This window comes from Podarcis tiliguerta (assembly GCF_965153285.1).
Source record: "Podarcis tiliguerta genome assembly, chromosome: 6".
NCBI lineage: Eukaryota > Metazoa > Chordata > Lepidosauria > Squamata > Lacertidae > Podarcis > Podarcis tiliguerta.
In genome coordinates this window covers 87,493,910-87,609,935 of record NC_139539.1, presented here as the reverse complement: position 1 = coordinate 87,609,935, position 116,026 = coordinate 87,493,910, and the positions used below count along the sequence as shown (strand labels likewise).

At 46.1% G+C, this 116,026-nt stretch overlaps 4 protein-coding genes and 1 long non-coding RNA gene across 10 annotated transcripts; 1 reads left to right on the top strand and 4 right to left on the bottom strand.

Moving 5' to 3' along the window:
• Positions 1-3,237: 3,237 nt before the first annotated feature.
• Positions 3,238-33,812, bottom strand: MGST3 (microsomal glutathione S-transferase 3). Of its 4 annotated transcripts, none has more exons than XM_083445422.1 (6): positions 33,808-33,812; positions 12,881-13,004; positions 10,588-10,661; positions 8,127-8,184; positions 5,930-6,002; positions 3,238-3,451 (listed from the first exon to the last, which is right to left on the bottom strand). In XM_083445422.1, the coding sequence occupies exons 2-6, from the start codon at positions 12,995-12,997 to the stop codon at positions 3,342-3,344; spliced, it is 432 nt and encodes a 143-aa protein (XP_083301548.1). In that variant the 5' UTR covers positions 12,998-13,004; positions 33,808-33,812; the 3' UTR covers positions 3,238-3,341. The 4 variants fall into 4 exon arrangements, with proteins under 4 accessions (XP_083301548.1, XP_083301547.1, XP_083301545.1 ...); XM_083445421.1 differs by lacking the exon at positions 33,808-33,812 and adding an exon at positions 16,545-16,675; XM_083445419.1 differs by lacking the exon at positions 33,808-33,812 and adding an exon at positions 16,539-16,662.
• LOC310680277 (leucine-rich repeat-containing protein 52-like) lies at positions 21,574-26,740 on the bottom strand (the record flags this gene model as incomplete). Its single annotated transcript, XM_083446652.1, has 2 exons — positions 21,574-22,006; positions 26,080-26,740. The coding sequence occupies 2 exons, from the start codon at positions 26,738-26,740 to the stop codon at positions 21,753-21,755; spliced, it is 915 nt and encodes a 304-aa protein (XP_083302778.1). The 3' UTR covers positions 21,574-21,752.
• Positions 31,171-34,965, bottom strand: LOC310679742 (leucine-rich repeat-containing protein 52-like). Its single transcript, XM_083445394.1, has 2 exons — positions 34,233-34,965; positions 31,171-31,433 (listed from the first exon to the last, which is right to left on the bottom strand). Exons 1-2 carry the CDS (start codon positions 34,870-34,872, stop codon positions 31,177-31,179), a joined length of 897 nt encoding a protein of 298 aa, XP_083301520.1. The 5' UTR covers positions 34,873-34,965; the 3' UTR covers positions 31,171-31,176.
• Positions 34,966-39,126: 4,161 nt separating this feature from the next.
• ADCY10 (adenylate cyclase 10) lies at positions 39,127-114,729 on the top strand. 3 transcript variants are annotated; one of them, XM_083445260.1, is made up of 35 exons: positions 39,127-39,177; positions 39,968-40,072; positions 45,530-45,568; positions 46,512-46,655; positions 48,395-48,600; positions 49,971-50,067; positions 52,421-52,509; positions 56,758-56,949; positions 58,975-59,096; positions 61,511-61,587; positions 64,602-64,791; positions 64,974-65,029; positions 66,215-66,368; positions 67,330-67,522; positions 69,389-69,475; positions 77,961-78,244; positions 79,342-79,478; positions 81,032-81,148; positions 81,507-81,788; positions 85,635-85,991; positions 88,747-88,827; positions 90,851-90,907; positions 91,012-91,071; positions 91,271-91,310; positions 93,765-93,996; positions 95,801-95,908; positions 98,856-99,031; positions 101,542-101,701; positions 104,054-104,258; positions 104,337-104,433; positions 107,977-108,092; positions 109,357-109,474; positions 112,078-112,273; positions 113,279-113,467; positions 114,358-114,729. In XM_083445260.1, exons 2-35 carry the CDS (start codon positions 39,997-39,999, stop codon positions 114,550-114,552), a joined length of 4,929 nt encoding a protein of 1,642 aa, XP_083301386.1. In that variant the 5' UTR covers positions 39,127-39,177; positions 39,968-39,996; the 3' UTR covers positions 114,553-114,729. The 3 variants fall into 3 exon arrangements, with proteins under 3 accessions (XP_083301386.1, XP_083301385.1, XP_083301387.1); XM_083445259.1 differs by having other exon boundaries at positions 39,143-39,393; XM_083445261.1 differs by lacking the exon at positions 85,635-85,991 and having other exon boundaries at positions 39,143-39,393.
• LOC310679766 lies at positions 90,818-95,349 on the bottom strand. Its single transcript, XR_014512511.1, has 2 exons — positions 94,981-95,349; positions 90,818-91,030 (listed from the first exon to the last, which is right to left on the bottom strand). It is a non-coding gene; the product is annotated as an uncharacterized lncRNA (long non-coding RNA).
• Positions 114,730-116,026: the final 1,297 nt, after the last annotated feature.

The following is a 116,026-nucleotide window of genomic DNA, read 5'->3' as shown; positions in this document are numbered from 1 at the left end:
CACACACACACACACACACACAGTGGTTTTAGTATTGATCTTTTCTGTGAACCGCCCTGAGACCTCCAGGTATAGGGCAATATAGAAAAATAGTTGTCAACGTTTCCCTTTTTAAAAGGGAAATTCCCTTATTCCGAATAGGATTCCTCACAAGAAAAGGGAAAAGTTGACAGCAATATATAGAAATTCAACAACAACAACAATAATAAATATAACAACAACAACAATACTTGAATCAAAATTCAGTGTAGTTGGATAGCCCTCTTACATGGTTTGCTGCTCATTTCCCCTTTGCTCAAAGGAAAACTGCAAGTCTGCCTCAAAGCTGGGCTGCATGTGGAGTGAGTGAATCATAGCTAAACCCTAATTCAGATGGCACTCCCCTAAGTGCCAACTCACGCCACAATGGAAAATATGTAAAATAAAATATGGTGCGGATGCCACTGTCAACAGTCCAGTCTTGCCTGCTGTGTAATAAAAGGCACAGCCTCAATTCTATGCCTTCTTGTTGAGTAGGGCCTTTTTGTGTTTCACTGGGCTTACTTTGAAGTATGTGTAGACTATTCACACACACACACACACACACACACCCCTCCAAGCCTGAGCACAAGGAGGTTTTGGCCGGAGCAACCCAGATTTTGCAAAGCAAACCTGAGGTTCCAAAGTTACTGTGCCCCCCCCCCCCAGTCCCCAACACACAATTCTGCACCCTTCGGCTGTGCGTGGTGAATGTCAGATCACTAGGTATCAGGGTCTTGTCTGAAAAACACTGAAGTTCCATGTTCAGGGCCCTCAGCACAACGGAGGGGAGGAACGCAAGCTCAAAAAGGAGGCAGGGGCAGGTGGTTTCTGCTTAGCTTGTGTTAAGTTGTGGGTGAACATATCAGATGACACAGCGATTCTTCAAACAGCTCTTGTTTATTCACAGGCCAGAAGAGAACTGGGCTGAAGGGCTCAGCCAGCCTGCTTATATAGAGCTCCACTAGAACGCAACAGTATCCATTTTCTGTAACTATCCAATCACTGAATGTCAGTCCCTTATTTGCATATGTGGACCTGAGTGAAAACTATCTACAGTATCCCCCTGCTGGCCCAGGGTGAGAACTTCAGTACATAACAACTTGAAAGGTTTTTCCACCTCTATTTTTCGCTCTATAAGACGCACCCGACCATAAGACGCACCTAGTTTTAGAGGAGAACAAGAAAGAAAAAATTATCTTCCTCTCTGCTCTGCGCCTCTCCAGCAAAGCGGCAGGAGAAATGGAGCCCCTTCCATTTCGCCTCCCACTTCGCTGAAGGGGCGCTGCTCAGAGAGGGAAAGCTGCACAGCGCCTCTCCAGCGAAGCGAAGCCAAGTGAGCAAGAGGGATCAGTGCGCACCTATCCCTCTTGCTCTCCTGGCTTCAGCGAAAGCTGCGCAGCCTGCATTTGCTCCATAGGATGCACACACATTTCCCCTTACTTTTCAGGACGGGAAAAGTGCGTCTTATAGAGCGAAAAATACGCTAGATGTTTCCCTACTGCAGAACTAACAGGCTGCAAACTCCAATGTGCTCTCTGTAACCAGGCTCCATATCCTCGCCCAAACCACCTGTCACTACCTGGCTCCATCCCTGTTACAGCAGCTGCACTTTTTATCTCCCAGGCATCCCCTTCTAGCTCCTGTGCTGTGGCTCCTATGCAGGAGAGCCAGCAACCCTAAAACAAATGGCAAGGAGGACAGGTCTAGAGGAAACACCAACTTGGGCCAGTTTAGGAGACACAAATGCAGCAGGTCAGCTTTGGGGAGGAAAGAGCTCCTCACAGGGACACTGGAAGCAGTCTCCTGCCCTCTGTCCTCCGTCTCAAGCCAGCAGCAGGCAAAAATGAACTGGCAGTGGGTGAGCCATCTTTTCAAGTGGCATCCTGCATTTTGGCTTGGCAGGGCAGACATGGACAGAGTCTGCTGTCCACTGATACATGTCTGAAGAACAGAAATGAGGTCTATCGCTCTCCAAGAATCAGCGTAAAATTTCAAGTTGGATTATGCCATGTGAGAACAGCTATGGGGAAACTCAGGGACCCGGGTGACGCTGTGGGTTAAACCACAGAGCCTAGGACTTGCCGATCAGAAGATCGGCGGTTCAAATCCCCGCGAAGGGGGTGAGCTCCCGCTGCTCAGTCCCTGCTCCTGCCAACCTAGCAGTTTGAAAGCACGTCAAAGTGCAAGTAGATAAATAGGTACTGCTCTGGCGAGAAGGTAAACAACGTCTTCATGCGCTGCTGTGGCTCACCAGAAGCGGCTTAGTCATGCTGGTCACATGACCCAGAAGCTGTATGCTGGCTCCCTTGGCCAGTAAAGCGAGATGAGCACCGCAACCCCAGAGTCGGTCACGACTGGACCTATTGGTCAGGGGTCCCCTTTACCTTTGTGGAAACTCAGGTAGGCAGATGCCACGGAGATTCAAGAAGGCAGTACTTAAAACTATGTCAGAGGCAACGTGTGTCCGAGAACCAGTTGATGGGAGAGCACTGATCCAGTCACGGGCTCTGTGTGGGCTTCTCAGAGACATCGGGTCGGCCACTCTGAGAAGAGAATTGCTGAACTACATCTGCTCGTCTTATGCTCTTAAGCATACAATTCCACAGGGCATGGTCACCCTGGCAGGTCTTCCACACCCCTCTGCCAAGCATCACCAACTCGTGTGCCTCCTCCTCGAGAGGTCCGGAGGGTGGCAGCACAAATACAGGGCCTTCTCTGCAGTGGCCCCCCGTCTGTGGAATGCTCTCCCCAGGGAAGTTCGCCTGGCGCCTTCATTATACACTGTTAGGTGCTAGGCAAAAGCGTTCCTTTTTAACCAGGCCTTTGGTTGACCTGATCCCATGCCCTTTTAAAATGTGGATTGGTTTTTTCGGGGGGTCTTATTGGGTTATTGTTTTTATTTTGAATTTATATATTGTGATCTTTTCTGTGAACCACCCTGAGTACTCTGGATATAGGACGGTATATTAATTCAATAATTGAACTGAAATACTTTTATTGTCACTTGTACAACTTGTATACAGTGAGATTACACGAGCACCCCCCACTCATTTTTAAAAATTATTATTTAATTTAATAATAATTAGAAAATAACCACAGTTTTTACCGTGCGCTGCCTGTGCAGGGCTAGAACTCTTGGCCACAGGAAAGTGTCTGGTGTGGAGAGGAATAAGGCTTACAAACAGATCATAGCAAGAATGAAGGGAAAGAGAGCAGTTATGGTTAATGTTGGCTTTTATTTGATTTTTTTAATAATTAAAATATAATTGCATTATTGAAAGATTTAAAGGCTTCCCAGGAAGCCATAGAGGAGGTGTCATCTAGTTATCGCACACCCAGCCAAGATGCACCAAAGCAGAGTAAAAGGTGGTCCCTGCCAATCCCAGAAGTGCCAAAGAGCCGAGGACTCCTCGGTTTCGTTTCTTGGGATCTGTAAGGAAAAGGTGAGGTTCACATGACTCACTCTCGGTATGAGAAGCAAGGGGAGCAGCTGATCATAGAATCACAGAGTCATAGAGTTGGAAGAGACCACAAGGGCCATCGAGTCCAACCCCCTGCCAAGCAGGAAACACCATCAGAGCACTCCTGACATATGGTTGTCAAGCCTCTGCTTAAAGACCTCCAAAGAAGGAGACTCCACCACACTCCTTGGCAGCAAATTCCACTGTCGAACAGCTCTTACTGTCAGGAAGTTCTTCCTAATGTTTAGGTGGAATCTTCTTTCTTGTAGTTTGGATCCATTGCTCCGTGTCCGCTTCTCTGGAGCAGCAGAAAACAACCTTTCTCCCTCCTGTATGTGACATCCTTTTATATATTTGAACATGGCTATCATATCACCCCTTCACTTGTTACAAGAAGCCTGTCTTTTCAGCTACCCAGCCAGAGCGTCAGAACTTTCAAAGCGTGCAGGATGGCGAAAGGGCAGTTGGCGTGCACAGGATACAGTCATACCTCAGGTTACAGCCGCTTCAGATTGGGTTTCTTCGGGTTGCGGACCACCGAAACCCGGAAGTACCAGAACGGGTTACTTCCGGGTTTTGGCGGTTGCACATGTGCAGAAGTGCTAAATCACGCTTTGCGCATGCGCAGAAGCGCCAAATCGCAACCCGTATGTGCGCAGACGCGGGTTGCGAATGTGCATCCCGCACGAATCACATTCGCAACCTGAGCGCCCACTGTACTGCAATCTACCTAGGATAAACTTCTCGGTGGTTGTTTTGTACCTCTAAAACAGGCACAGGCTAACTTGGCCCTCCAGATGTTTTTGGGACTACAACTCCCATCATCCCTAGCCATTAGGACCAGTGGTCAGGGATGATGGGAATTGTAGTCTCAAAAAAACATCTAGCGGGCCAAGTTTGCCTATGCCTGCTCTAAAACACGAGGTTTTAATTTTTTACCGTCCCCTTCAAGATACCCTATCAAAGGCAAGTCAAAGGCTTCAATACAAAAAGTTAAAGAGGCTTTGGCGGACAAATGTCAGCAGGGCACACGTTCATGAACTACTATTTCTGCTTTCCTAGACTGCTCCTTCTCACACCTTCCAGAGAGGACCTGCCCAGGCTTGCAGCCCGGAGAGGTCACTTTGGTGCTGCTAATGCAGGAAAAACAATGCAGGAGGCAGCAGTTATGAGTTACCCGTCTCTACAGCCCCAGCAAGCGCTGTGATTCTCCAGCCGTTTGACTTCACCCTGGAAGGTGCACTCCACTGTCTCTCAAGACAGACGGATGACAACAACCACAACAATGTATTTGTAAAATAATGTTGCACACTGCCTTGATGTTATGCATGAGATGGTGGTCTATAAGCATTTTGCAAATAAATTTGGTAACAACAACCAGCAACCTTGCTGATTCTAAGCAGGGAGAAGTCTGGTAGTTTTGAGATTTTGGGGTGTGTTTGGGGGGGGGGGGGACGTGTGTGCAACCTTGAGACCCCCTGTGTACATCATCTAGTGTTCCATATGTGAAATATTTATTTTATTGATTTCCCAAAATCTATATTCTGCTTGATTGTAAAACAACCACCACCACCCCAAAGCGGTTTGCAAAAAAAAAAGCAATGAAATTATCAGTGTGCTTCTCTACTCGAGTCAACACTTCAGTACAGTGGTACCTCGGGTTAAGTACTTAAATCGTTCTGGAGGTCCGTACTTAACCTGAAACTGTTCTTAACTTGAAGCATGACTTTAGCTAATGGGGCCTCCAGCTGCTGCCGCGCCACCAGAGCACGATTTCTGTTCTCATCCTGAAGCAAAGTTCTTAATCTGAAGCACTATTTCTGGGTTAGCAGAGTCTGTAACCTGAAGCGTATGTAACCCAAGGTACCACTGTATGTGCTCCAGAGAATGTATAGGGCTTTCTCTTTTTCTGGCAAAGGAGGATGGAGTTAAGGCATTGCACTGCATAAGCAGGGGTCAGCAAACTTTTTCAGCAGGGGGCCAGTCCACTGTCCCTCAGACCTTGTGGGGGGCCGGACTATATTTTGGGAAGAAAAAAAAATGAACGAATTCCTATGCCCCACAAATAACCCAGAGATTCATTTTAAATAAAAGGGCACATTCTACTCATGTAAAAACACGCTGATTCCTGGACAGTCTGCGGGCTGGATTTGGAAGGCGATTGGGCCGGATCTGGCCCCCGGACCTTAGTTTGCCTACCCATGGCATAATGGGATAAAATCCCACTATTTTCATTCTAAACATAGCTTCCTACCCTTATGGGGGCGGGAAGCATAAAATAGACCCTTCCTCTTGATTCCCAACTATTTGCTCTGGTTTCCAAGCTCTTGCACACTGCATGGAAGAGTTTGGCAACAGATCCAATTGGGAATCCAAGGAAAACTGCCCAATCGGAGCAGCTCTGCAGGTGACGAATGGATTGCGTTTAACCAGCCCCATAAACCCACCTCCTGTGTAGTAGCCATAAGCATAAAGCAGTCTTCCGATGATCCAAGATGCACCGAGTCCTGTAGCGACCCGCTGGGGGAAAAAGCAGAAATAGTCACTGCTCACTGAGAGGACTGGTGCTGATATGAATGTGCAACAGGGAAGAGGAGATCAGCTTCCATTTTGTCCCCAGTTTGGTTTTAACATCTATATGACTTTTAGAAGACATCTGAAGGCAGCCCTGTTTAGGGAAGCTTTTAATATTTGATACATTACTGTATTTTAATATTTTGTTGGAAGCCACCCAGAGTGGCTGGGGAATTATTATTATTATTATTATTAATAATAATAATAATAATAATAATAATAATAATACAGTGGTGCCTCGCAAGACGAAATTAATTCGTTCCGCGAGTTTTTTTTGTAGAGCGAGTTTTTTTGTCTTGCGAAGCACCATGGCGGGGAGGGGTGGGGAGAAGCAGGGCAGCTGCCGCAGCCGGTCCTTGGACTCACCCGCGCCTTGTGGACACCGCGCGATGCGGCTGCTGGAGGGCGGCGGGGCTCAGGAGCGCGACTCCGGCTGCAACGCTGGCTGCTGGCAGCAACGGCTCCTGAGGGGAGCGCGCAAGGGCGGTGGGCAGCGGCGCGAGGCAGCCGGAAGGTCGGCCATCAGCCGGAAGGTCGGAGGGAGCCGGAGGAGTCGGCAGCCGGAAGGTGGGAGGGAGCCGGAGGAGCGGGGAAGCGAGCGTGCGTGCGTGCAGTGACCATCGCCATGACAGGAGAGGCAGGGCTGTTTCGTCTAGCGAAGCAAGCCCTTAGGAAAATCCCTCTTGCGAAGCACCTCAGAAAACGAAAAACCCTTTCGTCTATCGAGTTTTTCGTCTTCCGAGGCATTCGTCTTGCGGGGTACCACTGTAGTAATAATAATAATAATAATAATAATAATAATAATAATAATAATAATAGAACAAGAGGGGGCAGTCACTAGAGGTTTTGGAGGGAGTGGTCATCAGTATGATGACACTGAGAGCTGTTCCGACAGTGGAACGGACTCCCCTCAGATGGCTGTGGATTCTCCTTCCTTAGAGGTTTTTAAGCAGAGGTTGGATGGCCATCTGTCATGGATGCTTTAGCTGAGATCCCTGCATTGCAGGGGGTTGGACTGGATGACCCTTGGGGTCCCTTGCAACAATTCTATGGCAATGTTTAAAACAGGAGCAGCTGCCTGGACACAGTGGAGTGCAGAACGGGAACCAATAAGCGGCGTTTCAGTCCTGAGAAGGCAGAGACCCAGTTAAGCGGTGGTTCCCGTGTCCAGGAAATTGGTCAACTGCCTGTTCTGGACTTGATTACACTCTCCTGTAAAGGAGTTTTGGGGTCCTCCTTGGATTTGATATCCCACTTTATCACTACCCTAAGGAGTCTCAAAGCGGCTAACATTCTCCTTTCCCTTCCTCCCCCACAACAAACACTCTGTGAGGTGAGTGAGGCAGAGAGATAATAATATAATATTTTTTAATTATTTATACCACACCCATCTGGCTGGGTTTCCCCAGCCACTCTGGGTGGCTTCCAACTGAAGACTAAAATACAGTGGTGCCTCGCAAGATGAAATTAATTCATTCCGCGAGTCTCTTCGTCTAGCGGTTTTTTCGTCTCGCGAAGCAACCCTATTAGCGGCTTAGCGGCTATTAGCGGCTATTAAAGGCTTAAGGGATTAGCGGATTAGCTGCTAAAAGGCTATTAGCGGTTTAGCGGCTTAGAAAAAGGGGGTGGGGAGTGAAAAAAAATCTCAAGACTCGCAAGACATTTTCGTCTTGCGAAGCAAGCCCATAGGGAAATTCGTCCTGCGAAGCGCATAGAAAAACGGAAAACCCTTTCGTCTAGCGGGTTTTCCACCTTGCGAGGCATTCGTCTTGCGGGGTACCACTGTACAATAACCTATTAAACATTAAAATCTTCAGAGAGAAGTGTGACTAGCCCAAGGTCACCCAGCAGCTGCATGTGGAGGAGCGGGGAATCGAACCCGGTTCACCAGATTACGAGTCCACCGCTCTTAACCACTACACCACACTGTATGGATGTTCCTGAGCTCTGTTCCAGAGAAACTTCAGCAGGGAATCAAGTACCTTGGGCTTCGCATTCACACCCGGGCTTTGCTCCCACTGAGCAGGCTGGAGAAAAACAAACCCCAAAGTCTCTCATCTTGGTACTTACCGGGAAGTAGACTCCGCTCACTCCAAGAAAGAATAAGAAGGAGGAATACACTTCTAACCTGCAAGAACAGAGACAGGTGTGTGAGTTGTGGCTTTGTTTATGTTTTTAAACGGCCTGGAATGAGCTCCCTCATTCTTGCCAGCTGGTGTCAGAGACCATAGAATCATAGAGTTGGAAGAGACCACAAGGGCCATCGAGTCCAACCCCCTGCCAAGCAGGAAACACCATCAGAGCACTCCTGACATATGGTTGTCAAGCCTCTGCTTAAAGACCTCCAAAGAAGGAGACTCCACCACACTCCTTGGCAGCAAATTCCACTGTCGAACAGCTCTTACTGTCAGGAAGTTCTTCCTAATGTTTAGGTGGAATCTTCGTTCTTGTCGTTTGGATCCATTGCTCCGTGTCCGCTTCTCTGGAGCAGCAGAAAACAACCTTTCTCCCTCCTCTATGTGACATCCTTTTATATATTTGAACATGGCTATCATATCACCCCTTAACATCCTCTTCTCCAGGCTAAACATGCCCAGCTCCCTTAGCCATTCCTCATAAGGCATCGTTTCCAGGCCTTTGACCATTTTGGTTGCCCTCCTCTGGACACGTTCCAGTTTGTCAGTGTCCTTCTTGAAGTGTGGTGCCCAGAACTGGACACAGTACTCCAGGTGAGGTCTGACCAGAGCAGAATACAGTGGCACTATTACTTCCCTTGATCTAGCTGCTATACTCCTATTGATGCAGCCCGGAATTGCATTGGCTTTTTCAGCTGCCGCGTCACACTGTTGGCTCATGTCAAGTTTGGGGTCAACCAAGATTCCTAGATCCTTTTCACATGTACTGCTCTCAAGCCAGGTGTCACCCATCTTGTATTTGTGCCAGGACCATCATTCTCAACAAGAGACTGCAAGGAAGAAGGCAGCAGATTTCACAGCAGTCCCTGAATAATTTGCACGCTTGCAATGATTCCTTCCTGTTATGGGAAAAGTCAGGCCTCTGCAGCTCTATCAGGGCACCATGGAGTGTATCCTTTATTGCACAGTGTATCCCTTATTTCATCTTCCCCATTCCAAACTCTGGGATGTGCACACATGAATTAAGAGGAGGTTCAGAGCAGAATACAGTGGTACCTCGGGTTACATACGCTTCAGGTTACATACGTTTCAGGTTACAGACTCTGCTAACCCAGAAATAGTACCTCAGGTTAAGAACTTTGCTTCAGGATGAGAACAGAAATCATGTGGCAGCAACACAGCGGCAGCGGGAGGCCCCATTAGCTAAAGTGGTGCTTCAGGTTAAGAACAGTTTCAGGTTAAGTACAGACCTCCGGAACGAATTAAGTACTTTACCCGAGGTACCACTGTATCGAGGATTGGTATATAAAGGGGAGAAAACGAAGGCCGAGGCAGGTATACAGTTGATGTGCAAAGGTCCAAAAACAGGGTCTTCCAACATGTAGGAATCGCATGTTGTCCCTCGGCAGGAAAGGTCAGCAAAATTTCACTTCCACAAGCTGGAAATTTCCCCGGGATTCTGTAACCCACCTTCCTGGCTGTTGCATGAGCTCTGTGCTCCAGCAATGCAGACTCCTGAACAAGCCTTTTGCTGACAAGCCACTGGCCGCAGCAAGACACTCGACAGTCAAAAGGCAATCTCAAGGGCTGACACACGGAAGAGGGAACAGGCTTGTTTCTCCTGCTCTGGAGGGTAGGACTCGAACCCATGGCTTCAGGTTACAAGAAAGGAGATTCCAGCTAAACACCAGGAAGAACTTTCTGATGGTAAGGGCCATTCGACTCCCTTGGAAGGTGTTGGATTCTCCTTGCTTGGAGGTTTTTAAGCAGAGGCTGGATGGCCATCTCTCAGGGATGCTTTTGCCGAGATTCCTGCATTGCAGGGGGCCAGACAGGTGTTTAGAAGATGGATTTCCTCAAGTGTTTTTATCGCGGCTGCTACAGGCAGCATGGCAGGGATTGCTGCACTGAGAATGGTTTCCCAAACAGCAGCAGCTGCACCAGTCGAGGCATTAAACACTTTTTTTTTTTATCTTGATATTTTATTAAGGATTTTCTTGTTTTACAGAAGTAAGTGTAATGCCTCGTTGTTGCTTTTCCATGTAACATTTTTACAAATCCATTTCATTTGTTGAGGCATTAGGGGGAGAAGAAAAGAAAAAAGAAAAGGGGGGGGGGTGGAGAGAGGGAAAATGGAAGGGAACTCACACTGAAACTCACCTACAGGTGGTACCTAACACCAAGGAAACTAGCGTTAATACACCCAGGAATCTCACCAAAATGCTGGAGAGGGTGCACCTCCACAGGCACATACCTCCACATGTGGTGGGAGTGTCCCAAAATCCAACTATTCTGGACAACAGCCATACAAGAAATATGTAAAATAACTAAGCAAGTAATAGGCATTAAACACTTAAGAAACCAAAATTAAACTCCTTGTGCCAAGGGCTACTCACGTGTTCTGGTGTGCCCTCTGGATACAGTTGAAGAGATGTCCATTTTCAGGGTCTGTGCTGTACATGTTTGGGTACTTTTGAAGGAGGTTAGTGGGGGAAGGGGGAGAGAGAGAGAAAGAAAGAAAGAAAGAAAGAGAGAGAAAGAGAGAGAGAGAAAGTAAATGTCCACACCTCATCAACTGTGGAGTTGGAGGAGAAAAGTGTTGTTGTTGTTGTAATTTATATACCGCCCTATACCCGGGGGTCTCAGGGCGGTTCACAGAATAAAATCAAAATATAAAACCACAAAATACATAATAAAAATAAAAACAACAACCCAATGGCCCCCCACAAAAAGCCACATTTTAAAAGGGCATAGGATGACAATCAGATCAACCAAAGGCCTGGTTAGAAAGGAACATTTCTGCCTGGCGCCTAAAGGTGTATAATGAAGGCGTCAGGCAAACCTCCCTGGGGAGAGCATTCCACAGATGGGGAGCCACCACAGAGAAGGCCCCGGTCTTGTGTTGCCACCCTTCGGGCCTTTCAAGGAGGAGGCACACAAAGGAGGGCCTCCGAAGATGATGTCGGGGTCTGGGTAGGTTCATATGGAAAGAGGCAATCCTTGAGGTATTGTAGTCCTGAGCCGTTTAAGTGTTCCACGTGCTACCTAGTGTTCAATGTGTAACTCTATTCCCACACCCAATGGGCACACACAGAATGGAGCCATGGTAGCAACTGACTGATTGGGCTTCTGTTTGCACTTTGCCGGAAACACATTCATAGACATACCATGTCAGGTAGGTGAATTAAAACTTTGTGTCTGAGTGGGCTCCTTCTTTCCTGCTGTTTCCCGCCATCTTTCCCTTGCCTTCTGCTACAAGCCTTCGCACCATGGCAGCAGAGGAAGAAACTCTCTTTTTCCCCAGACCCAGAAGCAGCCAAGCAGTGGCGTAGCGTGGGGGGTGCAGGGGGGCCCGGCCGCACCGGGCGCAACATCAGGGAGGGGGGGGGCGCTCGCACTCACAGCTCTCTGCCCCCTGCTAAAATCCACGGGTTAGGGGGCGCAAATTACTTGCCTTCCCCCGGGTGCTGACAACCCACGCTACGCCACTGCAGCCAAGCAAAAGTCAACAAAGGGTTCAGCAAACAGTAGCAGGTGAGACAAGCCAGGTCACTCGCCACAAGGGGGAATAAGAGCCCAAACACAACAGCAGCAACCCACCCCTCCCAAGTTGCTTCTTCTCCCTTTATGTTTGCCTGCAAAGTGCATTTCAAAGGCTCTCTGCAGGAGTTAACTAACACAGAAGTGAGAGTGCCAAGGCAGAGGAGTGGTAGGGAGACGGCTTGCCAGTCTTGTGGCTGAAGTCCCCCACCCATCCCTGAGCCATCCCTGAGCCACGAGAAACCATTCACAAAGCCCGGCTCCAGTTGTTTTTAGAGGGGCTTATGACTCACAACGCAGAGCAGAGCAGACACACCCTCTGGCCTCCTTCCTAACTGCGGCACCAAAGCCTTCCAGGAAGAGGAGAGCAAGTTTTTCCTGTGCACAGATTGGAGCGGAGGGTCTCTAACAAGACTCCTCTGTTTTGGAGACCTCTGCAAAACGGCTCCCGAAGCGTTGCTAGCAGCTGAGAACCACAAAAGCCAGCAAGAGCGGTGATACAGCTCGTTCCCCCTGCGGCAGCTTTCAGATCAGAAACATCTGTGCAGCGCTGCCAGCTGTGGGCGTTTGCAAAAGCCAACTCCCAAATTCCTTGCCCAAGTCCTCACAGATTAAAAAACCAGATAGAGTTGGAAGCTATGATGTGAAGCTATGATGTGCCAAGGACACCCCGAGCCACCTTCAAGGCCTGCCTACATAATGCGTGCAAACACCAGAACTGGAACAGATTCATGGTCTATCTAGGCAGTTTCCACCAACGGCCATCCAAGTGCTACTTGGGCGTTTGCAAGCTGGACATAAAGGGAAGAGCCATCTCAGCGGTACACTGCCTTTGACTATGGAGGTTCCACGGAGGCCGCATGTCACCTGGCAGAAAGTAGCAATAGCTGCCTGCATTGTTCCATTTGCACATGGCTTACTCAAGAGCGCACCAAAGGAAGGGGGGAGGAATCCACCCACTTTCCAGCCAGCAAAGGGGAAAAATCCCACGCCACTGGCCATGAGGCCTGAAAAAAACATGGTTCTTTGGAAAAAGGAAGTACAGACCCCACAGGAAATAAGCAGAATGATCAGATTATATTGGATATTCTGGGCCCATACTCTTGTCTTCCCAGAGTCTTGATGCAGCATCCCCCCCCCCCAACTCACCTGAACATTGTATTTCTTGCGGGCTTTACCCACATTGATGGCAAGGTGTGTTACCAAGATGAAACTGGCAGCACCGGTGAGAATCACATAGCCGTATTCCTTCGAGAGAACCACCATCTTGGCACTGAGGAGAGGGGGAAAGGGGAAGGTTAGTTCAAGCCCAAGAATCAGAATCGCGCCCGCCCCGCCAAGAGACACAGAGTGGGCAAGCACCCATCACTCTGGTAGCAAGACACAGACAACAGGTCACAGCGAGAAGCTTCCTGGCCCTGAGCACAATGGGAAAGGGATCCGAGAGTAATACAAAGGAGCAGAGCAACAACAGAAGCTGGCTTCCAGTTCCATTGCTACCCTAACTCCAAGTAGAGAAATGATGCCAAAAGCCTTGATATGTCGGCATTGGGTGTAAAGGGTCGGAAGAACATACTGAAATGTATTGTAAACAGAACTATCTGTGCCTTTAATCAACTTCTACTCAGTCTGCATTTCTGCTGCCTTCCTCCCGAATTCGCTGACTCCAATCTTAATTTCAGAACGGGGGTGAGTTGCGTTCATCCACCTGGCAGTCTTATTTGCGTTTGGTGCAACCACCAAAGGGGTTAAGGGACGGAGTGGGGTTAAGAGACGAGCCTTGCTGATATTCTGGAGAGGGGAGAGCAGTGTCTGCATTGCAGCCCACATTCTCTGTTTCCTCCTCAATTAAAATGCACAAAGTTTTGGTGCGGATCAGCTGCACGTTCCTCCCAGGGCATATTCTGCTCTTTTGCTCTCCCTACACTGCTTGACTTCCATGTTGTTTGGAAGTAAGACCTGCAAAATTCAGTGGAAGTTCCCCTCAGTAAGTAACTACAGTGGTACCTTGGGTTATGAACTTAATTCGTTCTGGAGGTCTGTTCTTAACCTGACACTGTTCTTAACCTGAAGCACCGCTTTAGCTAATGGGGCCTCCTGCTGCCACTGCACCGCCGCTGCACAATTTCTGTTCTTCTCCTGAAGTAAAGTTCTTAACCCAATGTAATATTTCTGGCTTAGTAGAGTCTGTAACCTGAGGCGTATGTAACCCGAGGTACCAGTGTATAGGATTGTAGCCCCAGGCAGTTCACATCAATTTGGGCAATGGCCTATACCTATTTCTTTATCCCCTTTTTCTTGTAGTAATTTCAGTTCCTTCTTTCAGCTGTAAAATGGCAAATGTGGCTTATCGTTTAATAATAATTAAAGCAACGCAACAAGCAATGCAAATGTAATGAAACAGCAAGTAACAACAGGGCCTTTTCTGTGGTGGTGCCTCTGCTACTGAGCTCCCTCCCTCCTGAGATTTATCGATGCTGCTGTCGGCCATTTTCCTGACCCCATGAAAAACATGTTTATTTCTCTACTATTACAGCTAGAGCAACCAACAGGCCTGTTGAGGAGTCAGAAATGAGAGCCAGCACTATTTTTCCAGAGGCCAACAATCTTATCTCTCCTCCATAAACAAGCCCCATGAGGGCAATGTCTGATTTTAGTGGCTGTTAATAAAATTAATGTGCCCCCAAATGCCCCTGACTCTAGATTATGGTGTCAGTCTGTGCATGTTCAGATCAGACAGACAGACGATGCCTTTGCAACAAGTCCTTGCAGGATCGAAGGAATGAAGAGCTGCTGTTGCAGCGCATCCATGCGCCAGGGTGCAAGCACAGTTTCAAACTACTGGCATGTTTCCCCCTGGCATTCTCTATCTCCAAATGCCTGCATCAAACACGCCGGATACTCCACTCTGTCTTAACCAACCACCCCAGATCTCCGGGTATCTGCCAAACTTGCCTATGATGTCGAAATCAATACACTCAAGGGAGGCTTTTCGCAAGCAACACCCGCCTCCCACAATAGCAAAAATCCTAGGCTGAAAACCCCAGCAATGCACCCAGAGGAACTCCCTGAGCCTGAAGTACTGGAAAGGAGGAAGACAAAGATCAAAGGATGCCAGGAGCCAGCTATAAAGTGCTCTAGGGCAGAGGCTGGCTTTTTGCAGGATTTTCCCTCTACTATGTCTCAGTGACAAAGGAAATTGCACTTGGCGCGGAAGCCAAGCCTGGGCAAAGTTGAGGGCCCAGGGACTTGAAGGCCTGGTCCGGAAGAAAAAGCAACAGCGAGCGAGTTCACCTTGTGTAAAGTTGCCCCACCAAGAGCTGTTAAGGTGTAAAGTCCAAACACACAGGGGCGGCTTATCTGCAACCTGATGTCCTTTCACCCCAACAAGTTGAACTGTACAACTGCCATGCCCATCTCCCTTGCAAGGCTCAGTCCTCCAGAGCAGGTGGCAGCCGGTGTGATTTGCCCCAGATATATCAGGTCTGAAGGAAATCAGCCCTGAGTGCTCACTGGAAGGACAGATCTGGAAGCTGAGGCTCCAATACTTTGGGCACCTCATGAGCAGAGAAGACTCCCTGGAAAAGACCCTGATGTTGGGAAAGATGGAGGGCACAAGGAGAAGGGGATGACAGAGGACGAGATGGTTGGACAGTGTTCTTGAAGCTACCAGCATGAGTTTGACCAAACTGCGGGAGGCAGTGGAAGAGCCTGGCGTGCTCTGGTCCGTGGGGTCACGAAGAGTCGGACACGACTAAATGACTAAACAACAGCAACATATCAGGTCAAGCCCACACTTCGTTCCAGAGGGAGCAAGCCCCTCCACTGCTCATCTGAAAAGCCAAGCATTTGGTTTGGGAGAATGGTAACAGCACTAGGAAATTGCAAACTAGTTGCTTCCCAACATGCCTCATATGGGGCAAAATTATGCAAGGGAACCGACTACAGTATGGTGTAGTGGTTAAGAGCGGTAGACTAGTAATCTGGGGAACCGGGTTCGTGTCTCCGCTCCTCCACATGCAGCTGCTGGGTGACCTTGGGCCAGTCACACTTCTCTGAAGCCTCTCAGCCCCACTCACCTCACAGAGTGTTTGTTGTGGGGGAGGAAGGGAAAGGAGAATGTTAGCCGCTTTGAGACTCCTTAAAAAAGGGAGTGAAAGGCGGGATATCAAATCCAAACTCTTCTTCTTCTCTCCGCCAACGCACTACTCTAACAGCCCTTGCTCATTCCACAAGGCTGAAAGTCAGACACCCCCTGCTGAAGGACGCCCCCCCCCCCCCCGGCAAGGGGTTGGCAGCATCCTGCCAGCCCTGGACAAAAGCCCCATCTTCTGGCATGTTGAGCTCAGCTGGTGAGAGCGTGGCGCTGAGAACGCCAAGGTTGCAGGTTCGATCCCCGCATGGGACAGCTGCATACTCCTGCCATTGCAGGGGGTTGGACTAGATGATGCCCAGGGCACCCTTGCACCCCTATGATCCCTATGCTATTTGATCACAAGCCCTGCCGTTTTCAAGCCTCGCCACAATCTCAGTCCAACCGGCAGCTGCTTGCAGCCGGCAGGATTCGCACTCGAGATCCGGGAGCCACCAGCAGCCGCTTCGCCGCCGCCGGGGCAGGGAGCCGCCCGCGAAGGGCAAAAGCGGACGGGGCGGGAGGAACTTGGCCCGCGACGCCCGAGCTCAGCCAGGGGCCACCGGGCCCAAGAGCCGGGGAAAGGGCCGAGCAGGGCGCACGGCTGCGGGAAGCTCTGCCCGGCTCCGAAGACCCTCGTCCTCCCGTCCTCCCGCCCCGTCGACCCGCACTCACCACCACCGTCGCCGTTGCCGCCCAGCAAGTGCACGCCGAGAAACGCAGCGCCGCCCCGGGCCAAGAGCGAAAGGTTGCCCGGGAAGCCCGGCCCACGTCGGGGCGGATCTACCCGAGGGCGCGGCTGCTCTGAAACGCGGAGCGCGCAAGAGCGCCCTCTCCAATGGAGAGAGGAAAGTTTGAGTACTTTTCTCTCTCTCTGTCTCTGTCTCTCTCTGTGAACATTAGCATTGCCTAGTTAGGTCTAGTTAGGCCTAGTATAAATAAAATTTAATAATGGTTTTTAAAAAAGCATTGCCTAGTTAGCCTTTTTTTTAAAAAAAAAAAAATGCTTTTCAGGTATATGTTGTTGTTTAGTCGTTTAGTCGTGTCCGACTCTTCGTGACCCCATGGACCAGAGTACGCCAGGCACTCCTGTCCTCCACTGCCTCCCGCAGTTTAGTCAAACTCATGCTGGTAGCTTCGAGAACACTGTCCAACCATCTCCTCCTCTGTCGTCCCCTTCTCCTTGTGCCCTCCATCTTTCCCAACATCAGGGTCTTTTCCAGCGAGTCTTCTCTTCTCATGAGGTGGCCAAAGTATTGGAGCCTCAGCTTCAGGATCTGTACTTCCAGTTAGCACTCAGGGCTGATTTCCTTCAGAATGGATATGTTTGATCTTCTTGCAGTCCATGGGACTCTCAAGAGTCTCCTCCAGCACCATAATTGAAAAGCATCAATTCTTCGGCAATCAGCCTTCTTTACGGTCCAGCTCTCACTTCCATATATCACTACTGGGAAAACCATAGCTTTAACTATACGGACCTTTGTTGGCAAGGTGATGTCTCTGCTTTTTAAGATGCTGTCTAGGTTTGTCATTGCTTTTCTCCCAAGAAGCAGGCGTCTTTTAATTCCATTTTTTTCCTTTTCGTTTTTTTAAAGCGTTTATTAATTTGCGAATAAAAACATCCAATTAACATATCAAATCCAATCCAATCCAATAATTTTAATTTCGTGGCTGCTGTCACCATCTGCAGTGATCATGGAGCCCAAGAAAGTAAAATCTCTCACTGCCTCCATTTCTTCCCCTTCTGTTTGCCAGGAGGTGATGGGACCAGTGGCCATGATCTTCGTTTCTCTAACTTTCATAGCTGTCAACTTTCAGATTTGAAAATAAGGGATCAGCAGCCTCACCTGTCCTGGGGACAGTCTACGGCATAGCTAACAATCTGGGATAGCAGCGGGAAGCAGCGGGAAACGGCACTGGAATAAGGGAATTTCCCGCAAAAAAAGGGAAGGTTGACAGCTATGCTATGCTAACTTTACAATCCTTTTGACATTTAAAACTCAACTTCCTTCCCCCTCTTTCTGCGGTTCCTTAAAGTTACAGTGGTACCTCTGGTTGCGAACGGGATCCGTTCCGGAGGCCCGTTCGCAACCTGAAAAGAACACAACCTTCGCCTGTGTGTCTGTGCACGCGCGGGTCACAATTCGCTGCTTCTGCGCATGCATGTGACGTCATTTTTCGCGTGTGCGCGAGAGGCGAAACCTGGAAGTAACCTGTTCCATTACTTCTAGGTCGCCGCGGGACGCAACCTGAAAACGTGCAACGTGAGGCAAACGTAACATGAGGTATGACTTTATCTTCTTTTGCACATCCAAATTAACTTAATTTGCTCATTCATCTGCTTTAAATAGATACTGTTATGAAACTGCCGGTTATTACAATAATCCTGCCAATTCTTATCTGTTTACAGTTTGTAAATATTCAAGGAACCATTTCCATTCTTTTATAAAGTTTATTATCTTGATTTCTTATTCTTCCAGTAAGTTTCGCCATCTCTGCATATTCCATAGGTTTTTGTATCCATTCTTCCTTTGCTGGGACTTCCACTGGCGTTCTTCTGAACTCTGTCACTCAAACTGCCAACCTTCTGATTGGCAAAACCCAGAGGCTCAGCGGTTTTAGACCACAGCGCCAGCTGCATCCCTTATGCACTTCAGGGCGGTCCAACTTCTCATACCAAAAAGTGAGCTGCAAGAGTGTTTTGAGACACAGCCTACAGTAGGGTCACCAGACGTCCCCGGTTCTCGGGGGCAGTCCCCAGATTTGCAAATCTTTCCCTGGCGAACGTGGCAGCGACAGCCTCAGCAGCCCAGAGCCTGCCTGGTAGCGCAGTTGGCTCTGGCTGGCTTCAGGAGCTGCTCGCTGTTGTGGTGCGCACCATTTTCCCTCTCCAGAAGTCCCCATATGATATGTCTTGTGCAATCTCCTGCCCCCTGGCCCCTGCCCCCTTCTCCCTTTGTTTTGACTGATTGGGGGAGGCTCGGGAGTTGCAGGTGGGCGGCCTTTGCCCAGTTTTTTAAAAACTGTGCATTTGTGTTTCACAGGGTGCGAAAGAAGGGCTTTGCACCTTTATACAAAATGCATGTGTGCTTGGGCCCAGGGTCTTTTGCCTCACCATCCCCACTACTGACTCCCTGTTGCTACTCAGCTTCAAAAGAAGAAGAAGAAGAAGAAAAGAAGTGTCCCTGGATTCACTGGAAAAAATCTGGTAACCATAACCTACAGGGACGCAGGTGGTGCTGTGGGTTAAACCACAGAGCCTAAGGCTTGCCAATCAGAAGGTCGGCGGTTTGAATCCCCACGACGGGGTGAGCTCCCGTTGCTCAGTCCCTGCTCCTGCCAACCTAGCAGTTCGAAAGCACCTCAAAGTGCAAGTAGATAAATAGGTACCGCTCCGGCGGGAAGGTAAACACTGTTTCCGTGCGCTGCTCTAGTTCGCCAGAAGCGGCTTTGTCATGCTGGCTACATGACCCGGAAGCTGTATGCCAGCTCCCTCGGCCAATAAAGCGAGATGAGCGCCGCAACCCCAGAGTCGGTCACTACTGGACCTAATGGTCAGGGGTCCCTTTACCTTTATCTTTTACCATGCCAATGTTGGCTGTGTTTGGAAGAGTTATTGCTGAACCTGATTACAGATCTAGTTGGGCTCTTTCAACTGTACTTATATTACCACTTCTATTTCTCTTCTTTGCATCTGTGTGGAGGTTCTGCCTTGGTTGTTTGTTTGTTTGTTTATGTTATCTTGTTTTTTTATAAAAAATATTTAGTTATTTACAACCCTTTTATGCTGCCCAATATCAAAGTTCCCTGGACAACTAATATAACAATAAAAACTTGAAAATACAATGAAAGTCTCTTGCATTAATGCGGCTGTGTCCTTTGTGAATTTGTACTATATACTGACATTTAAAAGCACACATTGAACAGCCTTGGGAATTATATATATGAAAAATAAGCTCGCGAAGCAGTGTGGGCACATTCTTCCACATCTGATGGGAGTGCCCAAAATGCGGGGAAGTTTTGAAGCACACAGCTGATAAGGAAATGAAGCTTATGCTATTGTGCCATATTGACAGTGACTGTCTGTCGTACCTGCGAAGAAAGTCACTATCTTGCTTGTTCTTGGTACCTCCGACAACTCGGCTGAGCAAGCGGCATCTTCCATCTTCTCCCAGCCATGTGGAATAATGGCAAAAAATGTGGGAGGTTATATCATACACTCATATATCAGATTAGGTAAAGGTAAAGGGACGCATGACCATTAGGTCTAGTTGTGGCCGACTCTGGGGTTGTGGCGCTCATCTCACTTTATTGGCCGAGGGTGCCGGCGTACAGCTTCCAGGTCACGTGGCCAGCATGACTAAGCCACTTCTGGCGAACCAGAGCAGCGCACAGAAACACCGTTTACCTTCCCTCCAGAGTGGTACCTATTTATCTACTAGCACTTTGATATGCTTTCGAACTGCTAGGTTGGCAGGAGCAGGGACCGAGCAACGGGAGCTCACCCCATCGCAGGGATTTGAACCGCCGACCTTCTGATCGGCAAGTCCTAGGCTCTGTGGTTTAACCCACAGCGCCACCCACATCCCTCATATATCAGATTAGGGAGGCCAAAACACCAAAGACTTGGCAATTCTTTTATGACACACAGTTCCTGAAGAAAAAGGTGATACATCAACCAAGGCTATATACAAGCACAAGTCTTTATTGGTACATCAAGTTTATGCAACTCCTCAAAAAGGGAGGAAGCCGAATGGAGTGGGTTTGAGAGAGGGTAAGTAAGAGAGGTTAATACTTCATTGATTTGTGAAATTTCTCCACTCACACCTGCCTCTGATTTATTGCATGCCAAAGTAGCTTTCACTTCATCAATTTGTGCATCGTCATAATAATAATAATAATAATAATAATAATAATAATAATAATAATAATAATTTATTTATACCCTGCCCATGTGGCCAGGCCTCCCCAGCCACCCTGGGCGGCTCCCAACAGAATATTAAAAACACAATAAAACATCAAACAATAAAAACTTCCTTAAACAGGATTGCCTTCAGATGTCTTCTGAAAGTCAAGTAGTTGTTTATTTCCTTCACATCTGAAGGGAGGGCGTTCTACAGGGCGGGTGCCACTACCGAGAAGGCCCTCTGCCTGGTTCCTTGTAACCTCGCTTCTCGCAGTGAGGGAACCGCCAGAAGGCCCTCAGAGCTGGGCCTCAGTGTCCGGGCTGAACGATGGGGGTGGAGATGCTGCTTCAGGTATACTGGGTAGGCTGTTTAGGGCTTTAAAGGTCAGCCATATCAGGCTGAGGAGGCGAGCCAGTGAAATTTTTTTTTCAACCTGAGATATATAGTAGTTAGACTCAATTAATTGGGGATGGGGGTGGTCTTTCCTTGGCAGTCAGCAGTGTTCGCGCTGGAAAGGAGCTTATTTTATGCGCTTCACATCTCATCTTTTCAGTAAGCATCTGAAAGGGTTGCTATCGCATTGCATCTCGCTAATAATATTTCTATTGCAAGTAAAGAGCAATTCTGAGCCATTACCAAATAGGAGGAAAGCTGCGCTCCAATCTAGCGCCAGGCATAGCAGCAACATCTTAACAGAATAATATCACTCTCCAAAGCCAAACTATTCCAGTAAGGTAATTTGCTGGCATTTGCTGTCATAGAGTTTCAAATATGATTCTGAAGATGTCTTTACTTTCAGGCATTTTACGCTTATTTACTCTGAAGTATGCCCCACTGTCTTCAAAAAGGATCGCTTCCTAGGACATGCGTGGTGGACTGCAGTCTTAGTCACATTGTGATCAGCGGGGCTTACTTCCAAGTAAAGATACATAGGACGACGCTCTCAATATATCACCAAGTCCGTTTTCAGAGTCTACTAGGCTCATTCGTCCCAGTCCTCTTTGTCTTCATCGTCTCCTGACGCAGTTAAGAATTCATATACAACAGCGCAAACTCCCAAGAGCCAGGCAAACACCGTACCGGCAGAGAAGATGCAGAACCCAACCAGACCCAGGAAAAGATAGTCTTGGTCATCAAAATGGATGAAGCATTTATAATTCAGTTGCTCCTGTGCCTCTTCCAGCATCTTCAAGTCATGCACAAAAGCTGGGCTGTAGCAGGTGACGTTGTCAGAGTCTGCAGAGGAAACGCAAGGGTGACAACAAGTCTCGACTTGTGCATAAAAAACATGTCAATTGAGGACATGTCAAAAGAAAAGATAGATAGGGACTGGAAGGTGTTTAAAAGATACTTGCAAAATCATATCGAAAAATCAGAACTCCTATTAGAATAAACAAGTTCCGTTTCAAATACTGAAATATCAAATACAGTGGTGCCTCGCAAGACGAAAAGAATCCGTTCCGCGAGTCTCTTCGTCTTGCGGTTTTTTTCGTCTTGCGAAGCAAGCCCATTAGCGGCTTAGTGGATTAGCGCTATTAGCGTCTTAGTGGGCTTAGCGGATCAGCTGATAAGCGGCTTAGCGGCTTGGGGAAAAGGGGGGGGGGAGGAAAAAACCCCGCAGGAACTCGCAAGACATTTTCGTCTTGCGAAGCAAGCCCATTGGAAATTCGTTTTGCGAAGCACCTCCAAAACGGAAAACCCTTTCGTCTAGCGGGTTTTCCGTCTTGCGAGGCATTCGTCTTGCGGGGCACCACTGTAAGATGGATAACAATGTGTAATAGAAAAAGAAGTATGAAATTAGGCTAAAGGTGTGTGAAATAAAGTAATAGAAGTGGAAAGAAATTGTAACTGAGTAGATTGGAAGTCAAACACAAAGGTGGGGTGAGGGGTGGTGGATGGTGATCGTGATGGGGAAAGGAATTATTTATGGGATTGAGTGTAAGTATGTTTGAACACTTTCAAGGATTGTATGAAATGTATGTTTGTATGCTTGTATATGTGTATTAATGATGAACTATTTTAACAATAAAAACTTATATATATATAAAAAGGATGTGTCTACAGGCCTGTGGCCTTGATCTTCTCCAGACCCAGTAAGACACCCTCCCTTTCAAACTCAGACCTAACTTGCTTTAATCTTTGTTCCAGTCAAGTGGTATATATATTTCAGGAAACAAAATAAATCAGCATTTTTGTGTGTTATCTTTCTACTAAGCATCTAAAATGGCTTACCGCCCAGTAGACTGATTACTGGACCCATTCTCAGGGGCCAAATATTCTTGGAGGGGGAGGCAGAATTCTCCATCACTTGGGGGGGAAAGATTTCTGCAGCTGAGGTTTGGTTTTTTTTTTTTTGGGGGGGGGTAATCCTTCCAAAATAATTGTCTTGGTGAATACTGAATGAAAAGCTGTTATTAGTCCATGTTAGTGGGTGAACACAAGGGTGATCTGGCTTTGACAGGGGTCCCCAAACTAAGGCCCACAGGCCGGATGAGGACCGAGGGACTCGTTTATCCGGCCCGTGGCAACCCCTGCCGCCTGCTGTCGCTGCCTGCTCTTGCTGGCACTGCGCGGCTGCCCACTTCCAGGTCAGAGCAGCACTGAAAATAGCTTGTGCGCATGCGCAAGCGTTATTTGTGCATGCGCAATCATTATTTCCTTCTCCCCTGCCAGTGGCAAGCCCGCCATTTTGTGGTTTGCCTCGGGTGCCAAAATGTCTTGGGCCAGCCCTGCAGATGGGTCACATTCACCTGGCTTTGGGCCTGGTGAAGTCCGGTAAAGTCCAGTCAAAGGCGACTATGGGGTTGTGGCGCTCATCTTGCTTTCAAGCCGAGGGAGCCAGCATTTGTCCACAGACAGCTTTCTGAGTCATGTGGCCAGCAGGACTAAACCGCTTCTGGTGCAACAGGACACTGTGATGGAAACTGCAGCGTATGGAAATGCCTTTTACCTTCCTGCTGCAGCAGTACCTATTTATCTACTTGCACTGGCATGCTTTTGAACTGCTAGGTTGGCAGGAGCTGGGACAGAGCAACGGGAGCTCACTCCATCACGGGGATTCAAACCTCTAGCCTTCTGATTGGCAAGCCCAAGAGGCTCAGTGGTTTAGACCACAGCGCCACCCGCATCCCCCATGTACCAAGGATGCTGTAGCATTGGGTTGGCTGGGAGTTGGGCTAGATGACGTAGCCCAACGCCATCTTTGTGACAGTGTGGTCCCTCTGTGCTTCCTTACACAGAACCTCATTTGCCCATTTTGCTACCCATCTCCTAGTTTGGAGAGATCTTTGGGGAGCCATTGGCAGGAGCTGGGACAGAATAATGGGAACTCACCCTGTCGCGGGGATTCGAACCGCCGACCTTCTGACTGGCAAGTCCAAGAGGCTCAGTGGTTTAGAGCCGAGTGCCAGCTGTTTCCCAACTTCCCCAAATGGTGTGGATGCCATTGGCAGAACTCATGCAGTGTTGGACCACCCAACTCTGGCACTAGAACCACCTAATTTTATTGGACTTCTACCCTTCGCCTAGTGCAGACAGGTTGCCTGCCCTGAGCTGGCTCTCATACTGTAGAAGACAGCGGTCAAGTGGAGCCACAAAGTTATCATGATGTGCCATCTTGTGCCACCAGCTGGCATGGAGCATGGTGTGTCTTATTTCATTTCCAGAAGGAAAGAGGAGCTCTTGTTGGCAGATAAGCTTGCAGCCAGCATTAAAGTTTAACCGCTGCTCTCAAACAAGGCGCAGAGGAATGCAAAGGGACGTGTCTGTTTCACACACAAACAGTGTTGCTCGCTATTTGAAACAGCCGGGGCAAGGCTATAAGGTGAGTTGTGTGACATAAGTGGGAAACAGAACTGCCTTCCCTGACACATAAGCAGCCTCCTTCTTTCCCCTTCCCCTTCTCTGAGAGTTACGAAGCAGGAATAGAAATATTCTTCTGGGAGCGTAGCTTTGTCTCTGCTTGGAATATGGGAAGGGAGGGAAAGATTCAGAAAGGGAGTAGTGTATCAGAATTAATGGGAAACGGCCTCCGCTTTGGTAAACGCATGAGGAAAGGTTTCAAACTCCGTATTAGCAGAAATTGAGTGATATTTGTAAAGAAAAAGATCAAAGGAATGTATACAAAGCAGAAAGAAATGATATTATACAAGGTAAACCTGTGTAAAAAAGAACGTTATATCAAACAGTATGATGAGAAGGATTGTGCTGATGAGTACTTTTACTATGTAAATAACTTTGTCTCTTTTTTCTTTTTTTAGTTTGATTTCTTTGTTACTTCTTTATTTCCTTTTTTCCTTTATAAATTTTCTATTTTATATAATTTTCTCTTTTTTTTACCTGTTAAGAGATAGTACATAATGTTTGTATAGCCATGCAAACCTTTTAATCAATAAAGAATTGATGATAATAATAAAAAAGGAAATATTGTAACGTAAAAAAAAAAAGAAACTTTGTGAATTGCATGGGTTCCCCCTCCCCCCCCCAAAAAAACTACCATGATAATACGGCAAGCCTTTTAGATGGTTCTTCAACAATAAGAAGCAACAATAGCTGAAAAGAATGGCATCAGCAAAACCGCAGATAATAAGGCAAGAAACACTCAGCTCAGAATAGTGGAGAAGCTTGCACACAATATTTTGACTCTGGAATCACAAGAAATTCAGGATAAACAGCACCAGGGCTCTCTGTCGCCTTGATGGCTGATGAGGGGAGAAGGGGGCGAGACGAAATATTTGTGTGTGTTTGCTTGACATTTTCAAAGAGCTCCCATTAACTTCGACAAGAAAGTACCTTCCTGGTGCAATAGTTATACAGTGGTACCTCGGGTTAAGAACTTAATTCGTTCTGGAGGTCTGTACTTAACCTGAAACTGTTCTTAACCTGAGGTAACACTTTAGCTAATGGGGCCTCCCGCTGCTGCCACACGATGTCTGTTCTCATCCTGAAGCAAAGTTCTTAACCCGAGGTACTATTTCTGGGTTAGCGGAGTCTGTAACCTGAAGTGTATGTAACCTGAAGCGTCTGTAACCTGAGGTACCACTGCACTGCCACTTCATTGAAAAGTAAATTATTGCTTTCCCTCCTTGGCTTTGACTCTTTTGAGGCAGAGGAGCAAAGTAGTGGTACATACATGCCTTTGCTCTAAGCATAGGAATGCAGAGGACTTACGGTATTTTTAAAGGCCGAGGGACATTCTTGTCCTGAGTCCACAGACTGCTCACCCTCTCAGCCCAGCAGCTGCGTAAGTGCCCTACAGCTCACCTGGAGATGGGAAACTGTCCCTTAGATGCTCAGCATTTCCCACTCACCTGGGATAGTTATGCCGCTCTCTTTTATGAAGCTGCACAGTTCCATGAAGGAGCAGTTGCAGAACCAGGGATTCCCGCTTAAGCCCAGGCTTCTCAGGTTGGGCAGGTCCCTGAGGGTAATTGCATCAATGAACGTCAGGCTACAGCGGCTCACATCCAGGTGCCTCAGCCAGGTATTGTTGGCAAAGGAGTCCTTCTCAATCTCCACCAGGCCGGGGTTGTCAGAGAGCTTGAGCACAACCAGGCTGCCGAGCTGGGAAAAGGTCCCAAACGTGATCAGGGTGAGGTTGTTGAAACTGAGGTCCAAGTAGACAAGCCTGATGATGCTCACGAAGGTGAAATCCAGGTCCTGGCCCAAAGCATTGCCACTGCAGTCTAGGTAGATCAAGTCGCTGAGGAAGTTCAGCTCCACAGATGGCAAGTAGCTGAGCTGGTTTTGAGCCAGGATCAGCTGCCTGGTGTCCAGAGGGATGGTCGCCGGGAACTCTGCGAGCCTCTTCCCTGTGCAGTTCACAGCCAGATACTCGCAAGTGCACCCCTGGGGGCACGACACACCTTCTGCCGTCCCGCCAATTCCTAGGAGCAGCACCACCCACCGAAAGCAGCACCCGGCTCCCTTTGCACCCTGATGTTCTCCACTCCGTTCTGGGCGGGGAGCCATTTCTTCTCTGCACCGATCCTGTGGAGAGCTCAAGGTGCTCTGCTTTCTGCAACCTCTTCGCTCGTCAACATCTCAGGCAAACTGCCAGCTGAAGCACCTGGGTCAGAGAGCTCACTTTCTGGAATGTGCAAAACGGCCACTTGCTGCTCTGTATCGTGTTGACTGCCAGTTGACACCTTTATGTCATCCAAGGTTCATCCCTACACAGGTCTTGGGCATGCTTTGTGTGTGTACACAAGAGAGAGTATACGTCTTCTGATTTTTTATATATAATATTTTTTATTAAGGTTTTTACATAAAAGGAAAAAACAAAAGAAAAATACAACAATACAAAAAAAACAAAAACAACAATACAAAAAAACAAATAAAAACAATTCCATTTTCATAATATTCCTTGTGTTTACTTATTTCCCAGACTTCCCCACACCTCCCCTCACTGTATTCCAGTCCGAATATTTAATCAGCAAATCCCTTCCCTCTATCTTAATTTAATCTTTATCTTAATATCTTAATATATCTTAATCTTATCTTAATATCTTAATATGTTAAACCTTTTAATTTTAGCCCTTTTAACCTTCAAATTTTCCATATTCCTTCACCACTTTATTGCTAATAACCTTTTAACCTCCATCCTATGTCATTCTAACATTCATTAATCTTATAATATTTCTGTAAATAGTCTTTAAATTTCTTCCAATCTTCTTCCACCGTCTCTTCTCCCTGGTGAGAGTGTACGTCTTCTGTACCTGAGAGTGGCTGGCAATCGCTAAGAAAATTTTAGAGAGTCCAAGACTGAGAAGGCAGGCAGGCCTTGTGTGATGGAGCTTAATTCAGACTTGTAAACCCCCCTCCCGTCTTTTAGAGTGCATTACATAAATAAATAGAGGGACGCGGGTGGTGCTGTGGGTTAAACCACAGAGCCTAGGATATGCTGATCAGAAGGTTGGTGGTTCGAATCCCCTCAACGGGGTGAGCTCCCGTTGCTCGGTCCCTGCTCCTGCCAACCTAGCAGTTTGAAAGCATGTCAAAGTGCAAGTAGATAAATAGGTACCGCTCCAGCGGGAAGGTAAACGGCGTTTCCGTGCGCTGCTCTGGTTCGCCAGAAGCGGCTTAGTCACGCTGGCCACATGACCTGGAAGCTGTGCGCCGACTCCCTCGGCCAATAAGGTGAGATGAGTGCCACAACCCCAGAGTCGGTCACGACTGGACCTAATGGTCAGGGGTCCCTTTACCTTTACCTTACATAAATAAATAAATATAACCTAGGTGCATAGCTGTCAACTTTCCCCTTTTTTAAAAGGGAAATTCCCTTATTCCGAATAGGATTCCTCGCGAGAAAAGGGAAAAGTTGACAGCTATGCCCAGATGGTTAAGAAAGCCCAACAGAGACTCCATCCCCTCAGAGTATTGTCGAAGAACAATATGATCATTTGATAATATCCTTCTACCGGTTCACAATCAAAAGTGTCCTTTCATACTGCATCACGGTGTGGTACACTGGTTTGACATTATCTGATAGGAAGTGCCTACAGAGGGTGGTGAATACAGCGCAAGATATTATGGGCTGTCCCGTGAATCCACTGGATGAAATAGCGGAAGAACGTTGCCTCAGGAGAGTGAGGAAAATTCTCAGGGATGATTCACACCCTGGCCGGCACTTTCTTGATCTCCTGCCCTCAGGCAGAAGATATAGAAGTACCAACAGGGTAAAGAACAGCTTCTGTCTGTGGGCTGTTAGGCTTCTGAATGAAAAGATAACAACAGGGCAACTGACTTTTGGGTTTTGTGGGTGTGCGTCAGTAAACGAGGGGAATTAAGACTAAGAGAGCTGAGTGGGGGGTGCTCGTGTAATCTCACTGTATACAAGTTGTACAAGTGACAATAAAGTATTTCAATTGCTGTACGTTCTTCGTTAAATTATCTTTCCATTGATATATAATTTTATGGTGTTACTCCCCCCAAAAGTGGTGTTGTGAGCCATCAAACCTCAGTGGTGGGGAGAACATTTTTAATCTGATTAAGAGTTTGTCAAAATAAAAATAATAATATGTAATAAAACACACACACACACACACACACACACACACACACACGGCTTTACAACCTGTTTACATCTGCAAGAGCTCTTCTAAGCACCAAATAGGTAACTTTCAATTTTTCTCTATTTTGGGGAGTTTTCTTGTTGAATGAACAGGCTCCCACCCCTTTTCCACTGCTATTGTTAGTATGACTACTCTCTCTCTCTTTTAGGAATTTATTGTTTAGTTTAGGAGGGGGAATGCAGCAGGTAATAGGGGAAAAGGCACTCGTGATTTGGTTTCAATGCTGCACCCCACTGATCAACAGAATCCTCCCCTCTTCCTCCCCTGTAAGGAATGCCATTTAAATTTGTGCTCTTGTTGTGGGAATGAATTTCTGACTTTGGAGCTCTTTTTGACATTTTCCCCCAGCATGGGGGGCAGCTGACCCACGTAAAAGATTCCCTTCGTGCAAGCATGTTTGAAGGTCATGTGTGAAGCACACACAGGCTCCGGGAGACAAATACAACATCCAACCCCACTCCTCTAAATCAATGGCCGCACTTGTCCTTTGCTTGGCCACCTCCTTCCCACTTGACTCCTTTGACGCCTCAGGGGCCGAGACTTGGACTTTCACCCCGGTGTGATGGCCTGGGACTCGGGCTCAGCCTCGGAACCAGAGGAGTCTCAGTCCGCACCAGATCCTTCGCCTCAGGTGACATCTGAACCAAGTCTGGGGCCTGATCCTGAAGAGCCCCAGTCTGCACAGTTTCCCCTGCAACAAGCACCAGCTGGGCCGAGTCAGGGGCCTGAGCCTGCCCTGGCTCCAGATGTGGGGATGACCTCGTTGCCTTCAGCTGGGCCATCACGTACAGCTGCTCCACTACCGGTTGGGTCAGGGGAGGCTGAGGCGGCCTCTGGGTCTAGTAACCCACCGACATCTCCTGAGCTGCAGAGACTAAGGTCTGAGAGATGGAGAGACCTGAGTACTCGCAGGAGGAGTGCTCACTTTCAGGCGAGACAGGGAGGTGAGTCACCGGGGGATCGGGACCGGCCGCTACCCTAGAATCATAGAATCATAGAGTTGGAAGAGACCACAAGGGCCATCGAGTCCAACCCCCTGCCAAGCAGGAAACACCATCAGAGCACTCCTGACATATGGTTGTCAAGCCTCTGCTTAAAGACCTCCAAAGAAGGAGACTCCACCACACTCCTTGGCAGCAAATTCCACTGTCGAACAGCTCTTACTGTCAGGAGGTTCTTCCTAATGTTTAGGTGGAATCTTCTTTCTTGTAGTTTGGATCCATTGCTCCGTGTCCGCTTCTCTGGAGCAGCAGAAAACAACCTTTCTCCCTCCTCTATGTGACATCCTTTTATATATTTGAACATGGCTATCATATCACCCCTTAACCTCCTCTTCTCCAGGCTAAACATGCCCAGCTCCCTTAGCCGTTCCTCATAAGGCATCATTTCCAGGCCTTTGACCATTTTGGTTGCCCTCCTCTGGACATGTTCCAGTTTGTCAGTGTCCTTCTTGAACTGTGGTGCCCAGAACTGGACACAGTACTCCAGGTGAGGTCTGACCAGAGCAGAATACAGTGGCACTATTACTTCCCTTGATATAGATGCTCTACTCCTATTGATCCTATTGATCCCTGACAAAGATAAAAGGCTGTCGGACCCTGCCCCAGGATGCGGGAGCAACATTGCTGTTTGCTAGAACTTGCCTGAGACCCTGTGCCTGACCTTGCCTGGTTTCCTGCCTCGTGTCCTGCCTTGGCCCTGTCGGACTGACTCCTTGTGGAACCCTTGGATTCGGGACCGGACCTGGACCACGTTGCTTGGGTTATATAATAATAATAATAATACTAATTTATTATTTATACCCCGCCCATCTGGCTCAGTTTCCCCAGCCACTCTGGGCGGCTTCCAATCAAGTGTTAAAAACAATACAGCATTAAAAATTAAAAACTTCCCTAAACAGGGCTGCCTTCAGATGTCTTTTAAAGATAGGATAGTTGCTTATTTCCTTCACATCTGAAGGGAGGGAGTTCCACAGGGCGGGTGCCACTACCGAGAAGGCCCTCTGTCTGGTTCCTTGTAACCTCACTTCTCGCAATGAGGGAACCGCCAGAAGGCCCTTGGAGCTGGACCTCAGTGTCCGGGCTGAACGATGGGGGTGGAGACGCTCCTTCAGGTTAACCCCTGGGCCCAGCACACCTGGAAGCACCCAGTCTCCCATGTCCTCTACCCTGGCGCTGACACCTGGCAGAGTCAGGCCCCGTTCTATACTGCAAGGTTATACTTGTGCACGCACAGAAGGGGCAAAGTGAGACCATCCTCAAAAGGTGGGGAAACACCAGCAAATGGATTTTGCAATGAAAGGGCTACAAGCCATTGAGCTCCAAAACAGCAGGTCTAAATCATTCTGTATTCCTCCTCGTCCAATTCCTCGTCCACCTTCATTACGGGGTGATAATAGATCACTGTGGCTAGCCCAACCAGCCAGGCCACCAGAGTTCCTCCAAAAAAGATGCAGATGGCCATCAGACCCAAGAAGACGAAATCTTGGAAGTCTAAATGCACAAGGCAGAGGTAGTGGAGCTTCGTTTCAGCCACACTGACTGTCAGACCATAGAGAAGTTCTGGTTTGTTGCAAGTCATTTCGTCAGAGTCTGGGGGAGGGGGAAAAACAAACAAATTTAAGAGGAGTTACAGTCAGCATTTTAATTTGTTAACTGGTAGATCTATAATAGGAATGTGCCTTAACAGACCAAGGACAAGCAAAAAACGAGTGAAGAACCCTGGAGAGATCATGAAAGGGAGGAAACTTCTCTGGCTCACAGAAGTCCAGGGCATCTTCAGTTGGGTCAGACATTCATGCTCTAGAGCAGACCTATTCCCAGTGGCGTAGCGTGGGGGGTGCACAGGGGGCCGGCCGCACCGGGCGCAACATCTGGGGGTGCGCGCTCGCACTCGCAGCTCTCTGCCCCTACCTGGCTCACTCACTCTCTCTCACTGCAGTGCTGGCTGTACGAATCCGATCCGAGCCGCCGGGTTACCGCCCACTGTGGAGGGGAGGGTGCCAGGCGTGCGGTGCGGTGCGGAGAGAGAGCGAGGGACTATCTGGGGGAGGGACAGTGCAGCGGGGGGGGGGGGAGGCGCAAACTACTTGCCTTGCCCCGGGTGCTGACAACCCACGCTACGCCACTGCCTATTCCACCACCACCAGTATATTATGAACAATCTCCACCTTCTCTGACCTTCCTCCACATAAGCTAGATTTAAAGTTTAATATAAAGTGGTACCCTGGATCTCAAATGTCTTGGTACTCAAACAACTTGGAACCCAAACTCTGCAAACCCGGAAGTAAGTGTTCCGGTATGAGAACTTTTTTCAGAAGCTGAACGTGCTCCGTTTTGAGTGTTACGCTTCCAATTTGAATGCCACACTTCCGTTTTGAGTGTTACTCTGAGGTCTGTCTGTTTTTGCTATTTATTTTGCGTTTTTGCTTTTGTGGCTCTTTTGTGTGTGTGACTGTGTGGAACCCAGTTCAGCTACTGATTGATTGTGTGACTGCAGTACATTGTTTATTGTTTTCATTTTATGGATCAATGGTCTCATTAGATAGTAAAATTCCTGTTAAACTGCTGTTTTAGGGGTTGTTTTTAAAAGTCTGGAACGGATTAATCCATTTTGCATTACTTTCTATGGGAAAGCGCGCCTTGGTTTTGGAATGCTTTGGTTTTGGAACGGACTTCCAGAACGGTTTAAGTTTGAGAACCAAGGTACCACTGTATTCTTCATCTTCTTCATCATCTTCATCAGCATATCATCATTGTTACTAGCCTGCCCTTCACCCTAAGGTCCCAAGATGAGTTACAACATTAAAACACAATACTTAAAAATCTACACTTCAAGTGTCAAAAGGGGGCGGTGAAGGAAATAGAGCAATATTTGCAGCAAGGATGTTACTTGCCCCAAAATGGAAAGAGGTAGTCCCAGCAAAGGAAGGAGGATACAAAAACTTATGAAACTGCAGAAAGAGGGGGAAGGAATTCAAGTTTTAAAATGTCAAAAAGATTGTAAAATCAGTGAAATGTATAATGCGGTTCCTTAAATTTATTTTGAATATTTTCTGCATATCCAAAATAATTTAATTTGCTCATTTATTCACCTGCTTTAAATATATACTCTCATGAAATGGCAGGTTATTACAATAATCCTGCCAATATTCCTATCTATTTACAATTTATTTGTAAATATTCAACAAGCCATTTCCATTCTTTTATAAAAAGTTTGTTATCTTGATTTCTTATTCTTCCAGTAAATTTTGCCATTTCTGCATATTCCATAAGGTTTTGCATCCATTCTTCCTTTACTGGGACTTCTGCTTCATTCCATTTTGGGGAGAAAAACATTCTGGCCGCTGTAGTAGCATACATTAATAAATTTCTGTACAGTTTAAGTAGTTCTGTCCCTGTAATTCCCAAAAGAAAAGCTTCTGGGTTGTTGTGTTTTTTTTTACAAGCGTTATTTTAAACATGCTTTTCAATTCATTATATATCATTTCCTGGTAAGCTTAGGCTTCCTACAAGACCACCCCATGTGATAAAAAGAACCTTCTTTCTCTTTACATTTCCAACACTTATTTGATTGAGATTTATACACTTTGGCCAATTTACTCGGTGTTGGATACCATCGATATATCATTTTCATATCATTTTTCTCTTAGATTATAACATGTTGTAAATTTTGTATCCCTATTCCACAATCGTTCCCATGCTTCTGTGTCTATATTATGAACAATATCTATTGTCCAATGTATCATTGAGGATTTTACTAGCTCATCCTTTGTCTCCCATTTCCCCATGCTTCCTCTTCCCATAGCTGTCAACTTACATATTTGAAAATAAGGGACCAGCAACCTCGAAAATAAGGGATCAGCATCCAAAATAAGGGATTTTAGTCAACCAGCAGCCAAACGAAGCCTCAAGCGGTGGTTCCCACAGCGCAGCAACCCAGCAAAGGGGATGCAGCAAGGAAAACCACCGTCACCTCTCCACTGGGAAGTGCTGAGCAAGGGCCGCAGGCAACACGGCCAATTTGATCAGCAAAAGGCATGCAAGCTCCACCCCCCCAGTCGTTCTTAGACTCCTTATTGGGTGAGCAACGCAACCAAGCAACACAGTTGGAGCCTCCCTCCTCCCTGGTCGGCAGGGAGGGAGGGAGAGGAGCTGCTTCCTTTGAAACCAGGGAAATTTAAGGGACATCATCAATAAGGGACAGCAGTGGGACACAGCGCTGGGATAAGGGACTGTCCCGCCAAATAAGGGACGCTTGACAGCTATGCCTCTTCCTCCTTGGTACTGCTTCTCAGGGTGCTTTGTCCCGCGTCCTCGGTGGGCTATCCCCGAGTGCCTGCGGACAGGAGAAGGCACCCCACAGAATTCACACCTGGGAAGAGGTCTCACCTGGATACACAACATCAGCTTTCTTCATCCAGTTGCAAAACTCCAAGAAACTGCAGTCACAATTCCAGGGGTTCGCCTTCAGTCTCAAACTATGAAGGTTGTGCAGATCTTTGAATAATTCGCCACCAACGTACGTCAAGCCACAGTCGCTCATATCCACAAATCGCAGAAGGGGGTTGCTGTCAAAGGCATTGTCCTTCACTTCCACCAACATCGGGTTGCTTGAGAGATTCAGCAGCAGCAGCTTGTTGAGTTGCGAGAAAGTGTAAGGCGTTACAAAGGAGAGCTTATTGAAACTGAGGTCTAGGTACGTCAACTTGACTATACCGGGAAAGGTGAAATCCAAGCCCATTTCTAACAGGTTGTGGCTGCAGTCCAGATAGACCAGTTCGTTCAGATAGCTCATCTCTAATACTGGCAACGTGACGAGTTTGTTGTCGGACAGAATCAACTCCCTGGTGGTCAGCGGAATTGAGCCCGGAACTTTGTCTAAAGCCTTCATGCTGCAATTCACTGCCTTTTGTACACAGCTGCACTTTGACGGACAGCCAAGGCCCTTTCCTGTCCACTTGATTACAATGAGAACGGCTATCCACAAGGGTGTGGAAGTACGGAAAGAGAGCGGAATAAGATAGCCCATCCTATACACCTTAAACGGAAGAAGAGGGGTTTCCCTTCAGCACTAAAGGAGAAGTGTGTCCTGCTGCTGGACCAGCTCCCATGTCATCCCAGTTGGTACCAGTTGCCTTTATGACATCACCAGTTTGGCCCACAAATCTGGAGTGATGATGTATCAAGGAGTTACTGCCTAGGTCATATATTCTGGGGGTTTTTTAAATTTAAAAAAAATTGCATTTTCAAAAACAGGAACAAAGAGCATATTTAACCCCCTCCCCTCCCTCTGTCCCACTTACAAATACAGCCTGTATACATATACCATATGACTTCCCTTCCATCCGTCGTTTCCTGGTTCCTTTTGCTTTTCTACTGCTCCACGTAATCCACATCTTTTTATTCAACCAGTTTGTTATCTATTAAAAACTCTATCTGCTAGATTCAGGTAGGTAGCTGTGCTGGTCTGACGCAGTTGAAATATATTAAAAAATTAAAAAATTGTCCAGTAGCACCTTAGAGACCAACTAAGTTTGTTCTGGGTATGTGCTGGTCCTCGGGGTTAACCGTGTGGCAAGGTCCATGTCCAGTCCGAGGTCAAAGGTACAGTGTGGAGGCTGTCCATCAAAGCTGAAGCGGGGTCCAAGGCGGGAAGTCAGGTGGGGTCAGGAACTCTGGCAGAAGAGCAGGACAGGGTGCAGGCAGGAACCGGCTACCAACAACATTGCTCCTGCAACCTGGGCCTGGGGCTGGCTGGCTTTTATCTGCCCAGAGGCATAGGGCGGCCCCGGTCCGCAGGTGACTCGCCTCTCCTGGCCTGGAGGTGAGCATTCCTCCTGCAGGAACTTAGTTCCCTCCCCCTCTCTACCCTGAGCATCTGCAGCTCAGGAGAGGTGGAGGGTTACCGGACCCAGAGGCAACCTCAGCTTCCCCTGACAGGGCTGAGAGTGGAGCACCTGCAGGCAATGGGTCCTCCATCACCTCAGGAGCCAGAGCAGGCTCAGCTGATGCCTGCACCTGAGGATCCAGCACAGGTGAGGGCCCTTCAGGTTCAAGCCCCAGCCCCGGCTCAGCTGGTTCTGGAGGCGGGGACTCCTGTGCAGGCTGGGATTCCTCAGGTTCAGCCTTTGAGTCCGAATCCCAGGACATCACAGTAGCTTAGAGACCAACTAAGTTTGTTTTTTATTGTTGTTAGCCGCCCTGAGCCCGGCTTTGGCTGGGGAGGGCGGGGTATAAATAAAATTTATTATTATTATTATTATTATTATTGTTCTGGGTATATAAACTTTCATGTGCATGCACACTTCTTCCTCAGGAGTGTAGTAGGAGATGGGTGATTGACTCAATGGGTATGGTAAAACCTGTTGATGACTGTTAACGACTCCAGTTTATTACTAAACTGAAAACTATGGAGATACCTGGTCTTAATAGAGATATTGGATTCCTGCCTTATTACATATACTAATCATCTGCATACTATTCCTTGCTCTTTCCTATAGGAATAATTGCAGTCATTAACAGCCGTCAACAGGTTTACCATACCGATTGAGTCAATCATTTGTCTCCTACTACCCTTCTGAAAAATACCCCACCCCACCCTCCAACTATATATAAGGGTCTGGTGTCTTCCATTTCAGTGTATGCACTGTATTTCAGTGCATGCACACGAAAGCTTATATACCCAGAACAAACTTAGTTGGTCTCTAAGGTGCTACTGGACATTATATATATATATATATATATATATATATATATATATTCATTCTGTGGCTTTACTTGAGACCTGCTAAGCTATGTACAGTGGCACCTCGAGTTAAGAACTTAATTTGTTCTGGAGGTCCGTTCTTAACCTGAAACTGTTCTTAACCTGAGATACCACTTTAGCTAATTGGGCCTCCTGCTGCCACTGTGCCGCAGCGACGCAATTTCTGTTCTCATCCTGAAGCAAAGTTCTTAACCTGAGGTACTATTTCTGGGTTAGGGGAGTCTGTAACCTGAAGCGTCTGTAACCTGAAGCGTCTGTAACCTGAGGTACCACTGTATTTGTCTATACTGGTTCTTAAAGTATTCAATAAACATTATTCATTCCTCCTTATATTCCTCATCTTCATTTCTCTTATCCTATTCGCCAGACCAGCTGGTTCAGCGTATTTGAACATTTTATGCTGACATTCTTCCGTGGTGGGTACTAGACTTGTTCTTCACCTTTGTGTCAATAAGGCTCTAGGCTATGGGTAAAACTGATTTTATTTCCATTTGGACATGTCTACACCATAAGCCAATATTGGTCTTATGCACGTTTACCTAGCAAGGCTTCCCACCAAATATCCCAGGAATTCTAACCGGGGGGGGGGGGGGCATGAGGCATCTCTTCTGAGTGCCAGTTCCCAAAGTTCCCTGGGGAGAGGGAAGGATAATAAAGCTACTTTAAGTCTGTGCTATAGATTTGCCCTTGGAAGGGTAAAGGGGTAAAAGAGTATTGGGAAATGATCTACTATGAATTGAAAAAAATGTTTAAAATACTCCCCCCCCCCAAAAAAAAACCCCAGAGTCCTTTCTGTTGGGGATAATTCAGACTGAAGTTCCCAGGTGTCAAAAAAGGTTATTTATGTATGCCACTACTGCGGCCCGTGTTTTGTTAGCCCCAAAATGGAAAACGAGCGAGGTCCCAACTAAAGAAGATTGGCAACTTAAGTTGACAGACTATGCACAGCTTGCAGACTTAACATATGGAATAAGAGAAGCACATACGTTTAGAGAAGATTGGAAAATGTTTATTGAATATATGGGAAGTAATTGTGAACAGCTGAAAACGCTGGCAGCATTGAGATAAATTCAACAGTTCTGATGGATGTAATGATGGAATGACACCATCTTAAAAAGCAGAGACATCACCTTGCCAACAAAGGTCCGTATAGTTAAAGCTATGGTTTTCCCAGTAGTGATGTATGGAAGTGAGAGCTGGACCACGAAGAAGTCTGATTGCCGAAGAATGGATGCTTTTGAATTATGGTGCTGGAGGAGACTCTTGATAGTCCCATGGACTGCAAGAAGATCAAACCTCTCCATTCTGAGGGAAATTAGCCCTGAGTGCTCACTGGAAGGACAGATCGTGAAGCTGAGGCTCCAATACTTTGGCCACCTCATGAGAAGAGAAGACTCCCTGGAAAAGACCCTGATGTTGGGAAAGATGGAGGGCACAAGGAGAAGGGGATGACAGAGGACGAGATGGTAGCACAGTGTTCTTGAAGCTACCAGCATGAGTTTGACCAAACTACGGGAGGCAGTGGAAGACAGGAGTGCCTGGTGTGCTCTGGTCCATGGGGTCACGAAGAGTTGGACACAACTAAACAACAACAACAACGATGGAATACTGAATGGGTATAGTTACTGTAAAATATGCAGGGATTTATGATATGTAAAATGAACCATGGAAAGAGAAGGGAAGTGACTGATATCTTAAGGATGCAAAATGGCTTCTCCCTGCCCTGCCTAGAGGAGGAAGGGGGCTAGGCTGAGCTGGCTGAGCGCCATTTTAAGCAGGGGCTGGCCCTGGGGGGTGGGAGTACTACTTGCCCCCTTCGCCTCTTCTTCCAGCTCTGCCCCCCAGTGCCGCTACCCTGGCCCACCACAAGGTCTGAGGGACAGTGGACCGGCCCGTGGCTAAAAGAATTTGCTGGAGTTTAGCTTGCCCTTTGGGTGGGGTGGGGGCCTGCAGTGGCCCTTGGCCCAGTAGGTTCTTTGGCAAAACGAGTACGTTTAGCCTAGCAACCGTTGTCAGGAAGGAAACAGCTTTGAAAAGGTAAAGGGACCCCTGACCATTAGGTCCAGTCGTGGCTGACTCTGGAGTTGCGGCGCTCATCTTGCTTTATTGGCCGAGGGAGCCGGCGTACAGCTTCCGGGTCATGTGGGCAGCAGGACTAAGCCGCTTCTGGCGAACCAGAGCAGCGCACGGAAACATCATTTACCTTCCCGCTGGAGTGGTACCTATTTATCTACTTGCACTTTGACGTGCTTCTGAACTGCTAGGTTGGCAGGAGCAGGGACCAAGCAATGGGAGCTCACCCCGTTGCGGGGATTCGAACCGCCAACCTTCTGAGCAGCAAGTCCTAGGCTCTGTGGTTTAACCCACAGTGCCACCTGCGTCCCAGTAGGTTCTTTGGCAAAACGAGTACATTTAGCCTAGCAACCGTTGTTAGGGAGGAAACAACTTTAAGTAACTGCTATTGGAGAAGAGCCCTCTGTCACTTCATTGTGACATGTGGCTGACAAAAGAGATGCTGCCTACACAGGTGCGGGAAGGAGCCCTCCCCTCCCGGTCCCTAGGCACCAGGTAAGGAGTCCCAATGCCTCTCTGCGGCAGCTCTGAGACAGTGTCCCAATAAATGCTCAGCAGGAATGACGAGTGAGGACAAGAAGCAGTTTGAGATCTCGAACCTCGGCAAAGTAGCCGCTCATGTCCCCGACCTCATAGTTTATGGTGATTTCTCCCAGGAAGTGCCTTTCATTGAGAGCTTTGATGGCGTGTTGCTCTTTGTGGACATTTCAGGTAGGCAAGGGGAGATTGGCGTTGGGAGGGAGGGAGGGACGGGAGCAGATTTCGGAGGCACCTCAAAGAAAGAAAGGAAGAGAGTTGAGGGACTTCAAATTGTTGTCCTGATGGGTGAAGGATGCGCAAGTCCCTCCGTACTGAAAATAAACACAGCTTCTCAGGCGTTCATATTGCTTCATGCCACCCCAAACTCCTCAGCAGGGTGAGAATCCAGGGGTCCCAGTGCTTACGCAGAGTTTGGAAATGCAGCAAAGCGGAGACTGTGGTGTCTTTATGACATATGGGTTATTTACACAGATATACAACCTGAGCCTGATGGGGAGGAGTTCAAAGTGTTGCACCCCGAGAGGGTCTCTCGCCTCTCTCATAGGCTTGTATCCAAAACAGAAGCCAGCCATGCATAAAAGCAGTCAGCCCCCAATAATAAAATATTGGGGGGTGGGGGGAAGGGAAGAAAAGAAACCGTCTCCCAAAGTGATGTGAAACCTTCCGCCTGCCTTTCCCACTTCCATCCTCTTGGCTGTAGCTCAAGCTGTGTTTCACTAATAGCAAGTGTTTACATATCTTATAGGTTTCACGGCACTGACCGAAAAGTTCAGCATGACCACCAACCTCGACCGCGGTGCTGATGAGCTAACGCTGGCCCTTAATAACTATGTGGGAGACATCGTGGAAGGTAAGTAGAGCAACCTGAATGCCAAGACCCCGTGACCCCGCAATTCTCTAGTAGATAATGAGCACACGTACACAAGTATTTTGGTTTTTTATATATTTTTTATTTTTACCGACCAACAAAACACAAACAGTGAAACCCCCCAGGCGGCTGATACATTGGGTATACAATATTCAGTAATATACATATTCAATAATGTTCAATAATAACATATTCAAGTTAACCATATGTACACTTCCATATACCTTAACACTCCTCCCTCCACAAGGTTTATTTTAATTGCCCCAAATTGTTCAAACCTACTCAGATAATTCAATATCTTCTCAAACCAATCCTCCTCTTTCTCACTGACCCTAAACCCTTTCATTCTATGTATCTTCACAGTTAGGTATTCTAAAATAATATTATTCAGTTTTTTCCTCCATTGGTTCACCCCTAGCTCTTCTGCATTTTTCCAATTACTCACTATAACCTGTCTGGCTGCAATTACTATCAATTTTACCCATTTGCATTCCTCTTTTGTTTTTAACTCGGTACTACTCAGGGTAATAAAGGTAGAGGGACGTCTGACCATCTGGGGTTGCGGCGCTCATCTCGCTCTATAGGCCGAGGGAGCTGGCGTACAGCTTCCGGGTCATGTGGCCAACCAGAGCAGTGCATGGAAACGCCATTTACCTTCCCGCCGGAGCGGTACCTTTTTATCTACTTGCACTTTGAGGTGCTTTCAGACTGCTAGGTTGGCAGGAGCAGAGACCAAGCAACAGGAGTTCACCCCGTCGCGGAGATTCTAACTGCCGACCTTGTGATTGGCAAGTCCTAGGCTCTGTGGTTTAACCCACAGCGCCACCCGCGTCCCACTCAGGGTAATAAGAACCATTAATTTAGTTATTTCCACTTTCCTTGCCACAATTCCCGATATTTCTATACCAATCTGTTTCCAAAATTCATTAACTAACAGACAATCCCACCACATATGACTGTACATTTCGATCACTCCACATTTTGGTTTATGGGTTTAAATATCCCATCTGTTATGTACTGTGTTGTATAGGATCCAAACTGCAGCAGTCTGATTGGTCCTAGAACAATAGGATCCAAATTGCAGCAGTCTGATTGGTCCTAGAACAATAGGATTCAGAATGCAGCAGTCTGATTGGTCCTAGAACAATGCAGCAGCATGATTGGGTGGTTCCTGCCAACCAATCATACCCCCATTGTGGGGACCTTGCATTTCTGGAAGTCCCGGAGGGTGAATGGGGCCGGCCTGAGTTTGGGACCCCCAGTAGGACACAGTTTCCTTAAGGTCCTTGCCAAGATTATGGATAGAGTTGAACCCGTGTCAAGCTCCATGCGGCATGGGGCCTCCTCTATCTGTACCTATACATAAATTTTCTCTACATTGGGGTGGGGCAACTGGTATGCCTGGAAGTCCGTGAGCTCCGTTGAGTTGCCTTGGTGCGTTGGGCCCCAGGACCTGGGGCTCTTGGATTGGTCATCTGATGCCTGGCGTCGGGTGGGCCGAGCTCGACACACCCGGGCGATGTGTCCCGATTTTCTGCACTGCCTGCACTCTGTGTTGCGGAAACGACAGGTCCTCCTCTCGTGACTTTCCCCACAGCTTGCACAGTTCCCTCCTTCTCGTCGAGGCAGCTGTGGTTAGCAGCTGTGGGCTGCTTGAGTGCGCTGCTGTACTTGGTGCACCTCCTCCCTGTCAGATCCTGAGTCGTCGGTGAGGTCTTCGTGGTGGACCCTCGGTTGGGACGGCTGGCTCGGCCCTGCCTCTTGCGTCGACCTCTTGGCAGCTTCCGTTACCAGGGTCTCCTCCAGAGCGACCTGGAACGTTAGGTCCTTCTTAGCGTAGAGGTGTCGTTGCAGCTTCTCATCCTTCAGGCCACCGACGAGGCGGTCCCGAAGCATGAACTCCAGCTCTGAGAAGTTGCAGAACCGGGCGGCTTGGCGGAGAGAGGTCACAAACCCAGTTATGGTTTCCCCAGGGGCTTGCCGCTTTGCGTAGAAGGCATTTCGACGAGCCACCACTGAGGGCTGCGGTGAAAAGTGCCCCTTCAGCTGTTCCATTATTGTTTTGTATGGAACAGTAGCGACATCTTCAGGTGCAAGGAGAGCCCGGGCGATTTCAAACGTCTCCTCTCCGCAGATGTTGAAGAATATCACCCTCTTCTTGGCGTCTTCATCATCGGTGACCCCTTTGGCTTCTAGGAGGAAGGTGAAACGGGAGGCGTACGCTTCCCAGTCTCCAGATGCTGGGTTGAACGGCGAGAAGCTGCTGTCGGTTGCCATTCTGAGTTCCTTGTGTCCCGGAGCTGAAGCCTGGATACACGGTGCGAGGCAGCGGTGCGGCAGGTGGTGGTGCTGCGGTGCTGTGTGTGGCAGTCAGCTCAGCGGGATCCCACCTTCGTCGCCAGTGAAATATACCCTGAGTCGCAAAGTGATTTCATGCTCTTTATTCAGCTCATAGTGGTGAGGAGGAATGAATGAAAGTCCCCTCAAAGTATCTGCTTTATATACATTATTTACACAATGGGCTGCACATGATTGGCTAATTCTGGAATTCTACTGTAAGCCAATCAGGTTGTGGATTCACTTATATCTGGAGCATGATTGGGTGCTTCCTGCCAACCAATCATACTGCTGCATTGTTCTAGGACCAATCAGACTGCTGCATTCTGAATCCTATTGTTCTAGGACCAATCAGACTGCTGCAATTCGGATCCTATTGTTCTAGGACCAATCAGACTGCTGCAGTTTGGATCCTATTCAACTCAGTAACACCATCACTCCACATTTTGGTTTATGGGTTCAGATGGGCCACAACTTTATTGGATACAGATGTAAGCGGTTTGGCTTATGCATTGGGTGAAGCCAGGCTATATCTTGACTCCTGCCTGTCTGCAGGGAGTCCAACTAAGGGTAAACCACCAATAGAGCCCTATGACTTACCGTACATCAAATAGGGGCACACCGAGGGGTCCCTATTGGAGTTGTGGCAGGTCCCAAGCCCACATCCAGGCATCGGATAGGATCCACACCCCCAGATCCCTTGAACAGGATACCCTTGATGAGCAGGGGCAGGCGGAGGCTACAACCTGCCATCACAACCCACACTTTGGTTCCAGAGATATTCTATTATCCCAGCACTCAGACAGTGTTGGGAAGTGCCAGGCGATCCTGCAAGGGCTAAAATATGGCCAGGACCAATTTTGACCTGACCTAAGCCCTAAGTAGAAAGTGAAAGATCAGAGGTTGGAATGGACTTCAGTCGCTGCCACCTTCATTCAAAAGATTTTCGACGGCAGGGCAAGGAGAGACTCTGGCCAAAAAGGTTGGGGCATTGTTGCCACTGCCAATCACAACAGGCAGTCAAGGGCCAGACGGACCAAAAGCTGGACTCCAGGAGTCCAGAAATGGGGGAGCAAGTGGAGGGCACCCCCTTTCAGCACTGTCCCGTGGCTAAGCCCAAGTTCAGAACACTCTCTTGATTGGATCAAGGTTCAAATCTCTCTCTCTCTTTTTTAAATAATTTTTATTAACAGGCCAATCACATCACATTATCCAAATCACATTAGTTCCAAATTATACAGCCAAATTTTAAATTTTGTTGGGGGTACCCGTACATCAAGCTCCGCACGAGTCCAAAACTCCGAACGAGTCCAAACATCACTTATATTACTGCTTTAATTAGACAGTTCTATCCAGTTCAATCTAGATAGTCCTTTATTACTTTCTTTCTCTTCTTGTTGTTATCTTATATTCCTTTCTTTGCGATCTCTGATAATTTTCACAAGCAGATTGAAAACAGGCATCCTCTGTGTGGGTTTTGTACTCTTCAAAGATCATATCGCTCAGGGACAGCCTCTGTTCAACGCTTCCATAAAAAATTAATCTTCGGTCTGTCCTTTACTTTTCTCAGGCTTGCCAAATAAATCAAGTGAATCAGGAGGCTCTGTCAGGTCAAGCTTGCGTTCCAACATTCCTTCTCTTTCGAACGATCCTGATTCTCCTCCCCCTGTCCTTCTTTCTCCGGCAAGCCTGTCTTGGCGAGACGCCATTTTTTAACTGCGTCATAAAAATTTTCCTCTTTCTCACCGTTCACCAATCCTCTCTCCTGTTATAATCCATACCACACAGTTCTTGAATTCCTGCTTGTGATTAATAAAAACGCAACAATCTTATTTCTGTCTGGGGTGAAGGGTTATTAATATCACATCGTGCAAAGGAAAAAAAAGTTTTTTCCTCCACCCCCCCTTCATTCCAAACATACAGTCTCCTAGTGGTGATTCATCAGAAGATTTACTTATCCATCCGTCACTCCCGGTCACAGAGATCTATAAATCAGCAGTCTTATCTCTCGAGTGTTGCTTGATGTATGTGCTTCAGCTTCATTCCAATCGTATGTTTCCAATTATAATTCCGAGCTGAAGCTAACCAGCATGCGCTAATTGGAATCGGCGTCAGGAAGATCTGACTTCACCGAGGGCTCGTGCCAAGTGTTCGGCACCCCCATCTCTCGGATCAGGGAGTGCATTGTGAACACCGCTGGCAAGGCAGCACCCCCTGTCTCCTGGGGGGGGGGAAGGAAGACTGCATACTTCCCATAGCAGCCCCTTAATTACCTTGTATGGGTCAGAGAGATGTTATTGTCGGCCATCTTCCAACGCGCCACCTGGTGGCCCCCCCGGATCAAGGTTCAAATCTCAGATCATCTTGGGATCATTGAACTTTCCTGAGGGCTTGAGCCTGGATTTTAAACTGGAAATTGTGGCACACCAGCACCCACAGTTGCTATAAGGGTGATCGATACTGGTGGACTAAGTAACAGCCTTTAATTAATGCCCACAGGGAGGGAAAGCAGCAGAAAGTGGCAGTGCCCTTTCTGGGTTGTAACTTTAGTTGTCTTTCTTTTTTCCTCCTGGTAGGGGCTGAGGTGGGACGCGGGTGGCGCTGTGGGTTAAACCACAGAGCCTAGGACTTGCCGATTAGAAGGTCAGTGGTTCGAATCCCCATGACGGGGTGAGCTCCCGTTGCTTGGTCCCTGCTCCTGCCAAACTAGCAGTTCGAAAGCACACCAGTACAAGTAGATAAATAGGTACTGCTCTGGCAGGAAGGTAAACAGCGTTTCCGTGCGCTGCTCTGGTTCGCCAGGTGTGGCTTAGTCATGCAGGCCACATGACCCGGAAGCTGTACACCGGCTCCCTCGGCCTATAGAACGAGATGAGCGCCACAACCCCAGAGTCGGTCATGACTGGGCCTAATGGTCAGGGGTCCCTTTACCTTTACCTTAGGGGCTGAGGTGTGAAGTAAACGACCCCAATTTAAAACTTTATACCCTTGTCTGTCTTCCTAAGGTATTCAGAGCACACAGGGAGTTAGAAGAACTGTGAAAGGAGTGGAAGCAGTGGAAGCTACTTCTGTAACCCTTCTCCCTTTCTCTTTCCCTTGCAGAGGTGTTGGTGTTTGGAGGCGATGTCTTGAAATTTGCAGGTAGGACCCTACTGTGAGCAGGTGTCGCACCTGTGTGTGTGTGTGCTTTCAATTGTATGTTCCATAAAATCCAAGTCTTTCTTCTTTCGTATATTATTTTAATTAAATTTTCTGTTTTACAATTTAAAGTACTCATTTATACATCCTTGAGATATCAATGACTTCCTTTCTTCTCTTTCCATGGTTCGTTTGACATATCATAAATCCCTGCATATTTTACAAAAGCTAAACCATTCAGTATTCCATTACTGCATCCACCCAAACTTATTTACACTGTTGAATTCATCTTAATGCTGCCAGAGTTTTCAACTGTACACAATTCAATATATTCAACAAATGTTTTCCACTCTTCTCTAAACCTATGTTCTTCTTGTTCTCTTATTTTATGTGATAAGTCTGCAATCTGCATATATTCTGTCAGCTTAAGTTGCCTTTCTTTTTTGGTTGGGACCTCACTCATTTTCCATTTTGAGCTAACAATACACAGGCCACAGTAGTGGCATACATAAATAACCTTTTCTGACCCCTGGGAATTTCAGTCACAAATCCAAGTCTTTCTGAAGGAGCGTCTCCACCCTCATCGTTCAGACACTGAAGTCCAGTGCTGAGGGCCTTCTGGCGGTTCCATCACTGTGAGAAGTGAGGTTACAGAGAAGCAGGCAGAGGGCCTTCTCAGTATTGGCGCCTAACCTGTGGAACGCCCTCTCAGCAGATGTCAAGGAAATAAACAACTATCTGACTTTTAGAAGACATCTGAAGGCAGCCCTGTTTAAGAAAGTTTTTAATGTTTGATGTTTCATCACATTATTATTATTATTATTATTATTATTATTAATGTTTTGTTGGGAGCCGTCCAGAGTGGCTGAGGAAACCCAGCCAGATGGGTGGGGTATAAATAAATTATTGTTATAATTATTATTGTTGTTCTCTCTGGCTTCTGTAGGGGATGCATTGCTGGCACTCTGGAAGGTGGAGCGATGCCATATAAATGATATCATCACTCTGGCACTGAAATGTAGCTTCAGCATCCAGCAAGAATACGGGGTTCGCGATACGGAGGTGGGACTGGAACTGCGCGTTAAGATAGGTAATGCAGCCTCCCCTACATGGAGCTCAGAGCCTGTGATGCTTGGAAATTCGAAATGTGTGTCTCTGCCTGGGAGAGACAGGAGTCCAGACTGGCACAGCAAGGCAGGAGCTCTCAGGGGTCCTTGCTATAATTTCCCCCGGGTTCTTCTTCTTCTTTAGCGATCACTCGCAGCCGAGTAAGATTGCCTTCCATGAACACAGTTTTAACAGTGAGTCCGTAAGTGACTGTGGAGGCCAATTCTGGATCCACACGCCCTTCCACAGTGGGGACATTGGTTTCCGGGCGGGAGCTGATCACGGTGAGGGTTTGCCAAGCGTGCCTTCCTCTTAGCACATTTCTCCCTTTTGTCCTGAGTTCAAGCATCTTCAAAGTCCATGACACCTTTGGTAAAGGCTGTTCTCCAACTGGAGCGCTCACACGCCAGTGTTTCCCAGTTGTCAGTGTTTATGCTACATTTTTTAAGATTTGCCTTGAGACAGAGTAGCTCCTTGTTCTCCAGACTGTAAGGAGCCATAAGGAGGAATCGTCGGGCTGCCATACATCTGGAATGTTCCGGACATACCTGGGAATTGGCCGTCGGAAACAGTGTCCGGGCAGTAATTGCTGAAATGTCTAGGAAACTCCCATGTCAGGAGTGTAGATTCTGGGGGTGAATGCCCTTAAAAGAGCTCAACAACTTTTGTTTCTGGATCTTCACTTTTTGAAATATGGCAACCCTAAGGGAAGGGCAAAGTCAGAAAAGCAGACAATAGTTTGATAGACCTAAATCCCCTTCACCCTTAAGACCATTAAGGGAGGAATTGGAAGAACGAAACTGTTCCCACAATAGTAGAGTGGCAAGCTCTAATGACAGAACACCTTCAGCTGGCAAAGTTATCAGGAAGAGTAAGAAACAACACGAAACAGAGAGTCGATAAGGAATGGAGAATATTTAAAGAATACTTAAAAAATCATTATAAGAATGAAATTCTCTTGGCAGAGCCAGACTGATTCTTGCAAAACAAAAAGTGTAAATAATATTATGTTAGGACATATGAAGATAACTGAATGTAATATGAGGCTGCATGTTATAAAGGAAAGAATAGACATAGTAAACGAGAATTTTTGGAAGTCTTTTTAAAGTTTATTTTTTAGAAATCTTTTTTTCTTTTTGCTTTCTTTTTATGAAATTGTATTTGTATATGAACATAAAGGAAAATTTGTTATTATAGTCGTACAGAAGAATTGTATAAAATTATGTACTTATTTATGTAATTATGTATGTCTCCTTATCTTCTTTTTCTTTTTTCTTTCTTCTTCTTTGTTCCAGCTTTTGTATTGACTATTGTTGTGTATATATAGACTTCTTTTTTTCTAATTGAAACTAATAAAGATTATTTTTTTTAAAAAGACCATTAAGTCCCAGCTGCACCACTGATATGCTATGGCCCTAGATATGGTGGGAATTATTTCCATGCAAAATGAGAACTATTGAATTAATTTCCATTGCCAGGTATGATTTCATGTTATACCTGGGATGCTAAACAAATGTCTTTTGCTGCAGCAAATATTTTTCCAATCCCCAACTACTAAATAAATGCTCTTGGACAATTAATCAGCAATCTTGCCTGATTTTCGTCCGTGTTGTATGCCATCGCTTTAGATTTTGTTTTGTTTATATGTTTTCATTTGTGCATTCTCTCCATTGTTAATCTAGCCATTTCTGTGAGGTGTTCAAATGGATTACCTTTTTCCAGGACTATCTGCAGGTCACATATCAAAAGTTGTGGTTGGAGACAACAGGCACCAGTATTTCCTGGTAATCGGCCGGGCAGTGGATGAAGTGCGGTTGGCCCAGAACTTGGCGAAAGCAAGTGAAATTATCCTGTCGCCAAATTGCTGGGAGCTCTGCGACCGGAAACTAATTGAGGTGGAAAAAATCAAAGATGAGCGAGCTGTCAAGGTGGGTGGGTGCCGGCGGTGGACGACACCCTTGCCACTGCCCAGTGGCGTAGCGTGGGGGGTACAGGGGGGGCTGGCCGCACCGGGCGCAACATCTGGGGGGGGGGCGCTCGCACTCGCAGCTCTCTGCCCCTACCTGGCTCACTCACTCTCTCTCACTGCAGTGCTGGCTGTGCGAATCCGATCCGAGCCGCCGGGTCGCTGCCCACTGTGGAGGGGGGGGTGTGCCAGGTGTGCAGTGCGGAGAGAGAGCGAGGGACTATCTGGGGGAGGGACAGTGCAGCGGGGGGTGCAAATTACTTGCCTTGCCCCGGGTGCTGACAACCCACGCTACGCCACTGCCACTGCCTGTTGTGGCATCCTTTCTCTCTACTCAAAGTTTAAACTTCCTAATAACTTAACGGTAATTAGAAATACTTGCAAGTACCAGATTGGCTTAGGATTTAAATATGTGATGTTATAGAATAATATGTTTAAAATTATTATGAAAAGAAAGAAAGATGTTACTTGATTAAGTAAATGTTATGCTCTACAAGACTCACTTTTTCCCTTCTAAAAAGTAAGGGGAAATGTGTGTGCGTCTTATGGAGCAAATGCAGGCTGCACAGCTATCCCAGAAGCCAGAACAGCAAGAGGCATCGCTGCTTTCACTGCGCAGCGATCCCTCTTGCTGTTCTGGCTTCTGGGATTCAGAATATTTTTTTTCTTGTTTTCCTCCTCCAAAAACTAGGTGCGTCTTGTGGTCTGGTGCGTCTTATAGAGCGAAAAATACGGTACATTGAAACTCAGCCAGGGGGACTCAAGGAAGTCACTTAATGTCAACAAAAGTAGAATTATTACAGTTAGGATTTTTGTTTGTTTGTTTGTTTGTTTGTTTATAAATTTCGAAAATCAATATTTTTTTTTGGAAAACAAAGAAAGACAAAGTTTAAACGTCTGGTGGAGGAAATAGAACATGGCTGAGTTCAAGATCCTTGGCCCTCCCAGGTTAGTGCTGTTGGTTAGAAAAGGAAGCTACTCTCTGTGATCTTAGGGTTTATCCACACTTACTTTTGGCTCCATTCTTTCCAGGTAGAGGTCCACACTTTAATACTCTGTGACCAAGCATTTGTTGTTGTTGCTGCTGCTGCTGCTGTTTGCCCTGAGCTTTCCCTGCAAAAGCCCACTCTTTAAATCATACTGGTGCTGAACAGGGTTGGGACATGAGGAGACAGATAAGGGGGGAAATGTGATGGTAATTTGCATCCAAGGAAATGTGCTTGGGGTCTCGTGGTGCTGGGAGAGATTAACGTTGGGAAGTTGACTGACAAAGGTCATATCTGGCAGAAACAGGGGTGAAGATGGTTAAACAGCTGTAATTCTGTTTGCCAGGTTCGATACATTAGAAATACCCTGGATTTTGACACCGAGGAGTTCTTTGATAGATGCACACAGTACCTGTACCAAAATCGCATCTGTGACAATTTTGGTGAGTTCTTTGGCTATTGTCAGATGTCTAGAAAGAGGTCCATAGATGTCCCTTGAAGGGGTGCTGGGCTGGGGCAAGTCGTATGGTGGGGGCTCCCATTCTCATTTTCTGCAGGCGAAATCTGCCTCCCAATGTGAACCAGATGGCAAAGGCACCAATAATAGGGAAGAGCCCTAAAATACTTTAAATAAGTGCTATGGAGTGAACCTGAAACTATATGCATACAAAGCACATGTCATATCATTGTTAAGTACTTTTAAAATCTGCATACATCACAAAAAACACATTAGGATATTTGGGATTGCATTATACCCAGGTTGACCCGCCCTTCGGGATTATCCACACCTCTTTCCCCCAGGGAAAACTGCTCTTTTAGTGCTCAATCAAAGCAAATAGCAATCAGGTTTTCTGCAGGCTGAGGTTTGTTCTGATTTAGAGCTAAAGAGTGGGGCTTTCCCAGGGGCAAGGGGAAGACTGTCTTGGACTAATGCCTAGAAAGGGCGGGCCAAGCTGAAAACTGCTTGAAACTGTGCTTTCTAGGCATGGGAACAGTAGTGGAAGTGTAGACGAGCCGTAAGACAACACAATTATTTTCTGCCTGTTACACAGATCTGGGTAAGGTCTTCCTTATTTATGTGTTCATAAGTCCTCTGCAGTACTATACACACATGGTAAAACTCAGACCGGGCTATTTAAAGGGGTAACGGGTAAAGGGACCCCTGACCATTAGGTCCAGTCGTGACCGACTCTGGGGTTGCGGTGCTCATCTCACTTTTTTGGCCGAGGGAGCCGGAGTACAGCTTCCAGGTCATGTGAACCAGAGCAGCGCACAGAAACGCCGTTTACCTTCCCGCCGGAGCGGTACCTATTTATCTACTTGCACTGGTGTGCTTTCGAACTGCTAGGTTGGCAGGAACAGGGACCGAGCAATGGGAGCTCACCCCGTCGTGGGGATTTGAACTGCCGACCTTCTAATCGGCAAGTCCTAGGCTCTGTGGTTTAACCCACAGCGCCTGCACTACACATATCAAAGGCAGCAAATTGCCTTCGTAAAGAGCAGAACTATCAAGAAAGGAGCCAAGCCACAGGTTCAAGTCATACCACACATCAAATGCCTCATGCAATCAATTGCAAATGTAGAAGATTTCCTAGGAAACATATGCCCAGTTTTGAGACAGGGATACAGTACAAAGCACCAGTGCTTGAAAGATGGCAATAGAGAGAGTCTCTTTCTTTCACATGCACAGACAGAGCTCATGCAATCATTTTTTGCCCTTGTCAAGGAAAGGAAAGGACTTATCGCCATAAGGAAGCTCTAAGGCATTATCCTAAAAAAATAAATCTCCTCCTCAAACACACTCAGACAGACCAAGAAACTCTTAACTCATTCACTTATTCCCTGTGTTCACAGAACAACTCATTTAGTCCAAGATATTACAGAGGGTTAGTCTGTTGCAGCAAAAACACCTAATAATAATAATAATAATAATAATAATAATAATAATAATAATTTATACCCCACCCATCTGGCTGGGTTTCCCCAGCCACTCTGGGCTGCTTCCAACAGAATATTAAAATACAATAATCTATTAAACATTAAAAGTTTCCCTAAACAGGGCTGCCTTCAGATGTCTTCCAAAAGTCTGGTACAGTGGTACCTCGGGTTACATACGCTTCAGGTTACATACACTTCAGGTTACATACGCTTCAGGTTACACACTCCGCTAACCTAGAAATAGTGCTTCAGGTTAAGAACTTTGCTTCAGGATAAGAACAGAAATCGGGCTCCAGTGGCGCGGTGGCAGCAGGAGGCTCCATTAGCTAAAGTGGTGCTTCAGGTTAAGAACAGTTTCAGGTTAAGTACGGACCTCCAGAATGAATTAAGTACTTAACCCGAGATACCACTGTAGTTGTTGTTCTCTTTGACATCTGGTGGGAGGGCGTTCCACAGGGCGGGTGCCACTACTGAGAAGGCCCTCTGCCTGGTTCCCAGTAACTTGACTTCTCGCAGGGAAGGAACCACCAGAAGGCCCTCAGCACTGGACCTCAGTGTCTGGGCAGAAGGTGTAATAACATAAATACGTGTGATGACTAGTGACATATATACATCATAGTGGCTCAAGCAAATGGCACCAGACCCTCCACCACCCCAAAATTACTTAGCGCAGGGATAATCAACTGGCAATTAGTGGGGCTGTAACTGCCCCCCCCATACATTTTGCGCAGCCCTGCACAAATAAACAAGTGGGTGCATGGCTGCTGCACATATCGGGAGAAGCTTCCATCCTGTTCTAAACTTTCCTAATCACGTCTTTCTTTCCTCAGTGAAAATGCTCTCACCTTTCCTCCCTAGAGATTTTGAGAAATGCCTCTGTGTTGCCTCCAAATGACAAACTTGAGAAGTGTTTGAGAAAATACGTGATGAGGAATATCCTAAAAAAGGTACTTCAGTGCTTGACAGTTGCTTTCTGATTACTGTTACGTGCTGTGTTGCAAACAGGCAGTGCTATTGTCATTCTCTGTGTATTATTATTATTTTTTAAATTAAGGTAATGTGCGTATTTCTTCCATGTATGAAGCCTCCTGAGTCACAGACCTTAAAGATACCTTTCTTGAACAAAGGAACTTCAAAAGGAGTCTCCAACATAAAACCGCTAAATTGCTCCTCATCAGTAAGTCCAGTTCTATCCCAATGGTTTGAATTGAGATAATGTCTATCATCAGTTTATCAATTTTGTGTTGTTTGTGTTACCATCAGCCTGGTTAGTGAATGATCGCTGTGGCAATTTTACATATTGTTCCACGCCACCCTGGTCTCTGAGCCGTGTGAGATTCCAGGGTTTTTTTGTGTGTGTTTTCCCCAGGGTTGGGTTTCCTCAGACTGAGGCACACTTTGGTGTCTCCAGGATACATGGTTTATTTACACATATATACAACCTGAGCCTTTTAATGAGGGTGAAAGAGGAGAGCGCAAAATATGGTCTGAAGCTCAACATCAAAAAAACTAAGATCATGGCCACTGGTCCCATCACCTCCTGGCAAATAGAAGGGGAAGAAATGGAGGCAGTGAGAGATTTTACTTTCTTGGGCTCCATGATCGCTGCAGATGGTGACAGCAGTCATGAAATTAAAAGATGCCTGCTTCTTGGGAGAAAAGCAATGACAAACCCAGACAGCATCTTAAAAAGCAGAGACATCACCTTGCCAACAAAGGTCCGTATAGTTAAAGTTGTGGTTTTCCCAGTAGTGATGTATGGAAGTGAGAGCTGGACCATAAAGAAGGCTGATCGCCGAAGAATTGATGCTTTTGAATTGTGGTGTTGGAGGAGACTCTTGAGAGTCCCATGGACTGCAAGAAGATCAAGCCTCTCCATTCTGAAGAAAATCAGCCCTGAGTGCTCACTGGAAGGACAGATCCTGAAGCTGAGGCTCCAATACTTTGGCCACCTCATGAGAAGAGAAGACTCCTTGGAAAAGACCCTGATGTTGGGAAAGATGGAGGGCACAAGGAGAAGGGGACGACAGAGAAAGAGATGGTGGGACAGTGTTCTCGAAGCTACCAGCATGAGTTTGACCAAACTGCGGGAGGCAGTGGAAGACAGGAGGGCCTGGCGTGCTCTGGTCCATGGGGTCATGAAGAGTCAGACACGACTAACCGACTAAACAACAACAACAACAACCTGAGCCTACGATGGAGGGTTTACAGCACCAGCACCGCAAGAGGGTCTTGCTTATCTCATAGCCACAGCCTCGGATTCCAAAAGAAATCAAGCATGGCTCTGTCACTCAGCTGCCCAGCTTCTAATTTCTAGCCTCAACTCTGCCTCACTCATTTGTCATCCAGCACAGAGCCACTTCCTTTGGGGGGGGGTGTCTTCTGATATTTTATTTATTTATTTATACTTTTCAAGTTTATACTTTTCACTAATTTTACACATTTCACTGATTTTACTATCATTTTGACATTTCATAACTTGACTTCCTTCCCCCTCTTTCTGCGGTTCCTTAAATTTCTTTTTAATATCTTCTTTTGCATATCCAAATTAACTGAATTTGCTCATTTATTCATCTCCTTTAAATATATGCTTGTAAAACTGCAGGTTATTACAATAATCCTGCCAATATTCTCATCTTGATTTCTTATTCTTCTGGTAAGTTTTGCCATTTCTGCATATTCCACCAGTTTTTGCATCCATTCTTCCTTTGCTGGGACTTCTTCTTCTTTCCATTTTTGGGCAAGTAACATTCCTGCCGCTGTAGTAGCCTACATGAAAAGGTTCCGTACATTTTAGGTAGTTCTGCCCTTATAATTCCCAAAAGGAAAGCATCTGGTTTTTTTAAAAAACCCCAAAGGTTATTTTAAACATCCTTTTCATTTCATTATATATCATTTCCCAGTAAGCTTTAACCTTGCTACAAGACCACCACATATGATAAAAAGAGCCACTTCCTTTTTACCCTCATAACCCATACTTGTCTGGCTATTCCAGCAATTGGATCCAGGGATTCAAAAGGACTCAGGCATGTAGTCTTCTCCCCACCCCAAACTCACAACAATATATTTAAACCGTGTCATAATTATTACAGTGTGTACCTTTTACGGTTCATTTCCCTTTGATCGAATGGCTTAAAAATTTCCCCTCCACAAGACAGACACGACATATATACTGGCCAAGTTCTTTTTTTTTTTTAATGCTTTATTAACCGCAGTTACATCTGTACATCAAAGACATTTTATAGTCTGTAAATCAAACTCATCAAAATAAAAATTCCATCAAAGAAGTATATATCTTCATAAATTTGACTTCCCGTCCTTCTCAACATCTTTTCACTCTCATAAACCTATTACCTAAATTTGTCAGCACAATCATAATAAAATATGAATACGCATCTATGTATATATATCTATTTTAACCCATTTAACCTTTATTTACAGAGCTTATTCAAAAGCTGCTACCGAATTCAGATTGCAACGCTTACATTTTAAGTAAGTCTTTAGAGGTTTCCAGTTATCAATGAACTCTTTTCACTCGGGGTCTCAAATTTCAGCTGTGACACCAAAATCCAGCACCTCCCGTGCTCCATTCTAAATCATAGTTGTGTTGGGATACTGCCAGGGAAACATAGGCCATCATGCCTCCACGTCGTCTCCCGGTCTCCCGTGGAAACAGTATCAGTCAATTAGCGGCACGAGCCTCAGAAATAGCTGTCCACATTCCAGGACTCGTGCACACCCTTTTCACAGAGTTTCCACAATGAAAGATTATTTTTTTAAAAAAATAATTTTTATTAACTGGCCAATCAAATCAAATTAAATCACATCACATAAATTCCGAATTACAAAGCCGAATTTTAAATTTTGTTGGGGGGGACCCATATTTCAAGATCTGAAGGGGGATTCTGATCATCTTCTTGCTACTGCGTTAATGTCCAAATCAGTCCAAACAGAGTTCATAATTCTATCCAGTCTTATCTTGCTGTTTCCACATCACATCTTGTTCATATATTTTCTCTTTTTTCTTTATGATCTCTTCTGATAGTCTCCTTAAGCTTATAAACACCAATAATATGCCTGTGTGAATTTTTCCGTTCTTCCAATCCTCAAATTGAGATGGTTTCCATATATCATCGCCTTCATAGATAACATCACTCTTTCCATCCTTAATCTCGCAAAACTGTCACTCTTAAGTCCCTCTGAGGAGTTTCACCCACAATATAAAGACAACTCTATTTCTCTCTTTCTCCTCCCAGACTCAAGACCTCCGACAGAGCTTCCCAATATGGCGACGGCATTTTTAACTGCGTCATTCCCAAGCTCTTATACATTCCACGCTCTTCTTAAAACATGCTTTGGTTCGAAAGTTTATCTCCACACAGCCTTAAATCCACAGCTTAAGTCCTTAAAACGACATTTCTGACTCGTGAGGGGAGGGGATTCTTGTTTAATCACATATCCACAATGAAAGATTCATCCAGGAGAGCATATTTTACAGATTTATTCAACGTTGGTCAGAACAAAAGAAAAACATGACTGCCTGCCTTCATGTCGAGGCAAGAGACTGAAACAAAAGCTATATACAAAACAGAAATTTCCTGTGAGCAGGAAGTACGCAGGCTTGTGACACACAACAGCCTGCTCCCTTTTTAAGGAGGAACGGAAATATCCTTCAACAGGTTTTCTTATGTCAGTTACTTTTCCACAGTTTCTTATTGTATCCAATCCTTTCTACAACTTAAGATTTATTTCAGTCCTGCCAGAGTCTTCAGATTTCTACAGTTATTATTGATGTACTCCATAAATTTACTCCAATCTTTTTGGAATTTTGCTTCTGATTTCGGATTCTACAGGTCAGTTTTGCTAGTTCCGCATAATCAACCATCTTCGTCAGCCACTCCTCTACTGTTGGTAATTCTGGTACTTTCCATTTTTGGGCTAACAAAGTTCTGGCAGCAGTCGTAGCATACATAAATAACCTTTGATCTGCCTTCTCTATTTCCTCTCCCATCAAGCCTAGCAAAAAAGCTTCCGGCTTTTTCGGGAAAGTGTATTTAAATATCTTTTCCAATCCGTTATAAATCTGTTCTCAAAACTGTTTCATTTTCTCACATGTCCACCACATGTGATAAAAATCTCCATCTTTATCCTTGCATTTCCAACGTGTCTTTACATTCTCCTGTCCTGTTTTTCAGATCGATGACAACCAGCCCCTGGAGTATTTATCCGAGCTTCGACCTGTGACGATAGTCTTTGTGAATCTGCAGTTTGATGAAAGCGCCAACACTCACCATCTCTGTAAGGCCATCCAGGATGCCAACACGAAGATCGCGGCGATCATATACCCCCTCAGTGGCAAGATTAACAAGGTCTTCATGTTTGACAAAGTGAGTCTCCTGCAGGCATGGCAAGAGTTGGGGTTGGCACAGATCACTGTAGGATGGAAGGTCCTACAGACATTCTTTATATGATGTACTCATGTCATCAGGGTAGCTGTGGGCACTTTTGAGTTGTGCCCTCAGGTAATAATAATAATAATAATAATAATAATAATAATAATAATAATTTATACCCCGCCAGCTGGCTGGGTTTCCCTAGCCACTCTGGGCGGCTCCCAATAGAATATTAAAAACACGATAAAACATCAAACATTAACAACTTCTTGAAACAGGGCTGCCTTCAGATGTCTTCTAAAAGTCAGATAGTTGTTTATTTCCTTGACATCTGATGGGAGGGCGTTCCAACAGGGCGGACGCCACTACCGAGAAGGCCCTCTGTCTGGTTCCCTGTAACCTCACTTCTCGCAGTGAGGGAACTGCCAGAAGGCCCTCGGTGCTGGATCTCAGTGTCTGGGCTGAACGATGGGGGTGGAGACGCTCCTTCAGGCATACTGGGCCGATGCCCTTTAGGTCAGCACCAACACGGAAACATACTGAGAGCCAATGTAGGTCTTTCAGACATTTTGTTGCAGTCATGTGCTGTGAGTAGCAGGTGATGAAACTGCAGGTTTTTACAAAACTGCAGGTTATTACAATAATCCCACCAATATTCTTATCTATTTACAGTTTGTAAACATTCAATAAACCATTATCATGTTTTAAATAAAAAGTTTGCTATCTTGATTTCTTATTTTTCCAGTAAGTTTCGCCATTTCTGCATATTCCATAAGTTTTTGTATCTGTTCTTCCTTTGCTGGGATTTTTTCTTCTTGCCGTTTTTGGACAAGTCACATTCTTGCCACCGTAGTCGCATATGTGAATAAATTTCTATACAGTTTGGGTAGTTCTGTCCCTATAATTCCCAAAAGGAATTAATACAGTGCAGTATTAATTAACACGTTTACTAACCCACCTTTCTTCCAAGAAAAGAAGAATAATCTTTCTACCTCCCTCTCAGTTTACCCTCCCCAAAAGTCTACAAGGTAGGCTGAGATGCAGCGATTGGCCAACATGACCTCCACGATTGGCCAGTGAGCTCCACGAATGAGCCAGGATTTGAATCGTGGCAACATCTCCCTCAGAGCTGGTTGATGGCCAGTTGGCGTTAAGACATCCTCACTGCAAACCCTCTCTGTCAGAACTAACCGCCAGTGCTGAAAACATAGTGTTCTTCTATTTTATTGTATGGTTTACTTGACATTAGGGTTTCCTAATACAGTGGTGGCGTTGTGGGTTAAACCACAGAGCCAGGACTTGCTGATCAGAAGGTCGGCGGTTCAAATCTCTGCGACGGGGTGAGCTCCCGTTGCTCGGTCCCTGCTCCTGCCAACCTAGCAGTTCGAAAGCACATCAAAGTGCAAGTAGATAAATAGGTACCGCTTTGGCAGGAAGGTAAATGGCGTTTCCATACGCTGCTCTGGTTCGCCTGGCCACATGACCCAGAAGCTGTACACCGGCTCCCTCGGCCAATAAAGCGACATGAGCGCCGCAACCCTAGAGTTGGTCATGACTGGACCTAATGGTCAGGGGTCCCTTTACCTACAGTGGTACCTCGCGTTAAGAACTTAATTTATTCTGGAGGTCTGTTCTTAACCTGAAACTGTTCTTAACCTGAAGCACCACTTTAGCTAATGTGGCCTCCCGCTGCCGCCGCACCACTGCTGCGTGATTTCTGTTCTCATCCTGAAGCAAAGTTCTTAACCCAATGTACTATTTCTGGGTTAGCAGAGTCTGTAACCTGAAGCGCCTGTAACCTGAAGCATCTGCAACCCAAGGCACCAGTGTACTTAGCTTTGTTTCATGTATTATTTTTATGGGACAATTATTTTAGAATTTTATATGGCTGCTTTGGGAGACCATAGCCTGAAAATCTGCACACAGAAACCCTACATGTGTAAATATGTGCATTTTGCAAATGGCAATAAGCTGCTCTTATAACAACTTCTCCGATGTTCTTGCCCCTGCCCCTATAAGGGTTGCACGTTGCTGTGCATCTTTGGCCTCCCTGGGGATAAACAGTCTGACGAAGGTGCAAATGCTCTGGACAGTGCCAATAAAATCCATGCTTTCTGTTCCACGGCTCTCATGAAAGTAAGGTAAGTGACTGAGTGGGCCGGGGATATGTCTTTGGCAGGGTTACGGGTGCTGCTCACTCCAGAATCACCACCTCCGGCTTGCCACCCAACGGGACTGTCGACAGTCCCACCCTCTTACTGCTTTCTGGTGACGCTTGTGCCACAGCCCTAGTAGAGCATCGTGAGAAACATGGCAGCTGGGATGTGGGTTCAATGCAACAGAGCAAGGTACTGGGAAATTAGGGTCCATCCAGTTTTGTGGAGGTGTCTGGCATGCCCTAGATTGCAGCGGACAGTGGGTGGCCCTTGTCTCCCACTCCTCTATCGCAGTACTATTTGGAAAGAGCTGGAAGTGTAGATGTGGGTGAGGAGGCCCCAGCCCTCAGCCCGGACATATCACTCAGTGCTGAAGGGAAAGGATTGTGCTAGGGGAAGGAAAGCAAACCAGAATGGCTGAGCAGCCCTGAGGAGTTTCGGCGGTTGGGTGTGGTTGTCTGGTCCCTTTCTGCTCCAAAGGGGAGGAGACTGTCTGTTTTCTGTTTTCCAAAAAGCATTCCAACAAGGAGCACAACAGCATTGCTGGTGCAAGCTTAGTTGGATATAATAGGAAGCCAGTATAATAAGTGAAATATACTCAGAGTCGAGTGTGAATTTCATGCTCTTTATTCGGCTCATAGTAGCAATGAGTGAAACTTTCCCCAAAACGTCTAGCTATATATGCATTATTTACACAATTGGCTAATTCCGGGCTGCTCCTGTAGGCCAATCAGGCTGCGGACTCACTTCCTCCAGAAGCCTGATTGGCTGCTCCTGCAGGCCAACTAGGTTGCTGATTCACTTCCACCTGGAGCTGGATTGGGTGGCTCCTGCGGACCAATCAGACTGCTGCATTCTGGATCCTATTGTTCTAGCATTCAGCTCAGTACATAACAATAAGGCATACAACCAAAATCACCATTTGATCTAGAACCCTTGAAACCAATTTTTTTCAATTCCCCCTGCCCCCCCCCAATGATGCCTGTAATTGCTGAACCAGTACCAAACTGAGTTTCCATTATGGTTTAAGAAAAAGTGGGCCTCAGAGGTCCAGGAAAGGTGTTGGCTATCTGACATCTTTTTTTTTTTAAATAATATTTATTAGAAGTTTAACAATTACAGAGGGGAAAAAACAACAATAAAAAGTTTAACACACAATACATCAAAAAGAAAAAGGAAAAGGAAAAAAGTCTAAACAACAGAAAAACAAAAACATTTAAAAACACATCCAATTTTTCCATATCTTTACTTTTCATTTACTTGTTTCCTCAACTTCCTCACACCTCCCTTTTTTGTATTCTAGTTCAATTAGCTAATTCAGCAAATCCTTTCCCTCTTTCTCAATTTTTGTTTTATAATTTATCTTAACACAATCTAACTTTAAATTTTCCACTTTGGCCCATTAACAATCAGTTTCTACTTATTTCTTTATAACATTTCTGCTAAAACCGTATAACTTCATTCCAGCATTCTTCTAACATTCATTAATTATGCAGTATTTCTGTAAATATACTTTAAATTCCTTCCAAACTTCTTCCACTGACTCTTCTCCCTGGTCTCGGATTCTGCCAGTCATTTCCGCCATTTCCATGTAGTCCATCATCTTCATCTGCCATTCTTCCCGGGTGGGTAGATCTTGTGTCTTCCTGGCTATCTGACACCTTGGCCCGCAGGGTCAACTCTAATCCTGTTCTTAGAATTTGAAAAACCTAAAGGCAGGAGTCAACATCACACTGTTACAAATGTTTCATCTATGTAATTGTATTCATTTGCCCAGGAAGCAAGGCAGAGGGTGAGACCAGCTCCGGACAGGTAGAGATGGTTTCCTTGGGGGAGGTACTTGGGGTTCCTGGCTTCATTTCTGTGTGGACCCCCCAGAACTGAACCCTCGCATAAGCTACAAGTTCGCTGTAGGTGCAATATTGCATACCATGGGAATGAAAGCACTCGCCAGAGACAAAAAGTTCACACGATGCTACAGAACTGGGCTGGGGAGCACATCAACACAGGTGGACGCAGGTGGGGCTGTGGTCTAAACTACTGAGCCTCTTGGGCTTGCCAATCAGAAGGTCAGTGGTTCGAATCCCGCAACGGGGTGAGCTCCCGTTGCTCTGTCCCAGCTCCTGCCAATTTAGCAGATCGAAAGCACACCAGTGCAAGTAGATAAATAGGTACCAGTGTGGCAGGAAGGTAAATGGCATTTCTGTGCGCTCTGATTTCCGTCATGGTGTCCTGTTGCACCAGAAGCGGTTTAATCCTGCTGGCCACATGACCCGGAAAGCTGTCTGCTCTCTCGGCCTGAAAGCGAGATGAGCGCTGCAACCCCATAGTTGCCTTTGACTGGACTTAACCGTTCAAGGGTCTTTTACCTTTACCTTTTCTCTCTCTTGTGCTTTCAGACTTGTCTCCATTGGAGTCACCAGTGGGCCAGTTTTCTGCGGAGTAGTTGGCCATCGTTTGAGACATGAATACACAGGTATCGTGACTGAAGCCTCTTGTACCTTCCCTGTGTTCAAGGCCAGTTTTATGGATGTTGGTGCAGTAAGTGAAAGATTCGCTCCCAACTCAGTGCTTCCCAGCAGTGCTTCCTTGTTCGCCCCCTCATGGCCTGTGCTTTGGCAAACTCCCAGCACCGGCTTCCTTCACCTACAGACTCCTGCTCCTGTTACCGCTGCCTGGAGCCTTTGCCTTGCTGCTCAACCCAACTAGTGTTTCATCAGTGTGGTGTAGTGGTTAAGAGCGGTGGACTTGTAATCTGGTGAACCGGGTTCGCTTCCCCGCTCCTCCACATGCAGCTGCTGGGTGACCTTGGGCCAGTCACACTTCATTGAACCCTCTCAGCCTCACTCACCTCACAGAGTGTTTGTTGTGGGGGAGGAAGGGAAAAGGAGATTTTTAGCCGCTTTGAGACTCCTTCGGGTAGTGATAAAGCGGGATATCAAATCCAAACTCTTCTTCTTCATCATCATCTCTTGGTGGGTTGCCTTCTCTAGATTGTTGCTTCTAAGGATTCTCCCGTACCACACAACTGGGCAGAAATCTTGCTGCTTACAATGGGGTGGAAAGTTTGCATTGCTCACAAATTTATTGACAGTGGCATGAATTATGATAGCTAGGAAGTGGAAGGCGCAAGCAGAATATAAAATGCAAAAATGGTATAAAGATGTGTGGGATAGAGTTATTAATGATAAATTAACATGTGCCACTAAGGTAAAACGGTGATTATGCCGGAGAAATGATTTTGAAGGGTATTTGTAGAATTTGTACTGTTAAAATGGAAAAGGGTCAAACCATCGTAAGAGGTGTTGAAATTTTGGGAGGTTGGTTAGTTACAATGGAATGGTCTCGGGGGTGGGGGTGCACATCTGATTCTTATTTATGTATGGATATTACTTTGTCAAAACAATATAATAAATTAAAAATAATAATAATTAAAAAGCAAAATTTATATACCAAAAAAAGGGGAGGAATATTGCTGCTGAAATCCTTTTGGCTTATAGCATTGGCTTTTCCCGAGTCCTCTATTTCTTTATTTCCCTGTGTCCTCTATTTATTTATTTTCCCATGTCCTCTATCTATGCAAATGTTTAAGCCTCCAAAGTAGTTTACATTAAAAGAAACATATAGTAGCAACAAAATAGTTCAATAATAAAAAAACCCAAATAAAGCGTTAAAATGCACAGCAACATTAAAGAAACAACAAGATGCTCACCCACTCTTCTGTTCACCCTCCTGCTTTCTCCTGGGAAACTCCCATGGTTTAGCACTGACTTCAAGCAAACAGCCTCAGCCCAGTATACCTGAAGGAGCGTCTCCACCCCCATCATTCAGCCTGGACACTGAGATCCAGCTCTGAGGACCTTCTGGTGGTTCTCTCATTGCGAGAAGTGAGGTTACAGGGAACCAGACAGAGGGCCTTCTTGGTAGTGGCGCCCACCCTGTGGAACACCCTCCCATAGGATGTCAAGGAAATAAGCAGCTATCCTATCTTTAAAAGACATCTGAAGGCAGCCCTGTTTAGGGAAGTTTTTAATATTTAATGCTGTATTGTTTTTAACACTTGATTGGGAGCTGCCCAGAGTGGCTGGGGAAACTTAGCCAGATGGGTGGGGTATAAATAATAAATTATTATTATTATTAATATTATTATTAACACAAATTACCATTTGCTCTGATTTAGTGCTAAAGAGCGTTGGGTTTTCTGTGGGGAAGCTGTGCAGCAAAGGTAAAACCACTACAGTGGTACCTCGGGTTACATACGCTTCAGGTTACATACGCTTCAGGTTACAGACTCCGCTAACCCAGAAATAGTGCTTCAGGTTAAGAACTTTGCTTCAGGATGAGAACAGAAATCGTGCTCTGGAGGCACGGCGGCAGCAGGAGGCCCCATTAGCTAAAGTGGTGCTTCAGGTTAAGAACAGTTTTAGGTTAAGAACGGACCTCCGGAATGAATTAAGTACTTAACCCGAGGTACCACTGTATTGGGAAAGCAGAAAACCACTTGGCCCCTGTGCTTTCTAAGCAAGGGACACACAGAAGTATGGGCGAGCCCTGAGACATCCTGAGTAGGCGGCCACAAGGAAAGAGACCTCAAAGCCAGACCACACCTCTAAATCGCCCTGCTGCGGACGCTCCCTCCCAGAAAGAGTCCCCCATCAGGTCTTGTTGAGACCTGGTGCTGTGAACAGAGGGAATCAAGCAGGTTTGCATGAGATGGGCCTGCGGGACTTCTGTCATTTATTGGCCCACTGCTGCTGTGCCACAGGAAGTTCCATCTATTGGTTTGGCAGAAGTGTTGTCCGGCGCAAGGTGGTGTTTGAGGTGGCCCAGACGTAACGCCACTCCTGTTTCTCTGTGTTAAGAGACCAGCTAGAAGAAAGACAAAGTATGTTTTGTTTTGGTTTTTTTAAAATGATATTTATTAAAAATTTAATAATAACAGAAGAAAGTAAGAGAGGAAAAAATACAATAAAAAAGAGAAAAATTAAAATAGAGAAAAATTAAAAAATACATAAAGCAACACCTCCACCCCACTAGAAAAGAAACAAAAACATTTAAAAACCCTTCCATTTTTCACAATTCTATCCTTCAATGACTTGTTTCCTCGACCTCCTCCCACCTCCCTTTTTTGTATTCCAGTTAATAATTAAGTCAGCAAATTCTTTCCATCTTTCACTGCTTACTATCATTTAATTATCTTAATCCATTTTAACCTTATCTTCCCATCAAAATCTTAAAAATTATCTATACTTCAATCTAATAAAGAGAAAACAAAAAAGAACCTTAACTCTTAAACCCTTAAATCCTAAAATCTTAAGTCCTATAAATTCATTCCACCACCTCCCAACATTCCTTAATTATACAATATTATACTAAATAATGTTTTAAAAATTTCCAATCTTCTTCCACCGTCTCTTCTCCCTGGTGTCGGATTTTGTCAGTCTTTTCGACAAAGTGTGTTTTGTCCTTGTTGTTTCTCCCATGACACAGTCATTGGCCGGAAAGTGAACCTTGCGGCCCGAATGATGATGTATTATCCCGGGGTAGTGACCTGCGATGCTGTCACTTGCGTCAAATCCAAGTTGCCTTCCTATTTCTTTGAAGAGCTCCCGTTAATTGAGATGAAAGGTGTTCTGAACCCTGGGACAGTCTATAAATTCCTTGGGGTCACGGAAAAAACGTAAGTATAACCTTCGCGTACAGCCGGGCAATAAAAGGGTGTTGTTTTTTTTGTCATGATGGGTTACTAAAACCCTGGCGTGGGTCACTTTTGAATGAAGAATGGGCTCAGGGAACGGAAGCAGCTCCCAATTTGAGTTGAAGAACTTACAAGGTTTCCTTTTCTTGTCCTCATTCCTTTAGAATGATTTACAAAGCATATCTGAGCAGAGAGAGATGTGAATATTACCCTTTGCTTGGTAGGTGACATATTCTTCATTCAGCGACATTGATGATGATCATTTATTGGAGCAAGAGAGAGAAAAGGCTATGGATCTGTGATATTCAAATGGTTACATATTATAATAAGCTCTGTTATTGATGTTCAATAATTGCTGTTGCCTTTGTAGCCCAAACAGCACCACCCATGCAGAAAGAGGTACCAGTAAGGGGGCCAAGGTTTGCAGACATAACCATCACCCTCCCTCCTCCCCAAAAGGAATCTTAAGAGGGGAACTTTCAAGAGCTGCAATGCCCTAGGGCAGTGATGGCCAAACTTGGCCCTCCAGCTGTTTTGGGACTACAACTCCCATTATCCCTAGCTAACAGGACCAGTGGTCAGGGATGATGGGAATTGTAGTCCCAAAACAGCTGCAGGGCCCAGTTTGGCCATCACTGCCCTAGAGGATCAAATGATATCATTAAGTACCAAGAATACAATCCCGCCAGATTTCAGAGAGGGAGCCATGCTAACCTGTAGAAACGAAACGAAACAAAACAAAAAACAAAACCAGACCAGACCAGACCAGTAGACCAGTGACATCTTAATCAAGTGAGAGTTAAAAGATTTTGAAACCCTCCCACTGTGGGCAGGCTTAACTCTCCCAATGAGAGCAATGGGGCTGCTGCATGCTTTAAGCTTAGACTTGATTATGTCTTTCATGTAAAATGGCTTATTTTTTAAATCTGGCAGTGTTTATTTATATACACTATGTTCACATCTGACGCAGGGCTTTCGTTCTGGGGATAGGCATGTAGAAATAGTGCGTCGTCAGCAAAAACCAGGATATGGTCCATAAAGAACACACTTCATAATATCTTGCCACATCCTCAGAATGTTTTTCTCTGCCTCTTTGTTCTCCATCCTCCCACCTCCTTTCTCAACTCCTGGGTCCTTCCCAACACAAGCTTCTTAAAGCGTAGACTTGCAGCTAACAGCACGCAAGAAGTGGGGTATGGGTTTAACAAACAAACAAAAACAAATAAGCACTCAAAAATTCAGGTGTAGGACAGCACTGAAATGTTAGCACCGGTGGAAGTTTTTTTGCATTCAGAACGCAAATGTAAATTTTGAATTCGAAATCTAACAATTTCATGAATATTTGTTTGAGTTGTGCGAGGCTTTCTCTTGAAGACGTCCCACTGGCTTTATTTGCTTCCCCTAGGCCGCAAGAAGGAGACGGACCTCTTTGAAAACTTGCTGAGTGATTTTAAAGCCGACAGAAAAAGCCGCATTATCATCTACGAAGGCCTCATGGGATATGGGAAAAGCCAGCTGTTGGCTGAGATTGCCTACTTAGGACAAGACACAGGCCACAGGTTAATGCTTTTAACCATACTTTGCTGTGTATTCCAAACTCTCTTGACTCAGGGCTGGGCAGCAAGAGTCTTTAACTCCAGAAACACTTCCATGTCCCCCGTGTAAGCAGGATCTATTGGTAAAACCTATTTGGTGTTTCGCAACTTTCTGACTAGTTGCAGAACCTTAGCCAGACCTAGTAGAGTAAACGCAGAATCCACGGAAGCAATTGGCAACTTGGCTTCAGACAGGATAGACGAAGCAGGAACCAGGAACTTGTAGTCAGGTGTTTATTATATACAGTGGACTATTTACAGGAACAGAACACGGATCTTTTGCTAGCTACTGAACGAACACATTCCAGTTAGTAGGCCATAAATTAATTGAGAGCCAGTGTGGTGTAGCGGTTAAGAGCGGTAGTCTCGTAATCTGGGGAACCGGGTTCGTGTCTCCGCTCCTCCACATGCAGCTGCTGGGTGACCTTGGGCCAGTCACACTTCTTTGAAGTCTCTCAGCCCCACTCACCTCACAGAGTGTTTGTGGTGGGGGAGGAAGGGAAAGGAGATTTTTAGCCGCTTTGAGACTCCTTTGGGTAGTGATGAAGCGGGATATCAAATCCAAACTCTTCTAATTATCACTCCCTTGAAAGAGCTTGACCAATCAGGGAGCTGTCTCAATGCCTCTGTTATCACCAGGCAGACTTACTCCTTCAGATTGCCTTGTGGCTGTCTGCCAAACCTTAATTGACTCTGTGTGAGTAGCTGCACGTACACAGTTTCCCAACAGGATGCGTTCCAGAAGCCCTTCCCACCTGTTACTTTCTGGTGGGCAACAGCCACCTGTGCCCTTGTACGTTCAGGCAGAGGAGGCTAACCACCCAGTTCAAGGGCCTGATCTTCCCCCACCCAGCAGCAAATGTTTCTCCATCGGTCATGGAAGAGGCAGTGAAGTCTTTTCACCAATATTCTTGTCATCATGCAGGGTGGTGGCGATGGAGCTCACAAAGATCAATGTGTGGCAGAACTTCTTTGTCATCCGGACCCTCATGGCTATGTTTCTGGGGATTGATACTTGCAAGACCTACGATGCAAGACAGTATATCCTTGTGACCAGAATCCGAGGGGTAGTTAAGGAAGAGTATTTCTGCCTTCTCAACAATCTCTATCATGTTAAGGTAAAGATGCAAGCAGGCAAGACCTTTATCTCTTCTGAATTCATTTTCCTGGTGCTTGGTGATTTGTTTGTGAAATATACTCGGAGTCCTGTAGTGATTTCATGCTCTTTGCTTGTAAAACAGTGATTGAATTGCCCGCCCCCCCAACCTCAGGCTTTTATACACATTATTTACACAATGAGTCCCATCTGATTGGCTGATTCTGCTTCCCTCCTGGAGCCTGATTGGTCTTTTTCTGCAGGCCAATCAGTTGTTGCATTCTACGATCCTACCAGCCTAATAGGCTGATTCTGCTTCCCTCCTGGAGCCTGATTGGTCTTCTCCTGCAAGCCAATCAGTTGTTGCATTCTAGGATCCTACTTGCCTATTGTTCTAGGATCCAAGGTTAGTTCATAACAGTTTGTTTGTTTGTTTTACGTATTCCGATAGCACAAACTAATATAAAATACATTGACATAGTATATAAAAAAAGCTGCAACCATGTTGGTTTGCAGAAGATTCTCTGTTCTTCTCAGAAAACTCTGGAAATTATATCTCATTGAGGGGAATGGGAGATGTCTCCTAACATCTCTCATAAGAACCCTTAAACTGCATTTTGCAGGATACTCTGGGGGAAGCCATGACTGATTAAAATTGTATGGTGTTGTTTTAAATGGAGAGGGCAGATGGCACCTCAGGCAGTTTCTGGGGTGGCAAACCAGTAGCACTAATACACTACAGAAGGCAATGAAGAAGTGAAAAACACTCCTATTGTGGCAGCTAAATGAATTTGACACTCCCACCGATGTTTTCTTCCTTGTTGCTGACTGTAGTTACGCAAAATAAAAGAGCCCTGAATAGTCCAGCTCCCAGTATTTCAGGCCTCTCAGCTAAAGCAACCATTGAAACAGAGATCCTAGGCCATTTACCTTCCCGCCACAGCGGTACCTATTTATCTACTTGCACCGGTGTGCTTTTGAACTGGTAGGTTGGCAGGAGCTGGGACAGAGCAACAGGAGCTCACCCTGTTGCATGGATTCGAACCGCCGACCTTCCAATCGGCAAACCCAAGAGGCTCAGCTGTTTAGACCACAGCGCCGCCAGCATCCCCAAAACGGTAAATGGCGTTTCCATGTGCTCTAGTTTCCGTTATGGTGTTCCTTTGCGCCAGAAGCAGTTTAGTCATGCTGGCCACATGACCCAGAAAGCTGTCTGTGGACAAATGCTGAGTCCCTCGGCCTGAAAGTGAGATGAGCGCCACAACCCCATAGTCACCTTTGACTGGACTTAACCTTCTAGGGGTCTTTTACCTTTGCCTATAATGCATATAGAGGGACATGGGTGGTGCTGTGGTCTAAACCACAGAGCCTAGGGCTTGCCAATCAGAAGGTTGGCGGTTCAAATGCCCATGACGGGGTGAGCTCCTGTTGCTCGGTCCCTGCTCCTGCCAACCTAGCAGTTTGAAAGCACGTCAAAGTGCAGGTAGATAAATAGGTACCGCTCTGGCGGGAAGGTAAACAGCGTTTCTGTGCGCTGCTCTGGTTTGCCAGAAGCAGCTTAGTCATGCTGGCCACATGACCCGGAAGCTGTACCCGACTCCCTCGGCCAATAAAGCGAGATGAGCGCCGCAACCCCAGAGTCGTCCACGACTGGACCTACCGGTCAGCGGTGCCTTTACCTTTATAATGCATATACAACACATATAAAGCATTTTTTTCCTTATCAGTCTGGCTGAGTCCCAAGTTCACAGGGTGAGAAACCAGTACCTTGGGGCTTCAAATGGATTTGAGGTTGCTTCTTAACATATGCACTTCTGACAAGGAATGTAGAACTCTCTGTTGCTAACAAAAGCAATGTGTGATTTCTTTGTTTGGTTTCTCTGGTCAGTTCCCCACATCAGAAGAGGTTTCCAAAATGAGTAATGAAGCAAAGAATGAAAAGCTGGAGAACATTCTCGTCAATATTCTAAAGAATGTAAGTGATACTTTTCATGCACGGTGGGCAGCAGTTATTATGTTCTTGGCAGCTCCCAATAAACTGGCTTGGTGATATACAACTAGGTCCTACTCAGAGTAGGCTCAATGAAATCAATGGACCTAAGTATGTCCATTGATTTCATTGGGTCTGCTCCAAGTATGGCTAACACCCATTGCAGGGTTTCCCAAACTTGGGTCTCCAGCTGTTTTTGGACTACAATTCCCATCATCCCTGACCACTGGTCCTGCTAGCTAGGGATGATGGGAGTTGTAGTCCCAAAACACCTGGGGACCCAAGTTCAGGAGAGTCTGAGGTCCCAACCAAAGAAGAGGGGCAACTTAAGTTGACAGACTATGCACAACTTGCAGACTTAACATATAGAATAAGAGAACAAGAAGAACATACACTTAGAGAAGATTGGAAAACGTTTATTGAATATATGGGAAATAACTGTGTACAGCTGAAAACGCTGGCAGCATTAAGATAAAATCAACAGTGTAAATAAGTTATGATGGATGGAATAATGGAATACTGAATGGTTTAGTTTTTTTAAAATATGCAGGGATTCTATGATATGTGAAATGAACCATGGAAAGAGATGAAGGGAAGTCACTGATATCTTAAGGATGTAAAACGAGTATTTGAAATTGTAAAATAGAAAATTTAATTAAAATTATATATAAAAAGGAAAGACTGGCCCACTGATCTCTATCACATTTACTACCCCACGACAACGTCAGAACCATCTGCATTCAGTTGATGCCGTAATCTTTCTGGTTTGAAGTTGATTTTGTAGAACCAGACCATGGTATATGGGAATCTATCTCTAGGCAAACCCATAGATCCTAACCACTGAAACATGGCTGATCAACTTTGGGTCCCTATGACATGGATCCATTTCTCAATACAATCTTTATCTCACCCCTGACAGCCACACATTTTTAAAAAAAGAATATTTATTGAATTTTATAACAAATAAAAATACAAATCTCAATCATCATATTATATACATTTATTCACCCTCTCTTCCCCCGGACTTCCCTCAACTCCCCCTCTACTGAGTTGTCTGATTTTATTTATTGTCTCCTGCATTTTTTATATAAAAGTAACTTCCCTTATCATTTCTCTAAATTACAGTGGTACCTCGGGTTAAGAACTTAATTCGTTCTGGAGGTCTGTTCTTAACCTGAAACTGTTCTTAACCTGAAGCACCACTTTAGCTAATGGGGCCTCCTGCTGCTGCTGTGCCGCCGTTGCACGATTTCTGTTCTCATCCTGAAGCAAAGTTCTTAACCTGAGGTAATATTTCTGGGTTAGCGGAGTCTGTAAGCTGAAGCGTATGTAACCTGAAGCATATGTAACCCGAGGTACCACTGTATATGTTACTGTAATAAAGTTGTGAACATTTATTCAAAACCTGCCAATGAACCCAGTCCGTTTTGTTCTTTCTGCAAATAGACTGTAAATGGTTCCCAGACTCTTTTAAAGTCCGTTTTGTCCTTCTCTTGTAGTTTATCTGTTAGCTTAGCCAATTCTGCATAGTTCATCAGTTTTTCTTGCCATTGTTCCTTTGATGGTATCTCTTCTGTCTTCCAATGTTGTGCAATTAAGATTCTAGCCGCTGTTGTGGCATACATAAACAGTGTCCATTTTTCTTTTGGCAGCTCTTGATTTGAAATACCCAACAAGAAGGCTTCAGGATGTTTAACAAAATTCATTTTAAACATTTTTTCCAATTCATTATATATCATTTCCCAATGTTTTTAATACATTTACACTCCCACCACATATGATAAAAAGTTCCTTCCTTTTCCATACATCTCCAACATCTATTATTTTCTTTCCTAAACATCTTAGCCATTTTCACTGGTGTAATATACCATCTATACATCATTTTCATGTAATTCTCTCGTAACAGCGACACACATTTTAATCATGGTGTGGAAACTGCTTTGGTCATGGTTTCAGCCGTAAGGAGGGGGGAAAGCTTTTTTTTTTTAGTTTTACAATGACTAGTACAGTATTAGGAAAAATAGTAGTAAAAAAAAACCACCCTAACTGACTTTGAAATCTCTGATCCAAAAGATATATGGGAAACTATCAGGAAGACCCTTACAGAAAAAAGTGTTCTCACCATGCTTGAGGTTGCAAAGCACAGCATCTGCTCTCCCATCCACTTAAATCTCCCTTTGTGTAGAGATTTCCAAAAGGGATACATGACAAATCTGAAGAAACATGAATCCTGTAGGCTGTTTATGTTGGCCAGATTTAACATGTTTCCCTCGGTGGTAGTGAGAGGAAGATACTTAGATATCCCAGAATCAGAGCGTCTCTGCAGATGCGGAAAGCAGGAACCCGATACTCTGGAGCATATATTTTTTTCCTGTGATTTTGGCAGGTATGCCAGAGGACAATTATTCGAGGCCCTAAAATTTAATAGGTAGATTTTTATACAACCAACTGTTCAGAACCTGCTGGTGGACAGCGATGATCGAGTCACTTTAATAGTGGCTGAATTTTTAAATGCTGTCCATGAAGAAAGAATGGCCCATGATAAAGAGACTTAGTGGTTTTTAATGGTAGGTGTTGTTGTTGTGTTGTATTATACTATCAATGTACATTGATTTATTTTTTGGAAAATAGTAGTAACTACAGTGGTGCCCCGCAAGACGAATGCCTCGCAAGACGGAAAACCCGCTAGACGAAAGGGTTTTCCGTTTTGGAGGTGCTTCGCAAAACAAATTTGCTATGGGCTTGCTTCGCAAGACGAAAATGTCTTGCGATTCCTGGGGTTTCCCCCCCCCTTTTTCCCAAGCCCCTAAGCCGCTTAACAGCTGTTCGCTAAGCCGCTTAACAGCTGATGGCTAAGCCGCTTATCAGCTGATCTAAGCCGCTAATAGCCTTTTAGCAGCTAATCCGCTAATCCCTTAAGCCTTTAATAGCCGCTAATAGCCTTTTAGCAGCTAATCCGCTAATCCCTTAAGCCTTTAATAGCCACTAATAGCCGCTAAACCGCTAATAGCGCTAATAGCGCTAATCCGCTAATGGGCTTGCTTCGCAAGACAAAAAAAACCGCAAGACGAAGAGACTCGCGGAATGGATTCTTTTCGTCTTGCGAGGCACCACTGTACAGGAAAGAGAGGGGACCATCAGGTTGCAGGGTGGTTTTGAAAATATTGCAGTTGATTTTTTAAAAACCTGTTGGGTTGAATAAACGACAGACGACGTGGTGGGATATCATATCCGGGAGGCATCTCGTAGCAGGAGGCTAGGAGTGTCCCTTTTATTGTATATTGGGCTCAATAGCACCATATATGGTGGCTGCTGATTGGATGCAGCCAGCAGCGTGAACAACGTGGGTACAACGTTCAGGCATTGAACATGTTACATACATAGAACATACGCATCAGAGAGAGAGAGAGCACAGAACATCACAACCAGAGATAACTACCTAAGATAGATAGGGTGTCTTACGCAGGGATTATACAGAGTGCACTTAACATTCTTCTAGTCTGTGGTAATAAACATGGGAAGTTTATAGTTAGATTAGGGGGTCATGACATCAGCTAAGCTTAGGGATCTTTCCGTGCCAGGGACGGGCACAGAAGGCACAAAGTAAGGCACTTTTCACTTACGCAGTGTCTCTGAGATATACCAGGGAACAGGCAGACACAGACCATCTAAAGGGGGGGGGAAAGCATCCCGTTTCAGGCATACACAGGGATCCAGAAAACCCACTCTACATCTCCCCCTTTCTTTTATTATATAGAAGGTATTTGTTTCACTAGTGGAGGTAAGATAGAAAAAACAAAAGTATTTCGGGATACGTGGTTTGCCGACGCCTGCCCAAAATAAGTTTGCTTCTATTTACCTCCAAGAGCTACGGTTGTTGTTGCCACTTAGTAAAGTGGGCGGCAATGAGTTTTTGCGGAGGTAGAGGGGGGGAGAAGAGTTGAGTGCAGAGACGTATGAGACTAGGAATGCATTGAATGAAGCAGCATAACAAAATTAAAATGCATATAATAACAATAGCGTATTGAAAGAGTTTGCGAAGCCAGTCTAAGTTCGGCAGCCAGTTGGTGAGCCACTGGGTGAGTGAATCCCAGAGGCTGGAGAATCCAACGTCCTGTTTAATGTGGTGAGTGAGGTTTTGCAGGTGAGAGATTTGATTTCTGACGGCCTTAGAATTGTCAGAAATATTGAAACAGCACATCGCATCCACTTGTTCACAGCCATAATGATGAAGCATCAGGAGATAGTCGATAGCGGCGCGATTTTGCAATAGGCCGTGTTGTATCTCGCTCTGTTCTGTATTTAGCAGGTGGAGAGCGTTTGAGGTGAAATTAATAATTTTCGCTGCAGAACAGGCCAGTGCATTAATGTTCTGGCTGTTCCGTACCGCCAAGCCTGGAACACCTAGAAGGGATACGGCTAGAGAAATATATTCAGATCTGCTGGGAAGAGAAACAGAATCATCACAATCATTAGTCAATTCAACAGAGCGGCGATGTCTAGGGCGGGATAGATGTTGTTTCTTTGGTAAAATGATGGACAACCGACTCAAGCAGCAGGGAGTTCCATGGGTAATGTTTGCTGGAATGTAATTGAATGTGTAACCTGGGCAGGACCAGAACCATCCTGCAGGCAGTTCAGTGTATTTATATACATAGGAAATATTTACATAAGAAGAGCAGTTAAAGTTATCCTTGCTCATTCTTACACAGTTATTCTTAGTGCAGTTCACCATACGTGCGCATGTCATGTTATATGTCGCAACGTACGGGGTTAATAGGTCCACGGCCATGGTGGGGCGCTTGCGCACCTGGTTACCCCAATTATGATAACCTGAGTAGCCAAGAGTACGCAGGGAGTCGTTTTGAGGTAGGGTTGTGTAAAACCAGGTGTCATTTTGTATATCAGATGGGTCATGGCACACAGGGATAAGGCAAGAGCCAAGAATTTCACCCACAGATACCTGCTGTGATAAACAAAAGGAAGAAACATTGAGGGTTGCTGCAAAGGATTCCCATACATTTGATGTTGTTGTTGCACCGCCAATGGGGGCGGCTGCCGAGAGGGGAAAAAAAAAAGGAGAGGCAGAAAATGAGAACAAGTGGCCATTGTTCCACCCACACGGGGGCAGTAGACTTCCAGTTAAGGGGAAGTGCAAATTTACTCATTTAATTGAATAGTAGCGTCTAATTGTTGCAAAAGGTCTCTGCCCCAAAGATTCAGATGAATATTCAAAATGCACGGTTGAATATGAGCAATAATAATAGAGCTATTGGGCAGAGAGACAGGCAGCCAGTGTACACTCTTTGCGGAGGTTTGAGTGCCTCCTACACCCCACACAGCGGAAGAGGACTCGAGGGGCCACGTAGGGTCCCAGCAACTGGTGGAAATGACAGAAACGTCTGCTCCTGTGTCAATCAAACCTTCCAGAATTTTACCATTGATTTTATACTTACGAAGAAGTTTCTGCTTATTGATTCTCTCTACAACCGCTAAAAGCTGTGGAGAAAAAGAAGAGAGCTGGTGCAAATTACTATCCATCATTGAAACAGAAGGGTGGGCTGGGAGCATCACCAAATGCGCCCAAGTGTCACCCTTTTTCAGCTGCATGGGCATGTGGCTCCAAAGTTGAACCATGACAGTGCCCACATAATCTGGGGCTAACACTGCTGGGATAATCATGATGCCTTCTTTGCCCGCAGAAAGCTTGGGTAAAATTATACCTGCGACCTTAGAGGGCAGGGGACCCGCCAATTGGGTGGGCATAAGCACAACTTCACCAGGTAAAACAGTCTCTTTGTCTTCCTGATTGATTAAGTCAATGGTGAAGTCAGAGGATTTTTCTTTAGAAAATTTTGCAATAGTAGTATCAGATGGTGTAGCTTTAGAAAAGCTTTCTGTAGCAGAAACTAAAGACAGTGGGCTCTCTAATTCTCCTGGCCCGAGAGCAGGGCCTCCTGGGAGTTTCCCGAACTCCTGCATTGGTTTGCCCAATGGTAGCCTTTTCCACACTTAGGGCATTTTTTGGAAGGTCTAGCCTTGTTGTTAGTATCAGCATTTTTGTGGGCCCCCCCGCCAGGGGCCCTGCATTGTTTAGCAAAATGGCCTGGGCGTTTGCAGTTAAAGCAATTGCCTGTGGGCCTGTTATTAGATTGAAGCGCAGTAGCAAGCAGGGACATAGCATGGCTTTGGCTACCTACTTCTGAACAAGCTTTAATCATATCAGCCAGATCATATTTAAAGCGGCGTATAACGGACTGCAAGGCAGTTTTGCAGTCTGTGTTTGCATTTTCAAAAGCCAATTTTTTAGTTAGTTCATTTTGAGCCGTGGTGTTATCAATCTGCCTGGTGATTGCTTCTTTCAAGCGATCTATGAATTGATGGTAAGGCTCAGAATGTTGTTGTTTTATGTTCACAAAGGAGGACATGGACTGGCCTGAGACAGGGATCTTTTTGAAGGCACGTAGCACGCAGGTGGGAGTGCGACTGAAATGTACATTTGTCAGCGCAGCCTGCACCGTTATGGTCTCATAAGTGCCAGCGCCGAAAAGTTGGTTGGCTGTATGGTTAACATCAGCCATAGCCATAGCACTATGCTTAAATTCACTTTCAAAAACCACATACTGAGCTGGAGTTAAAAGCATACGCATCAGGTCCTTCCAATCCTGAGGTAGCATAGTATAAGAAGTTGATATTGCCTCCAACATTCCTAGCACGTAGGAAGATTTCAGCCCAGAATCAGCAACTGCCCGCCTTAAATCCCTTATTACAGAATAAGGCAAGTGCTCATGGAGGATTCCGTTAGTACCTTGGGTAATTGGAAATGCGGATGGCAAATCTCCTGGCCAATTTGTTTGTTCTTCTAAAGAGAGATCACCTTGTTGCCGTGCCTGCGAGATAGCTGCACGCACGGCTCCTACTGGGGCAGGAGCATTTCCAGGCGAGAATGGGAGAGGAGGGGGGGGGAGGAGGAGGGGGAGGAGGGGGGGGAAGGGAAAGCATGGAAGGAGAAGGAGGAGGGAGAGGAGGAGGAGGGGGAGGAGGAGCGGATGGGATGCCTTCATGCTGAGGCGAAAGGGGGGGTTGGAATTGAGTTTGTTGGGGCATTTGGCCGGCCGGGGGGGGGGTGGAAGGGTAGGAGGTAAGCAGTTTGGATATGGGGGGGGATTGTCTGCTGTGGTCGAAATGGCAGGGGCTGTCGGAGATGCCTGACAGTCCTGATACAGGTCCAGACCCAAATCTGGGTCTAGTCCCAAATCGGAGACAGCCTCCATGCACTTCTTCCAAGTGAGCAAACAATGAATCGGAGCCCTGGGTTCTTTAAAAAGGGAGGACCCGATCTTCTGCCACGTTGCTGGTTCCAGAGATCCAGTCTCTGCCAACCAGGAACATCTGCAGGATACTTCACATATTAATTTTTCAACATCTTTTAAACTAATATGAACACCCACCACTCTCTGCTTGACTAAGTAATGCAGTTCTTTGGCATGCTCTCTCTGCAACTTTGTCAAATTCTTCCCCATTGTACTCACGAGTTGTTAGCGCGCTTCGAGTGAGGAGTGAGGAGGATCACGTCGGGGTCACCAGATGTTGGGTTGAATAAACGACAGACGACGTGGTGGGATATCATATCCGGGAGGCATCTCGTAGCAGGAGGCTAGGAGTGTCCCTTTTATTGTATATTGGGCTCAATAGCACCATATATGGTGGCTGCTGATTGGATGCAGCCAGCAGCGTGAACAACGTGGGTACAACGTTCAGGCATTGAACATGTTACATACATAGAACATACGCATCAGAGAGAGAGAGAGCACAGAACATCACAACCAGAGATAACTACCTAAGATAGATAGGGTGTCTTACGCAGGGATTATACAGAGTGCACTTAACATTCTTCTAGTCTGTGGTAATAAACATGGGAAGTTTATAGTTAGATTAGGGGGTCATGACATCAGCTAAGCTTAGGGATCTTTCCGTGCCAGGGACGGGCACAGAAGGCACAAAGTAAGGCACTTTTCACTTACGCAGTGTCTCTGAGATATACCAGGGAACAGGCAGACACAGACCATCTAAAGGGGGGGGGGGGAAGCATCCCGTTTCAGGCATACACAGGGATCCAGAAAACCCACTCTACAAAAACCACCAGCAGCATCATGCAGACTGGATTAAGGAAATTCAGTTTTCTGCCTCTAGGTACATTCTTTGGAAGAGTGGGCTATAAATTCGATAAGTAATAAAATAAGAACAACAACAACAAATATCTGTAGTGACTAAATCAAAGGCTAAACAGTGAGTTTATTTATTAGAATGCCTTCCAGGCAATGTAAAGAAAAAATGAAACAATTTAAAATGCGTACCGGACACGAACCATCTAAGATAAAAGCTCCTGGTAATGCAGGGAAGAGTTAAAAAGTACAGCTCCCTGCAGGAGTTATCACTTCATTTTTTGTGGGGTTTGTTGTCATTTTAGGCAGTGATGAAAGAAGTTCTCATTTTTGTCATTGATGAAGCTCAGTTCATGGACCCAGCCTCGTGGGACTTCCTGGAGAACCTGCTAAGCGATATCGGCATCTTTGTGGTCATGTCATTGTCTCCATCACCCCGCAAGGGGAGACTGCCTTGCGCTGCCGCAGCGCGGCTCATGAGCAGCGAAGACACCACCTATGTTCAGCTAAGGGAGTTGACCCCTTCAGTCATCGTTCAGAAGGCCTGCCAAGATCTTGGGGTGGTCAGCATTGCCAGGGAGCTTGAGACGTAAGTGGGAAGTGCTTGTGCAGTGGATCTTTTAAAATTTTCTCTTGAACCATTTTGTTGTTGTTGTTTAGTCGTTTAGTTGTGTCTGACTCTTCGTGACCCCATGGACCAGAAGAGCCAGGCACTCCTGTCTTCCACTGCCTCCCGCAGTTTGGTCAAACTCATGTTAGTAGCTTCGAGAACACTGTCCAACCATCTCATCCTTCTCCTTGTGCCCTCCATCTTTCCCAACATTAGGGTCTTTTCCAGGGAGTCTTCTCTTCTCATGAGGTGGCCAAAGTATTGGAGCCTCAGCTTCAGGATCTGTCCTTCCAGTGAGCACTCAGGGCTGATTTCCTTAAGAATGGAGAGGTTTGATCTTCTTGCAGTCCATGGGACTCTCAAGAGTCTCCTCCAGCACCATAATTCAAAAGCATCAATTCTTTGGCAATCAGCCTTCTTTATGGTCCAGCTCTCACTTCCATACATCACTACAGTGGTACCTCGGGTTAAGTACTTAATTCGTTCCGGAGGTCCGTTCTTAACCTAAAACTGTTCTTAACCTGAAGCACCACTTTAGCTAATGGGGCCTCCTGCTGCCGCCACGCCACTAAAGCATGATTTCTGTCCCCATCCTGAAGCAAAGTTCTTAACCTGAAGCAGGGTTAGCGGAGTCTGTAACCTGAAGCGTATGTAACCTGAAGCATATGTAACCTGAGACTAAGAGCACATATTGATGTAAAGAAATATACAATAATAAGAGTACATTCATTTGTAAAAAGGGAATATACAACAGGAAAGACAGGAAGTCTAGTGTGTTGGTATGTATATTATTTTTGGGGGGAAATTGTTTTTGTTTTTTCTCTATGTTCTTTCTTTTTTGTTTCATTTTCTTTCTAGGTATATAAAATTTGTATATAATTTTTGTATACATGTTGGAAATTATATTATAGTAAGTCCTGTAATGTAATATGACAACATTTACCGATTTAATATAAGAAAGTTAACAAATAAATAAAATGCAAATTAAAAAAATAATAATTAAAGTGTCCCCGGATTCATTGAAAAAAAATCTGGTAACCTTATCCTAGAACTCACTTGTGACTCTCTGCCCCCAGGTTCTTAATACAAAGAAGCCATGGGAACCCATTGTACTGCGAGGAACTCCTGCGGAACCTCCACTTAAACAACGTCCTTCAGTTCCACATGCTAGAGGAAGACGAAGAGAGAGAAGACGAATGGGACAACCTTTTCAGTAAGCGGCCGCTTATTAACTGGCGTGGATTTCTGTGCCAGTTCTCCTGTAGAATGGCCGGCGCTCAGTGCTAGTGATGGCTCTCCCATTTTGGCAGCATCCTAACATCTCCTTTAGGAAAGGCTCAATGACACACAGCTGGCCTGCAACGGCAGCAGGAGCCGGCCGTGCAACAAGACGCAGACCAGCAGATTTTGCAGGGAAATCCAAGAGGAGTCACTGCTTACCGGGGAGCAGGGGAGTCACAAGGGGTACCCGCAGGAACACCAGGTCCTCAGAATGCTCAATCTGAGGTTTTTTCGGGGTTCCACAACGCTCTCGCGGTCACCCCAATCTTCAAAGCGCTGGCGTTCTTTCAACCGAAAGAACTCCCATCCGCCATTAATCGCGCGGCCAACCGGAAGTCCAGTCTAACTTCCCATTTTAGGGAAGTTTTTAACGTTTGATGTTATATCGTGTTTTTAATATTCTGTTGGGAGCCGCCCAGAGTGGCTGGGGAAACCCAGCCAGATGGGCGGGTATAAATAATAAAATTATTATTATTATTATTATTATTATTATTATTATTATTATTATTATTGCTATTATTATTGCTATTATTTTATTATACTGCTTAGTCGTGACTAAGCTTTTATATCCATTCTTCCTTTGCTGGGACTTCTGCTTCTTTCTTTCTGGGAGAGTAACATTCTTGCTGCTGTAGTCTCATACATGAATAAGTTTCTATACAGTTTAGGTACTGTCGTTCTGTCCCTATAATTCCCAATAGAAAAGCTTCTGGGGTTTTTTACAAACGTTATTTTAAACATCCTTTTCAATTCATTATATATCATTTCCTGGTAAGCTTTAACCTTACTACAAGACCACCCCATATGATAAAAAGAACCTTTTTCTCTTTACATTTCCAACACTTATTTGATTGAGATTTATACATTTTTGACAATTTACTTGGTGTTAGATACCATCGGTATATCATTTTCATATCATTTTCTCTCTGATTATAATATGCTGTAAATTTTATATCCCTATTCCACAATTGTTCCCATGCTTCCATATCTATATTATGACCCATATCTATTGCCCAATGTTTGATTGAGGATTTTACTTGCTCATCCTTTGTCCCCCATTCCAATAATATTTTACACATTTTAGACAGCACTTTTATATTACATTCCAACAGGTCTCTCTCCAGTTGTGATATTTGTTCCCCAAACCCTTGAAAACACAGTACAGTGGTGCCCCACAAGACGAATGCATCGCAAGACGGAAAACCCGCTAGACGAAAGGGTTTTCCGTTTTGGAGGTGCTTCGCAAAACGAATTTCCTATGGGCTTGCTTCGCAAGACAAAAATGTCTTGCTAATCCGCTAATCCCTTAAGCCTTTAATAGCCGCTAATAGCCGCTAAACCGCTAATAGCGCTAATCCGCTAATGGGCTTGCTTCGCAAGACGAAAAAACCGCTAGACGAAGAGACTCGCGGAACGGATTCTTTTCGTTTTGCGAGGCACCACTGTATTTAAACCCTGTTATCTTGTTGTTCTTTCTCCGTGCAGCTGTTACTGCTCTCAAGACTCAAACCTCCAGGACCTCCAGTGAGTCGGATTCATACATTTGCACCATCACACAGAATGTGAAGATGCACAACATAATGCTCCCTCCGACATTAAAAGGTGAGGCATTGGGCCCGTCTCTGTGAAATCCTTCCTCCTGAAGTATGTACAGCATGGGACATTTGGCTTTTTATTAAAGTTATATTTTAAAACCTTTTTCAGTTTGTTATATATTGTCTCCCAGAAGGCTTTCACTTTAGAACAGGTCCACCACATATGGAGGAAATTCCCTGAGAGGGGTTTTTAGCCAGCTGAGTATCTTTGTACAAATTATAGAAGTCAAGGATTTTAGACAGAATATCCAGCTTTCCTCTCTGATAAAGCTGACATTTGATTGTGCTATTCATCCTTCGGCGGCATTTTTAATGTTGGCCTGTTTTCTCACTTCATGACTTAATCCCCCCCCCACCCCGTCTAGGGATTGCTCTGGCTGAGTTGGACAACATGAACCCTTCTGAGCAGATGGTGGTGAAATGTGCAGCTATTATTGGTGTGACCTTCTCTACAGAGTTGCTGTTTCACATCCTCCCTGAATGGACCAAGATGAAGATGAACCAGACCTTGGCTGCCCTGGTGGAATCTCACATCTTCAAGTGTTATGGGGAAAGGAAAGAAATGAACACCAACCAAATTCAGGATGAACTTTCTAATGAGCTCTGCTTCTCCCCCAAAGCTGTGAAATCAATGGGACAAGAGTCCGGTAAGAACATTCCTAGGAAACTGATGCTTTCCAGAATATTCCAAGTTGGTTACTCAAAAGGAAAAGGGTGATTTCACAAGATCTTGGGTGTTTCTATATGGGCATTTCATGTCGAACTGGTAATGTATATGTACTGTATTTTTCGCTCTATAGGACGTACTTTCCCCCTCCAAAAATTAAGGGGAAATGTGTGTGTGTCCTATAGAACGAATGCAGGCTCCTTGGCTTCAGCAATAGCAACGCAAAGCCTCCGAAGCGCAGAGGGAGCGCTCCCTCCGCGCTCCGGAGGCTTTGCGTTGCTTTCGCTGAAGCCTGGAGAAGGAGAGGGGTCGGTGCGCACCGACCCCTCTCGCTCTCCAGGCTTCAGGGATAGACTCTCCTGGCTTCAGCGAAAGGAACCTGAAGCCTCCGGAGTGCAGCGGGAACTTGCACTGCGCTCCGAAGGCTTCAGAGATAGCTGCCTGAAACCTCTGGAGCACAGTGGGAGGTCCCACTGCGCTCCGGAGGCTTCGGGTTGCTTTCGCTGAAGCCGGGAGAGCAAGACTCTCCAGGCTTCAGCAGAGAGGGAGAGCTGCGTGGCGCCCCTTCAGCTAAGCGGGAGGAGAAATGGAAGGGGCTCCGTTTCTCCTGCCGCTTCGCTGAAGGGGCGCTGAGCAGAGAGGGGGAGAATTTTTTTTCTTGTTTCCCCCCTCTAAAACAAGGTGCGTCCTATGGTCGGGTGCGTCCTATAGAGCGAAAAATACGGTATTTAAGGAGTCCTAAGCTCTGTATGTATTAGTGGCTTAAAACAGTGAGGCTGCTTTCCCTTGCTGTGTTTCAGGATGCATTTTCCTGTTGCAGAACACACCAGAGAGGGAGCAGAAATGAGAGCAGGGATGTCTTCGCAATACCCGAGTCTCTGAGCCTGAAACACATACTCACACAGACAATTCCTATTCCGTGGACCTGCCGTATGCTTATTTGATTTAGATTTATACATTTTTATTTTTTTGCCAATTTACTCGGTGTTAGATACCAGCTTTTAATTATCTTAATCAATCATGAGTTTAGCTGGTCCTAATGCTTAAGAAGGGACACGGGTGATGCTGTGGTCTAAAAACCACAGTGCCTAGGGCTTGCCGATCAGAAGGTCGGCGGTTCGAATCCCTGTGACAAGTTGAGCTCCCGTTGCTCGGTCACAGCTCCTGCCAACCTAGCCGTTCGAAAGAACGTCAAAGTGCAAGTAGATACCGTATTTTTCGCTCTATAGGATGCACTGGACCATAGGACGCACTGGACTATAGGAGGGGGAGAACAGGAAAAAAAATAATTCTCCCCCACTCTGCTCAGCACCCCTTCAGCGAAGCGACAGGAGAAACGGAGCCCCTTCCATGTCTCCTCCCGCTTCGCTGAAGGGTCGCTGCGCAGCTCTCCCTCCCGACCCCTCTCGCTCTCTAGGCTTCAGCGAAAGCAACGCGAGCCTCCGGAGCGCGGAGGGAGCGCTCCCTCTGCACTTCAGAGGCTTCGTGTTGCTATTGCTGAAGCCAAGGAGCCTGTATTCGCTCCATAGGATGCACACACATTTCCCCTTAATTTTTGGAGGGGAAAAAGTGTGTCCTATAGAGCGAAAAATAAGGTAAATAGGTACCACTCCAGCGGGAAGGTAAATGGCGTTTTCGTGCGCTGCTCTGGTTCTCCAGAAGTGGCTTAGTCATGACCCAGAAACTACGCCGGCTCCCTCGGCCAGTAATGTGAGATGAGCGCCGCAACCCCAGAGTCGTCTGTGACTGGACCTAACAGTCAGGGGTCCCTTTACCTTTTACTGTTTAAGAACCATTGAAATTCTAGCCGCTGCAGTTTTGTGTGGGAGGGATTCTGTGCTTGATAAGAGCTGAGAGCACATGGAACCTTACGAAAGGACAATACAAGTGGACTCTCCATGCTCCTACCACGGGCAAAAAGACTGATACTGATGAATTGGAAAAATAAAAGTGCAGCTCCCCTTCTACGATTGGATTGAAGACTTAAACAAACTCGCAACATATGAACAACTTGCATATAAACGCAGACTTGCCATGGACAAATTCAATGATATTTGGAACCCATTCTTACAAATACTGTAATAAGTTAAGATCTGGTGAAGTACAATAACAACCTTGTACAATATACAGTTTTGGGTTTTTTTCAACTCCCGCCTTTATTTCCTCTTCTACATGGGTTCTGTTTCTCTTTCTCTGCCTATTATTTACGTCTCAAAATGTTTAGTGCACATATAATTATGTACTTTTGAACTTTCAATAAAGATGTTATAATAATATTAAAATTAATTTTGATGGAAAAGTTAACAGAAAGAGTACGTGAAAGAAAGCAATGTGAGAATACATAACTTTTACATAAAGTGGTCCTCCTTTATTACATATACATCAAAGAAAGAGCATGCATTTAAACCACCTAAGACACGTGGGAGCATGTGGAATGATATTTTTTAAACCAGCAACGGTAGAAATAATTTTTTCTTTGATTATATTACTAACGTAATTACCTGGACGTAGTTGGGGGTGTTTTGGGAGAGGGGTGGTTAGGGGGGAAACTGCATTTGATTGCTTGTATTTGATTATATGTTGTTCTTCTATTCAACTAATAAAATATTCAAAATAATAATAATAATACAGTGGTACCTCTGGTTGCGAACGGGATCCGTTCCGGAGTCCCGTTCGCAACATGAGCAGAACGCAACCCGCGACTGCGCGTGCGTGGGTTGCGATTTGCCGCATCTGTGCATGCACACGACGTCATTTTGCGTGTCTGCACATGTGCAAGTGGCGAAACCCGGAAGTAACCCTTTCTGGTACTTCCGGGTCGCCGCGGGACGTAACCTGAAAGAACGTAACATGAAGCGGACGTAACATGAGGTATGACTGTACAGTGGTACCTCGGGTTAAGTACTTAATTCGTTCCGGAGGTCCGTTCTTAACCTGAAACTGTTCTTAACCTGAAGCACCACTTTAGCTAATGGGGCCTCCTGCTGCTGCGGCACCGCTGGAGCACCATTTCTGTTCTCATCCTGAAGCAAAGTTCTTAACCCAAGGTAATATTTCTGCATTACCGGAGTCTGTAACCTGAAGGGTATGTAACCTGAAGCATATGTAACCTGAGGTACCACTGTATCTGATTATATGTTTTTCTTATATTCAACTAATAAAATATTCACAATAATAATAATAATAATAATAATAATAACAACAACAACAACAACAACAACAATAATAATAATAGAGCTGAGAGCAAACCCCGCCTTGGCTTTCAGATCTTGGAATGGTCGTTGCCAACTGTTGGATTCCAAGCCTTTATCAGGAGAAACTGGCAACTCTCCCAGGCACCCGGCTTGGTCTCCTGTTGACCTCCCGGTCTGCTCTCCCGGCAGGATCCAGGCAGAGGTCGCGATAGGCGATCCTTCTCAGCGTGAGAAGAACACACCCCTCTTTCCTGCCCCCCCGGCAGGGGAAAGAGATAGACAGAAACGTATTTACATGGCTTTATTTCTGTCTCTGCAGTGTTACAGAAAACATGTCTGCTCTCTTCAAACTCCAGCAGACGACTGAACAAACACTTCCTGTGCAGCTCATATTACACTCTGAGCTAATTCCGGTGCTGTCTGTTTCCCACAGACACTCCCAACATCATGTGACTTTTCCAAGCAATCAGCTCGCAGCAGCATTGCTTCTATATTGTAACCTGAGGTACCACTGTATCTGATTATATGTTTTTCTTATATTCAACTAATAAAATATTCATAATAATAATAATAATAACAACAACAACAACAATAATAATAGAGCTGAGAGCAAACCCCGCCTTGGCTTTCAGATCTTGGAATGGTCGTGGCCAACAGGCTCAAGCAAGAGGAGTCCGTGATGCAGTGTAAGGTGATGGGATTTTGCACGCCCCTGCTGCAAGAAGCAGCCTACGAGCTGTGGCTTAAGAGCCAGAAGAGAGCCCTGCATCTCAAATGCGCCAGTTACCTGGAGAGTCAGGCTCACCGATGCCTGTGCTGTGGAGGAGGAGACTTCATTCCCTTCCACCGCTACGCCGTGGACGGCATGCTGCACAACATAGACCCGCAGGGAACGAAAGCGACCAGGAGCAAGGAAAGCATCCTGAACGAGGCCGCCTCCATCATCGTTTCCATAACCCTGAAAAAACTGGATCAAACAGATCAAGGAGGTAAAAGCCATGGCCTTAGCAGGTGCGAAACTCTGGTGATGCTTGAAGGACGGGAGTGTTTGGGTGCGAGCGTCGTCACTTTGCAGAGAGCCCAGAGGGCAGGAAGTAATCTGTAACGGACGGAAACTCTGTCGTGAATTCTCCACAGCGCTTTAGCAGAAATGCTCAGAGTTCCAGGTTCTTCGGTGCAGTATATTTATTGTGAGCTATATATACACATAAGGGACGCAGGTGGCGCTGTGGGTTAAACCACAGAGCCTAGGACTTGCCGATCAGAAGGTTGGCGGTTCGAATCCCCACAACAGGGTGAGCTCCCGTTGCTTTGTCCCTGCTCCTGCCAACCTAGCATTTCAAAAGCATGTCAAAGTGCAAGTAGATAAATAGGTACCACTTTGGCGGGAAGGTAAACAGCGTTTCCATGTGCTGCTCTGGTTCGCCAGAAGCGGCTTAGTCATGCTGGCCACATGACCCGGAAGCTGTACGCCGGCTCCCTCAGCCAATAAAGCGAGATGAGCTCTGCAACCCCAGAGTCGGTCACGACTGGACCTAATGGTCAGCGGTCCCTTTACCTTTATATATACACATATCTATCTACAGGCTATAATGCACAAGCAGTTCATACAGTCAGAGTACCTGCCTGCACCTTAAGGCAAATAGGAAGTCCTTACTGCTGGTCAGGTTTCGCTTTTAAACCGATGACAGCCAATCAACTGACAGCACATTACTGCTGAGTGATTCTGACCCAGCACTTCCATTGAAAATATTGCAGGCTGATTGCATTAGCCAGTTGAATCAGCTAGCAAACTCAAGCCTGCAGACTTACTATCTCACACAGCATTCTGTGAATCCCAACAAACTCAAGGGATCAGTTGAAGTCTCTGAGAGCACTGTTGTCAGGGACCGGGCAGAGGAGGAATGGTGGAGATAGCCTCCCCGTCCTGACCCTCCCAGGGAGGAGGAAGAGGAAGAAGACAGTATAGATTTACAACAGGGGTTTGAAGGAGGTTTCAGCTCAGAGGCAGATGAGGGAGGAGGCTGGGAAATCATGGGGCAGCTGGGACAACACCCAGCTGACACATTGTCATTAGAAAGCATCCCAGACCCTCCATCTCCCAGAACTGGCGAGCCTTGAAAGTAAGAGAGCAAAGAGCTCAAAGACAGAGGGCATGTAGCAGCAGCCATAGAGGACAGGATGAGAATGACAAACGAGGAAGTGGAAGAGACCGGGGCGGGGTGTATGTGTGGTGATTCACTCGGGACAACACCATTATCCAAGAGGTTGGGTTCTACAGCCTCTCTCTGTAACATTGAAATAAAAAAGGACGGTAAGAAACGTTCCCTTGTCTTTATACTTTCCTGGGCAACCAGCCGGGGGCCGCTGACAGCATCCTGACAACTGTAGATGAAAGGTAAAGATAGAAACAAAAATAGAAAATAGGATGGCCTTCAAAGGCATCTAGTCCAGCTCCATTAACTGTGATATGTTGTTTATAAACTGCTTAATATGTTAAATAGGGACGCGGGTGGCGCTGTGGGTTAAACCACAGAGCCTAGGACTTGCCGATCAGAAGGTCGGCAGTTCGAATCCCCGTAACGGGGTGAGCTCCCGTTGCTCGGTCCCTGCTCCTGCCAACCTAGCAGTTCGAAAGCACAAAGTGCAAGTAGATAAATAGGTACCACTCCGGCGGGAAGGCAAACAGCGTTTCCGTGCGCTGCTCTGGTTCACCAGAAGCGGCTTAGTCATGCTGGCTACATGACCCGGAAGCTGTATGCTGGCTTCCTTGGCCAGTAATGAGCGCCGCAACCTCAGAGTCTGCCACAACTGGACCTAAAGGTCAGGGGTCCCTTTACCTTTAATATGTTAAACATATCTATGTGCTGTGTGAGATATATGCCTATTTTCTGTGCTTTCGGTCCACCAGCTTTGTGCTGTGACCCTGCTTCACCCACCATCAGTATGCGGGCCCCTCATGGGGACAAGGAGCAAAAGCTTCTCCATCCCTCCGTAGTGCAGCCCAGAGTTTGTACTGATGCCAAATACAAATGCAAGAAGTTTTCACATCAGCTCCCTGTTGGGTTGAATAAACGACAGACGAGTAGTGGGTGTCATCTGGGAGGCATCTCAAAGCTGGAGGCTAAGAGTGTCCCTTTTATTGTATATTGGGCTCAATTGCACCATATATGCTAGGTGCTGATTGGATGCAGTGGGCAACGTGGGCAACGTTCAAGCGTCGCACATATTACATACATAGTGTGCATACAACATACGCATCAATAGATACAGAGAGAGAGAGCACAAGAACATGACAACCTAAGATAACAACCTAAGATAGATAGGGATGTCTTACGCAGGGATTATAAGAGTGCACTTAACATTCTTCTAGTCTGTGGTAATAAACATGGGAAGTTTATAGTTAGATTAGAGGGCCATGACATCAGCTAAGCTTAGGATCTTTCCGTACCAGGGTCAAACAGAGAAGGCACAAAGTGAGGCATAAAGTGAGCGCTTTTCACCTATGCAGCGTCTCTGAGGTATGCAGCGAGGGAACAGACAGACACACACGAAAAAGGGGGGGGGAGAATCCCCTTCTAGGCATACACAGGGATCCAGAAAACCCACTCTACATCTCCCCCTTTCTTTTATTATATAGAAGGTATTTGTTTCACTAGTGGAGGTAAGATAGGAAAAACAAAAATATTTCGGGATACGTGGTGTGCCGACGCATGCCCAAAATAAGTTTCCCTTTAACTGCAGGTCTGAATGAAGAGGCCTCAATGTTTGTTCCGTTCCAATCTTCAGGCAGCATTGCAGGATCTTCTCCAACATCAGAAACAGGTAAAACTCCTTCTGGAAGTTTTATATTGATTGGAGGGCGAATGGGATTGCATGATGTAGAAATTTGGGGTTTGGCTTTTGCTGCCCAGCTTCCTCTAAGCCCAACAGCTTTTGCTGCCCAACTTCCCCTAAGTCCATGATCGGTCAGAGAAGAATGGATGGAGGCAGGATCCGGTGGAAAGTTGTTCTGTTCATAGCTGTCAACTTTCAGATTTGAAAATTAGGGATCGTCAGCCTCGAAAACAAGGGGTCAGCAGCCTCACCTGTCCCGGGACAGTCTACGGGATATCTAACAATCCGGGATAGCAGCAGGAAGCAGCGGGAAACGGCACTGGAATAAGGGAATTTCCCGCAAAAAAAAGGGGAAGGTTGACAGCTATGGTTCTGTTGCAACAGAGTTCCCTCCCCTCCTTGCAAGGAGGGAGAGACCCTGAACAAAAGTGTGCAGGGACCTTTAAAGACTTTGGACATTGCCCAACCCCCTTAGCCAAAGACCACCCCAAAATCATCATACATACAGCATAGGAGTCACTCTACAGCAGAAATCCTGTCTGCCAGGATACCTGATAAAGGTCGCTGGTTGCATTACCTGGGCAGCCTGGCCATTCTTTGGTGATGGTTAATACTTTAGTTCCTGAATCCAGGTCCCAGGCTCACCCTATTCATACACGAATACATCCTTAAGACAGGATTTGTAAGCGAAAAGACAAAGAGAAGGCGTTCTCCATTTGCCTCCCTTACTGCAGAGGAATATTTGAGGCCATTGGGAGAGACAAAATGGCTTCAGGATTGCTCTCCCATACTATTTCAGGCACATGGTTCATATATTTAGATATGTGTGCATCTATGAATATTTATTCTATATTTGAGACCTTAAAATTATTGCAACAGCAGATGGAATGCAGGGTGATGGGAACATAAAAGATAACTGAAATTATATAGCTAAGGTAGCCATTAACTGTAAAGGAGATGAATTTATTTGATCCTATCTATCTACCTCAGTCTATGCTCTATCTTTGTCACCAAACTCTGAGTATAAATTGCACACTGTATTAATTGACATTGTTTTTAACACTAGTGGTCATGTCATGATTTTAGCTTATGAATTTTATTGTTTAATGTCTTCATTTGTACATTGGGGTACTTTTATAGCTCTGTTTAGAGTACGTAATGTTTTGATAATATAAATGTCTTAAGTCTTTTGTATCAATTCAGTATATTTTCTTTTAATTGTCATGGGCATGTTTAGCCTGGAGAAGAGGAGGTTAAGGGGTTATATGATAGCCATGTTCAAATATATAAAAGGATGTCACATAGAGGAGGGAGAAAGGTTGTTTTCAACCTTGTGCTCCAGAGAAGCAGACATGGAGCAATGGATCCAAACTACAAGAAAGAAGATTCCACCTAAACATTAGGAATAACTTCCTGACAGTAAGAGCTGTTCGACAGTGGAATTTGCTGCCAAGGAGTGTGGTGGAGTCTCCTTCTTTGGAGGTCTTTAAGCAGAGGCTTGATAACCATATGTCAGGAGTACTCTGATGGTGTTTCCTGCTTGGCAGGGGGTTGGACTCGATGGCCCTTGTGGTCTCTTCCAACTCTATGATTCTATGATTCTAATTCTGTGTACATTGTGGCAGCCTTTGGCTATGTGCAATAAAACTGACTGACTGACTGTCTCAGAATGATACCCCAGGAGGGGATGCTTGAGCTCCTAGCTGATAAAGACCTACAGATTATGCACCTGGTAGCCAAATTTGCTCTGACACCTAAGAAGCTCTGTTCTGGATATGTTAATTTTAAAGTTTTATGCTGTAAACTTTTTATAGGGTATATCTATCATGCAATTTCGGAGGGAAACCTTGCCTGGCCCTCTGCTATGCATTGTAGCGGCCTTTGGTAACGAACAATAAACTGATTGAAAACCAGTGTCCCATAACCAAGAAACAGTGATGTTAATGCAGGTACTGAGAGATGCTAGTAGGCTTAACACTGGACTTATTCTTGAATTTTGTTTGCTTTACAGCATACCTATCCAGCATTAAACAGTGTGCTTCAGATCGTTTTCTAGGATCAAGTAACGGTAAACGGATTTCACCGAAACCCCAGATGTACACAATTAACCGCTTTCTTGAATGATGGAATCATATCAGACGCATCTTCCTTTACTTTCTTTTCCTCCCTCAGAAATTCTTGTTTCTGACACCTGGATGGAAAATAGAATCACAAGACGCAATCTTAGCAAAGGTAGGCTCAACCGTATTTAACAGCTCACAACTGAAAAATCTCCATATGCTGCTTCCATGTTTACACACACACATATTCAAATGAATGCTTGGTTTAGTCTCATTTATACCTATGAATTCCATTCCTTTTCTTACTTAACAAGAAACCATAATGTCTGCAGCAATGCATTTATCATTCTTCCCTTCCCTTCTTTTTCTAGAAGAGCTTCAGGGGAGACCCAGCTTGCAAGAGTCCTTTAGGTTTGATGAAAAGAACTTCTATATTCTTTGGCATTCTGCTATGACTGGGGTACTTTAAGGGTCTAAGAATCTCTCTTATATGAAATCAGTTCATCTTACCCAGTACTAAAAACGTTGGCTGGTATTTGTTATTACAGTGGTACGTCAGGTTACATATGCTTCAGGTTACATACACTTCAGGTTACAGACTCCGCTAATGCAGAAATAGTGCTTCAGGTTAAGAACTTTGCTTCAGGATGAGAACAGAAATCGTGCTCCGGCGGCGTGGCAGCAGTAGGAGGCCCCATTAGCTAAAGTGGTGCTTCAGGTTAAGAACAGTTTCAGGTTAAGTATGGACCTCCGGAACGAATTAAGTACTTAACCCAAGATACCACTGTATATCCGGTTGATCAACTGGGGGTCTTTTTCAGCTCTGTTCACCTGAGAGCCCTTAGCTTAGAGATAATGTAGGTGATTAAATAAGAAGCCCACTGATAGTTGTCACTATCAGAAGAGTACCAGAGGTTGTCTACTAAGAGTCAGAAAATAGAGAGCTTACAGGCAGGGCTTTTTGCCATCCGTGAATCCATATCTGATGCATTTTGGCAGATTCAGTGTTCATTTTTCTTGACTGCATTTCACCACTCTTTCTCCAAAGAGTGCAAAGTAGCTTAAAGGGTAAAGGTACCCCTGACTGTTAGGTCCAGTCGCGGACGACTCTGGGGTTGCGGCGCTCATCTCGCTTTATTGGCCGAGGGAGCCGGCGTACAGCTTCCGGGTCGTGTGGCCAGCATGACAAAGCTGCTTCTGGCAAACCAGAGCAGCGCACAGAAACGCCGTTTACCTTCCCGCCAGAGTGATACCTATTTATATACTTGCACTTTGACGTTCTTTCGAACTGCTAGGTTGGCAGGAGCAGGGACCGAGCAACGGGAGCTCACCCCATCGCGGGGATTCGAACCGCTGACCTTCTGATCAGCAAGTTCCCGATTTATTTAATTTTCAAAAAGTTCAAAAAGTACAACTAAACACAATGAGACGTAAATAAAAGAGGGGGTGAACAGCACCTGTGTAGAAGGGAAAATAAAAGGGGCAGGGGAACACCCCCCCAAAAAACTGTATAGTTTACAAAGTTGTTATTGTACTTCACCAGATCTCAACCTATTACAGTATTTGTAAGAGTGGTGTCAGGAGCTGGCCAGCTGCCAGCTTGAGAAAACAACACGCAAGCGGTAATTTACAGAACATTTCTTGCATACAAGCAATTAGCCTCTGCTCGCTCTCTCTCAGAGCGACCATAAATCACAATCAAGTTGAGTCTTCTGAAGAATACTTCCGGCTACTGCAGAATATCCTGAACTTTCTCCCCTTACATTTATTGGTTTTCCTTCTGTCTTTGACCCTTTCCATTCACCTAGTTTTGGGACTGACAGGTTCAGAGAGATGGCTCTCATCCAGCCCGCTTTCGCTCTGCTGATAAGCAGCATTCCTAACGGCTTCAGAAAGGGGAGGCATTCGCCCACCATCTCTCGCTGCCTGAGAAATCTGTCAGTCTCCTGTCCTTCCTCTGCCTGCCTGCTTTCTAGCTCCGGCTACTCTTCACGATTTTGGGCTGTCGTGTCCATGACAAGTGGATTCCAAATATCATTTAATTTGTCCTTGGCAAGTCTGCCTTTATATGGAAGTTGTTCATATGGTGAGGGTTTGTATAAGTCGTCAATCCAATCGTAGAAAGGCAGCTGCACTTTTATTTTTCCAACTCACCACTATCAGTCTTGTTGCTGTGGTAAGGGCACAGAGGGCACATTGTCCTTTTGTAAGCTTCCATGTGCATATAATTCAAAAGGATATTTTGCTCTGTAAAGGTAAGGTTGTTCTGTACACTTCTGTTGATGGTTTCAGTTACCTTCTGCCAAAAATCTTTCCATACAGGACAATCAAAAGACATACATTATACAGAAGCATTATCCCTACTGCATCTCCAGCAGTTAGAAACCTTAGATCAGTGGTGTCCAAACTTTTTTCAAAGAGGGCCAGATTTGATGAAGTGAAGGGCCATGAGGGCCGACCAAAGGGCCAACCAAGGTTGTTGACCATTTTTAAGGATTGAAGTTGTTGAGCTGTTTTATGATTTTACCACAAAATTTTCTTTTAAATTGGGGTTGTTGTTGAGCTTCTTTTAGGGTTGAAGTTGTGGAGGGGTTTTTTTTAAGGATCTTACCCCAGGAAATAAACTGCCACAGGGGCCAGATTATACCGACCAGCGGGCCGGATTAGGCCCCCAAAACAGACTGCCTTAGGTAGTCCTTTTTTTAAACAAACGTAATGGGGTCCAGTATATTCTAAATATCAGAAATGTGTAGCAAAGGTAAGGGTGGACAAGCCTTAAGTCCTTCTGTTCTGGGTTGAGGAGCCAAGCATATGTTAGAAGTTGCTGAGATTCGTCCCCCCTTCCCACTGTCCCCATTTGGTCAGAGCGGAAGATATAGAAATGAAGTTTTTAGAGAGGATGGATGAAATCATCATGCTTACTGAGATGGGCAAGAAAAGAATCAAGAACCTGAGCTCCTGTGAATGTGAAGAGATTGTGGAGTACATCATCATACCTTTGTCTCAACACTGCGTGGCTGTGGAAGATACCCCTCGGGCCTTTTATTACTTGTTGGAAACTGCATGTGGTTATGTCCACCTTTCCAACAATTATATGGTGAGTAAGACCTACTCAATCTTCCCCACTCCAGCTGCCCATGTCCTTCATCCTTCTCTCCTTATCCACAGTCAGAGGCTACCCTAAACGTGCACAACATTGCATGTGTCAAGTTTTGTGAAAGTCCAAGCCACAGGATAGTGGTAGGGCAAAACTGTGTATGGTAGAAGTTTGTCCTCTTATTTGTAGTTCCACGTGGGGAACAGAACCGTTGCTAGTTTTATTTTACTCTTCTGCAGGCTAGTTTCCCCTGCTCGGTGAGTTTGCTCCCTCTCTTCTGTTGGTTGAGCGGGTGAGAGGGTCAGTTTTGTCAATGGACAAAAATGGCTTGGGCTTGGGCAACTATTCGAGCTTTGCAGGACCAGACACTGGGCTCCCCATACCCCAACCCATATAAATAAGAGTCCAATAAGACTGGTTTTGGGTCAAAACAGGCCACAACATTATTGAATACAGATGAAAGAGGTTTGGCATGGGCATGGGGCAATCTAAATACCGTATTTTTCATTCCATAAGATGCACTTTTTTCCTCCTAAAAAGGAGGGGGAAATGTCTGTGCGTCTTATGGAGCGAATGCGTGGTCCCCAGAGCTAAATTGCCCAGGGGCAAAAAGCAGATTGTGCTTTTTTTTTTCAGAAAGAGGGGAGGGGGTGTTGAAACAAAGCCATTGAGCAGCTGATCAGCAAGCGATCGGGAGGGAGATAAAGGACTCTGGCGATAAAGGAGGCTGCCTGGGAGAGGGGAGGTAAACACAGCGAACTTGCAAAGAGAGGAGACAGGAATACTAAAGCAAGCAATGAGGAGAGAAACTCACCGTCAAATCACATATCATGTCTGTGGCCACAGCATGAACCACAAAAATCATGCATCCACTGTTTCATTCAGAATATTTTTTTTCTTGTTTTCCGCCTCTAAAAACTAGGTGGGTCTTATGGTCAGGTGTGTTTTATGGAGCAAAAAATACAGTACTTCTGGTCCGCTCACCGTGGTCAATCCAGGCAGGGGTTCCTAAGACTTACATCCAATAGGGTGACCCCCGCAGGGACCGCTGTCTGGGGGAGTGCCTTCAGCCCTGCCCCCCCCCCAGGGCACGTGGACATGGCCACTCCCCCCAGATCCCTGTAACGGGATACCCCAGCGTTTGGAGGGGCAGGCGGAGACTACAACCACCCCTCCATCCAAAACAAAGGATTGCCCCAGTGCCCAATCAGTTGTGACAATTGCTATGAAGTAGGCAAAACCACCGGGTCACAGTGCCAATTAGCTCAGTGGGCAATTCCTACCCGGCCCTATAAAGTGGTGATGACTGTAACGACAGCAAAATCATTGACTATCACCTTAAACCTAGGGTGGGTGAGGAACCTGGTGAAGGAACAAACAGGTAGTGCCCCAGGTGTAGGCTGCTTAAATGGGCAGGGGCAGACCCAAGGGAAGCCCACTCGCTCCGTCGGCTCTGCCCCCTGGCACAGCCCAAATCTCAGCCTTCAGCCCCATTTGCCAAAGCAGGATGCAGGCTAGGATCTGGTTTCCGATAGGGGGCTTATGCTCCCACCGCCTATGAGGAAGGGCCCTGAACTTCCCTCTTTGAAGCCTCTGCCGTCCCGCCATGCACTAAGAGGGGTGAGCGGACTTGTCAGAAAGTCGAAGAGGAAATCTTGTCCCCTCGCCCGTTTCCCGTACTCCTCTGATGAATGGAGAGTGTGCAGGGTGAGCTCAACCCCAGATGCACCGGAATATGGGCAAGGGAATGGGAGTAAATGGATCAAGGAACTAAATATTCTGTTCTGTGTTGTCCTTCTTTGAGGCTTTTACATATCTGAACACAGCTGAGCTCATGCTGAAATCTGTGAGTCCCAAGCAAAGAAACATTAGCTTGTTTGAGGAGTCAGTATTGCACAGCCTCAAGGGAGAGGTAAGAGGACCTGCTAGATTTGGTTGGTACGGGGAGAGTGGAGATTGTGAAGTACGAAGCCCTACGTGGATTGGGTCCAAGCTTTCTGGAAGACTGTATTCCTTCATAGGAACCTCCCTGGGCTCTGAGATCTTCAGGGGAGACCTGTCTCTTGGTCCTGCCACCCCACAAGCACCCTGGGGTGGGGGCCCTCTCGGTGGCTACTCCCAGACTCTTGAACTCCCTCCCTAGAGATGCCCGACTTGTTCCTTCCTTGTTGTCGCATCACCAGCCGGCGAAGACCTCCTTCTTCCAACAGTCTTTTGGGAGCTGACTGCTTTTAATGAGGGGGCTGATTAAAGTGCATTTATTGGTATAGCTTTAATAGATCTTACACATATGCACAAACACACCCTTAATTCTATTCTATTAGTTTGTAATGGTTGGTCTGCAATCAGAACTTAACAATGTGCACCTTATCACCTGGTGCACACATGCCCATAGAGATGGCCTGAGGGCTAGAGCTAAGGGGCTTCCCTTTCTTCTCAAGTATGACCCCTTTCCCCACATTTCTATTTTTAAATCAATCCATCATTTCCTACCCAGTTGCTCTGTCAGAAGTCTTGTGCAGGCTGAGACAGTGGCGTAGCGTGGGGGGTGCAGGGGGGGCCGGCCGCACCGGGCGCAACATCTGGGGGGCGCTCGCTCGCACTCACAGCTCTCTGCCCCTACCTGGCTCACTCACTCTCTCTCACTGCAGTGCTGGCTGTGCGAATCCGAGCTGCCGGGTCGCCGCCCACTGTGGAGGGGAGGGTGCCAGGCGTGCGGTGCGGTGCGGAGAGAGAGCAGGGACTATCTGGGGGAGGGACAGTGCAGCGGGGGGGGGGGGCGCAAATTACTTGCCTTGCCCCGGGTTAGGGGGCGCAAATTACTTGCCTTGCCCCGGGTGCTGACAACCCACGCTATGCCACTGGGCTGAGATGCTAATTCCACTCAAGTTATTTGTTAAAATCGAAATTACTATTCATTAAGCAGTGAAGGGTTTTAAAAATAGCAACCTTCTCAATTCTTAAAAATCAAATTGGTTAATACTGGACAGTATGGACAGAAAGCCACCGCCCTGTGGATGACCGGCGAGGGTGGCTTAACCTTTTTGCTCCTCCCACAAGCTGTTTCTCCGCCCCCATAGGAAGTAATGGAGCCACTAATTCACATGGAGGCAGAAAAAAGACCCTGCAAAGGCAAAATCAGATAATAGAATCATAGAATTGTAGAATTGCAAGGGGCCATGCAGGGCCGTCTTTAGCATATGTGGTGCCGGGGTGCAAAGATCTGCCCAGCGCCCCCAAATGTTCATCGGAGGGAAGACTGGGGGTGTGGGTTGAGGGAGGGAGATGCTACCTTCCCACAGGGGAGCCTGGAGGTGTGGGGTGAGGGAGGGAGGGAGGCTTGGGAAGGAAACTGCACACCAGCCCACCAGCCATAGAGTTGGGGTGCAGCTTCCATCCTAAGCCTCTGCAGGGATTGCTCTCCTCCCGCGAAGGCTTGGGAGACAAGCTGTGCGCCCGCCAGCCATATATGGTTGGCGAAGTGCAGCTGGCAGGCGTGCAGGGAAAGGGGAGGCCGCCAGCAAAGCCGCGCAGCTCCCCCACTCGCTGGGGCGCCCCTGAGAGGCCGGCGCCCTGGCGTAAAGAACCACTAAGCCCTATGGGAAAGACGGCTCTGGGACCATGAGGATCATCTAGTCCAACTCTCTGCAGTGAGGGAATATTTCGTCCAATGCAGGGCTCGGATCCACAACCCAGAGATTAAGAGTTTTGTGCTCCACCAACTGATCTATGGTGTGGTTGAGGGTAACCCATCTCTTGGGCATACCACACTGGGATAGCCTTCATCTCCCACCCCTTGTGTAAGTTTCTTCTTTTTCTCACCCCCTCTGGGAAAACTGGCTACAATAGTTCCTACAGAAGTCGTCGCTGCTGTGTGGTGAGCAGAGCTGGTGCACACCCCACGATTTTCTTTGCAAACATTCAATAGTGGTGTTCACTTTTATGAGTAACTTCACTCTGCTTCTTGCAGCAGCCCCTCTTGTAATCACATACTCCCAATCCCTGCGTAGGCAACATGGATGATCATGGCCAAACATTATTTCCGTTGGAGTCTTGCTACACAAGTGAAATACTCCTTGCCCCATATCAACCCACCCCCATGAAAAGATGTGCCCAAGAGGCTCTCTTGCAGGTTCATGCGTTAAACAAGGTGTCTGGGATTCAGGGGGAGGCAGGTGAAGGCGGTCAAGGTCCTGTGTGACGGCTGGATGATGGATGGCAGCTATCAGATTGAGGTTGAATACTAGCAAGACAGAAGTTCTGTTTTGGGGAGATAAGGGGCAGGTGTGTGGGGGGGACTCGCTGGTCCAGAACAGGGTAACCATGCCCAGGAAAGACCAGGTGCGCAGCCTGGGAGTCATTTTGGACTCACAGCTGTCCAGGGCAGCTGTCTACCAGTTCCATCTAGTACGCTGGCTGAGACCCTACCTGCCCGCGGACTGTCTGGCCAAAGTGGCGCATGCTCTGGTTATCTCCCACTTGGACTATTGCAATGCACTCTACGTGGGGCTAACTTTGAAGATGACCCGGAAACTACAACTAATCCAGAATGTGGGAGCTAGACTGGTGACTGGGAGCGGCCGCCGAGACCATATAACACTGGTCTTGAAAGACCTACATTGACTCCCAGTACGCTTCTGAGCACAGTTCAAAGTGTTGGTGCTGACCTTTAAAGCCCTAAATGGCCTCGGCCCAGTATACCGGAAGAAGCATCCCCAGCCACATTGTTAGGCCGGACACTGAGGTCTAGCTCTGAGGGCCTTCTGGTGGTTTCCTGACTGCGAGAAGCGAAGTTATCAGGTGATACTAAAGAACTCGCCAATAACCATTGCATTGTTGTCTCCCGCACGTCTCTGTAGGTCTCTTACAACATGGGTCAAATCAATTTGGCAAAAAAACTGGCGAAGAAGGCTTTGCGTTTATTGAAGAGAAGATTCCCATTGACCATTATAGGAGCCTTTTTCATGTCCATGCTGGAAACTTCCAAACACTTGTCACATCAGAAGAAGCAGGTTCCTTGGCAAATGTCCAGTGGGTATGGTGATTCTGGCAAATTGTTTTTAGAAGGTGGAGTGGATGTGCTGCTGAGTTATAGAACTGAAAGGAGTATTGTGGATCAACAGGTCCACTGTCGAGATCTCAAGTAACTTAGAGTTGGATGCCTGTCAAGCCTCTAGTAGGAAGCTTCTCAAGTCGAGGAATTGTTCCAACTCTGTCCCCCTCTAGGCAGCATATTGTTCTGTTCAACTGCTGCTTGGGCCATAAACTTTTCTCATAATATACTTAGCTGGGACCTACCTTAGAGTAAGGTCTTGGATTGGATTTTATCCCAGTCACTATGCATAGGATGGACAATTGTTTCTCATCTTCTTAGAGAAGATGAGAAATACAGTACCTCCTAGGATTATGCTACCCTCGGGTAATAATAATAATAATAATAATAATAATAATAATAATAATAATAATATTTATACCCCGCCCATCTGGCTGGGCTTCCCCGGCCACTCTGGGCGGCGTCCAAAAATATATATTAAAATACTGTAATATATCAAACATTAAAAGCTTCCCTAAACAGGGCTGCCTTCAGATGTCTTCTAAAAGTCTGGTAGTTGTTGTTCTCTTTGACATCTGGTGGGAGGGCGTTCCACAGAGAGGGCGCCACTACCGAGAAGGCCCTCTGCCTGGTTCCCTGTAACTTGGCTTATCGCAGTGAGGGAACCGCCAGAAGGCCCTCGGTGCTGGACCTCAGTGTCTGGGCAGAACGATGGGGGTGGAGGCGCTTCTTCAGGGTAACGTAAACTTTGGGTTGCAAAAGCAGCAAACCTGGAAGTGTTTCACCACACACACATGCGCAGAAGCGCTCTACCATGCCGTGTGCATGTGCAGAATCGGTCCCTCTGGGAGCTCCGGAACGGATCCCATCAGCAACCAGAGGTACCACTGTACATTTTTCTCTGCATCTGCACCTATGTTTGTGCTCCCACATCACCTGGTGCAAGACAGGTCAGTTTGCAGCCTTGTAACTCCAACCTGTCCCATCAGCTATGACACATAGGTCAATCCAGGTGGGGGTCCCTAAGACTTACATCAAATAGGGTGACCCCCAGAGGGACCGAAGTCTGGGGGAGTGCCTTTGGCCCTGGCCCCACCTGGGCAGGTGGACATGTCCACTCCCCCTGGATCTCTTTAACGGGATACCCCAGCGTTTGGAGGGGCAGGCGGAGACTACAATCTCCCCTCCATCCAAAACAAAGGATTGCCCCAATGCACAATCAGTTGTGACGGTTGTTATGAGGTAGGCAAAACCACTGGGTCAGAGCCAATTAGCCCGGTGGACAAATTCCTGTTGTTGTTTAGTCGTGTCTGACTCTTCGTGACCGCATGGACCAGAGCACGCCAGGCACTCCTGGCTTCCACTGCCTCCCACAGTTTGGTCAAACTCATGCTGGTAGCTTTGAGAACCATCTCTTCCTCTGTCGTCCCCGTCTCCTTGTGCCCTAATCTTTCCCAACATTAGGGTCTTTTCCAGGGAGTCTTCGCTTCTCATGAGGTGGCCAAAGTATTGGAGCCTCAGCTTCAGGATCTGTCCTTCCAGTGAGCACTCAGGGCTGATTTCCTTCAGAATGAGAGTCCATGGGACTCTCAAGAATCTCCTCCAGCACCATAATTCAAAAGTATCAATTCTTCAGCGAACAATTCTTCAGTGATCAGACAAATTCCTACCCGGCCCCATAAAACGGTGACCGCTGTAGCCACAGCAAAGTCCTTGACTAACAGCTTAAACCGAGGGTGGGCGGGCAGGGGAACCCGACAAATGAAAGTAGGCAGGGCCCTGGGTGAGGGCTATTTAAATGGCCAGGGGACGGACCCGAGGGAAGCCTTCCTGCTCCGCAGCTCTGCCCCCTGGCACAGCCCATGTCCGAGCCTGCATCCCCATTTGCCAAAGTAGGGTGCAGGCTAGGATCCGGCTCCTGATAGGTGGTGGAGTAAGGTTACCAGATTTTTTTCCAATGAATCCAGGGACACTTTTCAACTTCAATGGATTTTGTATGGGGATGTCTGGTGACCTTACTGCCATCCAGAAGGGGCACTGAGGCCATGCCTCTCTCATTGGGGTCCCAGGTAAGTCTCCGCCGCCCTGCGACCAAAAGAGGTACCATATTTTTCGCTCTATAAGACGCACCAGACCACAAGACGCACCTAGTTTTTGGAGGAGGAAAACAAGGAAAAAAATATTCTGAATCTCAGAAGCCAGAACAGCAAGAGGGATCGCTCCGCAGTGAAAGCAGCAATCCCTCTTGCTGTTCTGGCTTCTGGGATAGCTGCGCAGCCTGCATTCGCTCCATAAGACGCGCATACATTTCCCCTTACTTTTTAGGAGGGGAAAAAAGTGAGTCTTATAGAGCAAAAAATACGGTAAGCGGTCTTATTGCACCAGTAAATTGGAACTTCCTAGATTATCTCAAAGATAGCAAGGGGGATTGTGAGGAGAGCGGGCAGCCTGACGCTTTCTGATCCCCTGCACTCCTATGGTATCTTTTATAGCAGGGAGAAGAAACTAGCTTTTCTGTACCAGCAAGGGCGCTGTCTTTCCCTGCTGTGGCAGCTCTTCAGCCTGGATCTTGCCACCAGCAGCAAAAAGTTCTCCCGCTTAGCGGCTCTCATGAATGTGAACTGTGCAGAGGAATCTCAAGACGAGTCCCAGGTACAGAAAGCTTTTGCTCCCGACTTTTTGCCGGCTGCTCCTTCATGGGAAAATTTGCCCGCAAGGTGTGCAGCAGCACTTGGCACCGACTGCATCTTCCAAATCATTTTCGTTGGCAGCTCTCTTTAGATGGCATTGCAATGATCAAACCTGGTCGATATGGAAGTAAGGACCAGCATAGCAAGCTGTCTAAAAGAGGGGAAAGCCTCCTGGACAATTAGGTAAAGGTAAATGGACCCCTGACCATTAGGTCCAGTCGTGACCGACTCTGGGGTTGCGGCGCTCATCTCGCTTTATTGGCCAAGGGAGCCGGCGTTCAGCTTCCGGGTCATGTGGCCAGCATGACTAAGCCGCTTCTGGTGAACCAGAGCAGCGCACGGAAACGCCGTTTACCTTCCTGCTGGAGCGGTACCTATTTATCTACTTGCACTCTGACATGCTTTCGAACTGCTAGGTTGGCAGGTGCTGGGACCGAACAATGGGAGCTCACCCCGTTGCGGTGATTCGAACCGCCAACCTTCTGATCGGCAAGCCCTAGGCTCTGTGGTTTAACCCACTGTGACAATTAGAGACCCCCAAAAAGGACACACCTAGCTATATATTTCTCCAAAAGCAAAGCAAAAGGTCACACCGACCACATCATTCAGAAGTAGGCTTATCGCCTCTAAATGTCAGGGAATAGCAGGGCTCTGAGGAGTGGCAGGATTAGCTGGGGGGCAGGAGGCCGATGCAGGGGAAGGGGGTAGAGATTTATGGGGTTTTGTGCCAGAGCTGGAAGATGGTGAGGGGTCTGTGCTAGACCGTCAGACGAGGGTACTGGATCTTGTAGTGTAGACATTGCCATCCATTGCTCCAACAGTCCTGGCACAGCTGGCACTAAACCACTGAGCCTCTTGGGCTTGCCGATCAGAAGGTCAGCGGTGCGAATCCCCGCAACGGGTTAAGCTCCCATTGCTCCGCCCCAGCTCCTGCCAACCTAGCAGTTCGAAAGCACGCCAGTGCAAGTAGATAAATAGGTACCGCTGTGGTGGGAAGGTAGATGGCGTTTCTGTGCGCTCTGGTTTCCGTCACGGTCTCCTGTTGTGTCAGAAGGTTTAGTCCTCCTGGCCACATGACCTGGAAAGCTGTGAACAAACGCCAGCTCCCTTGGCCTGAAAGCGAGATGAGCGCCGCAACCCCATAGTTGCCTTTGACTGGACTTAACCGTCATGGGGTCCTTTACCTTACCAACAGTCAAGCTCAGAGAACAAGTCCAGGGAGGCACACCAGCTGCCCAGCCACCAGAAGCGTGTGTGTATGTGTTTGCATTAGTGCACCTTAGAAGCTCCCTGAGGTTCATGTCTGTCACTGACCCTTTGTCCTTCCTGGGCTGAGTGTGTACAGGTCCCTAAACTTGGGTCATCTCCAGAGAAATGTTACCCACCCACCAGAGTCACTGACTCCCCCCTTGGTCCTCTCACTGGGGTGGAAGTCAGAATGAAAAGGGTCCTATTCCCCTAGTACCAGGAAGTCTAAAGGAAGAAGACAAGACATTATATTTATATGCAACAGTAGCCGCAAGGCTATTGATTGCGAAAAATTGGAAAAGTGGTATAATACCGACAAAAACAGAGTGGCTTGCCAAATTATTGGAGTATTACAATATATCCAAAACAGTGGGAGAAATTGGAAGGATCTCAAAAGAGAAGATAGACAAGGACTGGAAGGTGTTTAAAGGATACTTGCAAAATTATATTGAAAAATCAGAACTCCTATTCGAATAAACAAGTTCCATTATAAATACTGAAATACTACATAAGATGGATAACAATGTGTAACAGAAAAAGAAGCAGAAAACTGGTTTAAAAGTATGTGAAAGAAAGTAATAGAAGTGGAAAGAAATTGCAATTGAGTAGACTGGAAGTTTATCACAAGGGTGGGGTGAGGGATGAGGGATGGTGGTGGGAAAAGGAATTATCTGTGGGATTGAGTGTAGGTATGTATGAATGTTCTTAAGGATTGTACGAAATGTATGTTCGTATGTTTGTATATTCGTAACATGTATGTATTAATGTTGAATTATTTTAATAATAAAAATTTTAAAAAATGAAAAGGGTCAAAGGGAGAACAGCATCTTCCCAAAAGTTTTATTAGTTTTCACAATATTATAAACAAACGAACACACAAAACAGACAAACATAAATCATAGCCTTATTGAAAATTACAGTTATAGTTATCAAGGGAAGAACAGCATCAATTCAGAGGGCTTCTGATCTATCAAGATGCTTCCTTAAATCCATTTCGAGTGCTCTCTCATCGAGAGCTCTCAATAGGTGACAAAGTTCACTTATCTTATTGTTTGCATCGCCATAGATAATCTCCTCCTACATGGAATTCTCACTCTGCTGTCAGCTGATGGGCTACCAGCATGAATGGATGAAATATGAGTTAATGGCTATCCAACGTAGCGCACACCTTCGAGTTGTTGGAGAAGAGCTCTTAATCATAGCTAAGCTGGCAACGTCACTAGCCTACATGAAGCTCTGTTTGGGGAACTTGCCTTTAGCTGTCCAGCTTGGTAAGTCAGCTGGCCGGCTCCCAAATATGACTTTTGGGATCGAAAGAGAGGCAATTTTATGCATTGCTTTCTTTTCAGGTTACCGGGCGCACGAGCTGTGTGTGCAACTGAAGAAGCCCAAACTCGACTGCATTGTTCTCAATGACCTTTTCAACGCTCTTTTTCTCAGGACAAGGTACTTTGCCTCGTGCATCTCCCATTGTTGTCTTGCCAAATGAAGGTTCTTCTTTTAAAATGAGACTCAGAAGTAATATAAAACACAAGTGAGTGAGAAGATTAAAGATTTTATTCTAAACAGCAAGCAATATACAGTCGTACCTTGGAAGTCGAACGGAATCCGTTCCGGAAGTCTGTTCGACTTCCAAAACGTTTGGAAACCAAAGCGTGGCATCTGAAGCTCCTGCAGCCAATCAGAAGCCCCGTTGGATGTTCAGCTTCTAAAAATGGTTTGCAAACTGGAGCACTCACTTCCAGGTTTGTGGAGCCAAACCGTTCGAAAACTAAGCTGTTTGAAAACCAAGCAAGCACTTCAATCTGCCACTAGGAAGCTCTCAAGAAGCGGTGAAGTGACTCCCCCAGGTAGCCTCAGTTTACACGGCCGCCATTCATGAGCTTCTCTCTAAAGACTCAAAATCATCTGATTTATAGCTAGCTAGCTTGTGTGGCTTGCCCGACTGGCTATGTGCAGATCATTCATTACTGGTTACATGCAGATTATTCGTTAGCTAACCCCTCCCAATGCCCCACTTTCTCAAAACAATGTCCAACATCAAAGAAGGTACCTGTTATGTACTGAAGTTCTCACCCTGGGCCAGCAGGGGGATACTGTAGATAGTTTTCACTCAGGTCCACATATGCAAATAAGGGATTGAAAGTGACGTTCAGTGATTGGATAGTTACAGAAAATGGTCACTGTTGCATTCTAGTGGAGCTCTATATAAGCAGGCTGGCTGAACCCTTCAGTTCAGTTCTGTTCTGGCCTGTGAATAAACAAGAGCTGTTTGAAGAATCGCTGTGTCGTCTGATATGTTCACCCACAACTTAACAGTACCCAACCGATTAGGGCATTAAATGCTGTTCTTCATGCCATCAAAGAACTGAAGGAACAGAGGCAGGAAGATCACGAACTCCTCAAAGTACAATTTATCTTCCAGATAGATTGCCCATACACTAAAACGGCAGTTTTAAAGTTTCTGTCCCAGAGAACGACCCTCCTCCCTTAAGATGAGAAGGAATCAAGCCCAATCGCAATGCCCAGTAGGCTGCCTGACTTTCTTAACCACAAAAAGTAGCTCTACACTTTATGCAGAAACATGAATTACAGTGGGCTACACTGACATCGGGACACAGGTGGCACTGTGGGTAAAAGCCTCAGCGCCTAGGGCTTGCCAATCGAAAGGTCAGCGGTTCGAATCCCCAAGGCGGGGTGCGCTCCCATTGCTCGGTCCCAGCGCCTGCCAACCTAGCAGTTCGAAAGCACCCCTGGGTGCAAGTAGATAAATAGGGACTGCATACCAGCGGGAAGGTAAACGGCGTTCCGTGTGTGCTGCGCTGGCTCGCCAGATGCAGCTTCGTCACGCTGGCCACGTGACCCGGAAGTGTCTCCGGACAGTGCTGGCCCCCGGCCTCTTGAGTGAGATGGGCGCACAACCCTAGAGTCTGTCAAGACTGGCCCGTACGGGCAGGGGTACCTTTACCTTTACTACACTGACATTATCTGGTGAGGGACACCTATGTTTCCTGTAGCAACAATACTACGGGTGGATGTTATGCACAGATCTTTCAAGCCCCATGTTGACACCAGTTTGTAGTGTAGATACAACTCAGTGTGCTTTCATCCTTGAGTCTCTATCAGGGCCGGATTTAGGTTTGATGAGGCCCTCAGCTACTGAAGGTAATGGGGCCCTTTATATGTCCAGCTGTCCTTTGTCGACAACAAATTGTCACTGTTGAATATATGCTATATGGTACAGTCATACCTCGCTTCCGCTTCATGTTGCGTCTTTTTGCGTTACGTCTCACAGCAACCCGAAAGTAGCGGAACAGTTTACTTCTGGGTTTCGCCGATCTCACATGCGCAGAAGCACTAAATCATGCTCTGCGCATGTGCAGCAGCGCCAAATCACGCTGTGTGCCTGCGCAGACGCAGCACTTTGAGTTGTGGGCATTTCACATTACGGATGGGCCTCCGGAATGGATCCCGTCCGTAACACGAGGTACCACTGTAATTTATGGACCTAATAGGTATCTAAAGCCATTTGCACATAACAAATAGGATTAAGTTTGAGAACCAAGGTACCACTGTATAGAGAAATGAGCAAACCAGTGATATTTTAGGGAGCAGGCTAACAGGGGGGCCCCATTACTTACATCATAGGAGCCTAAACAACACAAAACACTGTTGCTGTATGTAGGTTTTATTTTATTTGTTTTATATCTTATATTTTGGAAATGTACATATAGTGGGTTTTTTTCCCTTTAAGTTTTTTGGGGCCCCCCAAGAGAATGGGGCCCTAAGCTATAGCTTGTTTAGCTTATATAGCTTCTTTTTTCTTTTCCTTCTCCTCCTACAATGAGGCTACATTTTAATATTTTAATGTTCCATTATTTTAATGTTGTATTTTACTTTTGTTTTTAATTTGTAATCATTCATCTTGTTTTTTATTATTGCTTGTAAGCCGCTCTGAGCCCGGCCTTGGCTGGGGAGGGCGGGGTATAAATAAAAAAATTATTATTATTATTATTATTATACGTAAAGCCAGCACTGGGTTCAAGTCACCTTTAAGCCCCTCACATGCTATTTCTTGTGAACAGCATTGCAAAGAGGACAACACAGCTTTTGCATTCTCACAAAAAAAGCGCTTTGGGCAACAAACAGTTTGGAAAGCCTACATGAAGTGCACAGCTATGATAAGTTAGCAGCTGCCTAGTATGGCCAGAAAAATGCCCACCCACCATGTTGCTGTCAGGAGTTCAGCCTACACTCGAGTAGGACTGTGGCAGAGACACATGCCCAACTGGCATTTTCCCTCCCCCCTGGTCGATCGTTTGGGAGATTCAAAGCTTTCTTCAGCCCGAACATCACAGCGACCGATGCCAACCGACACCGGCACACTCAGGGATCCGCAGAGTTTGTGCAGTTGCGTAACAGACCTTAGCCTCTCAGCATTTTGGCTAATCTACTTTATTTACATATAAGCGCACACGGAGCACTGCAACATGGCTCCCTCTCTCTCTAGCATCAGACAGCAAAGAGAGAAAGAACAAAGGACAATAGTCCAACTTCACGGAACACAGTAACACAAACATCCTGTCTCCATTACTTCCCACTTTGTGGAGTCAAAACATATACAGTGGTACCTCGGGTTAAGTACTTAATTCGTTCCAGAGGTCCGTTCTTAACCTGAAGCACCACTTTAGCTAATGGGGCCTCCTGCTGTCGCCGCGCTGCCGGAGCACGATTTCTGTTCTCATCCTGAAGCAAAGTTCTTAACCTGAGGTACTATTTCTGGGTTAGTGGAGTCTGTAACCTGAAGCGTATGTAACCCGAGGTACCACTGGTACCGTCATGTGATATACAAAAATCCCATGACTGCAATCATGGAGCAGGAAGTCCAACAGTTTTGACAACAAACCAAGCCAGCCTTGGGAAGAACTGCAGTACCTTACCAGAATTGCCTGGAGAGACTTTTCCCCCAACCCCTGTGCCTCTCTCTAGATACCAGGACTCTGTGTATGTGCTGAGCTGGCTGGAGGACTTATCCATGCGAGATGATAATGTCATTGGGCAGGCCTGCTTTGTGACCGGCTGTCTCGATCTCATGCTTTATGCTGGTAAGAACTGTGCACTTATCACTATGTGGCTGGCTTTTTTCAGCTGGAACTCGCTGGAACAAATTTCCGACACCTCTCAGGTGGGCGCACAGGGTCCCTGGACGTTTGACGATCTATTGACCCTGTGCCACCACTGTGATTGCCTCCTCGCTGCCACCAACCCATTTCTCTTGGGTACACACGAGTCCAGACAGTTGTTAACATGAACAAATCGTCAATTTATTTTATAAATATTCATTTAACCCTTTCCTTATGACCCACCTAGGAGGCAAACGCCACAGCGCCATTGCCATTCTAAGAGAACAAGGGAGGTGTTTGTGGTGAGTTCCGGCACCTCTTTTTCTAGAAAAATAGCACTGCGTGTGACTTCCGAGAAACAAGTAGCTATCTGAAACATCGATAGCCCACCTTGTAGCAAAATATTCTCAAGGCATCTTGAGAAGAAGAAAACAGAGAGGAATGCCAAAGAAAAGAAGCAAGTACAGTGGTACCTCAGGTTAAAGAACTTAATTCGCTCTGGAGGTCCGTTCTTAACCTGAAACTGTTCTTAACCTGAGGTACCACTTTAGCTAATGGGGCCTCCCGCTGCCACTGCGCGATTTCTGTTCTCATCCTGAAGCAAAGTTCTTAACCCGAGGTACTATTTCTGGGTTAGCGGAGTCTGTAACCTGAAGCGTCTGTAACCTGAAGTGTCTGTAACCCGAGGTACCACTGTAACTGGAAAGCATGGGTCTCAAAATGTACAGCTGTTAAGGCTGGTAAGGAGTTGGTTGAAGGAAAAGAAGGATGAGGTTTGTACCAAATGGCATGTTTTCAAGTTGGAAAAGCGTTTTCTGTAGGCAACTCCTCCCTCGAGACTACGAAAGCAGTGGGGCAGACAGAGTGTCGCCTCTTGGACTTCCACTGCCTGAGGAGGGTGCATGACCCTGCCTCATAGGCGGGCCGGCTCTCTGCATTGGGGAATACTTGGAATGTCCCAACTGAATTTCACGATGAAATTTCATAAATGCAGAGGATATCATTTCAGAATTGAAATCCATGCGTTCAATGCTTTTTTTCTATATAAAAAAATTCTTAGGGGGTACTCTCATTTTCCTACTCATATTGAAATACTGCCCCTCAATGAGGCCAAACTTAAATTCACAGAATGTTTAGGGATATGCGTACCCCTGCGTACCCCCAGAAAAAGCACTGCATACGTTTATTTCATTCCCTGTGAGATCAGAGGCAGGCTGCCTGTTTACAGGTGTCTTTCCTTTTGCAGGTTTTTCATTTAAGTCCTTTGACTTCTGCCTGGACTTTGTTTTGAACCAGCAAATGAACTGCATCCTTATGTCTCAAAACAGCATCATGCTTGGCCTGTATTCTTCTCTGGCGATTTGGTAAAGTTTAGCATTCGGTGTTACTCATCTCAATCTTAAGACTGCATGTGGTGGACTTGTAAAAAGGGTAAAAGAGTATTGGGAGATAATCCACTATGAATTGAAAAAAATGTTTAAAAGTACTTTTCAACGCCCCCCTCAAAAAAAACCTAGAGTCCTTTTTGTTGGGGATAATTCGGACTGAAATTCCCAGGTGTCAGAAAAGCTTATTTATGTATGCTACTACTGTGGCCCATGTTTTGTTAGCCCCAAAATGGAAAATGAGCAAAAAAGAATGTCAACTTAAGCTGATGGAATATCCGCAGCTTGCAGACTTAACATTATAGAATAAGAGAACAAGAAGAACATACGTTTAGAGAAGATTGGAAAAGGTTTATTGAATATATGGGAGGAAACTGTGTACACTTGAAAACGTTGGCAGCATTAAGATAAATTCAACAAGTTTTGATGGATGCAATAACAAAATACTGAATGGTATAGTTTATGTAAAATATGCAGGGATTTATGATATGCAAGATACCATGGAAAGAGAAGAAGGGAAGTCATTGATATTTTAAGGATGTAAAACGAGTTTTTTAAATTGCATAACAGAAAATCTAATAAAAATTAGAGAGAGAGAAAGAATTGGGGGGGGGGGCGTCCCTGCAATACTTGCCTTGTTTCTTAGAAAGAAACAAAATGTCGTGGGCGATAAAGGCCGAAAAATATTTAAGCAACATACTACAGTGGTACCCTGCAAGACGAATGCCTCGCAAGATGGAAAACCCGCTAGACGAAAGGGTTTTCCGTTTTTCGATGCGCTTCGCAGGACGAATTTCGCTATGGGCTTGCTTCGCAAGACGAAAATGTCTTGCGAGTCTTGAGATTTTTTTTCGCTCCCCACCCCCTTTTTCTAAGCCGCTAAACTGCTAATAGCCTTTTAGCAGCTAATCCGCTAATACCTTAAGCCTTTAATAGCCGCTAATAGCCGCTAATAGCCGCTAAGCCGCTAATAGGGTTGCTTCGCAAGACGAAAAAAACGCTAGACGAAGAGACTCGCAGAACGAATTAATTTCGTCTTACGAGGCACCACTGTAATTTCCATGTTTTAGCCATTTATTCCAGGGGCAATACAGTACTATGTTTATTTGCCACTCTGTTTGGAGGGGGCACTGTTTGAGGTTGCGCTTTTCTACCTCTCTTTCAAATCGGAACCAGTGAAGGCGGTGAAGGTGTGAGTGTCTGGAGGCGGTTGGAGGATGGATGGCAGCTAACAAATTGAGGTTGAATCTTGACAAGACAGAAGTACTGTTTTGGGGGGACAGGAGATGTTCGGGTGTAGAGGACTCCCTGGTCCTGAATGGGGTAACTGTGCCCCTGAAGGACCAGGTGCGCAGTCATTCGGGATTCACAGCTGTCCATGGAGGCACAGGTCAATTCTGTGTCCAGGGCAGCTGTTTATCAGCTCCATCTGGTACGCAGGCTGAGACCCTATCTGCCTGTGGGCTGTCTCGCCAGAGTGGTGCATGCTCTAGTTATCTCTTGCTTGAACTACTGCAATGCGCTCTATGTGGGGCTACCTTTGAAGGTGACCCGGAAACTACAACTAATCCAGAATGCGGCAACTAGACTGGTGACTGGGAGCGGCCGTCGAGATCATATAACACCGGTCTTGAAAGACCTACACTGGCTCCCAGTATGTTTCCGAGCACAATTCAAAGTGTTGGTGCTGACCCTAAATGGCCTTGGTCCAGTATACCTGAAGGAGTGTCTCTACCTCCATCATTCTGCCTGGACACTGAGGTCCAGCGCCGAGGGCCTTCTGGCGGTTCCCTTGCTGTGAGAAGCCAAGTTACAGGGAACCAGGCAGAGGGCTTTCTTGGTAGTGGCGCCCGCCCTGTGGAACGCCCTCCCATCAGATGTCAAAGAGAAAAATAACTACCAAACTTTTAGAAGACATCTGAAGGCAGCCCTGTTTAGGGAAGCTTTTAATGTTTAATAGGTTATTGTATTTTAGGGTTTTATTGGAAGCCGTCCAGAATGGCTGGGGAAACCCAGCCAGATGGGCGGGGTATATATAATAAATTGTTGTTGTTGTTGTTGTTGTTGTTGTTGTTGTTGTTGTTGTTATTATTATTATTAGATAATGCAAGGCGCTTGCAACCTTAGAAATATCACAGCATCAAGGGTGGACTTTGGTAATAGGGCACCCTCTGCAAGGCCAAAATCTGACGTGCCCCTTATCCACTGCCTCCCCAAAGCACAGTAAGCAGGGCGCTGGGCTTTGGGTAGAAGGAGCAGCGGCTCTAGGAGGGTCTTAGAGCCCTCCCAGCTCCTTCCCTAAACTGGGCAGGCACATGCAGGACTTTAGGAAGAAGAAGGGAGGATTCTAGGACATGTCAGCACCCTAGTGCTATAGCCTCCTTCCCAAAGCAAGTGCTTTTGGCCTTTGGGAAGATGGCGGAAAGGCGTCTACTTGGCTCCTGAACTTTTTGTGGGGAATCCGCCTCTGACAGCATTTTAGATCTACTGTCCATTTGTGCTGGAAATTGGAGCTTAGAGTCTACAGGTTTAGAAAGAGGACTCTCCTCTTGACCTATAACTGACATCGCTCCGTCTTACAGGTGTGGCAGACTTCAAGAGTGGGATGACTTTATGGAGCTGTTTGAACAGGCCAGAAGGTTGGTGAGGAGAACGAGCGCGTCGCTTTATGCTAACCATGGATTCTGCAAGTTTGTGGAGTGTGAGGCTCTGCTGTTGAGAAAATATATCGAGGAAAGGCCCGGGAAGGCTCGTGAGATGCGCAACAAGATCACAAAAGTAAGGGCTTGGAGGTGGGCTCTGGAAATTTCCTCTGTCTCAAGTGTCCCTGCTCCTGCCAACCTAGCAGTTTGAAAGCATGTCAAAGTGCAAGTAGATAAACAGGTACCTCTCCGGCGGGAAGGTAAACAGTGTTTCCGTGCGCTGCTCTGGTTCACCAGAAGCGGCTTAGTCATGCTGGCCACATGATCCGGAAGCTGTACTCCGGCTCCCTTGGCCCAATAAAGCAAGATGAGCGTCGCAACCCCAGAGTCGGCCACAACTGGACCTAATGGTCAGGGGTCCCTTTTTACCTTTACAGTACGCCAGAAGATAGGAGTCACAGCACGTATTGTCTCCCTTAGCCCCTTGAGACTACACTTTTGCAACACATTAAATACAAGATAATAGCCACCAAATAGCTGATTCTGGGATGGGCTATACAGTGGTACCTCGCAAGACAAATGCCTCGTAAGACGAAAAACTCGCAAGACAAAAGAGTTTTTTGTTTTTTGAGTTGCTTCGCAAGATGAATTTCCCTACGGGCTTGCTTTGCAAGACGAAAACGTCTTGCACCTTTTTCTTAAAACCGTCAATGCATTCCTATGGGAAACCGTCAATGCACAGTGGTGCTTCGCAAGACGAAAAATTCACAAGACGAAAAAACTCGCAGAACGAATTAATTTCGTCTTGCGAGGCACCACTGTATTGCTTCTCCTTGGGTCTTTTTGCTCCTTGCCATACTGATCTAAGCCGAGGTTTATTGCCTGAGCTGTGACCTGCGGTTACGCTATCTCCTCGCTAACCCTGAGCTGCATCCAAGAACAAACCTTGGCTACAGTTTGTCTTTAGTGAGGTGAGGGCTTCATCGCAAGCCACGGTTTGGACAGGAGTTTGGCTCCCTGTCTTGTGAGAACTAAAAAGGGAGAAGTTGTGTTTTGTCTTTGCTTCCCAACCTTCTTCTCCTATTCAACCTTGCCGTCCCTCTGACTCTGCCTGGCATGATTCTCCTATTGCTCCCATTAGAATTTGGAACAAGCAATTGCGCAGTGCTCCACAAGCCCCGTCTACTATTCCAGGGTTTACCATATGAAGGCCTACGTCCAACTCATGCTTGGGCAGGACGAAAACAGCCAAAGCTTCCTTGAGAAGGCATTCGAGGTCAGCGAGATGTATGGAAACCATTTGGAGCAATCCTGGCTGGAAATTACCAAGGTAAAGTCTTGAGATCGCCAGTCAGTAAAAAATATTTCTCCAGGGACAATGGACGATGGACCAGGCAGAGGGCCTTCTCGGTAGTGGCGCCCGCCCTGTGGAATGCCCTCCCTTCAGATGTCAAGGAAATAAACAACGATCTGACTTTTAGAAGACATCTGAAGGCAGCCCTGTTTAGAGACGTTTTAAAGAATGTTTTCATTATGTTTTTAGACATGTTGTAAGCCGCCCAAAGTGGCCGGGAAAGCCAGCCAGATGGGTGGGGTATAAATAATAAAATTATTATTATTATTATTATTATTATTATTATTAGTGATGCCCAAGAATAACATGGTGGTATGTAACAGATTGGGAGTAAATGAAATAGGGGATATAGATATAGATATAGACATAGATATAGACATAGATATAAATGGGACAAGCCTGAGATTGGACCAATATTTCTGGGAGACAACTAGATACAGAATGGCATGGCTGGTGTGGAATTTTGACTGATCTGTATTTCTTAATAAAAAGGCAACAACTTTAAAAAACCTCAATTGCACACGATTAAACATCAGAGTGGCTTCATATCTTGCGCAGCCTGCTCTTTTCCATGTGGTACGCTCGGAACCTTTTTGTCAGCCAGAACTCAGTCCCAGCAAGGAAGGAGTTCATGGTGAGTTCTGACGCCTCTTTCCCTAGCAAAATAGCACTGGCTATGTTCCTTGTCAATTCCCACCAAGCAGAGTGGTGTGCTGGGCAGAAAGTGGCTCTTTCACAACTGTGTCACGATTCTAGGGTGCAGAGATAGTACCCGGCAAAAGATGAATGGATTCCTCTCCACTCCTCTCTCTCTATCCCAAACGGACTCTCTCAAGTAACAGTCCCTGTTTCCTTATTTCTCCTAGGAGTGGTGGTTCACTGGAAAAAGTCCCATGGAAGACTACTGGTTAAAGACGGCTCCTGATTTTCCCATATGGGAAGTAGGAATGGCAGAGAAAGACGTGGGAGCCTTCCATAAAAACAAGTATCTGTTGAATGTGCCAGAACTGGACATAGACAATCCATTCCCAGACTCAGTGAGTGAGGATGAGATAAGCTGAGATAATTCTCAAGAGCACCAACTCTCTTCAGCAAATCCTTTCTTCCTTTGCTAAACTCTAATATTTAGCCTGTCCGTCCCATTTCCTCGTCACTTTATCTTTTCCCATAAAACCTTGCAACAGAACACTGAAATTCAGCTTCTTCAATGTGGATTTCAGTAAAACTTTGAAATGAGACGATATCTATTTAAGCATATTTTCATGCTTTCATTCCACAAAACCCAAAACCTACATGTACTGCTTCCCTTTGGCTGAGGGTGCTTCTGAACAAACTGATTGTTCAGATTCCTTTTTTTCAGTCCTGCAGATTTTTTCAGGTATACAGGGCAGAGGCCCATTTAAGCCTTTAAAGGTCAGCACCAACACTTTGAATTGTGCTCGGGATCGTACTGGAAGCCAATGAAGATCTTTCAGGACCGGTGTTATATGGTCCCGGTGGCCAGTCCTAGTCACCAGTCTAGCTGCCACATTTTGGATTAGTTGCAGTTTCCAAGTGACCTTCAAAGGTAGCCCCACGTAGAGCGCATTGCAGTAGTCCAAGCAGAAGATAACCAAAGCATGTACCACTCTTGCGAGACAGTCTGCGGGCAGGCAGGGTCTCAGCCTGCGTACCAGATGGAGCTGGTAGTCAGCTGCCCTGGACACATAATTGACCTGCAGGCTGCACAGCTGGTCTTTCAGGGACACAGTTACCCCATTCAGGATCAGGGAGTTCCCCATACCCACCCACACCCTGTCCCCCAAGAAAAGTACTTCTATCTTGTCAGGATTCAACCTTAATTTGTTCGCCGCCATCCATCCTCCAACTGCCTCCTGACAAGACATATGCAAGACATATGCAGCAGGGTGTTGTTCCCTGTGGCTCCAAATCTTATATTGGAGTGGCACCAGAAGAAGTCATAGAGATTTCCCCAAGACAAACTGGCTCTGAGTGGATTCTTTGGCGATCACTCGTAGCTAAGTAAGATCATCTTCCATGAACATAACAACGAGTCTGTAAGTGACTGTGGAGGCCAATTCTGGATCCACACGCCCTTCCACAGTGGGGACATAGGTTTCTGGGTGGGAGTTGATCATGGTGAGGATTTGCCAAGCGTGCCTTCCTCTTAGCACATTTTCTCCCTTTCATCCTGAGTTTGAGCGTTTTCAAAGTCCACAACATCTTTGGTAAAGGCTGTTCTCCAACTGAAGCGCTCGCAGGCCAGTGTTTCTCAGTTGTCAGTGTTTATACTGCATTTTTAAAGATTTGCCTTGAGAGAGTCTTTAAACCTCTTTTGTTGACCACCAGCATTACGCTTTCCATTTTTAAGTTGGGAATAGAAGTAGTTGCTTTGGAAGACGATAACCAGGCATCCACACAACATGACCAGTCCAACAAAGTTGATGTTGAAGAATCATTGCTTTGACACTGATCTCTGCTTCTTCCAGTACACTGACATTAGTTTGCCTGTCTTCCCAAATGGCAAGTGGATAG

Bases quoted from the DNA above. Each gene is read 5' to 3' on its own strand.
- ADCY10 (XM_083445259.1), top strand. From the start codon at position 39,243: ATGACGAGTGAGGACAAGAAGCAGTTTGAGATCTCGAACCTCGGCAAA. The intron at 88,828-90,850 runs GTAAAACTCCTT...TTTGCTTTACAG, and splicing joins TTCTCCAACATCAGAAACAG to CATACCTATCCAGCATTAAA. The intron at 109,475-112,077 runs GTAAAGTTTAGC...TCCGTCTTACAG, and splicing joins TATTCTTCTCTGGCGATTTG to GTGTGGCAGACTTCAAGAGT.
- MGST3 (XM_083445422.1), bottom strand. From the start codon at position 12,997: ATGGTGGTTCTCTCGAAGGAATACGGCTATGTGATTCTCACCGGTGCT. The intron at 8,185-10,587 runs GTGAGTAGCCCT...CTGTTCTTGCAG, and splicing joins CAGAGGGCACACCAGAACAC to GTTAGAAGTGTATTCCTCCT. The intron at 6,003-8,126 runs GTAAGTACCAAG...TTTTTCCCCCAG, and splicing joins TGAGCGGAGTCTACTTCCCG to CGGGTCGCTACAGGACTCGG.
- LOC310679742 (XM_083445394.1), bottom strand. From the start codon at position 34,872: ATGGGCTATCTTATTCCGCTCTCTTTCCGTACTTCCACACCCTTGTGG. The intron at 31,434-34,232 runs GTGAGACCTCTT...CCCCTCCCCCAG, and splicing joins AGCTGATGTTGTGTATCCAG to ACTCTGACGAAATGACTTGC.